The 141,724-nt window shown below is 38.1% G+C and overlaps 1 protein-coding gene across 1 annotated transcript; it reads left to right on the forward strand.

Annotated features, from left to right (window-relative positions):
* Nucleotides 1–9,886: 9,886 nt before the first annotated feature.
* On the forward strand, nucleotides 9,887–120,859 carry CTDSP1 (CTD small phosphatase 1). Its single transcript, XM_053698132.1, has 7 exons — nucleotides 9,887–10,242; nucleotides 48,626–48,774; nucleotides 60,837–60,938; nucleotides 63,903–63,959; nucleotides 66,545–66,637; nucleotides 81,488–81,673; nucleotides 113,390–120,859. The coding sequence occupies exons 1-7, from the start codon at nucleotides 10,176–10,178 to the stop codon at nucleotides 113,516–113,518; spliced, it is 783 nt and encodes a 260-aa protein (XP_053554107.1). The 5' UTR covers nucleotides 9,887–10,175; the 3' UTR covers nucleotides 113,519–120,859.
* Nucleotides 120,860–141,724: the final 20,865 nt, after the last annotated feature.

A 141,724-nucleotide genomic window follows, 5' to 3' on the forward strand; every position in this document is an offset into this window, starting at 1 on the left:
TTGTGGCAGATAGCAGTCCATTTAGTGTGGCCCAGTTACTCAACAAACTTTACCAGTGTCTGTGTCTTTAGGATTTTGTCATATTGAGATTTTGCAGTTTGAAAAACTTCCCAATACTTATGGGTGATACCAAACTGAGAGATAAGGTAGAGGGAGGATGCATGTTCGTTACTAAACGGGTTGCATCCCTAGGTAACATACTTGTCAGGGAACATTTGTCATATATATCAGGTGAGAGGCCTTGTTCTGCGTTGTCAAGGCATTTCCTAGAAGTTCATAATCAGGATGTGACTAGCTTTAAATGGCAGGCCATTGAACAAATCCCCAGGAAACCTAGGAGTGGAGAGAGACTGTTTGCCCTGTGTAGACAAGAAACCTACTGGATTTTTAAAATGTAAGTGTTTAACGCCTGTAGATTTCAATTCTGAGTATGACATAATCAATTACTGGCACAAATAGATGGAAATAAGTTTCTTTCTAAATATCATATATATATCTTTTTTTCTGTTCCGTTGATATTATTTAACAATTGCCATTATTCTAATCAGGCTAGAAATATTTAGCTAGTTGGGTTGTAGGTTTTTATGCATGTATCCACCTGCTTCATCATTTGCTTGTAGATTATATCCAGGGCGATAAATCTGACCCAAGATGGGTTAACATTAGTTGTTATGGATACTGATTAGTGATATAGGCTGCTACCTTTGAGTAGCTAACAATAAGGTTGTGGGATCTAGGGACAGCATTGTCAAGTGTGCCCTTAATTCATATCTATATAAGCCCCTAACCTGGTTTATCAGTTGGTGCATACGATGGGTTTTAAACCCTGTGTAAAAAAATTCAATAAAGACACAGTCTTACGTTATTATCCTATTTAGTTCCCATCCTCTAGTGGGTATTGTTTTCCTATTCACTATGGCTTATATGCTTAGTGTTTTGATATCTATTTAGTCTGTTACAATTAGATTAGCCATTCTATTTTTATTTATGTGGTTTTCTTATGGGCATATCTAGATATGTTTTCCTATGTTTATAGTTGACATAAGTAGATATCTGCCTAAGTTAGATAGAATTTTTCGGGATGATTACCGTATATATAGTATTATAAATCTATAATTATTACTTGGATATTTATATCATTCTGTGTTTATAAAGCTATATTTCAGTATGTACAGACTGTAAATCCCCCCATTTCAACCAGCAAGCAATGTGTTCTATTTGGGTTTGTCCCACTTTAATTGTGTGCAGTTATCAAGCCAAAGTGCTGTTTTGTTTTTAACCTATCAAAATGCTGCCTTCTCCTTATAAGGTATGAACAGATGATTTAGCTTAAGTCTATGATTATGGTCTCTTGGACCGAAACCGGTCAGACTATTTATTGGCTCTATAACATGGATCCATTTTAATTACCTTCTTTTTGTTTTTAACTTTTATCAATAAAGTGCTGAGTGACTTTTAACTAGTTGTTGATGTCGGGGCCTCTCTCTTATTTCCACTTGTTCTGTGACTGCCTTGGTTGAAATTACATAACCTTGTAATAAATTAGGAGATTGGAAGCATCAGCTTTGCCACTGTCTTTTGTATGAGTTGCTGTCTTTCTCAGTCTACTACTGTATGTTTTTGAGAGTTTTTTATGAAGAGAATCCCTTAATTCCTGAACCTTTGGAAAATCAGCTTCCCCATAGACACCCTTTTTGATTGCCAATTGATTTAGTCACTGGAGCCCCTACCTTTTGGGATATTTCCTCTGACTGGACCTGAGTTGCTGCATCTCAAGGAATATATCAATAAAAATGTTGCCAAGGGTTTTATTAGGCCCTATACTTCTCCTGTTGGTGCCGGTATATTCTTTGTGCAGAACAAAGATGGAGGATTCAGACACATCACTCTCTGTAATAAATATCCTCTGTCGCTTATTACTGAGATTGAAAAGGATTAAAAGGGCTCAAGTATTCACGAAGATTGATCTAAGAGGAGCTTATAACCTTGTGCGCATCTGGGAGGGTGATGAATGAAAAACTACTTTTTGCATTCATTATGAGTTTTGAGTATTTAGCCATGTCTTTTAGGTTATGAAATGTTCCTGATTCTTTACAACACTTATTCAATTACATTTTAAGAGACCTGTTGGACACATTTGTTGTGATATTTTCTCCTTCGCAAGAGGCCAATGATACTAATAGCTGATCAATGCTTCTTAGATTAAAGAGACATGAAAGCCAAAGTTTGTCTTTCATGATTCAGATAGATCATACCATTTTAAACAACTTTCCATTTTACTTCTATTATCTAATTTGCTTAGTTCTCTTGGTATCCTTTGCTGAAAAGCATACCTAGGAAGGCTCAGTACCTGGGAGCTAGCTGCTGATGTTGGCTGCAGATATATCTCTATTGTAATTAGCTTACTGATGTGTTCAGCTAACTACCAGTAGTGCATTGCAGCTCTTCAATAAGGAAACCAAGAGAATGAAGCAAAAATTGATAATAGTAAATTGGAAATTTGTTTAAAAATGTATGTTCTATCTCAATCATAAAAGAAAAAAGTTGTGTTTCATGTCCCTTTAAGGAAAAATGGTTTATTCTCTAAATTGGAAAAATGTCAATTATCTGTTTCTACAGCTGAGCTTTTGGGTTATGTTTTGTCTCCTGATCATATTGAGATGGATCCCAAAAAGTTTTCTGCAACTTTGGAGTAGCCAGTTATTGCTAACAAGAAGCATGTACAGATGTCTATTGGATTTATAAGCTTCTATAGGCGTTTTATTATGACCTTTTCTGAAGTATATGTTCCTATAACCGATCTGACCCACAATCAAGACCATTTTTTTGGACACCTGTGGCACAAATGGCCTTTGATAAACTTAAAGCTCTGTTCGCCATTTTCTCCCATCTTTTACTCTTACTGAGGAGAATAATGATGTTGGAGATAGAGAATTATTGTTTATTAAGTGTGCTTTGGAGGAGTGGATGCATTTACTGGAGGTAGCTACCCAGTATATTACTGTTACAGCCCATTGTAATTTAGATTATCCTCAAGCAGCAAAATGGCTTTGTCCCAGGCAGGCTCAGTGGGCATTGTTTTTTTTTTTTCAGGTTTAGTTTTGTAATTCTCTTCCGGCCTAGGTTTGATGCATGCAAAGAAGAAGATATGTGTTCCTGTTCAGGCCTGTTTGGAAGTCTTTCAGGCTCATCATGATTTGTCTGCTGCTGGTCATGGTGGTATTAAGAAGACTTTGGAATTGATTTCTATAACTTTTTGGTGGCCTAGTTTATCTGAAGATATATGTTAATTTGTTTTGTCTTGTGACACCTATGCCAGGATGAAATACTGGAGGCAAAAAGTAATAGCAGTGTGATGGCTCTCCACAGATTCAGACAAAAAAGCTTTACCCAAGAAATCACACTGATCTCTCAACGAGTGATGTGTGAAAAATAGAACAAAGTGTGGGTTAGGGAAAAAATGTTGTAAATGCAAGCGGTTATGATAAGAACATTTATGTAAAGAAACACCTATCTGTATAAACAAATAGGAACACTTAATTAGGAACAAATGTCCTTATTATAGCAAATTAGGGGATTAACGTAAAGTCTATTTCAAAAGATTGCGCTAATAATCCTTTAAGATAAAGCGGCTGTGGATGTCCCAGAAAACAAGCAAAAGGAAATACCTCTGATTTAGTAAATCTGTTTTGTTTCCCATTTCTCTGCTGGCTTGGTGTTTCCTGTGGTCACGTGACCTATGTTAGCCAATCCTGGGGCTCCTTCACAAGCGGTGATAATGTGTAAAATTCGTCAAAATCCTAAAATACAAAGGATTAAGTACTCCACTTTGGCTTCTGTGGGTGTCCTACATCCTTTTCACATTCCTGATTGTTTCTGGGCTTCTGTCTTGATGGACTTTATTATTGATCTTTCCACTATTGAATGTCTTTGATACTTTTCTGGTGGTACTAGACAGTCTTACCAAGATGCGGTAGACTGGTAGAGGTTCACCCCCTGTCAGTGTGATGACAGCATTGTTTCTTAAGGAAATATTTAGACCTCATGGTTTACAATGGAATGTTTTGTCTGACAGAGGTCTTGAGTTAACCTCCAGATTTTGAAAAGCATTTCTGTTCCAGTAAACAGATTTCTAGGTCTCTGTCTTCTGGTTTTCATCCCCAGACTAATGGCCAGATGGAGCTAAGTAATCAGACCTTAGATCAGTACTTATCCTCTTAATGACCACGACGTACCAGCGCGCGCTACATTATGTCCAAGAATGAAGACTCCAATGTATGGGAAGGAGGGAGAGGGAGGGGGAATAAATGTTGGGAAATGGATCTGGGGGGAGAGGGTATTGAGGGGGCAGCTACACTACAGAAAATTTGGCATTTTTTAATAAAAAAAATAAAAACCCAATTTTTTTTGCAAACTGGGTACTGGCAGACAGCTGCCAGTACCCAAGATGGCGACAAAAAGGTAGAGGGGGAGGGTTAGAGAGCTGTTTGGGGGGGATCAGGGAGGTTGGGGGCTAAGGGGGGATCCAATAAATTTATTGCAGAATAAATATTTAAAATAATAAAAAAAAATGTCCTTTTATTTTAGTACTGGCAGACTTTCTGCCAGTACTTAAGATGGCGGGGACAATTGTGAGGTGGGGGAGGGAAGAGAGCTGTTTGAGGGGGGTCAGGGAGGGATCAGGGGGTGGGATGTGTCAGGTGGGAGGCTGATCTCTACACTAAAGCTAAAATTAACCCTACAAGCTACCTAATTAATCCCTTCAATGCTGGGCATAATACAAGTGTGGTGCACAGCGGCATTTAGCAGTCCTCTAATTACCAAAAAGCAATGCCAAAGCCATAAATGTCTGCTATTTCTGAACAAAGGGGATCCCAGAGAAGCATTTACAACCATTTGTGCCATAATTGCACAAGCTGTTTGTAAATAATTTCAGTGAGAAACCTAAAGTTTGTGAAAAAGTTAACAATTTGTTTTTGAGTGGAGAGTCACAATTAGCGAAGGAATATTTAGGGTGTGGATAAATATGGGTGCATGTGGGGGTTATTTTGTTGGGGGTTTAAAGTTGAATATTTATTTTTTGAGGGTAGTCAATTATGTATGCGATTTACCATTGTATGCACAGTATGCTATGTAGCTTATGGGCACTGAAAGAGCTATCACAAAAATCATTGGAAAATCAATATACTGTATATTGAAAATGATGCTTTAATTCACATGCACTGCTGTACGTTTCCAGTGTGACTGTTATGCCGTTTTAACACCCTGGTGACGTGTAACTAAAATCCGAAAATTACTATTGGAGGGAAGAAAGGGTAAAATTATCAGGGGTATGTGTGGAAGGTTGACATGATCGAATTCACCCATAGACTAAAGGCTGCACCGATTTTGTTTGTAAATGTACCGGTACATGTGTCTAGGACTCTAAACAAGAAGTACAAGGGAAGGGAGATCGCTAAAAGAACTGTGAGAACAGTTCACTTGTAATTAGGGTTGCCAGGTGTCCGGTATTAAACCGGACTGTCCGTTATTTCAGGTTACTTTCCCGGTAATTGTATTTTAAAAAAAACGGACATAGCCTTAGGTAGACTAGTTAATGTGTTTGTTTTTGAAATATTTGTAATGATTTTACTATTTAAGTTGCTTCAGCCGTATCCGGCCAACCTACCTACCCAGCAGAAGTAACCCAATCCCATTAGCCCAGCCCAGTGGTAGCCCAGCCCAGTGGCAGCCCGTGTCCACCGGCTTCTAGCCCTACTGAGGAGTCACTCGTTTCCTCACTCATATATATGTGTGTGTGTGTATATGTATATATATATATATATATATATATATGTGTATATATATATATATATATATATATATATATATATATATATATATATATATATATATATATATTTGGAAACTGGTGTCTCTGTACACACTGAGTTAACCTTTTTAACTCTATTTTTCTTATTGCTATGATGTGATTTTACTTGGATTTACAGAATAAAGATTTTTTTTTATCTTTTAAAGAGCAGGTGTCTGTGGACTGTTTTGCGCTTATTTTTCCTACTGGTTTTCTATATATATATTTGTGTGTGTATATATTTATGTGGTAATACTGTTATCTTAAACAAATGTGATTATGTGGCAGAAGCCAATAGGCAACTTGCCAATGAGGCTGTATACCAGCCCTTGATCTGTGACCCTACTGACAACTTTCGTAGATCATTAGCTGAGATAGTTCACAAAGCTAAACTGGATGGAGTGATTTCTGAGAAGGTGGTGGAATATCTATTACCTAAACATCCAAATATGCCGATATTCCACCACTTGCCTAAACTTCACAAAGATCCCAAAAACCCTCCGGGCCGTCCGATCGTGGCCGGTATTGGTTCACTTAATGAAAGACTTTCGGATCTAGTTGATACGTTTTTACAGCCTATAGTTACTAATCTATATGGTTATTTACGAGACACTACAGCACTTATTGCACAGGTCGAGCACATAACTTGGTGTGAGAATTACAGATTAGTCACAATGGATGTGACATCATTATACACATCCATCCCTCACGATATGGGATTACAAGCATTAATGTTTTTCCTTACGAATTTCACTACTTATGATTTTTTGACAATTCAATTTTTGTACACTGCTGTTGAATATTTACTTACACACAATTTTTTTATGTTTGAGGGCAAGTACTATATCCAGAGACGTGGCACAGCCATGGGTGCGAAATTCGCACCCTCATATGCAAATTTGTATATGGGGTTTTGGGAGCTGTGCCACGTCTTTGGGGATACTAATCCCTTTCGTGAGAACATTGTTTATTTTGGTAGGTATATAGATGATTTGCTTTTGGTGTGGGATGGGGACAGTCATTCGGTTCTACTGTTCCTTGAACACGCCAACAGCAATAATCTAAACCTTAAATTCACCATGTTTGAAAGTAGTGATTGCCTAAACTTTTTGGATATCACACTCACTTCACATACTGACACACATTCTTTGGAGGTAGAGTTATACAGAAAGAGTTCAGCGGGTAATACCATTCTTCACTCTTCCTCCTGTCACCCAAAACACACCATCAATTCCATACCCTATGGCCAAATGATTAGGACTAAAAGGAATTGGAACCCTGAGGACAAATTTCAATCACATGCAGCCAACACCGGCCACAGATTGGAAGCCCGAGGTTATGATATGAAATTATTAAAGGAAACCAAGAATAGAGTGGATAAATTAAACAGAGATGATCTTCTTACTACCAAATGTGTGAGTAAAACACAGAATAAGAGATATAACAATAAACCATACTTTACAACAAATTACAGTAAAGACTATAACAAAATTTGTGACATTATTCGTAACTGTTTGCCAATTTTAAAAAGTGATGCCAAGTTAAGCAAAATAGTTCAACAAGGCTGTAATTTTTCAGCACGTAAAGCAAAGACCTTAGGAAGCTTATTAGCTCCCTCAATGCTACCGTCACAAACTAACCAATCTTGGTTAATGAGAAGAATAGGTTCCATGAAATGTCAAGGAAATATTTGTAAAACCTGCAAACACATCCAACAGGGTCCCAAATTTGTATCAAGTACAACAAATAGGGAGTTTGACATACGCTTCAGCATTTCATGTAACACCAAATTTGTCATTTATTTACTTACATGCCAAGGATGTAAAAAACAGTACGTGGGGCGCACTAAACGTGCCCTGCGTGACAGGTTCTTACAACATCTCAGAGATATTGGCAACCCGGATTGCAATACACCAATAGCTAAGCACTTTAGAGAGGAACATAATTCTAATGATACCCTCTTGACAGTACAAGGCATTGACCATGTCCCTAGACACAGGAGAGGGGGCGATAGAGAGAGACTTTTGGACCAAAGGGAAGTGTTTTGGATTTTCCATCTTAAAACAAAGCACCCCTTTGGTCTAAATTCCATAATGGATGTTGATTTATTTTACTAATAGATTTATGATTGGTTCTCTCATTTTCTCTCCTTTTTGACAAAAGAGAAAATGAATTAAAGTATAAAAAACAATATCTTTAAGTAAAAAATATCTTTAAGTGGAGATTGAGTTCTACATCCATTTAGGATCAAATCAGAGTAATAAAAAAAAAATGTTTTCATATATATCTAGCCATCTGACAGTTTTAAATAAACACACTTAACATTTATGTTTGCTTTAAAATGAAAATGTTTAATATAAGAAACAAAAAAACAATTAATGATAATTTACCTTTAACCATGACTATCTAGGTAGTCATGGGTTAATTCAACAGATGCATGTAATTGATAATTAACTTTACCTTTAAATTAAGGCTTTTCCCAGCACTAGTTATGCCAGTGAACAAGGGCTGACACTAGGCCCGAAACATGTTTGGCTGCTGTTGCTCTATGTCAGTTACAGGACTGTAGCTGATTTTCCCTTTTGTTTTTTCTTTCATGTTTTTACATGCAACTGATTTTAACATTTTTTGTACCAAATAAAGCTGTATTTTTCAACTTTTAACAATTTGACATATACTTTTTTCTTTTTCATATGATCTGGAGATGCGGATTAGCAGAGTGTTTGTATATATATATATATATATATATATATATATATGTGTGTGTGTATATATGTATATATATATATATAAAACACGGAAGGGGACTGCACTCCTAGACCGGACCGGGTACACATCCCATGACCCTGCAACATGCTCAGCCCTGGGTGCTCAGTGGCACTCACAAGAAGCTGTGCTGTCCCCAGAGTCACAGGCAGTTAAGCCCAGACAGGTCTGGGTGCAAGAACCATAGGGAAAATTACAAAACAAATTTATACAACACACAGAGAAACCCTGCACTTACTAGAAAGCTCACAGCTAAGATTTAAAAGCAAAAATGGCAAGGTTAGTTACCGCATAATAGGACCTTGACGTGGTACCTGGGCTTGTCCCATTTGGCCAGATGCGGTAACTAACCTTGCCATTTTTGCTTTTAAATCTTAGCTGTGAGTTTGCTAGTGAGTGCAATGTTTCTCTGTGTGTTGTGTGTGTGTGTATGTATATATATATATATATATATATATATATATATATATATATATATTATATATATATATATATATATATATACACATACACACACACACACGTATATACTGTATACACATATTTCAGTTATTGGTTTCACTTGCAGTAGTTGTCATTCTCAGTGCAATAGTTTACATTGTTCCAACAGATACTATTCAGGTACAAAAATCATACCCAGAATGGGAAAAGTACAGGTTTTTTATGTTTATGAAGTTTGTAGATAAGAACAGCCCAATTCTAATGATGCTTTAGAAAAAAAAATTGAACAGGAGGGTTTGAGGACTTAATATAAATTGTACAAACCTTATAATTAACAATATGTGGAAGAATAAAATAAAAAATAATATTCGTGCGTTTTTGTATTTTTTTACTGCAAGGAACTCCCCCCCCCCCTCCCCTATCTGCTGGCTGTCCGGTGTTTTTTTTAAAGACAGCTGGCAACCCTACTTGTAATCCACTTCTGATAAGTGATATCATTTTACAGTGTGTAAGGCTATCACAATTAAACTGACTTTGCTTTACTACTTTAGAGAGAACGTATTCCTCTGATTCAATGCAACATACAAACAAATAAGCGAGAAGAGAACGTTCACGGTTTTTTTAAGGCAGATAACTCCGTACTGAAGGAGAAGGTTGCACAGCGTTACATTACAGTCCTGTGTATAGTCACTGCTCACCTATAAAGCCACATAACAGTGTATAGTGTTTAGTTCAAAACGACGAAGCTCTAACACCAACAGTCTGTTGTGCCAGTCACACAACATCCAGCCAACGCTGGGCGCCCCCACAGGGAGAAGGCGGTATCGCCGCTTTAACGGGGCCCCTTGAAACCGCCCATGGGTTCCATGTTTGTATCAGAAATTGTGCGGAGAGGAACTCCATGTTGTGACAAAGTTTCCCAGCAATCTCCCCTTTTTTGTTTTTTCTTTTTTTTTTCTTCTCCTGTCACCCTTTTCTCCACCTGTTTTCCCATGCCCCCCAGTCCCTTTAACTTCTTCCCCTTCTTCCCTAATTTCTTCAACAAATCTAAAACCGAGAGCAAGAAAGAAGTAAAAGTCGTGGAAACGGCGGCAGCCCAGAGCTCTCCGGAGGTGTAATGGACAATCCGTCCATATTCACCCAGGTCAGCAGAGAGGATGTGAATACGCCTTTGCAAGAAAAGGGTAAGTAATGACTCCCTGTATCCTGGGACTTCACCCCATATAACTAGAACGCACCCCAACATTCTAGAGCTCATAGCACTGAGGGATAGGTTCACCCCAAATTCCCAAGGATCACATAATGCTAACATAAACATCAGTGATCTGCACTTTCACAACTACAAGATTTATAGGGATGTTTGCTACAGTTTACTGGGACCTTTAATTTTTTTTTTTTATATATAATTTTAGGAAACACTTCTTACTGGTGTCAGATCAGACTCGCTGGGGTTAGTTTTAAATGCCCCATGCCTTATTTTTGCAAGGGTTAATTTTGAAGGAAGGGTGGGGGAGCATTGACAGATTGCTTGTAGGGGGCGGGGCACTTTGGGGAATGTGTCAGATAAGATGGGATAGTGATCCTATACACTGCCCCCTGAGATCGATTGGAATGTGTATATCGTGCAGACTGCAAGTACTTGACTTGCTGATTGCAGTACCTGTGCGTTTTTATTGATTTTAAGATTGAGAGCCGTGATCGTGATAAATGTTCAAATGGAGGAGTGATCTGGTGTTAGAATGTGAGCTGTCACTGCGTACTCAAGAACTACCACTAGTGTGGAATAGGATAGCCCTTTCCTTCCAGAACTATCAGAGAGCCCAGTGTAATTAAAACATGATTTCTATACAAAACTGTGTTGACATTTAGCTACAATTTTTACTCATTAGCATCCATTCACCCAAATTATCCGTAAATCTCACAGGTCATTGGGGATTCAAGGGGAATTCTTGAGATTCCTACCCTCAGATTTTGTAGCTCTTCAGTCAGGAATGTCAGTCCCATGTTGTCAGTGTACTGTGTGAGAACTCCTTTTAAAACGCAAGTGTTCTTACACACACACTCTCTCACACACACTGACTGATGTTGTAATACGTTTTCAGATGTCACGATAATACAATACCCAGTGACAACCTTTATTGGACTACCAATGTGTTTTAACAGAAAAACATTTTACATTTCCATCTTTTCATCAGGTCTAAATTAATACTGATCGATTTGATAAAATTAGCAAGGTCTTGTTTGAAATCCTGTTTCATTACTCGTGGAAATCACCAGCAATATATATTACATAATGTAATTTATATAGATTTTATCTGTAACTTGTTATCTGGAATATGTTATTTTAAACGTTAATTTGGTTATACCTTGATATTAATAGTTGGTAATTAATAACTAACATCAGGCCAACTCTAATCTTTAAACCATATTGAAACTTGTGTAGGAATTGCTGTGCAGTATATATAGATATACCATAAACTATTCATTTTTGCAACTAAATATCTCTTGGAGTTGAACTTATGCAGCTATTCATATGCAAATATATAGAAATACAAATGAGGTAATTACAAGTGAATATTTTTCATGAAGATTTGGAATTTATATTACCTTGTAAAAATTCACTTTCAGGAGAAAGGACAGATTTGTTTCCCCTACATACGAATAGTGATTAAATGGATAATAGAAATGATTATGGTATTAGCTTGTGGTCTGTTTTAGGTTGAAGTATATATCTTCTGAACCTTCATAGTAAAGCAGCATTTTTTTAACCATCGATATCCAGAAGTTGCAGGGTAGTACAGATGTCATTATTCTTGTAGATTAAATAATGTGAACCTTTACAGCAGGTACTGGGGTAGTTCTGGTCTAGGTGCAGATTTTTTCACCCTTCTTCTGTATCACCTGGTTTACTATAAGTAAGCAGTCTTCAGAACGTGTTAAAACAATGTTTTTAACTTCACTTCAAAACTACAGCACTTTTGTTAACAATCCTTTAAACACAAACTAAACCCTATAAACTGTGTTGAAGATCTTACAAGTTATATTGACATTCTAATGTAAAAATAGATTTCTCTAATTCATTATATCAATTTATTACAAAACAAAGGTTTGTGAAACACCAACACTTCCAAACCAGGATATTATCACTGATTGGAGGCAACATGCATATGCCCCTACTGATTGGCTTCTAGGCCATACCCTGCTGAAGAGTCACAATGCATTGGGGCTCATGAGCATGAGTTTAACCTCTTTATATGCCTATAAGAAATACAATGTAAAAATGTATAATGAAGTGCAGCTTGCTGACAATGTATATGGACATAGGGGCATTGGAATAAATGACATTATAAAATAAACATCACATAGGTCTAGGGTAAATGAGGCAGTTCAAAATCCAAACTTGACCAGATTAAAACCATATTTCCAATGAAAACTGAAGCTGAATTACACAGACCATGGTTTATAATGTTACTGTATGTACATCTCCATAGCAACATATTGTTATCTAAGGAACCATTGTTCCATAGCTCTTAAAATAGAGGGGAATTATTCAGATAAAATAGAGCTATAACGGAAAAGAACAAAAGTATTTCTCTTAATTGCAATATAGTTCTTAATTGCAGTCCAAATCTGATAAGTTAATGGTTATTTTGGTAGACTTTGGAACATTCCAGTGCAGAGGAGTTTTGAAACAAATTAGTTTTGCAGTTCTCAGGCAGATACATCAATGCGGTCTGTATCCCAACGGATTCTGTGACATGTTTGCAACTATTCTGCTTTAAAGTGATTCTCTGGCAATCTTGTATGCTTAGGACCTGCTGATGAAATGTTCAAATTTGGCTTTTATCTCCCATTATAGATTCAAGCTCTGCATATTGGGCTGATTTTAAATGCACAACAATATGGTCTTGTGCTTCAGACTAGTCTCATGTTTCCTTGTCATATCATTGACAGGTGTTCATTTTGCTTTATTTCTGTTTAAGGGACATTTAACTCCTCTTGGTTTTTATTTTTTTTAAAAAACAAAAACATTTTTTACCTGCCCTACAGAGAGAGAGGCCCTAAAGCAAATTTTGTAACTTAGGTTTTCAAAATGCTGCAAATCCAATAGCTGGTTTAGGCAATTTGAAGCATATGGTTATTTTCAGTGCTGGATTTAATAGTGTAAACGTGCAACACACAAATATCAGTGCAAATCCAGATATTTGTTTATTGCGATTTGACACTAATAAATCCGGTGTTGTGTCAAATTTGGTTTTCTCAACAATCATCAGAACTCCGCCCCTCCTACTAACCTTCCTTCCTTGTTCTGCCAATACATTTACATTCTTCCTCCATCCTGGACTCTGCTGCAGAACCTTACCTTGTAATGTGAAATCTCAAAGGTAAATGGGTCTCAGTTACAGTATGGGCGTGCTTATGGTTGCCAGTCACAGTATGTGTGTCAGTTACAGTATGGGCGTGCTTATGGTTGCCAGTCACAGTATGTGTGTCAGTTACAGTATGGGCGTGCTTATGGTTGCCAGTCACAGTATGTGTGTCAGTTACAGTATGGGCGTGCTTATGGTTGCCAGTCACAGTATGTGTGTCAGTTACAGTATGGGCGTGCTTATGGTTGCCAGTCACAGTATGTGTGTCAGTTACAGTATGGGCGTGCTTATGGTTGCCAGTCACAGTATGTGTGTCAGTTACAGTATGGGCGTGCTTATGGTTGCCAGTCACAGTATGTGTGTCAGTTACAGTATGGGCGTGCTTATGGTTGCCAGTCACAGTATGTGTGTCAGTTACAATATGGGCGTGCTTATGGTTGCCAGTCACAGTATGTGTGTCAGTTACAGTATGGGCGTGCTTATGGTTGCCAGTCACAGTATGTGTGTCAGTTACAGTATGGGCGTGCTTATGGTTGCCAGTCACAATATGGGTGTCAGTTACAGTATGGGCGTGCTTATGGTTGGCAGTCACAGTATGGGTGTGTTTATGGGTGCCAGGTATAGTCACAGTATGGGTGCCAGTTACAGCATGGGTGTGGTTATGGTTGCCAGTTACAGTATGGACTGTATAGGTGTGTTTATGAATGCCAGCTGCAGTCACAGTATGGGTGCCAGTTACAGTATGGATACAGAACCCATAAGCCCACCCATACTGTGAATGGCACCCATTTACTGCAGATAAATCACATTATGAGCCAAAGTTCTGGGGTGGAGCCCATGAATGTAAAAGTATGGGACAGGACAAGGGAGGGAGGTTAGGAGGAGCAATAGTGGAAGAGACGGGGGAGGCAGAGTTCAGATGCTTCTTGATCGCATGTGGAAATTTTATTTGTTTCTATAATGAATGCTGAATACAAATGTTTGCTCATGGTTTAGTTGAAACATTTAGAAAAGGTAGACTACAGAATTTGTTTCTGGCCTCTCTACTGTATTTACTGTTCCTTTAACTGAAGTTTCTCACAGAGCAGTAGATGGTATAAATCAGCAGTTTTGAACTTTTTTTGGTTGTTATATACTTGTCATTTCTTGATTATATATCTATGTTATGTCCTTAAGAGTGGATAAGTCCTCTGATTTTATATATCAATTTCTTGTGGGTTCGAACAGGACTGTTATATCACTACATCACAGTGATCACGTATAATTGTTTCTATATATTGGAAAAAATATTTTATATTTTAATTGGCACATATAATCTTTCACTATTTTTCTTTTTTAAAAGGATTACATTTTTTTTATTAAGGGGTCCAAAAATACCCATCTAATGATATTATCACAGTATTATATTGGACACTTTATCACAAAAGGTCATTCATCTGATATAGTAACAATAGTTATATATATATATTGTTATCTATTGGTGGATTTGTATATACACATTGCTACATAATTGATTATATTTGTGGCCCTAGCACATTTTTTTTTTTTTAGGCGCCTTTAACATTTTTATCACTTTTTTTTTATATCTATGTGAGTGACTATCCCTTAGTAGTGTATAGTATAATAGTGTATAGGCAGTAAATAATACCGAGTGTATATGTGTGTTACTGGCAAACAAGAGTGTGCTTTGGTAACCAGTGGGCTAAAACATTTCTACATATGGCAGGGCAATCAGCACTTGATTAACCTAGCCCTCTCAGCACTTAGAAGACTGACCCTGATGTCTTGGAAAATGCCCTGGCACAGTCCCTATGATGCAGAAGGGTGTGTATCTAAAAGCCACGACTCTGTTTCTTGCCGCATTTGTCACTTATAATTCCTCTCAACGTGATAGCATTTTAAGCAATCTTTCTCATATTGTGGCTATATATCCTGCATAATAAAATAATGTTTTTATTGTGCCCAGGTGTGTATAAGCTGAATCTTTGTTCCTCCTTTAACAGGTTCACAGCAGTGTTCTAGTTTTTGCTATTGCTACAGGATGTAACGTTTTTGTTCCTTTACTTAATAGCGATTAATTGCTGTGATTTTGTGTGGCTATGTTAGTTTTATATATTGTTTTCTAAAATGGCTAAATATATGCAGCTTCTAATAAAGGGGACATGAATATCAAAATAAATGTCCACAGTTCTGATAGAGCATGCAATTTTAAAAAGTTTTAATTTACTTATTGTTATCAAATTTGCTTCATTCTCATGTTATTCTTTGTTGAAATCTTACCTTGGTAGACTCAGGAGCAGCAAGACACTACTGGATGCAAGTTGGTGATTGGTGGCTACAGACATATGTCTCTTGCCATTGGCTCACTAGAAGTGTTCAGCTAAGAATGAGTAGTGCACTGCTGCTCTGCAAGTGGTTAAAGGGACATAATACTCATATGCTAAATCACTTTAAAGTGAGGCAACATAACTGTAAAAAGCTGACCTGAAAATATCACCTGAGCATCTCTGTGTTAAAGGGAAAATATTTTACCTCAAAATTTCTTCGGCTCACCAGAGTAAGTGATATGTGAACAGTTATACTTCAGCTGCTGTCCAGCTGCAAGTTAAAAAATAAAACAATTGGCAATCAGCATCAGCAGTGCATGTTTTGCTTTGCTGTAATTTCCACAAGATTCCACTGAAATCTTGTGAGATATAATTGTAATTTTCCTTAAACTGAATAGGAAAATAACATGACTGTGCCTGCACATACCAGATGCACACCCCCTTACAAGTCCTAGAACTAGCATACTGATTGGCTGCTTACAGTCTCTTTATAGTGGGGTGTGAATACTTAGGACATTTTTAGGTAAAATATATTCCTTTTTTACTTAGAGTGGTTGAGGGGATATTTTCTAGTCAGCTATTTCATCACTTTCAAGTGCAACATTTGGGTATCATGTCCCTTTTAACCCTTTAAGGACACAGCTTTCAGTTTGCTCAATTGTTTTATGACGGAAAAATTCCATCATATGTCCTTAAGAGGTTAAATACATATTTATTATGCAAAAACAGTACAACTATAGCAGCAACTTTGTTTTCATAAGCAGGGAATCAACATAATTTTTTTTTTATATACTAAATTACAGTTTCTAAAATGGATTCAAGGCATGAAAATATCCTTTACATTAATATCAGGCATTATTCACTGCATTGCAAATTTCTGCATACAAAAGAAATGTTTCAATTACATTTAAAACTGTCATTTTGTTAGCAAATTTTGCATTAATTTATAGTCCATGGTCCCTGAAAAGCTTATTGGACAGTTTCTTGTCTCCTTTGCTGTGGCCAATTAGAGGCAGAAAAAAAAAACAAGCTCGTGCACATACCAATGTGTTTATGAACAAGCTTGTGCACATACCAATGTGTTTATTAAATCCAGGGAATGTGATGCAGCCTTTCTGGGAAAGTAGAAAAACTACAATTTTCTGATATAAATTACACACAAAAAAGGCAAAATTAATTAAACGATAAATGGACATTGTAATTTTTATTTACTATATAATTAAACATTTCAAGGATTTTTTTTTTTTTAAAGGGACACTGAACCCAATTTTTTTATTTTGTGATTCAGATAGAGCATGCAATTTTAAGCAACTCCTATTATAAATGTTTCTTTGTTCTCTTGCTATCTTTATTTGAAAAAGAAGCCATCTAAGCTAAGGAGCCAGCCAATTTTTGGTTTAGAACGCTGGACAGCACTTTTTTTTTATTGGTGCTGTCCAATCAGCAAGGACAACCCAGGTTGTTCATCAAAAATGGGCCGGCATCTAAACTTACATTCTTGCTTTTCAAATAAAGATACCAAGAGAATGAAGAAAAATGATAATAGGAGTAAATTAGAAAGTTGCTTAAAATTGCATGCTCTATCTGAATCACAAAAGAAAAAATTTGGGTTCAGTGTCCCTTTAATGTCCTTTTTAATCCAGACCTTTTATATTGTCTCTGGCTCTTATTTAAAGGGTAGGTGTGAACCTGAATACGGAGGACTGTGTGTGTGCTTTTCCTAAACTTGCCACATGATACCTTGATGCTGTTGGGTGTAGGGTGTTCACATACATTGGTTTTCCATTACTGTTAAAATGAAATACACATTACAATGATTTTTTTTTTTTTAAACTTTTATTTTTATTCGGAATATTACAATGTTTTTAATGTACTTTGAATAATTAAAGGACCACTAAACACAGTATATTAGCATAATCAATAAATGCATAATAAAGAGACAATGCAAAGCACTTAGTTTGAATTTTATATGAGAATCTTGCACATGCTCATTAGGAGCTGGTGTCTCAGAAAATGTTCATATAAAAAGATTGTGCACATTAGGTTATCCTGAACAGAAGATACAGCTGAACATAACAAATGTAACAGACCAAGCTGTTCTGATTAACTGTTGAATCCCCTGTTTCTATGTACAGTCTGTGTGCACAGCACATGGAAGAGATTGTTAATTGTACTTGGTGTAAGTGAGCAAGCTCTCTCATATGGGGTCACATACATACAGCTTGTATTATACATTCACCGTTTGATAACTAGTGGAGCTGGTGGGGAACCTTGCACTGTCACTGTATTTACAATAGCTGCTGTTATGTTTGTGGCTTGCTGACTGTGCTGTACGTGGGTGGAAGTCCGGGCAGGGGAGTGTGTGTGGGTGGGGTGGAAGTCGGCATTGTTATTGCCCACGCAGGGAGGTGTGAGATGTTTTGCTTGCACTGAGGCTCCATTTCCCCTGTTCTCTGGATCTAACTCAGTAGTGAACAGCCGAGCGCTGCAACATACTATGATCTCAATGTTTTATGTTATTTGTTTGTATTCCACCTCCCTTACACATTGCTGATGTTATCCTTTTTTCTATATGTATCCTCTATATTACTGGCATGTATGGCGTTTGTAGCTAAAGCCTTTTCTCCCTATAATACTTATAGAAATAAGATGAGAAAAAAGCAAGTTCTAAATTACAAGTGTATATGTGCAGCGCAATACTATTTTCATAGCAGACAATCACTGAAGTTTGAAAAACGCCCCCCTCCGAGCACAAAAATAAATAAAAAACTGCAAATTTATGTCCCAAACCAATTTTAACCTTTTAACACTGTTATGCCGTTCTATTCCGTCATAATTACACTGGGCTTTAGAGCCGTTATGACGGAATAGAACGTCATAGCCAACGGCTGTCCTGAAGCCTACTGCGCTTCCTGGATTTGATTGCCGTCTGTAGGGCGTTCCTAGGGTTATAAGGATGCCCCCCAGACCCAATAGAATCATTGAATTCTTGCAATCGTGTGCACGATCGCGTGATTTCAATTTGTCTAACTTTAACATCGGCAGGAAAGGGTTAAAACATTTATACGTCTTCCACTGAAATAGTTACATGTTGCTGATGGATGAGACCAGGTTGGTTACTGATCACCTGATTACTTCACCTGTGCACTGGTTCAGCTATAATGAAAACCAGGACTGTTGGGGGTATTTGAGGAGCGTGGTTGGGAAACACTGCATTGGAGATTCATTTTAATACTATAAATCCTAGACTACTGTGTGTTTAACTCTTGCAAAGGGGTTAAACACATAGTAGAAATACTGCTCTGGAGTAGGTTTGCCACCTCATGTTTTCCGGGACACTTATGAGTTATACATGCTGCAGGGTGTGCAGGTAGGAGCATGAACACCCTGCAGCATGTATAACTCATAAGTGTCCAGGAAAACATGGCTGAGGTGGAAACCCTACTCGGGACTTGTGGAGCACTGCTGGTGCTGAGGGGAAAATGTTACTGATGCAATCAGCAGCCCTAGTTCCACATCTAAGTCGTGCAACTAGCACTGCTGATTGGATCAGCTGCGTTTGTGACTCTGGACCAGCAATGCTCGGAGAGTTTTCAGAGGTATTTCTACTGTGTGTTCAACCCCCAAATGCAGGGTTGATAGTCAGAAAATGACATGATCTAACAGTGTCATATTTTTACTATAATGGCCCTTTAAGCCGTTTCCATGTAAAAAATATTTTCCTGTCTTTTAACTCCTCACAGCTTTGTGGATAGTTTTGTGGGTTATAGGATGATCTATGTCATACAAATGGACACTAAAGTCAGAATTATATTTTTGTGATTCAGATAGGGCATGCAATAAAAAAAAAATTCTTTCCAGTTTTCTTCTGTTATCGAATTGTTCTGTCTTTTTATATGCACACTTTCTGAGGCACCAACTCTTACTGTGAGTTCCCTGTATACATATATGTGATATGCTGATGGCTGTCACATTATAGAGGGACAGAGAAATGGAAGGATTTTGAAATTTGCCAAAAAAAAATACACTGCTCACTCCACATTCAGAATGTTAAAGGGACACTGAACCCACATTTTTTCTTTCGTGATTCAGATAGAGCATGCAATTTTTTTTTTTTACTTTTTTATTTTTATTAAGCATCAGGGGTATTTAACAAAACATAAGATCAATCCAACAAAAGCAAAGAAAATACATAAGAAAAGAAAAAACCCTGCAAGCATAACCAGCCCTTAAAACACCAGGGCCACATCATAAATAGACAGTAATAAAACCATGGGTTATTACAGTTAGGTGAATTATTCAACTATATACTTTGAACATACCACCTGATGCTGCTTTTTCTTGTTTTTTTCCCCTTTCCCCTCCCCCTTCCTCTAATCTTCCCCAGATTTTATATCAATTGTTATAATGATCTTACATCAATAAATCTTAGATAGCATCCTTCCAGTGTGTAGGGAAGAAAGAGAAAAAAAAAAAAAAAGGAAAAAAAAGAAATTAAAAAGTTGGTAGCCCTTTATTGGCTGCGGGGAGTTTACCAAACTCCCAGAAGAACCAATTCTGTATCTCTGAATGGATAGATCAGGTGATCAATCTCGCTAGGAGGTAAGATTTTAATGAAATTTGACCATTTGGAGAAAAAACTTCTTACATCCTGGTCGTTCTGTAAGTTAGTGTCTAATTGTTCCATAATACACTGTTTCTTCAAACAGTTTTTTATCTCTACAATGCTCGGGACTGCTCTCGAGTTCCACTTCTTCAAAATTAAATACCTCATTGCTAGGATTACCAAAACTACGAGTTTAAATTTCTCCTGGGGAAGGCCTAAGTCCCCCGTGGGGAAAACTATATTTGCAGGGGATAGCTTCAGTGGAGTGATGCCCATCAGGTTGGTAAGCCAGTATTGCGCTTTTAGCCAGCAATTCCTAATTGTTGGGCAATACCAGAACATATGAATGAGATTTGCCGAAGGGTATGAGCATTTTGGGCATTTGTTAAAACTACGACTTCGACATTTAACTCCCTTCTCTGGCGAGAAGTACGTCATATGTAATAGCTTAACATGTGCCTCCCGCCAAGTGGCAGAAAATGTGGCACTCGAGATTGCTTGTATTGATGAGGTTACTACAGGAAGGACCACTGAGTTTTCCGGGAGAGTTGCTATCCATTTAGTCTGAATTTTTTCTACTATTTCTGGGCCTTTAGAGGAAGTCAATTTTTGATATATATATGAAATTGATGACCGGCCATTTTTAACTAATAATATCCAGTTCTCAAGTATACCCAGAGACCAATCCCATCCAAAATCATTTACTAATTTAAGTGCAAGGTGTCTTGCTTGAAGATAGGCAAAGAAGAGAGCATGCAATTTTAATTAACTTTCTAATTTACTCCTATTATCAAATTTTCTTTGTTCTCTTGCTATCTTTATTTGAAAAAAAGAAGGCATCTAAACATTTTTTTTGGTTTGATACTCTGGACAGCACTTTTTTATTGGTGGATGAATTTATCCATCAATCAGCAAGAACAACCCAGGTAGTTCACCAAAAATGGGCCGGCATTTCAAATAAAGATACATAGAGAATGAAGAAAATTTGATAATAGGAATAAATTACAAAGATGATTCAGATTGCATGCTCTATCTGAATCGCGAAAAATTTTTTTTGGATTCAGTGTCCCTTTAAGGGGAAGCACATTTTACAGTGTGTCCCTTTTTACATTCAAGTGTAACAACATCTTATTTTCTGATTACAATGTCCATTTCAGAAGCTTTAGTCAGCGCCATTTAATCCTGATATCACTTCAATTTATATTTTTAAACCTGACCATATTTCCATACTTCTGCTATTTTCTGGCATGTGGATGTTTGAAATAGTCACATAAGTATGGTTCATTTTGTCTGAACACTTGGCATGACACATTATTATTATGTCACTGTGACCCAGCACCTTGATTGTGCATGATAGATAACGTCTGCGTTTATTGTACCTCTAAGACAAGTTCTTGAATTAAAAAAAATATTACTATCAATAAATACATCTGGAAGCTCAAATTACCCTGCTTTATAAGCTTCTATCAGTCAAATTCTAAATAAACACTGTGTACACTGTATATGTGTAAGCGTTTACTACTAATACTGTTACACATTAGGATACATTCTGTGGAAAAGGTAGCTTCAGCTATCCACATGTGAACAAACAATTACCCCCACTCAAATCATCTGAAAAAGCAGGAATGTAAGCTTAGGAGCCATCCCATTTTTGGTTCAGCACCTGGATAGGGCTTGATGAATGGTGGCTACATTTAGATTTACAAAATATTTTTTAATCTTTGTGTAAGCACCAGAATAGTTTGCTCTCGACCAGGGGTGGAACAATTTTTTTCTACTCTCTTCCCCCCTCCCCGCTCTGGGGTGGAGCGGCCTTTCAAGACGCTCTGTGCGCACAGGTTACTCTGTGGCCTCCCTCTGCTCCCTGCCACTGGTTCCCAGCAGGTGATGTGGGCCACCTGCCCTTTAAAGCTGGACAGGTGGCGGATCCCACAGCATTGCAGGGTCTTTATATATGTAATAAAAGGAATAGGAAAGTGAACATTTACATTTGTATGATTTGGATAGAGCATGTCATTTTAGGATTCATTTAATAATTTCTATTATCAAATTTGATTTGTTCTCTTGGTATTCTTTAAAAATAATAGGCAGATATCCTGCAGTACTGGGAGCTAGCTGGTAATTGGTAACTACATAGCATTTTTTTTCAGCGAGCTCCCAGTATGCATTGCTGAAGCTGACTTTATGCAGGGGTTAAATGCACAGTTCTATAGAAGCAATAGTGAAATAATAAAATGCCCAAACATATTAGAGCATTAACTTTTTGCAGTTTTACCCCCTTTTATTTATATATTTAAATATTGTTTTCTGTATGAGTCAATGTTAAAGTTATTTTTAATTAATCTACAGCTTACTTGCAAGTGTAGTTTGTATTTTTTAAATCCCTGGAATTTACCATGACCACTCTATTCTTAAAGGGACAGTCTACTCCAGAATGTTTATTGTTTAAAAAGGTAGATAATCTCTTTATTACCCATTCCCCAGTTTTGCATAACCGATACAATTATATTAATATACTTTTTACCTCTCCGTTTACCTTGTATCTAAGCCTCATCAGACTGCCCCCTTATTTCAGTTCTTTTGATATAAAATCAGTGCTGACTCATAAATAACTCAATTGGAGTGAGCACAATGGTATCTATATGGCACAAATAAACTAGGGCTGTCTAGCTGTGAACGTCTGTCAAAATGCACTGATATGAGGCGACCTTAAAGGGCTTAGAAATTAGCACATGAGCCTACCTAGGTTTAGCTTTCAACTAAGAATACCAAGAGAGCAAAGCAAATTGGATGATACAAGTATATTGGTAAGTTATTTAAAATTGCATGCCCTATATGGCTAATGAAAGTTTAATTGTGACTAGACTGCCCCTTTAACTAAATTATAATTAGTCAAATTATACGATATTAGCACAATTTATCTTTATTAGTTGCGTCTAAAAGAGCTTTTTTTTTAATTTTATGAATGCTTTTCTAAATCTGCTTCTGCTTATTGTTTTCACACCGGTTGAAGCAAGTGATTGATGCTAGCAGAGCTGTGGGAATTGAATTAATTAGCCAGTGAGTATTCTATCCCTAGGTATCAGTTGTGTGCACACGTTTTTAATAGTTTGAAACAGCTTTAACTTTATATCTTTTTTTTTTTTTTCCATACAAAAAGTGATTTTTCTCATGTTTAATATCTACTCTTTCATATGCATGATAGTAACTTTTTTTGAGTTTGAGCGTTTGTTTTTTGCTATTTCTACTCCAGCCAATTGCATTGAACAGTAATTGAAGGGCTAAAGCTACTTATTTGGGAGTCCACTCATGAGATCTTACATAGTTATAAATATTTTACTAACCTTAGCTTCTTTTTCACTACTGACTACCATTACTGTATCAATATCTCATGTTATTTTTCTGTGTTTGCCAAGGAAGCACTAAACTGCTTTGTTTGCTTGGCATTATAATCTGTTAAAAGAGACATAGTGCTCCAATATTTTCTCTGTTCTATTTAAAACGAGGATGTTAAAAAATGTATTACAGGGTTTTGCTCTTTGAAAAATATAAATATATAGAATTATATTTCATATGTTTATCTGCTGCTCTTTAATACACATGAAAGCAAACAATTTGAGTGAAATGTCCCTTTATAAAACAATTTGAGTGAAATGTCCCTTTATAAAACAATTTGAGTTAGCAACATTGGCCACTCCAGTTGCTAAGCATTTGAGTTGCAAGTTAGCATCATTGTAGGATTGGCCTTTTAAGTATGGTAAATTGAACACAATTATTGCCTAGTTTCCATTAAAGGGACAGTCTACACCAGAATTGTTATTGTTTTAAAAGATAAATAATACCTTTATTACCAAATCCCCAGTTTTGCATAACCAGCACCCTTTCCTGACAACTGTTCCGATGTAGACAAATTGAAATCACGCGATCGTGTGCACGATCGCGAGATTTCAATTATTGGATCGGGTCTGGGGAGTGTCCCTATAACCCTAGGAATGCCTTCCAGACCACGATCAAATCTGAGAAGCACAGTAGGATTCAGGACAGTCGTTGGCTATGACGTTCTATTCCGTCATAACGGCTTTAAAGCCCAGTGTAATTATGACAGAATAGAATGGCATAACGGCGTTAAAAGGTTAAAGTGAAGGTAAAGTAATCCGGTATTGAAGACAACCAAGCATTTCTCAATATTACCTTAATATAGTCGCTAAGTTATTTTTTAGTTTACTGCTATAGTTTTCTAAACAAATATATTTCAAATTCCCTACCGTTTTGCTGCCGACTCCTCCTAAGCCCTACTTCCGTGTTCTGCATTGTCTGACGGTCCCACATCCTCTCTGTGCCTCTCAAAAGCGCGTTCCCAATTCAGAATAAACCGCGCATGCGCTACTCGCTGATGCGGCTTTCCACTGCGCATGCACCATGTCCGTATCGTTAATAAGAAGCTGATGATGTAGTGAGGGATTCCTAACTGTAATGAAGAGGCATGCATGACACGCGCGGTTTTCAATACAAAGAGAATATCAATAGCGCATGCGCAGATGATTAAAGATGCAGATGACGTGGAAATACATCCGCCTAACTGCCGATATTTCCATTGGCTGAAATAAAAACCTGATCAAAAGTAAAAAAAAAAAAAAAAAAAAATACGGGTTGAATTTTCGTAAGTTTAGAAATTGCCTTTATAAAGGTGATAACTTGAGTTATACGCAAATATATAAAAAAAAGATTAATGAAACTTATATTAATTTTACACCATTAATGTTATTCTTCATTGAGATTAAGATAACTTTACCATCACTTTAATATACTTTTTACCTCTGTGATTACCTTATATCTAAGCCTCTTCTGGCAGCCCCTGATCACATGACTTTGTATTTATTATCTATTGACTTGCATTTTAGCCAATTAGTACAGTGTCTGCCACAAGTCACGGGCGTGTTCACAATGTTATCTATATGGCTCACATGAATTAGCAGTCTCCTATTGTGAAAAGCTAATACAAAAGCATGTAATAAGAGTCTGTCTTTAATGGCTTAGAAACAGGCAGACATTTAGAGGTTTAAATGTTATAAAGTATATTAATATAACAATGTTTGTTGTGCAAAGCTGGGGGGTGGGTAGTAAAGGCATTATGTATCTTTTTAAACAATTCCAAATTGTAGTGTTGACTGTCCCTTTTGAGGTGGTTAAGTTTAGAAACTGGTGGTACCATAAACATTCTCCTTAGACTTTAATAGAGAGAAATGTTTTTACCACCTGTTTCCCAACTTTACCATCTCAATGAAAACTGGAAAGTTGTTTCAAATTGTTTCAAATTGCATGCTCTATCTGAATCATGAACGTTTCATTTTCACTAGACTGTCCTTTTAACACTCTTATGCAAACAATTTAGCAACATTTTTATTCCTTGTGAAAGTGTCCAACCAATCATTAACAGTCGCAATCTCTTAATCAGTTCTTGTAAACGCGTTCCTGCAAGTAATCCTAGTAAGCGAGTAGGGATGTCTTGTACCTAGCTCTCTTTATTATAGCAACCATTTCTACAGGTTACATATTCTTCTGCCATAGCACTTCAAAATATGTTAATGTGGTTAAAAGATTTAATCTTATATGGCAGGATTGGGTAACATTATATTCTAGTCAAAAAGATGCTGAATTAGCATTCATTCAAATGTAGCATTGCCCGGAAAGGAAACCTGAACTTGGTATTTAGAAAACTAAATTGCTTAACAGACATGAAACTAAAAATCAAACTTTCATGATTCAGAGCATGCAATTTACTTTCTATTATTAAATAGTGTAGTCTTGTTGTTACGTGCAGACTTTGTGCCTGAAGAGCATGGGCACGAGTGTACAACATGCACACTATTTATATGCCCCTCTTAATTATTCAGGTGCTCTACACGCATTGCTATCAGGTGCATAAAAGCCATGAAATCTCCATAGACAAACATTGGCAGTACAATGGGTCACACAGAGGAGCTCAGTGACTTTAAACATGGCACTGTGAAAGGATGCCATTTTTGCCCCAAATCAGTTCAGGACATTTCTGCCCTATTACATCTGTCCTTGCCAACTGTAAGTGCTATTATTGTGAAGTGGAAACATTAAGGAGCAACAAAAACTCAGAGTGGGGCCAGTGTATGTATGTGAGTCTGTGATTGGCTGATGACTGCCATGTGATAGTATTACTGCATTGTTATGAATACACGAAACAAGCAGTGCGCTTTGGTATGTATCATTGCTATTGTTTGCTACTTTTCCTGAGAAAGAAAAGATTTAAAGAATCAAGGGAGGATGTATAAATCTATGTGAGGTACCTGTAGTGTAGGTCACAGTGCTTGACAAATGTGTTTAAAAATTAGGAGCCAGTAAGATAATTTCGGAGCCAGGCATATTTTTAGGAGCCAGACCGTTGGATTTGTATATAGACATATGGAGAATAACCCAAAAAGTTAGGAGCCAGGGGTAAAATTCTAGGAGCCGGTGGCTACCAGGCTCCTGGGTTTGTCGAGCCCTGGTGTAGGAAGCTATGAACCTGATTGAGGTGTCCTACACATTATTAGTTTTCTCTGGGATATATGATGTGCTCCAATATAGAGAGGAGTATTGTGACTCCAAAACTTATGTCTACAGTACAACTCCAAAAATTCGGACTGCTTGGGGATTTGCCCGGTCCGTATTTTTGGATTTTCCGGATTCTCGGACATCGCTGATAAAATACCTGTAAATAATAAAGAAGATGTGTTAATGTTTTTTTATTATACATAAATACTGTACAGATCACCTTGTTTATTAAAATAGAGTACTGTACCTGCATATGTACATTCCTTTCCGTTACAGGTATTTCTTCGGCACATGCTGAACTGCTTGTTCACGGAGCGCTAACATCTGCTGTGCCCGGTGAACCGCTTGTGGGTGGAGCTTCTACTGGGCCCGGTGATTTCAGAGTGTTTCGCCTCTGCTTCTGTTTAGACCCCTTATCCACTTTAGTAAACATTGGTACAGTACACTAAACTACTGTACAATACAGAACTACAGTACAGTATACAGGTATAACGGTACTGTGCAGTGTAAAGATGGTAAATACCTGCACAGATACCGGTCATGTATGGCAAACTGTAGTGTGCAGTTGTGGAGTTCAGATTTCTCTCTTCCTTCGCGTGCCGTCGATTGTTGCCGCTCTGAATGCATGCACAGTAATAAACCAACACCCGGAAGTTGTAATCACTCCAAATTCCGGATTCTCAGGTTGTCCGGATTCCTGGGGTCCGGATTTTTGGAGTTGTACTGTATTTGCAGCACATCCCATGAACCAGTGATGTCACAGCTGTCATGTGTACTGACTAAAAGCTTGTTTACAGATATAGAAAATCTCAGATTACTTCTTCTGTTTGGCTGGATGGGACATATAACAGTGACATTAGTTTGCCAGCCAGACGGGAGCGCTTCTGAGGGAGAGCACCTCCCTTCTCCTCATTAGGTTTATGTGTGACTGTGACACCATGTAGCCACACACTGACAAGCCCAGAGACCATACTAAATGTCTAAACTTATACCTAAAGGACAGTAAAACATTTTTCTTTCATGATTCACATAGAGCAGTTTAAGCAGCTTTCCAGTTTACTTATATTATCAAATTGGCTTTATTCTCTTAGTACCTTTTTGTTAAAGAAATAGCAAGGTCAAAATTGAAATGTGCATCTGTGTAAATACGAGCATTTTTGCATTATACTTCCATTAGGAAAAATGCTTCTAGTAAAAGTTTTTTATTACTGTCTTCTAATGACATACATACATATGCTGTGAGGCCAGTGCACCAGCTGGTTATGGTATGTACTGAGCCTGTGAAGACTCTCTTATAAGGTGTAGTGTTTGAATACAGTGCACTGCCCTCACGGCATATATACATATGCTGCTGAAAAACAATAAACATTTACTAGAAGAATTTTTGCTAATAGAAGTATATTGCAAAAGTACTACTCTTTAACATTGAGATACACCCATGCACATTTACATTTTAAACTTTCTTTCCCTTTAAAGGAGCTTCAATGCGCTTCTTGGGAGCTAGCTGAACACAGGTGAGCCAATGACAAGCAGCATATATGTTCCACCACCAATCTGTGTTGTTACCAGTCTACAATACTATAGTCGGAAAACAAAGTACAATATTTAAAAAAAAAATACCTGGTAGCTGATTAGCTGGCTCTATAAATGTTATACAGCTGGTTAGGGAGCGTAGGAAAATACTGAGCTGTGTGGAGAAGAAACAATAATATTTTACCACATAGTTCATACCAGGAAATGACATCACAGGCAAGTTCACTTTCAATTTTAACAACTTTAGCTGCAATTTTTTTTAATCCCCACACACACACACACACACACATATATATATATATATATATATATATATATATATATATATATATATATATATATATATATATATATATACAGTATATATACTGTACAAATTCCCCCCCAAATATTGCGCTTTGTTTTCTGACAACTAATGTGTCCCTTTAAGTAGGTTTACTATTGTGACACTATATGTACAAATCTGTAGGACCAAAGTAACTTGTTTCCTGAAGGTCTCAGCCCATCACATGTTGTTGTCTTTTAGTGGACAAGCATTGCAAATATTTCCTTTATTTCTCTGGATAAATTATGTTAATCTTCTGAGGTTAAAGTGAAAGTAAATTTTAGTATATAAGAATACGGCTATTGTTTAATAGAGTATAAACTAGCGTAGTTACTAAGTTTATTTTTTAATATAGATTTTTAACAATTTCGGTAATATCGATCAAATTGCGATCTTACTTTTCGCTATGTTCCTCCGCCCCCTTGCTTTCTTCCTGGTTTATCTTTCTTACTCTGACCAGTGGTCCCACCCGCCGTATACATCAGAAAGCGTGCTGGTTCTCAACAAAATAATTTATGCGCATGCGCAATATCACAATCTCCGCTAAGATACATACTAACAATGAATCACTAGATTCATTGTTTAGTATTTCAGTGGAGATCGTCCTAGCAGTGTGCCTTCATTGAAAGAATTTCCCTAACACTACAACGAGCGTTACTTATAATGTAAGGATAGTACTTTGAATTTTAAAAAATCATATTGGCACATATCTAATATTTATAGACTATATATAACTGTCATATTTTAAAGTTTAACACTTTACAATCGCTTTCTCCGCGTGAAAGAGAATGCAGTGACGAAACTCAGGGATTCCCTTTGGTTACAATGCGCATGTGGCTAGCATGAACGCGCTTCTAGAGACAGATTAAGTTCAAAATTAGCCTCATGCGCATTTCAAACCGGGGGCGTATATTGAAATGATTTAGACGCCACTGGGGGAACCAACCAATTCAATAATAATCAATTATCAAACAGGTGGAGGATCGGCGAGTGACTTGGGCTAAATCATTGGGGGAAAAAAAGCATTCACAAAATATGAATAGCGAATAGCCTTAGTTTACTTTCACTTTAACAAATTGTGAAGCACAATTCTGTACAAATAAATAAATACAAAAATCATATAAAATTTGTCTTGTTTAGGAAACTGATTTGTAGCTCAGTGAAAGTTATATTTATTTCTATTTTGATTATGGTTTACTTTAAAATATTGCCTTTAATATATAAAGGCTGAATGCAGATATCACTGCTGACTATAGGAATTACATAGTTACAGTTTGTGTTAGTCTAGAGTTACCAGTCATCCTGCTTTTACATAGTTATAAATAAATGACACAGAGGTTCACATGCTGCAGAGGACTGAATATACGAATATAGTACATAAGGGCACCAAAGACAAATATAAATAATTAAATAAAAATAACACTCAGCAACTTAAAACTGCCCTAGTGAAAATACACAATAGACCAAACTGTTGGTTGAAAAATCATTACTAGCTCTCTTTTTTTGTTTCATTGTTTAACTTTGTAAGCATTGATTTCAGTTTGTTTTTGTGATATACTCATACAAGTCATATGATGTTTTTGTCTGCATACTTCTGTTAGAGGTAATATAATACCCTGACACAGGAAATGCTAGCATCCAGAATGAAGAGGAAAACAGCTATTTTATTGTATGTGGTATACAGCTGTGTATCCATAGTTTATTTACAGATTACCAGCATGGTTCAAGGACCACCCCCCTCTAAAAACACTGACAATCAGGAATTTTCTTTAGAAGACAATCATATTAAAGGGACCGTATACACCAATTGTCATATAACTGCATGTATTAGACACTACTATAAAGAATACTATGCACAGATACTGATCTAAAAATCTAGTATAAAACCATTTAAAAGCTTACTTAGAAGCTCCCAGTTTAGCTCTGTTGAAAAGTTTAGCTGGAACGCCCACTGAAAGTGGTTGTATAGCCAAAAGAGCAGACACACCCCCCCCCCTTTCCTCTGCATATGAAAAGACTCTTTACACAAACAGGAGCAAGCTATACATCAGTATACTTCTAAAACTTTGGGGCTTGGTTAGGAATCTGAAAATCAGCTCAATGTTATTTAAAAATAAGCAAAGCTATACTTATACCAAAAAAAACCTGTAAAGGTTATATAAATGGATCATCTACAAAACATTTATGTAAAGAAAAATCTAGTGCATAATGTCCTTATAAAATGCAGTAATTTCTTTCTTTTATAATGATTATAATATTTTGTGATAATGATTTGTTGCAAATACCCTATGAAGTGGGGAGGGGATGGAATTCACCACCAAGGGTCAAAATGTTTTTTTTTCTAAAGAAGATAATATTTAAAAGAACATTGTTATATATCTATAATACTGTATATGTCCGCAAATAAGTAGTGAGTGGCAATTATCCTATGTCACGCTTGCCCTAACTTGAACACTTATTACAATTTGAAAGTAAAAGCGTTGGCTCAAGCTCAAACAAATTTAGCACATGTCGAGTTTGTGCGAGTGGTGAGTGTAAGAGGCAACAAAAATGTGCACCTAACACAACATAAATACATTCAAATAAAGTGTTGCACATATATATATATATATATATATATATATATATATATATATATATATATATATATATATATATATATATATATATATATACGCTATCTGATCAAAATATATATGTGTGTGTGTGTATATATACATGTGTATTTATATATGTATATACATATATACACATACTGTATTATCACATATATACACTTTGGAACCTTTTTCTCTCAAATATCTTAAAACATGGAAAAAAAATGTATTCAATTTTAATATTTTGTAATGTTTTTTACTATGAATTTACTGTAAATATTTTACATTCCAGTGTTCTTCACATAGTAGAAAATATTCTTTGTATTTAAAAAAAATAAAAATAAAGATATAGGTATGGATAAATATTTTTTTTACATTTTTATATATATATATATATATATATATATATATATATATATATATATATATATATAAATGAATTTAAAAATAAAAAGAGCATTTTCTTCTATGTGAAGAACATTGTAAAGTAATATATTTATAGCTACCTTTTGGGTTTAGAGCTGTAGGTCTAACGTGGTGTCGGGTGAGCGATAAGTGTTAGGTTTTTTTTTTTTTAATAGGATGCTCCATTAAAGTCTATGGGGAGAAGAAGTTAGTGTGGTCACAATAGCCAAAGTCAGTTTCGCTCGTGTGCAAACATTTTACTTTCAATTTTTAGTGTGCCACTTTTGATCTGGCCCTTTTTGGGAATGCAATTTTTAACTTAATGATTTGCAAGATTTCTTCACATTGTGTCTACAATCTACTTGAAAACTTTGGATAGTATGTTTATCGTATCTCCCTTGGTTGTAATTAGAAATAGCTCTAGATGAGTTTGTTCACTGCTTTAAGACAATCACTGTGTAATATGTAGCTGATTCAGGGAATGCATATACGTATATGCAGGGAATTCTTGCACATGCTCAGTAGGAGCTGGTGATTAAAAAAGTGTAAATATAAAAAGACTACGCACATTTTGTTAATGGAGATAAATTGGAAAGTTGTTTAAAATTGCATACTCCTATCTGAATCATGAAAGTTTAATTTTGACTTGAGTGTCCCTTTAAGTTACTAAATTTGACTTCCCGTCTCTAGGGAGTGTGTCAAGTACAGGCTTTACACCAAAAGCAAGGTAATAATTACTACAAACGCCTGCTGTATCTGTTGGCTTGTGTATAAGGAAGGAAGGAGCCAAATGCTGAACCCTGTACTATTATTTTATTACAGTTTAACAAATTGCTAGTTTTGCCAAGGGGTGATTTAACTAGCTGCTCTTATGTGTTCACTTGCATACATGTGACAATAGGATAATAGAGCAGAGCTTAGAAAATGTTAGAAACTGTAAATAAAAATAGATGGCCAGCTGGCGGCCCAAGGGCAACATGTGGCCCTCTGCACTATTTTTTTCGCCACAGGAAAAAAGTAGACCTGAGAATGTGTGCAATAGTTTTTATGGTCCTAGCAAAAAGTGGAACTAAAATATGTGCTCTCTGATGGGCAGAACAGATAGAGTGTGCTCTGAAACAGTACCTAAATCTGGCCCTATGGCACTAGACATTTGTTGGAAATATATTATTTGTGTGTTTTGGTAAATAAATTAATATTAATCTGTTAGAAAGTTGGCCCTCGCGGCTGTATGCAATGTTCTATGAAAGCATGAATATGTTATAACAGATATTCAAAAAGGTGCACATCAATAAAACAGTTTACAACAGTTAAAGAAATATAAAATATGTGACGGTCCTAGACTACAATAGAACAGTTCATGCTAGACAATCCTCAATATATCTACATCAAAAATAGTACACTGTAATTTAGTGACACACACTGAATTATCTGATTAAAAACAACTGCCTATTTTAAAGCGCTAGACTTCCTTCCTTTAAGAATGGGAGTTTATATCTTGTATACCAGAAAGCAGAATAAATACTGGTATGCTACATTTTGTTCATCTTTAGCCATTTTTACTACATTTTGTAATATACACTGGGTACATACGTCAAACTACTATACGACTATTCTATGCATTAAAATGTTAAGTTTAAAATGCTGTCAGTCGAGCTTAAAGGGATATGAAACCCAAATTCTTTCTTTCATGATTCAGATAGAGCAGGCAATTTTAAGCAACTTTCTAATTTACTTCTATTATCAATTTGTCTTTGTTCTCTTGGTATCTTTATTTGAAAAAGCAAGAATGTAGTCTTAGGAGCTGGCCCATTACTGGGTAGCGCTTGCTGATTGGTGGCTGATTAATGTTTCTCTTTACATCAGTTCTTTCAGACATGCATTGTAGCCAACCAGTGCTGTTTCATAAATAACTCCACGGGAGTGAGCACAATCTTATCTATATGTCACACATGAACTAACGCCCTCTAGCTGTGAAAACCTGTCAAAGAGGTGGCCTTCAAGGGCTTAGAAATTGGCACATGAGCCTACCTAGGTTTAGCTTTGAACAAAGAATACCAAGAGAACAAATCAAATTTGATGATAAAAGTAAATTGGAAAGTTGTTTAAAATGACACACCAAATGAGAATCATGAAAGATTAATTTGGACTTTACTGTCCCTTTTAAAGGAACAGTCTACTTGAAAATGTTTGTTTAAAAAGTTAGATAATCCCTTTATTACCCATTCCCCAGTTTTGCATAACCAACACTGAATACTTTTTTATATCTGTGATTATCTTGTATCTAATCCTCTGCAGACTGCCCCCTTATCTCAGTAAAAAAAATTCTATGCATAACTCCACGGGGTTAGCACAATGTTATCTATATGGTACACATGAACTAGTATTGTCTAGCTGTGAAAAACTGTCAAAATGCACTGAGATATATTACTCAAGCCCAGACTGTATCCTCCAAATAAGCCAATGGTGGATGGAGTAAAAAGATGTTAATTTGTTTTACAAATATTTAGACTTTGCCAATATGTTACTTACAAGAATATATTAAATGGATATGAAACCCATTTTTTTTTCAGATAGAGCATCCAATTTTAAAATACTTTATAAATGACTTCTATTATCAATTTTTCTTCATTTTCCTTGTATCTTTTGTTAAAAAAAGCAGGGACGTATGCTTAGGAGCCAGCCCATTTACAAGTCGGCAAGAATGTTATCCATTTGCGAGAGCACTAGATGGCAGCACTATTTCCTGCTAAGTAGTGCTCCAGACACCTACCTAGGTATCTCTACAACACAGAATATCATGGGAATGAAGCAAATTTGATAATAGAGGTAAACTGGAAACTTTTTAAAAACGTTATGCTCTGTCTGAATCACAAAAGAAAAGTTTTGGGTTTCATATCCCTTTAAAGGGACAGTATACACCTATTTTCATATAACTGCATGTAATAGACACTACTATAAAGAATAAGATGCACAGATACTGATATAAAAATCCAGTATAAAACTGTTTAAAAACTTACTTAGAAGCTCCCTGTTTAGCACTGTTAAGAAGGTTAGCTGGAACACCCACTGAAAGTGGGAAATAGCACACAAAGCAGACACTCCCCCTCTCTCTTCCTCTGCATATGAAAAGACCCTTTACACAAACAGGAGCAAGCTGGAGTAGGTATACATCAGTATTCTCTTAAAACTTTGGGGCTTGGTTAGGAGCTTGAAAATTAGTGCAATGTTATTTAAAAAAAAAAAAAAAGCAAAACTATACATTAAAAAACAAAAAACTGTGTAGGCTATATAAATGGATCATCTACAAAACATTTATGCAAAGAAAAATCTAGTGTATAATGCCCTCTTAGCTTGGCATAGCAGCTTTATCTTTCTATTAGTTCTCTTCACATTTCTCCACATGGGAATGCTTGGTCATGAAGGTGAACTCACCTTAAAGGAGTGCTGTTATTCTTGCAGACATCTTTACACGGAGCATGACCTGCTTTATGAATAAAATACTGTTTCTTTTTTGCAAGAAACACTAAATGGCTTTCTGTATGATGTCACTGAGTGTAAGAGCCAATTCACTTCTGCAGCTTCTTATAATTTATGATGCTTGGTGACCACAAACCCTATATCCCATCTGAACACAAATAAGCCGATTTGTAGTGTCTCGGCTACATGTTGTGCTTGGAAGGTGCAGTACTCATATTCCAGTAACATGGAACACCCACTTTCCTTAACACTGCAGGCCCTAGTAGGAGACGTTTTAAAAAAACAAATATCTGGGAGGGGACTTTTCTGCCAACAGTAAAGACATAGTTTTATTAGGGAGTGTTGACTGACGTGTTAAGGAAAAAAAATTAAGGTTTCTCTTTACAAAACCATAAATATAATAATCCTTTTATTGCTAATAAAGTCAAATTATGCTTTTCCCACTTCCTAGAGAGGCTGTAATTCAAGTTATGTAACCTAAGTATGCTGCAGAATAGTGAAGATTGCCTGAACCGGCTACATACTTCACAATGATTACTTAGATCAGTGAATTAACTCATTTACAGCTAGCCCCAAGAGGCTCAAACAGTTATTGTCGTTTTCTCATGCATTAATAGTAACCTACACAGACTCTCAGCTATGTATACTCTTCTTAAAGGGATACTAAACTTCATTTTCTCGTTAATGAATGATTTAGAAAGAGCATGCAGTTTTAAACAACTTTCCAGTTTACTTCTATTATCTAATTTGCGTCATTCTCTTGATATCTTTTGTTGAAAAGCATATCTAAATAGACTCAGTAGTTGCTGATTGGTGGCTGTATATAGATGCCTCATGTGATTGGCTCATCCATGTGCATTGCTATTTCTTTAACAAAGGATATCAGAAGAATGCAGCAAATTAAATAATATAAGCAAATTGGAATGTTGTTAAATATTGTATTCTCTAAATCATGAAAGAAAAATATTGAGTTTCATGTCCCTTTAACTCTATTTAATGGCCCTTTTAAATAGCTATTTTCTGTACTGTTATTATTCTAAAAGTTGGTGATTTTCATCTTCACCTGTATAAATGAAAAACAAAATCTTATCTTAAAGGGACAGTAAACACCTTGCAATTACAAGACATTTCTATTGTGTTGCTACTATAGAATAACATATCAGCCAAGTCTTAATGTTTTTAAAACAAATTAACATCCATTTTACTGCAATTATTTTTCAATAGCCAATTGCCTTCTTTGGAGGAGCCAGTCTGGGCTTTAGTCTGCAGACAACATGGTTAGGCCTAGTTAGTTAGTATAAAGTCTCCTTTGTGAGTAAACAATTGCCAAAGATGGTGGCTGCCAGTGGCATTTGGCTATTTTTGGAGCTGAATTTCTTCTTGTTAAAGTGCAACACACTAGCATCTGTGCAAATCCAAATCTTAGTGTGTTGCACTTTAACATGAAGAAATCCACCGCTGTCTGCTATCTTCAGCATTCGTTTCCTCGCGAAGGAGACAAATGCACGTCTAGTATAAAGTGCTCTGTTTTGTAGTTGTCACTTAAAGCCAATTAGTGAAAGATATATATATCAGAGCTACATTTTTCAGAGCTAAATTACAGGAAAAAGAGGCAAAAATAACTAATGAAAGTATCTTGCTAAGTTGTTTCATTATCTATTACTAAACATTTTAAAGGGGCAGTGTTTTATATCTCGGAGAGTCCACTTCTTGTTTCGATATCATCTGCTGAGCTGGAGGTTTGAGCCATATTAAAGTGCTTCTTTTGATATCCTGTATAATTACTTCATGACAGTGAGCTTTTGAGAGGTAAGATGAGAAGCCATGACCCCCGTTGTAACATTGCAAGCTTTAGAACTCATTATCTGATTTATCCTGGGTCACTAAAGCAGCAATAGGATTAAAGTTTTATCTCTTTACTCCATTATCTGTGAAGGGCAGTTTGAATCCTATAAATCCATGGAGCCAGGATGCCAAAGCCCCTAACCTCTTAAAGTGACAATGTACTGTAAAATGTTCTCCCCTTTAAAGAGACAGTAATACAAAAATTAAACTTTTGTGATTCAGAAAAAGTATGCAATTTTAAACTTTAAAAATTTACAGAGCAACGTCCCTTTTTTTTCTTTTTCTGCATATAACTTTTATACACCCTTACCTGACTCCTAAAAATGTACGTGGTTGCTTTTTGACAGCTACTAAATTAAAAAAAAAAAAGTTTGTCAACCCCCTGCTACATTTTTCTTTTATATTTTTCTAGGTATAAAAAAATCTGTATAATTTTCTGGTTATAACAGTTCTTGATTCCTTATAGTGAGAATAATTGTGTCCCTTAAAGGGTCAAATATTTTTGAACTGCTGTGATCCTTGGGCAAGATTACATATGCGTCTTCGCCCGCAGAAGCCGGTGACGCTGGTTTTTACCCGATTTTGGTATCACATATAAGGCGCCGCATATAAATGCGCCGCATATAAATGCGCCGCATATATTTCACCCGTTGCCAGCAATTTAACTCCCATTAGCTAACATAGAACCGCGTCGCAAATTGGTATCACCTATTTAGCGCAATGACCTACGTGGCGAATATGGAGAAATTTTACTCTATTTTCACCTCACCAAACATAGGCAGGCGCAGCAAGCCTTGCACTGAGTATATAAGCACCGTAACTCCCTGAAAACACCTAACACATGCGCAATATCTACCTGTCAACCGCCAACCCCCACCGCAATAACTAATAAAGTATATTAGTCTTAAGTTCCGTGGTCACCTCCGTGCTGGCTTGTTCTTGGATAAAGATGGAAGATGTCGCCGGTTCCAAGAAGACTTTACCGCCTCCTGGAAGTGGACCTTCTCGGCCGAACTTCAGGAGTGGTGAGTACCTATTTTTCAGATTAGGGATTTAATGAGCACTTGTAAAAGAGCTGAATGTTCTTTTAAGGGCTATGCCATACAAATGCCCCTTTATCGCTAGTTTATGCGACTTACGGCACTTTATGAACTGCCGGCAAGGTTTATGTGATTCCCCGATGTGTGAGGGGAAATTACGGGCGACGCAGATTTCAGCAGTTACGCTGAAGCCTGCGCTGCATATGTTATCTCGCCCCTTTTTTTTTAATTTTTTTATGAAATTATAGATCTGTATTACTTTTTTGCAGCCTCTTCGGTAATTAGCATCATGCTCTGTTAAAAGGCCACAGAAAACCTTTGTCTCGGTTAGGCCATACCCAGTCGTTTTCAAGCAAGGGGCCATTCTGACAATATACAGTGTGTGTGTGTGTGTGTGTGTGTGTGTATGTATATGTGTGTATATATATATATATATATATATATATATATATATATATAAAATCAACAAAGGCACTCACCGTTTGAATTTAAGTAGTGAAGTTTTAATTACCATGACGTTTCAGGGTGGTGCCTCTTCATCAGACAGACATACGGTGCGTGCCTTTGCCTTTGTTAATATTGATGTATACATCTTTTGCACTGATACCCTACAGTTAGTAAGCTATGTTAGTAAGAACTTAACATATCAACAGGTTCATAAGTTACTAGAAGCTGTAAAACTTTGGTAAACCTATGTGGCCCTCATTTCTCCTTACTTTGCTTAAAAAAAAAAAAAAAAACTATGTTAGCCCACTCCTTACACTGAACATACACGTTTTTGCTTGAAAACATTTGAAGTAATTGCTTCCTTTACTTTGAAGAAACCGCGAACATGGAGAATATATAACTCTGGGTTGTTTTTGGCACTTAAAGGGACATTATACACGCATTTTTTCTTTGCATAAATGTTTTGTAGATCTATTTATATAGCCCATAAAGTTTTTTTTTTAAATAAATGTATAGTTTTGCTTATTTTTAAATAACATTGCTCTGATTTTCAGACTCCTAACCAAGCCCCAAAGTTTTATGTGAATACTGTCAGCTACCTTCTCCATCTTGCTCCTGTTTGTGTAAAGGGTCTTTTCATATGTAAAAGAAGGGGGAGGGGGGAGTGTCTTATTTGCCACTTGCAGTGTACTTTCCAGCTACCTTTTCAACAGAGCCAAACTGACAGATTCTAAGTAAGTTTTTAAACAGTTTTATACTGGATTTTTATATCAGTATCTGTGCATCTTATTCTTTATAGTAGTGTCTATTACATGCAGTTATATGAAAATGAGTGTATACTGTCCCTTTAAAGACAGAGGTTCTATATAGATAGTGGTGAGGGAGCCCTTTTCTTACCCACCACACCACTTAGAGGTAAATTAAACACCTAATTTGAAAAAAATGTATTCTTCCCATTCATTATAAAAATAAAAATGTTTCCTTCAAAACTAGACAGAAGATAGTGATAGGTAGGTGGGCTTTACATTTTTTTTAAGAAGAGGTGTATAAAATAGTAATCAATTGCTGAAATAGAAATATTACCATTCCGATATATTGATTTCAGATGTCCACCTTAAACACATGGGTGATTCTAAGTTTCCACCTTAAAATTGTTTAAAAATGAACACCAATGGAAATAAAGGGAGGCGTTTTTAAATGGACTTTGCAATACATAGAATTATCAGTCTTGATAAAGCTCAGTCTGGGTGAAACGCGTAGACTTTCTACTTGACTTTTTAATTTAACAGGAATTGGCTTTCCACAGTTTAAAGGACAGCATCCTGTGAAGTATATTCCAAGATTACAATACCTGTAACGCTACAGTCTTTTATTGCTTTTTAGCGATATACCCAAGTTCCTGCAAAACGGATTAACTATCACAATACTGGGTCACTGTGACGTAGGAAGACGTGACCAGACTATCCGGAGCTGCTATACACACCTCCTTCTAGACGTGGAAAGGACCGTCAAGAGGAGCAACGGAAATAGTTAACTGGAACTACGAGACACTTTTCCTCCTAGACGCGGAAAGGACCGCTGAGAGGAATTTACAGCATTTATCATCCAAGTAGATTTATAGTTTTTCTCCAAGATGCGGTAAGGACCGCCGTGAGGAAACACGCTACAAACAGAAGCCAATCTTTTGCTATCAAACGCTGAGAGGTCTGATATTTTCCAACTAAACACCTCAGTCCGGGGTGTAAGGTACTTTGCCACATAGGCGTAATATTACCTTAGAGACTTACTACTAAATACTCCTATGCCCTGTGTTTAAATATTGGTGGAAACTATATTTTACCTCATTGATCATATATTTTATGTGCCTACGTTGTGTTTTTTTTTATATATTTAGTTTTTTGTTTTTAATTTGGCAACCAGTTTTTATCCTACTTACATATTATATAGAATTGTATATCACAGGGAGACGTCCCTTATTTAAAGTTATACATTGCCATCTTTTTGCTCTCTAATAAATACTTTGTTATATATTTAAAAAAATTCCAGCTGTATTGCTTATATATTGCCACATTGTATCATCCTATTTTTCATATTAATCTTGATAAAATATATAGTCCGTATATAAACAGATTTATGCTATGTTGCCCTTTTTCTTTCCTTTGAGTAAATATATCACACATGTAAAACCTGTGACTATGTATTAGAGGGAACTTACTTCAACTCTTCAAGTACTAATTATACACATAGAATTAATTTCTATATTAACTGTGCAACAACACGTCATATATTTACTCACCTGCAGGGGCTGTTCAAAACAATACATAGGAAGAACTAAAAGACAATTCAAAGATAGAGTGTTGGAACATATAAGGTCAATTGAAGACCCTCAATTGACTTCCCCTATAGCAAAACATTTTAGAGAGTTTCATAACTCTGACTCGACTGTAAGTGTACAAGGAATTGGTCATGTTTCTTGTTGGAGAAGAGGGGGGTAATAGAGAAAATAAACTGAATTTAAGGGAGGTTTTTTTGGATTTTTACGCTGAACACATCTATCCCTTATGGTCTCAATTTCAGAAAAGACATATATTTGTATGTATGAAGCGGTTCCCAGCAGAGGCTTTATAGGATTAGATGTCTTCAGGATATGTAGAAAGATCACATGAGGCTTCATATAAAACCTCTCTAAAAAGACATTTAAAAAACACACAGAAAAAAACACCTCCTTAGGGACAGTGCCCTCCCCCCCCTCTGCACACCTCCTTAGGCACAGTGCCCTCCCCTCCACCTGCAGACCTCCTTAGGCACAGTGCTCTTCCCCCTGCACACCTCCTTAGGCACAGTACCCCTACACACCTCTTTAGGTACAGTGCCCTCCCCCCTGCACATTTCCTTAGGCACTGTTCCCCCCTGCACACCTCCTCCCTCCTTAGGCACAGTGCCCTTCCCCCTGCACACTTCCTTAGGCACAGTGCCGTTCCCCCGACACGTCATTAGGTACAGTGCCCTCCCCCCCGCACACCTCCTTAGGCACAGTGTCCTCCCCCCCCCCCTGCACACCTCCTTAGGCACAGTGCTCTTTCCCCTGCACATCTCCTTAGGCACAGTGCCCTCCCCCCCCGCACACCTCCTTAGGCACAGTGTCCTTCCCCCCCCCTGCACACCTCCTTAGGCACAGTGCTCTTTCCCCTGCACATCTCCTTAGGCACAGTGCCCTTTCCCCTGCACATCTCCTTAGGCACAGTGCCCTTTCCCCTGCACATCTCCTTAGGCACAGTGCCCTTTCCCCTGCACATCTCCTTAGGCACAGTGCCCTTTCCCCTGCACATCTCCTTAGGCACAGTGCCCTTTCCCCTGCACATCTCCTTAGGCACAGTGCCCTTTCCCCTGCACATCTCCTTAGGCACAGTGCCCTTTCCCCTGCACATCTCCTTAGGCACAGTGCACTTTCCCCTGCACATCTCCTTAGGCACAGTGCACTTTCCCCTGCACATCTCCTTAGGCACAGTGCCCTTTCCCCTGCACATCTCCTTAGGCACAGTGCCCTTTCCCCTGCACATCTCCTTAGGCACGGTGCCCTTTCCCCTTGCGCATCTCCTTAGGCACGGTGCCCTTTCCCCTTGCGCATCTCCTTAGGCACGGTGCCCTTTCCCCTTGCGCATCTCCTTAGGCACGGTGCCCTTCCCCCTTGCGCATCTCCTTAGGCACGGTGCCCTTCCCCCTTGCGCATCTCCTTAGGCACGGTGCCCTTCCCCCTTGCGCATCTCCTTAGGCACGGTGGCCTTCCCCCTTGCGCATCTCCTTAGGCAGGGTGCCCTTCCCCCTTGCGCATCTCCTTAGGCAGGGTGCCCTTCCCCCTTGCGCATCTCCTTAGGCAGGGTGCCCTTCCCCCTTGCGCATCTCCTTAGGCAGGGTGCCCTTCCCCCTTGCGCATCTCCTTAGGCACGGTGCCCTTCCCCCTTGCGCATCTCCTTAGGCACGGTGCCCTTCCCCCTTGCGCATCTCCTTAGGCACGGTGCCCTTCCCCCTTGCGCATCTCCTTAGGCACGGTGCCCTTCCCCCTTGCGCATCTCCTTAGGCACGGTGCCCTTCCCCCTTGCGCATCTCCTTAGGCACGGTGCCCTTCCCCCTTGCGCATCTCCTTAGGCACGGTGCCCTTCCCCCTTGCGCATCTCCTTAGGCACGGTGCCCTTCCCCCTTGCGCATCTCCTTAGGCACAGTGCCCTTCCCCCTTGCGCACCTTCTTAGGCACAGTGCCCTTCCCCCTGCACACCTCCTTAGGTGCCGTGTTCTCCCCTTGGACACCTTCCTAAGCACAGTACACTGTACTGCACTCCTCCTGGAAATCCGCAAACTCATCTCCTTCCCTTCTTCCATTAATTTTTTTGAGTATGCCCTCAAAGAGCAGCTGCGATACTTTATTATTCAGAAACACTTTATTACTGACTACCTACTGTTTGCTCTTTACCATGTCTCGACAAACCCAGGAGCCTGGGAGCCACTGGCTCCTAGAATTTTACTCCTGGCTCCTAACTTTTTTGGGTTATTCACCATAGATCCATATACAGATACCACTGCCTGGCTCCTAAAAGTATGTCTGGCTACTAAATATTTAAACTGGCTCCTAAATTTTAAACATATTTGTCAACCCCTGCTCTATACATATATACACATATATCTTTATGGTCCTAAAATGTGTTAGCCCCTACCTTATTCTGTAGTTAATGTCACTTTTATATTATCTTGATCTAAGTCAGAGAAAATAGCGCTCAACACTATGGGGTCGATTTATCAAAGGCTTTCGCCAGCCTTTGAGCCCCTACGACTGCAGGTTCTCACAAGAGAACCTGCATGCCGTATTTAACAAGCAGCAGTCATCAGACCGCTGGTTTCCTAACCTTTCATTCAATCTCTGTGGTCTAGTCCGGCCGGGGAGATTGACAGCTCCTGCCCGCGCGTGATTGGCTGTGCGCAGGCAGGGAGCGGGATTTCATGCAAGCGCAAAATAGAGCTTGTGTGCAATGCTGAATTCCACTAGGGGAATTCAGCATGCCAGAGGCGAGCTGCGGTGGACAGGGGTGCGTATGTGCACCCCTGTCTGCCTCATCTTGATGAATCGCCCCCAATGTAGACTGCTTCTGCTGGATCTGTTTAAAAGGGACAGTGTACTGTAAAATTGTTTTCTCCTTAACGTGTCTTCAATAACTTGTTATACCAGCAGTAGAGTACAAAATGTATGGGAAATTGTTAATTTAGGTTTACTTTTGTATATTAAATAGATGTATTTGTTCTCGGACATCAGATTTTCTTATTTTGTCACTTTCTATACACACAAATGCTTCCTAATCCTATCAGTGGGGATACCACAAGAAAAGGCAACTATTTCAAGTGCCAAAATAAAACCTAAAGGGGTCATTTGTAAACAGTTTAGTTCACCAAGCAGGTAAAATTGATAATTCTGAATAAATTAAAAGGGAGAAAAATTTACAGTACACTTAAAACAATGAAAATCTCAGTGTCTTTTATATACTATAACATATAAAAGCTGAGTGAATCAATTAAACTAGGTTTATACTTTGATGATGGCAAGGAACTAAAATGGAATGATTTATACTAAAAAAATTCTAATGTTTTGACTTGCATAGGTTATCTGGCACACAAAGTAATCATCTGTCTGTGCAATTTTAAAATCTGTATTTCTGTTTTCTTCATTTGTCTCCTCTGGAACAGCAACCTGTTGTCTCACAAATTAAAATAAATCTTGTTAAACATGTAAGGATAAAGATGAAACAGTCTAAGCTTCAGATTCCAGTATTGTATGTTAATCTCTCATGCTACAAAGTTGTTTTTAATCCCTGTATTACCAAGTCTGACTGTTTTAATTCTATCTAGATATCTCCTAATTCTATCTAGATATCTCCATGGTTTTCCACTCACACCTTTTCCTGTTAGCCTGTCACGGACAGGGTTAATTAATCCCAACCACTTTCAATAGTTTGCAACATAGAGGGTTAACTAAACCCACCCTTACTACAGGCAGGGCTAAATATCTGCCTCTACCACCATTTTACCACAGACACTACTATTTTCCAAGTTGTGACAACAGGGAGGGTGCAGGCATGAATGGGTTAACATCACAGGGCCTTACCAAGCCATAAGAGCCAACCCATATTAACCCTCAAATCCTGCCTACACCACCCCAAAAATCAGTACTGCCACCACACAAAAACTTGCTATTGGGCTACCCCTAAATTACAGTTGCATTAAAAACCCATGACTAAATAAATAAATACACAAATAAAAAGAATACTGTGGTAATGTTATTCAGAAGCAGAAGGAAGCCATGAATTCAGTTACTTGAGCACAGACCTTGTTAGATTTTATTTTTAATCTGAGAAACATTCACAGTGCATAAGAAAGGAAAAAGAAATAGATGAAATAAGTGGAAGTCTGCTTGAGCTAAAATAAAGCACTATTTGTCACACATAATCCACTCCAATAGTGCACAAGTAACAGCATTTTACACTGGTTTTGTGTGTTTGTTTTTGGATTGCAGATATTGGCCCTAGCGAGACAGATACACACTCTTAGAATATATATATGTCCACTAAATCTAAAATGGTGTCATACTATTTTTCATGACTGTATTACTAATCCATAGACACCGAACATCACACTTCTCAGTGTAAGTAGCTGGCATTTCCCATGTTATACTTCACCCTTACCTAGGCATTTTAAGGCTAATTGAATTCCTAATTTTTCCAGCATATAAAATATATGCATATAGAAAACTATAATGTTTTCAGGGAATAGCTATGGACATGTGTAGTTATTATTCAGTGACTTCAGCAGAGGCTGGAGTCGCACCTCATACCTCAAGTCTCCCCCTTGCTGTGTGTTATATTGTAAAACATTGGCTAGTGTAAAATACAGAGACCAAAGTATTCCCTTTGATCGGTGATATCACAGCCATCTAGCTGCTTTGGTTACCTCTGTAGGTAGGTGCAGTTTTCTGCATTAACACCTTAGAATTTGGTAGAAGAAATCATGCACTTAACATGACACTTTCCAACTACTGTAGGCTACCGGACAGGGAAGGAGAGAAACATTTACAAGTTAGTCTGTTGCAATATGCATTATTCATCATTTTAAATGGATTTTAGCTTGTATTTCCCTTTTTTACACTACATTTGTGCATGGTCCATTACTTCCTGTCACAGCCTTAAAGGAGGCGGTGGCCTCTGCAGGAAGGTTTATTCTAGCCTGATATCGTAATACTTCTAGGGTAACATGAGATGGTTTACTATAAAGGGAATAGACTAGCTAAATAGGGAGTCAGATTTGCTCATGCTTAGATTATTCAGAATGTAACTTAAGTTGTCAAGATGTCAGCTCAGTTATCAAGCTGAGGGGAGAGGCACAGTAAGAAAAAAATGCTCATTTTGCAAGAAAACAAGTAATTTGTTTTTTTACATAACCAGTTTTTTATGTTTACTGTTTAATATCCCTTTAAGAATTTGTTATTAATCTACTGAAGTTTCTTACTAGTCTGAATTAAAAAAACAACAACAATTTAAATGTTACCCGAGGAGAGAACAGCCCACAGAGAAAGTGTAGTCCTGACTGTGAAGAATATTGAATATGAGGAAGTATACAAACTCTGTATTTATACTTTCTATAGCATAACAAGTAAAACTGATGTGCTAGGATTTATATTTATGCTTCAGTAGCGGGTTCCTAGCCACATAGCTAGATAGCAAATTAATATACAATTATCTGCAAGTTAAAATTCCACAAAGGATGTAACTCAAGATTATCTCTAAGGTATATCTCTATATGGCATGAGCCAGCAATACAAGGAGAAGCTTTCTAGCACAGTGGGCTCGATTTATCAATCAAGGGCGGACAGGGGCATACATATTCACCCCTGTCCACAGGCAGCAATCCACTGCCAATCACGCTCAGGCAGGAGCTGTCAATTTCCCCTGTCAGACGAGACCCGCGAGATTGAAATTCTCCACTTAAGAGATGGAGAAGAGGGTAGGAAGCAGCGGTCTGATGACCGCTGCTTGATAAATTGTGACTGCAGGTTCTCTTGTGAGAACCTGCAGTCACAGAGAGGAGAATGGCTTGATAAATCAAGCCCATTATAACAAACAACTGCAGAATAGGCATCATACAGTTAATTCTTTCTGTACAAAATCTTGCCCTGCTAGCGGATTACTTCTTACCATCTACTGGGGTAGTGTAACATTGTGACAAGAACAAAAACTGAGGACACAAGGAGAGATCTCACACTCATCATGAGAGGTTTGCTCTGGAAAACAAAAGCAGCAGTGCAGGCAATTCTACCTGTCTGCAACCAACGTAGCCTCTCAGACTGCACAGCATTTCCCCCTAGCAGATGATTTATTAAGTTGCTTTCTACAGGGATACCCAGTATCCCAGTACTCTTGCCTTGTAAAAATAATAAATAATAAAAAAACAAGTTAACAAATACTAAACTTCATTTAAGTTGAACCAGGGATTTGAATAAGCAGGATGCTGGATGTGCTGCTGAAATCTGCAAACACAATGATGTGAATATCGTAGCATAGGACATTGGGAAACGGTTTCAAAATTTAAATGATGTTGAAATCACAAGTTCTGCCTCAAACATTGTCCTTCAAGCCATTATACAAACAATAACAGTTTTTTAGAACAGACAAGAACACTATGGAGACTCTCTGCAGACACATTTCTCTGCACAAAAATCTAAGCTACATGTAGCAAACATTTAAATGGCATATGCTGTGCGCACTAGGTTGCAGCATAACATTAATAAAAGCATTCTTTAAAAACTGCTGCCATATAGTGTTCCCGTCACAAGCATGCTACCTACCTATGTTCTTCAACAAAAGATACTAACAGACAAATTACATTTTATAACAGATGTAGATGGTAAAGGTTTGTTTGTTTTAACTGTAAGTTGTGTTAGAGCATTTGACTCCTATAACTGTGTGCTTAACCCTTGCAATACACTACAGGAAATGTAAGGCAAATTGCCTGGAATGCACATAAGGGTTAAGGCCAAGCCGAAGGAGTGGGAGTGTTCTGGTTTGTGTGTGTGAAACAATGTTGCAGATAGAGAGGAGGGGTTCTAGCTTACCTTTTTAAGCACTGTACAGGAAGTAAAAGGCCTTTTTCTGCTGAATTTTTCAAAGTTTTCCCCACCCTGTCCCTCCCTTTTTATTATTTTAGGCGGCAATCGTTAGGGGTATTCATCCCTATGGTGGTCCCTAGGATTAGGGGTGTCCAAGGCATGATGATGGCTAGCCAGCCTATTTCTACAAGTCCAAGGACGTTAAGTTTCAGCTCCCCAGGTGTTAAATGTGGTTGGCGCCTTATTGACCCTGGTACTAATGGTACGGAGTGGTGGGTTTGCACCCTGGGCTGGCGGGTGGACAGTGTCCGGGAGCAGGATGTGATCGAGGTAGAGTGACGGCTACTTCCGGCCAGGGGTGAAGTTCTCAGACGCTTGTCTGGGGTGTTCCCTGCCCGTGTGATTCGAAGCCGAGAACTTCCTAAGCCATTCCAGTATTGAGCTACGCTCTGCTTCCTCTCCTGCGCCCTGGTACTGCCCATCTTGTTCGCATGGGTTACTACGCATTAGATTGTACCTGATTGCCGCTCCCCTGGTCCATGTTTATTCATGCTGGTCATTTGGTTCCTGTGTTGCCACAATAAACGTGACCTACAGGTTTTATAACCAAGAAGTTGTTTGTGTCTTTATTTCTATGTTAGAAATGAAGTTAAAACTTTAAATTAAACTGTAGGATGTAAATAGTTAAGTTATGATAATTCTTCCCACAGAGGAGGATATGGCATTTAATCCCTTATGGAGTTTAACGGATGAGCCCATTGGATAGTATGTAATATAGGGTTGTGGTCTTGTATGGTTATTATGTTAGTGAAGTAGGAGTTATGTTGCTTTGTATCTACACGTTCTACTGTTGGATTTACACTTTTACCTGATGCCTCTCTAGGTGCACAGAACTCCACTTCTTCTAAAAAACCTCGAAGCCGAAGCATCTTCCATTCCCTTTTCTGCTGTTTGTGTCATGAGGATGCTGAGCCTCTACCCGTTAACAACAATGCTCCCCTTGTGGTTGAGGAGAATGGATCAGTCCCCAAGGTAAGCAGCGCTAAACTGATCACTTTCTGCAGATTTGTAAAGGTACAAATACCTGTTTTTTTTATATGCATAGAAATTAAGCATTACAAAATGTTTGCATTTCATAATCATGGAGATGTCCTCTATATTTTATGAATCACAACATTTTAAATAGGCCTCAGTTTCATTTACTGGTTGATAAAGAGTTCTTTAGCCTTTATGCCTGCTTGATGGTGCTGCTTTACAATTGATTATGATGTCTGCTGTACGAAGTCCGGCTTATCTAGGAGAGGAGTTCATTTACATGAAGAGTTAGTAAAATAGATATTGAAAGTATACTGCAAGTTTTTTTTATTCTACACATCTCTTTAAAGGGGCAGTAAACACATTCGGCTAGATTACGAGTCTTGCGTTAGGCTTAAAAAGCAGCGTTGGCCGGTCCCAACGCTGTTTTTTAACGTGAAATAATAAAAATTAATAAAACACCAAAAAAATAAAAAATTTATGTTAATCACAGAAATATGTTAATATAACCAATGACATAATGATATGCAGAATTATAATCACACAATCTGCATATATAATACTCTTCAATAAAAATAATTGTATAGGGACACAACTGCAGTGAATAGTATTGGAAAAACACACATATGTCCCCACAGAGTCACTTAGCTGGTAATAGAAAGGTATTACTCTCCAGTTAGACCAGTATGAACTCCAAAAATTTGTTAGTTTGCTTGAGATGGTGGCTGTCAGCTTCTTCAAATCTTTTGTTGGTAACCCAAAAGGAAAGAATCTGCAGATATATAAAATAAAGAAGAAGGCGCCCCAAATAGCAAGTTTAGGCTGGTACTTACAAGCTCCCAGACACTTGAGAAGTGTCACAAACGCCTTCTGGGACCTTAAGAGTCGTCCAGCTGACTCACACTCTCATAGAGGTAGATCCACTTCTTGAATAAAACTGGCTGTGTTTTTTCCTCCCCACAGGAACGCAGGTTGCAGATAGGTTCTCACCCTCCAGCAAGCTTTTCTCCTGTATTAGAGATCACTTAGCCCAGTATAGATATCGATGTGGTTGTTCAGGTGCTTGTAACACTTAGTATAGTGAAAAGCCTTTCTCCGAAAGTGAAATAAAAATGTTTGTGGAAACAAAGTCTAAAAGTAAAATGACTTTATTGCAGCAGCACAACGTTTCTCGGTCTTAGGTGACCGTTTCATCAGGTGCACTGGGCTAAGTGATCTCTAATACAGGAGAAAAGCTTGCAGAGCCGGCTGCAAAAAAGCAACGTAAAGCTCCTAACGCAGCCCCATTGATTCCTATGGGGAAAATACATTTATGTCTACACCTAACACCCTAACATGAACCTCGAGTCTAAACACCCCTAATCTTACACTTATAAACCCCTAATCTGCCGCCCCCGACATCACCGACACCTGCATTATATTATTAACCCCTAATCTGCCGCTCCGGACACTGCCGCCACCTACATTATACTTATGAACTCCTAATCTGCCGCCCCCAACATCGCTGACACCTACATTTTATTTATTAACCCCTACTCTGCCGCCCCCAATGTCGCCGCAACCTACCTACATTTATTAACCCCTAATCTGCTGCCCCCAACGTCGCCGCCACTATATTAAATGTATTCACCCCTAAACCTAGGTCTAACCCTAACCCCCCCAAACTTAAATATAATTACAATAAATCTAAATAAAATTACTACAATTAACTAAATAATTCCTATTTAAAACTAAATACTTACCTATAAAATAAACCCTAAACTAGCTACAATATAACTAATAGTTACATTGTAGCTAGTTTAGGGTTTATTTTTATTTTACAGGCAACTTTGTATTTATTTTAACTAGGTACAATAGTTATTAAATAGTTATTAACTATTTAATAACTGCCTAGTTAAAAAAAAGACAAATTTACCTGTAAAATAAAACCTAACCTAAGTTACAATTACACCTAACACTACACTATAATTAAATAAATTACCTAAATTAAATACAATTAATTACAATTAAATAAAATTATCTAAAGTACAAAAAAACAAACACTGAATTACAGAAAATAATAAAGAAATTACAAGATTTTTAAACTAATTACACCTACTCTAATCCCCCTAACAAAATAAAAAAGCCCCCCACAATAAAAAAAACCCTACCCTACACTAAATTACAAATAGCCCTTAAAAGGGCCTTTTGCAGGGCATTGCCCCAAAGTAATCAGCTTTTTTACCTGTTAAAAAAAAGTACAAATACCCACCCCCCAACATTAAAACCCACCACCCACACAACCAACCCTACTCTAAAACCCACCCAATCCCCCCTTAAAAAAAAAAATAACACTAAGCCCCTGAAGATCACCTTACCGGGAGACGTCTTCACCCAACCGGGCCGAAGTCCTCAACAAAGCCGGGAGAAGTCTTCATCCAACCGGGCAGAAGTGGTCCTCCAGATGGGCAGAAGTCTTCATCCAGACGGCATCTTCTATCTTCATCCATCCGGAGCGGGTCCATCTTCAAGACATCTGACGCGGAACATCCTCTTCTTTCCACGGCCGACTACTGAATGAAGGTTCCTTTAAATGACGTCATCCAAAATGGCGTCCCTTCAATTCCGATTGGCTGATAGAATTCTATCAGCCAATCGGAATTAAAGTAGAAAAAATCCTATTGGCTGATGCAATCAGCCAATAGGCTTGAACTGGCATTCTATTGGCTGATTGGAACAGCCAATAGAATGCCAGCTCAATCCAATTGGCTGATTGCATCAGCCAATAGGATTTTTTCTACTTTAATTCCGATTGGCTGATAGAATTCTATCAGCCAATCGGAATTGAAGGGACACCATCTTGGATGACATCATTTAAAGGAACCTTCATTCAGTCGTCGGCCGTGGAAAGAAGAGGATGCTCCGCGTCGGATGTCTTGAAGATGGACCCGCTCCGCGCCGGATGGATGAAGATAGAAGATGCCGTCTGGATGAAGACTTCTGCCCGTCTGGAGGACCACTTCTGCCCCGTTGGGTGAAGACGTCTCCCAGTAAGGTGATCTTCAAGTGGTTAGTGTTAGTTTATTTTAAGGGGGGATTGGGTGGGTTTTAGAGTAGGGTTGGTTGTGTGGGTGGTGGGTTTTAATGTTGGGGAGGGGAATTGTAATTTTTTTTCAGGTAAAAAAAAATAATTAGTGTAGGGTAGGGCTTTTTTTATTTTGGGGGGGGGGCTTTTTTATTTTGTTAGGGGGATTAGAGTAGGTGTAATTAGTTTAAAAATCTTGTAATTTATTTATTATTTTCTGTAATTTAGTGTTTTATTTTTTTTGTACTTTAGATAATTTTATTTAATTGTAATTAATTGTATTTAATTTAGGTAATTAATTTAATTGTAGTGTTAGGTGTAATTGTAACTTAGGTTAGGTTTTATTTTACAGTTATGTGTCTTTATTTTAACTAGGTAGTTATTAAATAGTTAATAACTATTGTACCTATTAAAATAAATACAAAGTTGCCTGTAAAATAAAAATAAACCCTAAGCTTGCTACAATGTAACTATTAGTTATATTGTAGCTAGCTTAGGGTTTATTTTATAGGTAAGTATTTAGTTTTAAATAGGAATTATTTAGTTAATTGTAGTAATTTTATTTTAATTATATTTAAGTTAGGAGGGGTTAGGGTTAGACTTAGGTTTAGGGGTTAATAACTTTATTATAGTGGCGGCGACGTTGGGGGCGGCAGATTAGGGGTTAATAAATGTAGGTAGGTTGCGGCGACATTGGGGGCGGCAGAGTAGGGTTAATAAATAAAATGTAGGTGTCGGCGATGTTGGGGGCGGCAGATTAGGAGTTCATAAGTATAATGTAGGTGGCGGCAGTGTCCGGAGCGGCAGATTAGGGGTTAATAATATAATGCAGGTGTCGGCGATGTCGGGGGCGGCAGATTAGGGGTTTATAAGTGTAAGATTAGGGGTGTTTAGACTCGAGGTTCGTGTTAGGTGTAGACATAAATGTATTTTCCCCATAGGAATCAATGGGGCTGCGTTAGGAGCTTTACGTTGCTTTTTTGCAGGTGTTAGTTTTTTTTTCAGCCGGCTCTGCCCCATTGATTCCTATGGGGAAATCGTGCACGAGCACGTTTTACCAGCTCACCGCTAACGTAAGCAGCACTGGTATAGAGGTGAGATGTGGAGCTAAATTTTGCTTTTCGCTCACTTTTTTGCGGCTAACGCCGGGTTTGTAAAAACCCATAATACCAGCGCTGTCTGTAAGTGAGCGGTGAGCATAAACTGCTCGTTAGCACCGCACCCCTGTTAACGCAAAACTCGTAATCTAGTTGATTGTAAATAGACATTTCTGTTGTGTTGCTATAGAATAACCTATCATCTAACATCCTTTATAAGTAAGTGAATACAAACCACAAGACATCTTTTTTCTTTAACTCAGCACAACCTTGTATTTTAAATACTAACTTGTGATCACATAACCTGGGAACACTAGTGCAATGAGCGTATGTGTCATGGGTGTCCAGCTGTATCAAATATTGCCTACTCAGCATAACAAAAGTATCATTTGTATTCCACTATTTTATGGGCCAGTTCCCTTACATCAGCACAAACCAGACACAAATATAAATGTGTATCTTTATACAAAGGCAAATTGTTTGCCTATTTATCTATCAGTTCAAGAATAAAATGTATACATTAAATAGAGCAATTTATTATTAAACATATTATTTTTGAATATTTGTTCAACGCAGCATAGGTGTTCAACATTTTCAAGTTGGACATAGCCAGTATTTGTCAGCTGCATGTTTTTGCCGCTACCTGCACTATTGTGTCTCCTTAGTGTGGCTTTAAAGGGACGCTGAACCCAAATTTTTTCTTTCATGATTTAGATAGAGCGTGCAATTTTAAGAAACTTTCTAATTTACTCCTATTATCAAATTTTCTTCATTCTCTTGGTATCTTTATTTGAAATGCAAGAATGTAAGTTTAGATGCCGGCCCATTTTTGGTGAATAACCTGGGTTATTCTTGCTGATTGGTGGATAAATTCATCCACCAATAAAAAAAGTACTGTCCAGAGTACTGAAACAAAAAAGCTTAGATGCCTTCTTTTTCAAATAAAGATAGCAAGTGAACAAAGAAAAATTGATAATAGGAGTAAATTAGAAAGTTGGTTAAAATTGCATGCTCTATCTGAATCACGAAAGAAAAATTTTGGGTTCAGTGTCCCTTTAACTATGTTTGCAAATGTCAAACATAGTTCCCACGGGAACAGGGCCCTCAATTCCCCCTGTATTTGTTTTGTTAAACTTTGGTGTCTTCTATATTGTATTGTACTGTACTTTTATCTTTGTACCCATGGACAGCGCTGCAGAATCTGTTGGCGCTTTATAAATAAAGAATAATAATAATAATAATAATAAAGTTAGTAATAAGCAAACATTGAAAATAATAGCATTTTATTATTACAGTAGAATGTTCTAAAAGGGATATGAAATCCAAAACTTTTATTTTGTAATTATTTTGTAATTCAGTCAGATATTAACATTTAAAAAAAGATTCCAATTCTTTATTGAAGAGGTATCTAGGTAGGCATCTGGAGCACTACATAACAGGATACAGTTCTGCCATCTAGAGCTCTTGCAAATGGATAACGTTCTTGCAAAACTGCTGCCATATAGTGCTCCGGACACGTGCACGTTCATGAGCTTATGTCTCAGCTTTTCAACAAAAGATACTGAAAGAACGAAGAAAATGTAATAATAGAAATCAATTAGAAAAGTGTTTAAAATTACATGATCTGAGTCATGGAAAAAAAAAAAGAGTTTCACGTCCCTTTTAAGTGCAAAGGCAAATAAAACACTATTTACTGTATAACCACATGACTCTTCTGTTTTCATGCCCTTCAGGGAGAAGGGGGTGCCAACCACTGTCTCTGGCACTGGGCAAATGTACTAGCTGAGGTCTGAGACTATGAAGACACTTTGGTTCAGTCTGTCACTATAACCATGGTGTTAGAACAGTTAATACAATGTAGGCTTGTGCTGCTCCTGAAAGAAAGTCCTCTGTATTTGTGTTTATTGGTTTGCTGCTCTTGTGTCACTCAGTCCTAGATACACAATGCTGCCTTGAAACAATCTACTGTCCAAACTGCATTGCAGTGAGCTTTGCTTGCAGTAGTAATTGTTTGCTGGAGCACAAGTCTGGGATACATGCAACAAATAAATTAGCATTCAATTATAGATTATGCATAGCAAAGGTTCTCTGCAGTTTATTATGGTTATTTTGCCCTTCTGTACTTAAACTCTGAAAATGAAGCGTTCCAATCTTGTCCCTATTTGGCCTCAGCAGAGTTTATCAGATAAATTGCTGTAAAACAATATTTTGATAAAACAACTTTTGATAACGTAATGACAGTGGTAAGCTGTGTCTACTCCAGTATCCGCCCTGATTAAGGCTTCCAAACAACTCAACTGATGATTGAAGTTTGTCTATTGAACAAGCAACTAATACATTTCACATTCACCTAATGTTTTAATTCATTGCAACACAACATACAATTTCAATATGAGTGTATTGCTTGTGTGTATATTCCATAATATTATAGATTATAGAAGAATATAGTCTCTATTCATTATAGAAGAATTACAGGCACTATTCTTTATTAAACATCTGCTCCCTAGAGAACTGGATATAAGTGGATATAAATTTGTCATTTTTGTAGTGGGGCCCTCCCTCCACTTAGGCACATATTAAAGGGACAGTTATTCCTTATATGTATGTATGTAAGATATGGCTATAAGAAATGGCACTCGTCAGACATGAATGCAAAACTATATATATATTGTGCCGCATATAGGCCGCATCTGATTATAGGCCGCACCCTTAAAGTTTGGGTGCCATTTTGAAGAAATAAAAAATTTAAAGAAAACACACACAATGTGCAAGCAATGAGTCCCAATGCAGGGTGTCAGCTCCCAGGGGATACTTTTACACTTCCCCAAGAGTATAGAAAAAAGAAAAACAAGGAAAGATGCTGCACTCCTCAGTAATTTCAAATGTCAAAAAAACCTTTATTCAGCCATTAAAGCTGTAATGGCTGAATAAAGGCTTTTTTCACATTTGAAATTACCAGTACTAAGGAGTACAGCATCTTTCCTTTTTTTTATTTTAACATATTAAATAATGTACTGGTACATTTTTAGCAGGTACGATGTGATGGGGATAAAAGCACTTTCTTACCTGACAATATCAGTAGCAAAACGGACTCATATGGGACATTGTGTGCTCCACTCACTTCCTCCCTCATAAGCCCAAGCTCCAAATTACACTGTGCTCAGCACAGTATTACACAGCATTACAGCATCATTACACAGCTTCACAGTGGCGGCTCCTACATATGAGCTTCCTGCTCATTATCCAAACCAATTACCTTTGCAAAATGTTGCAAAACTATCCAACTCCAGCGGACTACAGTCCCCATAAGGCCACAGGGTGCACCGGAAGTTCAGCTGTACTGCGCAAGTACAAATTTGCCGATAAGCAGCCGATTATAGGCCGCACCCCGCATATAGGCCGCACTGCACATTTAAAGCTACAAATCAAGGGAAAAAAGTGCGGCCTATATGCGGAACAATACGGTATATATATATATATATATATATATATATATATATATATATATATGTGTATCCATATAATATGCAATTAAGCACGGCTTTGCAAAAGACCAGCATACAAAATGTTTTAAATGCATTTGAAACTGTCCTTTTATGTGTAAAATTTGCATTTTTAGTCCAGGGAAAAAAGCTTCTATAGTACAGTTTATTATATCTCCTTTTATATTGGTCAATTACAGCAGATATATATGATCTTCTACACTGATCAATCAATCTCTGTTTAGAATATTTAGGGTCAGAATACAGAATTTTTTTTGGCCTCAATTTTTCACAGTTAAATTGCAGGAAAAGCAGGTAAAATAATGAATTGAATGTATACTACAAAGCTCCCCCCCCCCAACTTATTAGGAATTAAATTCTGAGTTTAAATATTCCTGATATAGTCAATCAAAGCATGTTTGCTTAGTCATTATTCTGTTGGGTTCAACACCAGAAGTTGGGTTCAACAAACCATTAGTGCAGTAACCATTTAAAGATGGCCAAAATATATAAGTGTGTTAAGCTCAGGTCTTTAACATTATAAATGTTCATTTCAAGGTAAAATTTCATGTTTATGACACTAATTCCCTTTTGTTTTATCTGATATACATGTTTATTTTTACCAAACCTGTCATCTTGCCCTGCGTGGCATATATCATTTGAGTTATGTTTTTTTCTTTTTTTGTCTGTCTGTTGATTTATTTTCAATAAAAAGAAAAAGATTGTAAAAAAAAAAAAAAAAAACACCGGAGGAACCAAAAATTAACTAAGTTGTACACATGGATCTACTAAATTAAAAAACGAAACTGGTGTTATTCCAAAATTATTAAAAATTGCAAAGAGTATGGTGCATCGTAGATCTGACGTTTCATTCTGCTTATCACTTACTTATAAACCCCTGAGGGTTTGTGTGTTGCTTGTTACCTAAGAATTAACAACTTAGGAACTGCTCATGTATGACTATGAAAGCACAGAACAGACCAAAATGCATATACCATATCCTGTGAATCTTGCACATGCTCAGTAGAAGCTGGTGCCTCAGAAAGTGTGCATACAAGAAGACTGTAATGGAAGTGAATTTGAAAGGTCTTTAAAATTGTGTGCTCTGTCTGAATAATGAAAGTTCAATTTTGACTTGACTGAGTCTTTAAAAGAATAGTCAGTTTCAGCAAAATAGATATCTGCTTTTATCTTATGTAAAAACTGTTACTCTCTTGTCTCTTTAAAATCAGACAAGGGAGGAAATGGTCTTCATTCTTTAACTCAAAAGTAATGAATTATACCGAAATCCTTGTAAGAGCATTTATTAAAGGGAAATCGTAAATATAAAATGCACAAATTGGTTTGAACATTTTATTGTTATTAAATGAATGCCAACCTATTACAATGTGTTTATCCACAACAAAGTTTTTAAAGGGACACTGAACCCAATTTTTTTTCTTTCGTGATTCAAATAGAGCATGACATTTTAAGCAACTTTCTAATTTACTACTATTATCAAATGTTCTTCATTCTCTTGGTATCTTTATTTGAAATGCAAGAATGTAAGTTTAGATGCCGGCCCATTTTTGGTGAACAACCTGGGTTGTTCTTGCTGATTGGTGGATAAATTCATCCACCAATAAAAAAATTGCTGTCCAGAGTTCGGAACCAATAAAAAAGTTTAGAAGCCTTCTTTTTCAAATAAAGATAGCAAGAGAACAAAGAAAAATTGACAATAGGAGTAAATTAGAAAGTTGCTTAAAATTGCATGCTCTGTCTGAACCACGAAAGAAAAAAATTGGGTTCAGTGTCCCTTTAAATATATAGTTAAAGGGGCACTCAAGTCAAAAATTACTTTTATGATTCAGCTAGAGCATGCAATTTTATACAACTTTACAATTTACTTCCATTAACAAAATGTGTACAGATTTTAATATTTACACTTTTTGAGTCACCAGCTCCTACAGAGCATGTGCAAGAATGCACGGAATATACATATATGCATTTGTAATTGGCTGATGTTTGTCACATGATGCAGAAGGAGCGGAAATAGACATAACTTTGAAATTTGTCAGAAAATAAAATCTTCTCATAAACTAAGTGCTATTGCATTGTCTTTTTATCATGCATTTGTTGTTGTATGCAAATCTACTGTATTTACTGGTCCTTTAAAGTTCTACTCCCAAGCACGCTACATTGCCGCTTCTTAGAACGACTCACGAATGGCACCGAGTGTTTACGATGTGTGACTTTAGCTATGTACTTAACCCATTTGTTAGGGGTTGAACACATACTGAAGAGTAAGTATTCATTTAAAATGAAATGAATAAATTGGAGCACGTCTACACTTCTTAGGCAGCACAGTTACTTGGTTCCCAGTGAGTAGGCAGCAAATATCACCATTGGCACGAATGCATTTGCTTCCCTCTGGTGTATGTAAGTGTGTGTACAAATCCGTAAGTTATATGCGAGACTTTGTTTGTGTGTAATATATAGACATACGCACACATATGTGTAAGCAAGTGGCAATGCTATATCCGAATTGTTAAATAGCTGTTTAATAGAACCATTTTACAATTTCTGGAAGCCTAAGGGCAGATGTGTTGCTGGATGACCACTTCTTGTCCTCCGGTTTTAGGCTGCACATTCTTGTGTCTTTATATTGCTGGTTACTTTTGCCTCTTAGGATGCTTCACCTGTAGGTTTGCTTTTAAGACATTTAATCACGGCAGTAATTTCTAGAATTATACAGGGAGTGGAGAATTATTAGGCAAATGAGTATTTTGACCACATCATCCTCTTTATGCATGTTGTCTTACTCCAAGCTGTATAGGCTCGAAAGCCTACTACCAATTAAGCATATTAGGTGATGTGCATCTCTGTAATGAGAAGGGGTGTGGTCTAATGACATCAACACCCTATATCAGGTGTGCATAATTATTAGGCAACTTCCTTTCCTTTGGCAAAATGGGTCAAAAGAAGGACTTGACAGGCTCAGAAAAGTCAAAAATAGTGAGATATCTTGCAGAGGGATGCAGCACTCTTAAAATTGCAAAGCTTCTGAAGCGTGATCATCGAACAATCAAGCGTTTCATTCAAAATAGTCAACAGGGTCGCAAGAAGCGTGTGGAAAAACCAAGGCGCAAAATAACTGCCCATGAACTGAGAAAAGTCAAGCGTGCAGCTGCCAAGATGCCACTTGCCACCAGTTTGGCCATATTTCAGAGCTGCAACATCACTGGAGTGCCCAAAAGCACAAGGTGTGCAATACTCAGAGACATGGCCAAGGTAAGAAAGGCTGAAAGACGACCACCACTGAACAAGACACACAAGCTGAAACGTCAAGACTGGGCCAAGAAATATCTCAAGACTGATTTTTCTAAGGTTTTATGGACTGATGAAATGAGAGTGAGTCTTGATGGGCCAGATGGATGGGCTCGTGGCTGGATTGGTAAAGGGCAGAGAGCTCCAGTCCAACTCAGACGCCAGCAAGGTGGAGGTGGAGTATTGGTTTGGGCTGGTATCATCAAAGATGAGCTTGTGGGGCCTTTTCAGGTTGAGGATGGAGTCAAGCTCAACTCCCAGTCCTACTGCCAGTTTCTGGAAGACACCTTCTTCAAGCAGTGGTACAGGAAGAAGTCTGCATCCTTCAAGAAAAACATGATTTTCATGCAGGACAATGCTCTATCACACGCGTCCAAGTACTCCACAGCGTGGCTGGCAAGAAAGGGTATAAAAGAAGAAAATCTAATGACATGGCCTCCTTGTTCACCTGATCTGAACCCCATTGAGAACCTGTGGTCCATCATCAAATGTGAGATTTACAAGGAGGGAAAACATTACACCTCTCTGAACAGTGTCTGGGAGGCTGTGGTTGCTGCTGCACGCAATGTTGATGGTGAACAGATCAAAACACTGACAGAATCCATGGATGGCAGGCTTTTGAGTGTCCTTGCAAAGAAAGGTGGCTATATTGGTCACTGATTTGTTTTTGTTTTGTTTTTGAATGTCAGAAATATATATTTGTGAATGTTGAGATGTTATATTGGTTTCACTGGTAAAAATAAATAATTGAAATGGGTATATATTTGTTTTTTGTTAAGTTGCCTAATAATTATGCACAGTAATAGTCACCTGCACACACAGATATCCCCCTAAAATAGCTAAAACTAAAAACAAACTAAAAACTACTTCCAAAACTATTCAGCTTTGATATTAATGAGTTTTTTGGGTTCATTGAGAACATGGTTGTTGTTCAATAATAAAATGAATCCTCAAAAATACAACTTGCCTAATAATTCTGCACTCCCTGTAAAGCTAAGAATGCAGTGAAACTTCTGTAGCTCATACCTGAGATGTCACCGGCTGAGTTAACTGTCTCAGCAGTAAGAGATAAATCTGGAGACAACTGAGCCGTTTTGTTTTACTCCACAGGCTGCTGTTAAGTATCTTCTTCCAGAGGTGAAGGCGCAGGATTCTGGCAAGATCTGTGTGGTCATTGATCTAGATGAGACTTTAGTTCACAGCTCATTCAAGGTAAGATCTGTTAATGTTTTGTTTTCATTCATATAAGAATGCTATAATGATAATAGACTGACTTACTATTTGACATGTTGTTGGTCCTTGCTTAAATAGCAGCTACAGTTGTAGTAGCCTATACATTCTTTAAGGGTAATCTGTTTTTTGTTTTTAAATTTGTGAAGTGGAATGTGAAAATGGTATGGACAGGCATGTGCACTGTGACTGTCAAGAGGAAGTGAAATTACTTTTACGTTTTTAAATACACTTATTTTAATATTTTAGAAAGAATGTTAAAAATACTTAGCATTACTGTGTAGGAGTTTGCCGATTCAGAAGCCAGCAAGAATATTGAGAAGCCAGCCATGCATTTTAGGCCCTAAAATAGTGTATAAATGCTATGGGCAAGATTCCATATGATTTTGTGGGCGACGCCGGTTTTTATGCGGTTTTGGTATCACATATAAAGTGCAGGATATAAATGCGTCACGTATATTTCACCCGTCGCCCGTAATTTTTACTCCTATAAGTTAACATAGAACTGCGTTGCAAATCAGTATCACATATTCAGCGCAAGGACTTACGCAGCGAAAATTGAGAAATGTTACTCCATTTTCACCTCTCCACACATAGGCAGGAGCAGCAAGACTTGCACCGAGTATGTGTGAGCACTGTAACCCTCTGAAAATAGTAACTAACACTTAACGCATGTGCAATATCTATCTACCTGTCAACCACCAATCCCCACCGCAATAACTTAATAAATGTATTAACCCCTAATCTGCCAAACCCACCCAACGCAATAATCCTAATAACTCTATTAACCCCTAATCCGCCAAGCCCCCACAACGCAAATAACTAATTAAATTACTAAGCCCCCTAACCTAACACCCCCTAAATTAACCCAAATTACCTAAATGAAAAAATACTAAGTTACGGTTAAAATAAAAAAGCTAAAATTACTTAAAAATTAAAAAAAAATTAAATTTAATCTAAGATTAGAAAAACTAAAAAAGTCTAACATTACATAAAATAATAAACCAAATTATCAAAAATAAAAATATTAAACCTAATCCCTATGAAAATAAAAAGCCCCCCAAAATAAAAACACCCCCTAATATAATACTAAACTACCAATAGCCCTAAAAAGGGCCTTTTGTAGGGCATTGCCCTAAGTTAAACAGCTCCTTTACCTTAAAAAATACTAATTCCCCCCTCTTACAGTAAATCCCACCACCCACCAAACCCCCCAAAATAAATAAACCTAACACTAAAAAAACTAAACTACCCATTGCCCCTAAAGGGACATTTGTATGGACATTGCCCTTAAAAGGGCATTCAGCTCTTTTAAAAGTGCCCATTAAAACCCTAATCTTAAAAAAAAGGATGAGAGCTACTGAAATCCTATTGGCTGATTTGAATTTGAAGAATCAAATCAGCCAATAGGAATGCAAGGGACGCCATATTTAAACGCGTACCTTGAATTCACTATTCAGCGTACGGCGGCGATCGTACGAAGAGGATCCTCTACGCTCCATGGCTCAACGGTCGCCGGTCTTGCTCCGCTTTCATCTCTGCTCCGGAACCGGCTCGGTCCTGGATGAAGAAGGAAGTGGTCCCTGCTTGGAAGAAGATGTATTCGGCTTGGAAGAAGACTTCACCACCTGGAACAGGACCTTCTCCGCCGGACTTCAGGAATGGTGAGTACCTATTTAGGGGTTAGAGTTAGGATTATTTTTATTTTTTTGGTGGGGGGGTAGTTTAGTTTTTTTTAGTGTTAGGTTTATTTATTCTGGGGGGTTTGGTGGTGGTGGGTTTTACTGTTAGATGGGGGACTTAGTATTTTTTAAGGTAAAAGAGCCCTTTTAAGGGCTATTGCTATCTTAACATTAGATTAGGGGGTGTTTTTATTTTGGGGGGGCTTTTTTATTTTCATAGGGATTAGGTTTAATTTTTTATTTTGGATAATTTTGTTTATTTTCTGTAATGTTAGACTTTTTTATTTTTGGTAATTTTAGATTAATTTATTTTAATTTATTGTTAGGTTTATTTTTCTAAGTACTGTTAGGATTTTTTATTTTAATTATAATTTAGTATTTTATTATTTTATGTAATTTGGGCTTAATTTAGTGGGTGTTAGGCTTAGAGGCTTAGTAATTAAATTTAGTTATTTGTGTTGTGGGGGTTTGGCGGATTAGGGGTTAATAGTTTTATTAAGATTATTGAGTTGAGTAGGTTTGGCGGATTAGGGGTTAATAGATTTATAAGATTTGTTGCGATGTGGGTTAATGGCGGATTAGGGGTTAATAGTTTTAATAGGGACTTTGCGATGTGGGTTAATGGTGGATTAGGGGTTAATACATTTATTAGGTAGTTTGCGATGTTGGAGTTGGCGGATTTAGGGGTTAATACTATTAATAGGTAGATCCCGATGTGGGTTAATGGCGGATTAGGGATTAATAGTTTAATTAGACATATTACGTTGTGGGGGTTGTCGGTTATGGGTTAATACTTGTATAATTAGTTCCGATATGGGTTTGATGGCGGATATAGGGGTTTTACATGTCGGGTTTATGTTTGGGTGGTGGGTTAGACTTTTACGGGAGATTTTAATTATTTTTTTATTTTTTTAGCCCCTGGCAGGTTTCTAAATTTCTGGAGTTACTGGTGACTTTTGAAATTTGTATTTACGCTCATTTCTGGACATCGTTAGTTTATCCGACTTACGGCACTTTATGAACTGCCGGCGCCGTAAATGTGATACTCCGATGTGTGAGGTGAAATTAAGGGCGGCGCAGGTTTCAGCAGTTGTGCTGACACTTGCTCTGCCTATGAAATCTCGCCCCTTATGTCTACAGTTTTGTAACTTTGTAATGATTACTGCCCCTCACATATAGTTATTCAACATTTAGCTGTATTCATATTTATTCTTCAAATAAATAACTGAGATAACATATTTTTTTTGTCTTTTTTTTTTTATAGCCAGTCAACAATGCTGACTTTATCATTCCTGTTGAAATAGATGGAACGGTTCATCAGGTAACCCTAATGTGCAGTTTGTATTACTGTTACTATGCCGGTCTATACAAGGGTACAATTACAACACTTAATAGAAAGAAAGCTACTTTAACACTCTTTTTAGAATGCATCAAGGACCATGTTCTAATGGAAGTTTTTAGGAGTGATAGAGACGAGATATGAGTTGATTGCTTGGCTGGAGGCAGGGTGAGGGTAAGGGAGATAGGATAAAAGATTATAATCGCTAAGAGTTGTGCTTTGTGTTTTAAGAGATTAAATTATGATTCTCTACATACACAGGTTTTAAGGGTGTATTTATAGGTATGAAGACATGAGAGAAGCCTGAGAGGGATGGATTTCTACAGAACAGGAGCAAAATGGGAGAAGTCTTGTTGATGGGCACAGAAGGACAGGATTGTGGTAGAGGGGAGGAGAAGTTCATGAGTAGAATGTTGAGGCTGAGAAAGCATTTAGTGGTTAGAGCACGTGTATAGGGGAGCCATTTTACTAAAATGTTTCATAGGTTCTTGAACTTTCTTTTGCTTGAAATGGGAAGAGTCAGTTAGAAGCATTTAAAATGAGTTGAAAGGGGAAAAATTAGAAGAGGGAAGGTCAGTTAGCCAGTGGTTAAAGCGGTTGTTAAAAGTAAATTTCTGTGTTGGTTAAACACATAAGTAAAGTCCTTCAGTAGTTGCAAGTGTTAGGTAATAAAGAATGAAAGTTGAAGAATGACTAATGATTGAGGTAGGCCATAAATAGAATAATGGTGATAATTACTTGTTTGGAGGATGATTTTTTTTTGTCTTTGTGCCAGTGCAAAGGGAGATGATTTCACTTGGCGTTAGGGTAAAAGAAAAAGTCAATGGTTGTCAAAGAATTTCAGTCAAGACAATGGGATGTGAAATGAGAGGATGCCAGGACTAAAGGTGTTTTATATTCTATTGCTGAGGTAAAGCTGCAGAGTATGGGAGTACAGCGTTATAATGTGAGCAGGGGAGATGTTGGTTTATACTACATTCTTGTATTTGCTGTTGTCAATATAGACACATTATTATTTGGAGAAGATTTATGCAGCCTAGTCACTGTGTATAGGAAGTCAATTCATTTAACCTTAAAATACATACTAAAATATAAAGGTTGGTATTGTAAGCTGGCAAGACTGTATTTAAAACAAAAATAAGTGACAAAATAAAGTATATAGTAAAAGCTAGGAATCTTTTTGGACCTGAAGAAGAGAGACCCTTCGAAAGGTTTTTTTATTACTCCAATAAAAAAAGTATCAGCACATGTGTGTAGGTGTGTACATATTGTATGTATATATATGTACATATTTATAGTTTTTCTTTGATTAAAGCTCTAATATTTTGTGTCTGTGTGTTTTTTTCATCTATGCATAAGAACTCTGGGTGTAGAAGAAACTGTACATTTTGTAACACTTATAATGAATACAATTTATAATCATGATTATTTTCACGTTTTTAATACTTTGTGTTGAGTGTCTTATTTTATTGATTCACATATAACTTATTTTCTGATATTAAGAGACTTCTATGTTTTAGTTAACCTGATTATTAAATGAGTGACTTTTTTATGATATATATATATATATATATATTTAGTTATATATAGTAATTTTAACTCAAGACATTGGTGTACAGATCTGAAGACAAACATTTCCAGTGTTTCCTCTTCCCCAATAGGATGAAGTGTGAATCTTACGTCTCTTTGGTTGGTGTTGGATTCAAGTAATCCAGGATAGGCTGTGGTGTCCAGTATTAGCCTATTCTCGATTACTTGGAGCTAGAGCCATCTACATGCGGCTTGAAAAGGTGTTTTTTTGGAAAACATAAAATGTAATATTTTACCCTGTATTGTAAAAAATAAATAAATTGATATTTTGGCACAATGAAGGGGTTTGTGTTCTCTGCAAATTGTGTCAATATAAAACACTTCTATCACCTGCTGCCTCCAAATCCTTATTTTTATTTGTTACATATTCTTCATCCTAAAGAAACCTCCCTCACTACTTGATTTGAATAGATCGTTTGTGTGTATACACATACATATTATGCAGTATAAATCAAAGCTCTCCCCTGACCTTATTAGTAAATAAGATATATGAGGGGGAGGTGATTATTCTAATTAATAACTTCTTGGTTCATAGTACTGGAGTGAAGAAAAAACTGCTGCCAGGTGATCATTATTAACATGTAAGGACATGAGACAATGAGACACCATATCTGAATTTGTGAGAACCCCATTTACGAATAAAGGATTTTATGATGCATATTTCTGGTGAACTTGATAAGAGCTATATTAATGTGGCGGAACTCCTGAAGACAGTACTTTTTAGGTATTTGTCGTTGTCATGACAATCACCTTTGAACTTGACAAACATCCCACTTATTTTAAAGAGGGGGCTGCTAATAAGAAATCAGAGGTATAATTTTCTTCTGTGTATTGTGGATACACTCTAATTTTATTCCATGTTCCTCTTACAATGGATGTATAAATGCTCTCCTGCACAGTAAGCACATGTCTACACAATGTATCTGCCAAGATTTATTTATTTATCGACTGTCTTATTCTGTTTTTTCCTGCTATAGGTATATGTGTTAAAAAGGCCCCATGTGGATGAGTTCCTGAGACGTATGGGAGAAATGTTTGAGTGTGTTTTATTCACTGCTAGTCTGGCCAAGGTGAGACCTGATTTGTTTTGAAAGGAATGAAGATTTAGTTTTGATGCAATTCTCCTAAATTCCTGGTTATAACATGATGTTAAATGCTTTCCACTCAACTGTATTATTTAAAATCACACATGACATCATCGGTGTGACATACAGGGAGAACCAACCATGCACCAGTGACTTAATTGGCACAGAAAGGTTTAACAGACCCTTTCCCCCTTAACCAATTTATCACAGTTTAGCCACTCCAGGCAAGCCTGTGACTTAGTTCAGTGGGTGCAAGGGTTAACAAACACTTTCTCAATTCTGTTCTACACCTTTAAAAATGCCCAAAACGCCCCTTTAATGCCACCCACACTAAACTATCTCTAAGCTGCCACCACCTAAGATTATTATATGGGTAAACCCCAGACTAACAGATTTAAAATCCCAAACACAATTTAGCAAAAAATAATCTAGATAAACACAGTCTCTTTCAGTAACATGGTTCAAATACTAGACAAAGACAAAACTTATTAAAGGAACATTTATTATGAGCAAAAAAAGTCACAGTGCATTTCTATAAAAAAGGTGTTAACACAAAAAATTACACAAAGCAAATGGTTTCAAAACAAAGGAAGAAAATATTACAAAACCTATAAATTTACCCCTAAGAAATATAAATTATATTCCAGGGAAAAGGAATTGGTCAGACACCCTTTTATGAACAGCTTACCTTGTAGAATGGCAACATTATATACCATTTTTTTCTTCTTAAATGGAAAGAGTCCACAGCTGCATTCATTACTTTTGGGAAATAAGAACCTGGCCACCAGGAGGAGGCAAAGACAACCCAGCTAAAGGCTTAAATACTCCTCCCACTCCCCTCATCCCCTCATCCCCCAGTCATGGATGGCAGAGAAGTGTCAGAATTTTTAATTTTTGTTTTTGTCTCTTTTAGAGGGTAGTACTCTTCATCATGGGACAAGAGTTTTAAGTAGTCCTGTCAGTCTCTCAGTGAGGGCTTGGATGAAAGTTGAGTCCGGAGATGCAGGGAGTTTCTTTCTGCTAAACCATCTCGACTCATATTAACAGCTCCTCAAGCAATCGGCGTTGTCTAACTTCACTTCCCTGCCTGCTTTCTTCTCTCAAGTCCATGATGGAGGCGATGCTTCTATCCGTCACACTTGAAGGGCCGTGTTTCTGTTCCATGGCGTAGATTCCAGTAAGATCATTTCATTTTACTTTATTTGCAATGTATTGTAATGTGAATGTTTTCCAAGAGGCTACCACCTTGCGGGTCTAATTATACATAAGCGTCTCAGTGAGTCTCTTTTAGTATCTTGGAATCAATGGTTAATATCTCCTGAGGGGGGTTTTATAATCATGTTTGTTATGTGATTCAACCTGCTTATGTGCGATGTTAACTGGTCTCTTGGTTGGAACATTGAGGCCTTTGGAAGTGACGCGTCCTTTTGGTTGGGTGCGCTTGTTTGGACTGTACAGTTCACCTTGTGTTCGGGTGTGGCTACGTTCCGTTGTTCCATTTCCGCATTCCCGACGGCTCGTCGAAGAAAGTTTTCTAGTCCGCAGGGGTCTGGTCATAGGTGGTGAGTGCCCCAGCCATTGGGGGTGTCAGGTGCCGTTTTAGTTTTCACTACTTAAGTCCGTATTTAATTTTCCTCTATCCAGTTATGGAGGATTCTGATGCTGAGACTGTGTTAATTTCAGATTCAGTTACAGAGGATTCTGATACTGATACTATTTTGATTTCAGATTCTGTGTCCGGTGATGAATCCGGAGGGGCCTCGTTAACGCCTATCAACCAATTTTGTTCTGTATGCCATTTCAGAGTGCCTGGTTCCTCGGGCTTGGGGAATCAAGGGACTGCTGAGCCATCAGCCTCTGGGGGTCCTGTCCTCCAAGAGGCGAGTTCCCTACCAAATCATACTTCTGCACATGCGGGTAACCCAGTTTATGGTTCCTCCATGCGGGGTGGCGTGTTTCCCCCGGAGGTTACAGCACATTTTTGCTTCCACATAATGTTGACTAGAGTCCAGACGTTTATTTTAGAATGTACTCGTGCCCTATTGTCCCTGGCCTTCCGCCTTGGGGAGGGCCTCTACAGTTCCCAGCGGGGGTATCTGTCCCTGAGTGTTGTGCCTTCCGTTACAGGATTGCACGCCTTTGTGTGTTGCTCAGACATGTTTTTCTGTTATTGAATGATCTTATCGTTACCAGCTACGAAGAATTTAAGTCTGATAATTCAAATGACATGTGGGATAAAGTAATCTCCTGATTGTCATTTGTTTGATATCTTTCCTGGTTTTGTGTGATAGGACTCCATTTGGCTGGTCCTGCTGGTAGGCCTGCGTCTTTATGGGCGTTAACCTCCGTGTTGCCTTATATTTTATTTATTTCCGATGGGATGTCTTTTATTTGTTTTTGTTTCCTTCGGGAACCTTCTGGCATTGATACTCTTTATTACTTCTTCGGAAGTTGTTGGACATGTTAGTCCTCTGTTAAAAATGTCTGTTTTCTGTGTTTTCCCTACGAGGGAGAATTTACGCAGCTGGCCGATTGGGACCCTAGGTACAGGCTGGTCCTGTCGGGTTTGTTCGGCTTTGCAGCTGTTCAGACACGTGGCACTGTTCTGCTCGGCTGGTTCGGTAGAAGTGCCGAGTGCTCAGGTTATCATTGTTTTTCATGTACAACTAAGCATTCGAGAGGACCTATGGGTCAGTGAGGTGGGAAGGAGTGTTTCAGTCCTTATAGCCTTCAGTCATAGATGACCCGGCAGGGGAGTTTTTCCGCTGGGTCACTCTGACATCTGATTTCATCAGAACTTAGTTTCCTCCCCCATGTGGTGGAGGGTGGGAGGGCTTAATGCCCCTTGCCGATATGGAGCGGTTTGGCCTTCATTTTTTAGGCCTCTGGATTGTCCTTTTGGGCTTGATCCAACAGCTTGTACAGGATAGCTGTCCAGCATGCGGAAGGTTTGCAGTTTAAAACCTGTTGCAGCTCTTGACACCTTGCAAGTGTCCGCGTAAGCTATTTTCTAGTATATCTAGATGCAGCTCTTACTCTTGACTGAGTTGTAAGAGGCCTTTGGTTTTCTTCCATTGCCTCTGGGTGAGTGGATCTGTTTTTAGGCTATCTAGCCTAAATCTAGCCTTGTTTCTTGTAGCATTGGACTTCAGCTAGGGGTGGTTCCTTCCTTTGGTCGGAGCTATTGAGTTCTTCTTGCTATCCAGATTATCTGGATATGCATCCATGCCCTTGTGTCTGGCTTTTTGGCCGGTTAGGGTGTTTAGTTCTAGGGTAAGGTTTGCCTGAACTATTAGGTGCCCAGATCTGTTTTTCTCCCTGAGACTTCCGGTTGCTGAAGATTCGCTTGGCCTTTTTCCTGACCCAGTCTTGGGTGGTTTTGGAATCTTGGATCTCAGGGCTGGTCGAGATGTTCCATGGTAGTGGGAACTTGGGCTATGTACCTAACCTGTTCATGGTTGGCTAGGTTTTCAGAGTATTTTTTACTCTTTGCCACAGAGTGGCCCATGTCCTCTGGTGGTTAGCTGTGTGGCTTGAGCCTCAAGGGTGGTTGGTTCATACCCAGCTGCTGGCGCTGGATGTCCAATTTCTGGTGCACCTTATGGTTGCATTCCCCTGGTCAGTTTGCCAGTGTTCCCGTGAATGGGTTGGCTGTGCCTCTGCTTGGCAAGCTATTTGTTGGGGGGTCCTTTCTAGGACTTCTGTGTTTGGAATGTCTCTTCCCATTAGCTGGTGGCTTCGGGCCTTGAGGGCAGTTGTTGCCTTTCCGGCCTATTCCCTTAGGAGATATTCTCCTCCCTATGGAGATGGAGTCCTTGCTTGGGGCTTCTCCTGGATGGGAGGCAGAAAGGTGGGATTGGTTCCCCCTGGGGTCTTGCTGGCTCCATGCAAACTTGTTGGACCTTTATTTTGATAGATCCTTAGGTCTATGGCCTTGTTGTCTGTTTTCAGAGTCGGGTTGTACTTGATCTCTGTGGGGATGGCTGGACTATCCTTACGCTCGTTCCTGTACCTGTTTCTGAAATATTTTGTTCCCTTGTTTTGGATCCCTGAGGCTGGGTTGGTCCAGCTTGCTGTGGGTCTGCAGGTCAGGATGGCCGAGCGGTATATGGAGCTGCGTTCGGTTGCAGTCTCCTCTGGATGTGTGAGCTTTGTTGAGTCTATCCTGTTAGCTTAGTCTGCTAGGGTATAGATTTTCCTTTCAACTGGCTCCATTGATTTCAGAAAAGAGTTTACTCTTCCTTCAGGTTCTGAGGGTATACTCTCCTTCACGGGGGGCCTCAATTGAGGTTTTGTGTTCCTTTTTGGGGATCTGTGTGTAGGTCCGGCGACTTAGGCTGCCTGGAGCATGCCCTCTGTCTGCGGGTTGCTTTTGCGGTCTGTTTCTTACTTGACTGCTTCTTCTTCCTCGCAAGTATCCTGTGTGTCGTCCTGTTATGGACTCAAACTTGGGGTTTTTCTCCTGGGTGTATTACACACTTTTTCATGTTGAATACCTTGGTATACTTGACACTGGAAGGACTCTGCCTCTTCAGTTGCAATCCATGCAATCCTTGCAGGATGTTGGAGAGACGTCTGTTCTGTCTCTGTGCCCAGTTTTATCCCGGGTTTCACTTGGTAGGTGTGGCCTCCTTTCCCTGTTGGGCTCCTTTGGGTCCCTGTGAGCTGGGCTCACTCGTGGAGGTGTTCTTTTTTGTATAAGGGGACCTTTCGGTTTCCTTGGTTCTCCTTTTGCCTTGTTCCCTTGGGTGTTTCGGCTGGTGTCTCCTTCATTTGAAGAGATGAGCAGTGGAGGACTGTTTGTTGGTGTCATGATCCAGCCTAGAATTGAACCTGGGACCTGTTTCTATTTCTGCTGCTGTTCTTCCCAGCCTGTTGTTTTACCACTTTGCCACCAGATGGCTTGATCACAGGCTAAGAATATTGGGTTTTCCTGTTTGCTGCAACTTTGGCTCTCTGGCTCCACCTGCTTACCAGCTGAAACAAATCACATAATCAGCAACCTGCTATATTTGGGAGGTTTGCTTGCAGTTTTGGGCCTTGACATTGAGTGTTATACTCTGAAAGACCTGAGTGAAATACAGATTTGTTTGGATTTCCTGGTGCCTGATTTCTGCTTCATTTACAGACTGCTCTTCTTCATTTTCCCTTGGCACTGTGTTCCATTTCTGGACTGATATTCTGGCAATTGATCTTGGCTAATCCGCTTATATTTCCTAAGGACTGACTCAGGTACTGTTGCTTGCTTGTTCCTGATACTACAGAGATCCAGTCTACAGCATATGCAAGTATCCTGTCTGTTATTACAAAGCCCTGCATTCCTGCCTGTTATTACACAGTTCCAGTCTACAGCATATTCAAGTATCCTGCCTGTTATACAAAGCTCTGCATTCCTGCCTGTTATTACACAGTTCCAGTCTACAGCATATGCAAGTATCCTGTCTGTTATTAGAAAGATCTGCATTCCTGCCTGTTATTACACAGTTCCAGTCTACAGCATATGCAAGTATCCTGTCTGTTATTACAAAGATCTGCATTCCTGCCTGTTACTACACAGTTCCAGTCTACAGCATATGCAAGTATCTTGCCTGTTATTACAAAGATCTGTATTCCTGCCTAATACTACAGCCTATAGCCTTTGCCTTATCTAATTGCATATCTCTGCATTGCTAATTATCCTATAAATAAAACCATCACCTTTATTTCCTAAAACCTTGTACCTGTTTAATTATGCCAAAAAGGAAAGACTCACGCAGACAAAACACAACTTTAACCCCAGAATCTGACACCTCTGCACAACAGCTCCCAACTCCTGAACCTGCTCCCTTGCAGAGTATGACAGTTGGGCGTCAGTGTCTCCTGGAGGACTGTTGGCTCAGTCAAGTCTGTTTGCAGTCTCTAGTTTGGTTTCTGAACTAACTGCGAGTCAGTGTCATTGGGGCTTTACATCTTAAATAATTTTCGGCTTCACACGAAGCAGGTTTTTTTAACGGGTAGAGGTTCATGCTTGGTGCTTATTGTACCCTCCCGTCTTGGCATTCAGTGTCCTCTATAGCTTGGGTATTGTTTTCCCAAAAGTAATGAATGCAGCTGTTGACTCTTTCCATTTAAAAAGAAAAACATAAATTATGCTTACCTGATAATTTCTTTTTCTTCTGATGGAAAAAGTCCACAGCTCCCCACCCGTAATTTTATGTGGGGCGTCCTTATTATTCTTGTGGCACCTTTCACCCTGATATTTCTTCTACTGTTCCTTGTTCCTCTGCAGAATGACTGGGGGATGAGGGGAGTGGGAGGAGTATTTAAGCCTTTGGCTGGGTTGTCTTTGCCTCCTCTTTGTGGCCAGGTTCTTATTTCCCAAAAGTAATGAATGCCGCTGTGGACTCTTTCCATCAGAAGAAAAGGAAATTATCAGGTAAGCATAATTTGATTTTTTTTTTTTTAAGATCAGATTTCTGGTCAGGCGCCTTTTCAGAGTCGGCAAATATAGTGACCGCCCCTCTCCTTTATGGCATGTCATAAAAACTTTGAAACCTTTGCTGAAATGATAGAACAACATCTACATTCTTGTATATTCAGTAAATATATACAGAATGGCAATCCCATTGTGACATGAGGATTCGTTTGGTACCAAATATGACATGGTTGTCATATTTCTATCATCCAGTGCCATATATGTGATAATAGTGTTTTTCAATATATACTAGTGTCACCTCTAATTGACCTAGCCTGTGCCTTGACGGGGACACTGCTTTCTGTCACTGTCTTTGCAATCTTTGGATCATAAGGATCACTGTAGGTGCAAAGGCTTAATTACCCAATGTATCCAGTTGAACTAGGTGCAGATAGTAAAAGTCAATAGTCCCATAAGTCTGATTCTTTTAGACATTTATGATACAGGGTTGTAAATAGCAAAGAAGATAAAACAAAGAAAGATTAACCCCTGACATCCTAAAATCATGAGGCCTGACATAAAGCATCAAAATTATAAAACAAAATATAGACATAATATGAAAAGTTTTTTTTTAATACCGATGGAATAGTTAAATTGTATATATTGGTATATACAAAAAGTACAGAATATAACTGAAATATGCTCACTGGTAAATTGTTGTAAACTTAGTAAAGTTCTACCACTGTGATTCACATAATTGTATTACTTTATTGCTATGGTTGAATAAGCTATATGTTTTAGGTAACCTAAATCCTACAATTACATTCACATGAATAAATTCATTACATACTATTTGTTAATGTGAGATGTATTAAAGGGACACTGAACCCAATTTTTTTTTTCTTTCGTGATTCAGATAGAGCATGCATTTTTAAGCAACTTTCTAATTTACTCCTATTATCAATTCTTTTTGGTTCTCTTGCTATCTTTATTTGAAAAAGAAGGCATCTAAGCTATTTTTTGGTTCAGTACACTGGAAAGGACTTGTTTATTGGTGGGTGAATTTATCTTGATTTTTTTCTTCCAACATGATAGGTACATTTAGTTTGCTATGGTTCTATTCATATTAATCATTGTGTTGTATTGCTTATGAACATTTATAAATTATATGATGTGTGCTCTGAGTAATAATCTCGTTGTCATATGATATGTAATTTTGTGAGGTCTTTTATGATGATGTTTTGTGAAGTTATGATGTCATCAAAGTGTAGGTTGTTTAAAGGGACAGGAGACATGACAATTTGCAGCAATGCATATTAAGCATTGCATTATTTTACTGCTAGATTACGAGTTTTGTGGTAAGATGAAAAAGCAGCGTTAACAGGTCCTAACGCTGCTTTTTCACTACCCCTGCTATTACGAGTCTTGCAGGTTTAGGGGCACCGCACACTTTTTTGGCTTTACCACAAACCGACTTACGTAAAGTTTGTAAACCCTTTTTTCTATGGGACTTCCATAGCGCTGGTATTACGAGTTTGTCCTGGGAGGCCAAAAAGTGAGTGGTACAGCCTCTACCTCCAAGATTTCTAACGCATTCTAAAGTCAGTAGTTATACAACGCTGTAGCATAAAACTCATAACTAAAATGCTAAAAAGTACACTAACACACATAAACTACCTATTAACCCCTAAACCAAGGCCCTCCCGCATCGCAAACACTAAAATAAAATTTTTAACCCCTAATCTGCCGCTCCGGACATCGCCGCCACTAGAATAAACATATTAACCCCTAAACCGCCGCACTCCCGCCTCGCAAACACTAGTTAAATATTATTAATCCCTACTCTGCCGCCCCTAACATCGCTGCCACCTACATTATATTTATTAACCCCTAATCTGCCGCCCCCAATGTCGCCGCAACCTACCTACACTTATTAACACCTAATCTGCCGCCCCCAACGTTGCAGCCACTATTCTAAATTTATTAACCCTTAAACCTAAGGCTAACCCTAACACCCCCTAACTTAAATATAATTTAAATAAATCTAAATAAAAATTACTATTATTACCTAAATAGTTTCTATTTAAAACTAAATACTTACCTGTAAAACAAACCCTAAGCTAGCTACAATTTTTATTTTACAGGCAAGTTTGTATTTATTTCAACTAGGTAGAATAGTTATTAAATAGTTATTAACTATTTAATAACTACCTAGCTAAAATAAATACAAATTTACCTGTAAAATAAAACCTAACCTAAGTTACACTAACACCTAACACTACACTACAATTTAAATAAATTGCCTAAATTAAATACAATTAAATAAATTAAATTAGTTAAATCACAAAAAACAAACAAACCCAAGAAACCCAGAAAATAAAAAACAAATTACAAGATAATTAAACTAATTACACCTAATCTAATAGCCCTATCAAAATAAAAAAAGCCCCCCCCAAAATACAAAAAACCCTAGCCTAAACTAAACTATCAATAGCCCTTAAAAGGGCCTTTTGCGGGGCATTGCCCCAAAGAAATCGGCTCTTTTACCTGTAAAAAAAAATACAAACAACCCCCCCAACAGTAAAACCCACCACCCACACAACCAACCCCCCAAATAAAAGCCTAACTAAAAAAAACTAAGCTCCCCATTGCCCTGAAAAGGGCATTTGGATGGGCATTGCCCTTAAAAGGGAATTTAGCTCTATTGCTGCCCAAAGCCCTAATACACCCTTAAAAAATCCTAACACTAACCCCCGAAGATTCACTTACCGGGAGAAGTCTTCATCCAAGCGGCAAGATGTCCTCAACGAAGCCGGCAGAAGTGGTCCTCCAGACGGGCAGAAGTCTTCATCCAGATGGGCAGAAGTTTTCATCCAGACGGCATCTTCTATCTTCATCCTTCCGGCGCGGAGAGGGTCCATCTTCAAGATATCCGACGCAGAGCATCCTCTTCATCCGACGGACTAACAACAAATGAAGGTACCTTTAAATGACGTCATCCAAGATGGCATCCCTTAGATTCCGATTGGCTGATAGAATTCTATCAGCCAATCGGAATTAAGGTAGAAAAAATCCTATTGGCTGATAGAATTCTTTGGTTGTTTGTATTTTTTTTTTACAGGTAAAAGAGCTGATTTCTTTGGGGCAATGCCCCGCAAAAGGCCCTTTTAAGGGCTATTGATAGTTTAGTTTAGGCTAGGTTTTTTTTTTATTTTGATAGGGCTATTAGATTAGGTGTAATAAGTTTAAGTATCTTGTAATTAGTTTTTTATTTTCTGTAATTTAGTGTGTGTTTGTTTTTGTGATTTAGCTAATTTAATTGTATTTATTTATTATTGTATTTAATTTAGGTAATTTATTTAATTGTAGTGTTAGGTGTTAGTGTAAGACAAGTTAGGTTTTATTTTACAGGTACATTTTTATTTATTTTAGCTAGGTAGTTATTAAATAGTTAATAACTATTTAATAACTATTCTACCTAGTTAAAATAAATACAATTTTGCCTGTAAAATAAAAATAATCCCAAAGCTAGCTACAATGTAACTATTAGTTATATTGTAGTTAGTTTAGGGTTTATTTTATAGGTATTTAATTTTAAATAGGAAATATTTAGGTAATAATAGTAATTTTTATTTAGATTTATTTAAATTATATTTAAATTAGGGGGTGTTAGGGTTAGGGTTAGACTTAGGTTTAGGGGTTAATAAATTTAGAATAGTGGCTGCGACGTTGGGGGCGGCAGATTAGGGGTTAATAAGTATAGGTAGGTTGCGGTGACATTGGGGGCAGCAGATTAGGGGTGAATAAATATAATGTAGGTGTTGGCGAAGTTGGGGGCAGCAGATTAGGGGTTAATAAATATAATGTAGATGGCGGCGATGTCCGGAGCGGCAGATTAGGGGTTAATAAGTATAATGTAGGTGTCGGCGATGTCGGGGGCGGCAGATTAGGGGTTAATAAGTGTAAGATTAGGGTTGTTTAGACTCGGGGTTCATTTTAGGGTGTTAGGTGTAAACATAAAATGTGTTTCTCCATAGGAATCAATAGGGCTGCGTTACTGAGATTTACGCTGCTTTTTTGCAGGTGTTAGACTTTTTCTCAGCTGGCTCTTCCCATTGATGTCTATGGGGAAATCTTGCACGAGCACTTACGACCAGCTCACCGCTGACATAAGCAGAGCTGGTATTGAAGTGCGGTATGGAGCTCAATTTTGCTCTACGCTCACTTCTTGCCTTTTAACGCCGGGTTTGTAAAAACCCGTAATACCAGCGCTGCAGGTAAGTGAGCGGCGAGAAGAAACTGCTTGTTAGCATCGCACAGCTCATAACGCAAAACTCGTAATCTGGCCGATAGGTTGCTGGCACAGTTTAAAAATTGCTCATAAAAGTATATATTTGCTTCCCCTCATGCGTATATTTACCTGCTTGGTCATCTGCCCTGTTTTCTAATTCTTTCTTGTTTTTTATTTCTTTCCACTCATAGTAAGTGTATGATACAGCCATTCAGATGCTGTAATTTCTGCTCCATAGTCAATAACAATAGTTTATGAAAAATTGTCATAGTTTGGGAGCAATCTTATGTTTACTGACCCATTAATTATTTATTTATATATATATATATATATATATATATTTTAATATATACAATTGGGAGAAAAACAATCAGAAACCTTTAAACCAAGGTGTAGTATCTGATATATATATAGATAGACCAAGATCGCAGAGACTGATCTTAAGCTAGGTGCAGACCCCTTATATTTATATAAATTCAGAATATGTTTTATAAAGAAAAAATATATATACACACAGCAGAGCTATATGAGGTGCTGTGCTAAAAGTAGGGGATTGCAGCACTCAAAATTAACTTATTCTCAATCCAATATGTGAAAGAAACAGAGACACACGTTGGTTCAAATAGCATGCAATGCATTTATTGCTAAAACAACCTACTTAACTAATAAGGAAGTTAATACTAATGCCACTGCAGTGGATAGGCTAGAACCGACGTGTGTCTGTGTTTCATTGTTTGATATAATACATCAGCCTTTTTTATCCACATATTGGATTGAGAATAAGTTAATTTTGAGTGCTGCAATCCCTTACTTTTAACACAACACAGCACCTCATATAGCTCTGCTGTGTGTATATATATATTTTTCTTTATAAAAAATATTCTGAATTTTTATATATATATATATATATATATATATATATATATATATATATATATATATATATATATATATATATATATATATATATATATACACACATGCAATATACATTAATCAAAATTGAAATAACTAATTTATACATTTGCATATTTATTCTCAGGCTAATATTTACTTAGAATGCATTAATCTATCCAGCATTTATTTAGTGTATAAATGGACATTCTAGTGAAAAAATCACATGCTGTAATTCATTAGAACCTTTACAGAGGGACAACATATTTATATAAAAAAAATATACTACAATTGTGCAGCATGTGCATAATTATTTACTTTAGTAATCTCTGCATTTTATAAAAAAAAAACTTCTTTTAAAAAAAAACAAAAAACACCGCTCCAGGAAGGAGGACTTGGGTATATCCGAAAAGGACTTTGCAGATCAAAAACATAAAGCTAAAGTACAGAGATAAAAAAAATGTAAATAAATTGTAGTATATAAATATAATTTATTGTCTTTTTAAACACATAGATTTGGTGCTGCAACAGTGCAAAACTGTGCATGCTCTGACACAATTATTTACAGGAGCCAATCCAAGCCTGTGGTTGCAGTAGAGAAGGCTAGTCACTGCCATTTTGTTAGCAAAACGTACATTGTATTGCAGTGTCATATCACCTCTGCTGAAGTGGATTAGGGACATATATACAACAGTGTTATTATACTTGTACGCTTCTAGTTCTCACAAGTGAAAAACCCACAATTTTCAGAGTTGAATTACAGGAAAAGAGAATAAAAAAGGTAATAAATGTATTTTGATATTTTTGTTTACTAGGCATATATTTAATATATATTTATTTATTTGTCTAACTACATAACTGGTAAAATATCACTCTAGTTTACCACTCAGAGGGAAAAGATACTGTTAAATGTAGAAAAATTGCAAATTTGTTACTCATTTGTTATTGTTAGTCGAGACTAATGGAAATTTCTAGCTATGTATAAATATTAAGTCATTTAGAAAATATAATTACATTGCATTTGATTTCCCCCTGCTGGTCAAAATGAGATTTGCATTTCTAGTAACAAATTCAGTCTTCAGCTGTGTATTTTTTATTTATTTTTTGTTCTCCCCTAGTAAGTGGGAAATCTTCTGCCAACGGACGCTCTGCCCCCAACCATTTTTGCTCATATTTGACTTGTATATTCAAAAATGCTGGTATCAAAAATTCCAGCAAACACAATCTTTATATTTCCCAATTTCTACATTAAATACATATCTTACAATGTTGTTCTATTTCTTCTTACTAGTTCTATTAGTTATATTATGTGCTGAGAATTCCTCAGTTCCACAGTTGCACTATCATCCCATTACAAGGTTTCCAGATTATCATAGTTCTATATTCAGGTAAGGTCATGGGAAAGGTAAAGCCTTCTTAGGAAAGGACCCTGTGGTTCGGAAGTTACAATTGGACACGCTGCCCCAGCACTAAGGGTAAAACCTGGACTTGACAAATCCAGAGGAGCAGGTTAGTTCAAGGTCAGTTCAGGTCAAAACCCATTGGGCAAATACAGTACTGAATCAGAATACAATGGCAGAAGTCAGTAACTGGAAAAAGAATAGTGCACCTAGAAAGCAGTTCTATACACAGGCACTTTAGTAGATACTACACAGCCTTAACTGCACAGCCTTAACGAGACTCCTGGAAGCAGTTGACACAATAGCACAGTAGATCGCATGACGTGCACTGACAGAGAGTTCCGATGCACGCTACGGCATCACCAGGGTAACGCGATGCGCTTTAGTAGATACTTGTGCCTTGGCTTTTAAATATGTGAAAAAAGGCAAGCCTCTAAAACTGTTCACATTGCATCCAAAATGGATATACACTTTAAAGGACCAGTTAACCCACCAAATAATGTTATATTATTCTGCAAATAGTGCAAAATTATATAACCTTAGCTTAGCCCAGCTTTCTAAAGCAAAGGATTTCACAGATATTTTCCTACGAAAATGAATTTTACAGAACGCCGCTCCTGGCTCTACTGAGCGGGTCTGTTTTTTTCCTAAGCGCATCGGGCACACTGTCTAGTCACAGCGCCCCTGATCACGCCATTAGACTAAATGTAGTTCGCCCCCGCACTGTGACTAGACAGCGTGCCCGATGTACTTAGGAAACAAAACGACCACTCAGTAGAACCAGGAGTGGCTTTCTATAAAATTAATTTTCGTAGGAAAATATCTGTGAAATCCTTTGCTTTAGAAAGGTGGTGCTAAACTAATGTTATATAATTCTGCACTATGTGCAGAATTATATAACATTATTTGGTGGGTTTACTGGCCCTTTAATAGCAAAGAACCTGTTACCTGTCAATGGCTTACAGTTTAACCTTTGGTAAAGCAATGCCACTGCCTTGCTAACTGCTACTCCAGGTCACTGGTTAAACTTTCAAACAGGTAAGTCTGAAGGTCATGCTGTAATTGGTGTTAATCCAAAAATCAAAACTATTGGTGTTAGGAAACATTTAATTAAGCCACAGAGCATTCAGATCTAAGAAAATAAAAGCAAAATGTATTACATCATCAACAACGTATGCAGGGAACATAGCGCTTTAAAAGAGACCCAGCCTGATATGCTTTGCACTAATTAGTACTTTCTCAAAGGCTTTAAATTATATTTTAGATTTACATGGTTTAAATTGGAATGCTCTGTGGTTTACTTAAATGTTTCCTGACACCAATTTTATTTGACATTTGGATGAACGCCGATGATTGCATGACCTCTGGACTTACCTGTTTTGAGTTTTCAAATGCATGTACACATCCCCAGCTAGGAGATAAGGCAGATGAAAATGATATTTCCCTACTAGTGCAATAAACTCTGTTACTGCAAGAGGCTCATCAGGTTATGTCCACTTATAGTAAAAGTCTAAGAACTTGGATAACCTGCTCTGAGTATCTGCTTATCTGTTATTTTATTTATTTATGTTTAATTAACCATTTTTTTTGGGTGGTCTTTTCTTTTATCAGTCCTAACCAAAAGGGGAAATTACTTCATAGGCTTGATGTTGTCAGCTCTTTAGTATTGTGTAGATGATACATTTCCAGTAATTTTCTCCACCCAGGCTTTCAGGCTTTGTCCTCTTCTTTTTTTTTTTTTTTTCTTTTTTTTTTTTGTTGTTGTTGTTGCAAATCCCCTGCCTTTATCATCTTTCTGGCGTTTTGTACTTTTCATTAGTCACCCAATCATTAATCAATTTATCTTTGTACCACAGTATGCTGATCCAGTAGCTGACCTCTTGGATAAATGGGGGGCATTCCGAGCCCGGCTCTTCCGAGAGTCCTGTGCTTTCCATAGAGGGAATTATGTGAAGGATTTGAGCAGACTGGGGAGAGACCTTAATAAGCTGATCATCATTGACAACTCTCCAGCCTCATACATTTTCCATCCGGATAATGCGGTATGATTAGATTAACGTTTTGAGAATGGAAAAAATTATACTGTAATCACCAATTTAATAATGTGACTCAAAACCTGCTTTAAACCCTTTTTGATTGTAGGATTTAGCTTCTGTTGCTTTTTATCATTACATATGGAGGGAGTTTAACAGAAATATTGATTATTGTTTTAGTATTCCTATGTTATCTTTCCATTAACTAAAGAATTTTTGAGACTTGAATCCTTTACACCTATCTGTGGGGACATTTTAACCACACCATCAGTCTTACCTTTCTTCCTAAAATCCACAGTGTTCTATTCATTTAATTTGCAATTCACTATTTCTTTCATATAGGTGATAAGAGTCCACAATCTATTACTCCTGGGAATTACCTTTAATGCCACTAAGAGGAGGCAAAGATTACCAAACCTCAGAGCGCTATATAAATCCTCCCACCTCTATGGCAATCAGTCTTGTCTTTGTCTCCACTGGAAGTAGGTGAAGAATAAAAATGTGCAAGATTTTTGGTTATTTTAATTTTAGGGTTTCCTGGTTAGGAACCTGGAGTTTCCCTCTCAGTACTGAATTAGTCATATGGAGTATTAGGCATTAAGATTATCTTTATTCTTTTTGTTTAAAGAGAACTTAATTTGCTCTTATTTGTCTTTTATTTCTTACTCCAGGGCAGGCTTACACCTTCTACTGATAACGTTCTCAGTACTTGGTTAAAGTTTTTAAGGTAAGTGTGGGCAACTGAATCCTTTGATGAAAACCATCAGGAATGCCAGTTTAGTGCTAGCTTCTTCAGCATATATACTTTTTAAGCTCAGAGGGATATTTATTTATTTATTTCATTTTCTGTGTGTTTGTTACTTTTTTTGTGACTTTTTTTTTTTTGGCACTTAGTGAGCGTGCGTCAACATTTTGGGCTCCATGTACGAGGCAGCGAAAGCGGCTCCGGAGCCCTTGCGGGGCAGGTTCGCATATGCGAGCTTGCTTCCCACAATGTAAGAAGCAGCGGTCATTAGAACTCTGGCTCTTACACCCTACGCCACCTCTGAGTGATTGACAGCCCCTTCAGTCGCGCGATCGGTTGTGTGTAGCGAAGGCGGGCGGACAGTTTTGCGAGTTGAGAAGCTGTCCGCCCGCCGCTTAGTACATTGAGCTCTTTGTTGTCTTTTGTTTATATAGGTATCCTGGATGCTGCAGTCGCTGCACTTGGTAGCAGTTGGGCTGCTGGTGGTTGGTGTGGGTTTCCCTCTCCTCTGAGCTCTGTATTTACCATGGATTACACTGATTCTTTGCAAGCTATGCCTCATCAATATTAAGAAGCTGTTTCTGATAAACATTTTTATATCATTCATAACTGTGTTTCTTTCATGTAATTGGCAAGAGTCAATAAGCTAGTGACATATGGGATATACATTCCCACCAGGAGGGGGCAAAGTTTCCCAAATCTCAAAATGCCCATAAATACACCTCCCACCACACCCACAACTCAGTTTTACAAACTTTGCCTCCTATGGAAGTAAGTTTGTGCTTAGTTTTTATGATTTTCTTCTATGATAAGCGCTTCTAAGCATTCTGAAGCCCAATTCCTCTCAGAGTACAGTGTTTGTCAGAGGGATGTGAAGAGAGTATCGCCAATTGATTTTATGGTTTCTTTCACGGGAAATCTTTTCAAGGGTTCTCTGTTATCGGTCGTAGAGATTCATCTCCTACCTCCCTTTTCAGATCGACGATATACTCTTACAGTATATACCATTACCTCTGCTGTTAGTTTTCAGTACTGATTTGGCTATCTGCTATATGTGAATGGGTGTCTTTCGGTACGTATGTATCATTATTTAAGACACTCTCAGCTATGGTTGGCGCTTTATGTATTTATATAAAGTTCTAAATATATGTTTCTTTCATGTAATTGGCAAGAACCATGAGCTAGTGACGTATGGGATATACAATCATAACAGGAGGGGCAAAGTTTACCAAACCTCAAAATGCCTATAAATACACCCCTCACCACACCCACAATTCAGTTTTATTAACCATCCCTCCTATGGAGGTGGTGAAGTAAGTTTGTGCTTGATTTCTATGATTTCTTCTATGATAAGCGCTTCTAAGCATTCTGAAGCCCAATTCCTCTGAGTACAGTGTTTGTCAGAGGGATGTGAAGAGAGTATCGCCTATTGATTTTATGGTTTCTCTCACGGGAAATCTGTTCAAGGGTTCTCTGTTATCGGTCGTAGGGATTCATCTCCTACCTCCCTTTTCAGATCGAAGATATACTCTTATACCATTACCTCTGCTGATAGCTTTCAGTACTGGTTTGGCTATCTGCTATATGTGAATGGGTGTCTTTCGGTAAGTATGTATCATTATTTAAGACACTCTCAGCTATGGTTGGCGCTTTATGTATTTATATAAAGTTCTAAATATATGTATTTACTTATATTTGCCATGAGTCAGGTCTATGTGTATTTCCCTTTGCAGTCTGGCAGTTTCATTATGGGAATCATGTTTCAAGAAGTTTGACTTACCTGGGGTATAGTCTTTTTTCCAATTTGACTTGGTTTTTCTTTAAAACTTGCAGGCAAATTAGGCTTGTGAGGGTGCAAAATGTTATTTATTGCGTCATTCTTGGCGCGAGAATTTTTTGGTGCGAATGTGCGTATAATGATGCAAGTTCGTCATTTCCTGCGTCTTAGTTGACACCAGGTTGTTTGGCGCGAAATTGTGTTTGTTATGATGAGAGTTGCTTCAAAAAAACTTCATCTTCCTTTTCCGTTGTGCGTCCTACTTGGTGCCAAAAAATTTAGTTTTATTTTACCTCACTTCCTATATGTTCCTTGCCTTCTTTATGCTCAGAGGGCTATGCTATTTGCTTTTTTGCCAATTTTAGCATTTGCATTTTTACCCATACCTGAAACTGCTATATGTGGAAATAAGATATTTTTGTTGTAATGTTATTTTTTCTTTTACATTTTTCAAGATGTCTCAATCTGATCCTGTCTCAGAGGCTGCTGTAGGAACCATGCGGCCTGGACACAGTTCTACCAAAGCTAAGTGTATCTGTTGTAAACTAGTGGAGATTATATCTCCAGCTTTAGTATGTAACAGTTGTCATGATAAGCTTTTGCTAGTACAGTATCTGTTGTGCCTTCAACATCTAAAGTACATGATATCACTGTTGGTATGAAAAATTATATTGCTGATGTGATACAGAAAGCTATGTCTGCTATTCCGCCTTCAAATAAACGTAAAAGGTCTTTTTAAACTTCTCATACTACTGATGAAATTTGTAATGACTGACAACATACTGATATATCCACCTCTGATGAGGATCTCTCTGACTCAGAAGATCCTACTTCAGACATTGACACTGATTAATCATCTTATCTTTTTAAGATTGTGTATATTCGCTCTTTGTTAAAGGAAGTGTTGATGACTTTGGATATTGAGGAGTCTGGGCCTCTTGATAATAAATCCAGTAAACGTTTAAATTCTGTCTATAAACCTCCTGTGACTACTTCTGAGATTTTCCCTGTTCCTGATGCTATTTCTGATGTGATTGCTAAGGAATGGTCTAAGCTTAGTACTTTTTTTGTTCCGTCTTCAAAGTTTAAAAAGTTGTATCCTTTGCCAGTGGCTAAATTAGAATTTTGGAAAAAAGTCCCTAAGGTTGATGGGGCTATTTCTACTCTTGCTAAGCGTACTACTATTCCTATGGAAGATAGTACTTTTTAAGGATCCTTTAGATAGGAAAATTGAATCTTATCTAAGGAAAGCTTATTTACATTCTGGCTATATTCTCAGACCTGCCATTTCTATGGCTGATGTTGCGGCTGCATCAACTTTTTGGTTGGATAGCTTAGCACAACAGGAAAAAGATTCTGATTTGCATTGCATTGTTCGTTTGCTTCAACATGCTAATCATTTTATCAGTGATGCTATTTTTGATATCATCAAGATTGATGTTAAATCTATTTCTTTGGCTATTTTAGCTAGAAGAGCTTTATGGCTCAAATCATGGAATGCTGACATGGTATTTAAATCTAGGTTGCTATCTCTATCATTCCAGGGTAATAATTTATTTGGTTCCCAGTTGGATTCTATTATTTCCACTATTACTGGGGGGAAGGGAGTTTTTTTTCCGCAAGATAAAAAATTTAAGGGTGAATCTAAAGCTTTTAATCGGTTTTGTTCCTTTCGTCAGAATATAGAACAGAAAACCACTCCTTCCCCTAAGGACTCTGGCTCCAATTGGAAGCCATCTTCGAGTTGGAATAAATCCAAGCCTTATAAGAAACCAAAGCCATCCCCCAAGACTGCATGAAGGTGCTGCCATCAATCCAGTTCTACTGGTGGGGGGCAGATTGAAATTATTTCAAGATGTTTGGGCAGGTTCCGTTCAGAATCATTGGATTCAGAATATTGTCTCTCAGGGGAATCGAATAGGTTTCAGAATAAGACCTCCTGTGAGAAGATTTTTTTTCTCTCTCACGTTCCAACAAATCCTGTGAAAGCTCAGGCCTTTCTGAAGTGTGTTTCAGATCTGGAACCTTAAGGGGTAATTGTATCAGTTCCACTTCTGGAACAGGGTCTGGGTTTTTATTCAAATCTATTCATTATCCTGAAGAAGGAAAATTAATTCAGACCAGTTCTGGATCTGAAGTTTTTGAATCCTTTTGCAAGGGTCCCAACTTTCAAGATGGTGACTATAAGGACTATTCTGCATTTTGTTCAGAAAGGTCATTACATGTCCTCAATAGACTTGCAGGATGCATATCTTCACATTCCGATTCATCCAGACCACTATCAGTTTCTGAGATTCTCTTTTCTAGACAAGCATTACCAATTTGTTGCTCTTCCATTTGGCCTAGCAACAGTTCCAAGAATCTTTTTGAATGTTCTCGGTACCCTTCTATCTGTAATCAGAGAGCAGGGTATTGCGGTATTTTCTTATTTGGACGATATCTTGGTACTGGCTCAATCTTTTCATTTAGCAGAATTTCACACAAATCAATTTGTGTTGTTTCTTCAAAGACATAATTTGAGGATCAATTTACGAAAGATTTTCATGATTTTAACAGACAAGAGACGTTTGAAGTTGGTTTCAACCTGTTTAAACTTTCAGTCTCGATCATTCCCTTCAGTGGCTATGTGCATGGAAGTTTTAGGTCTCATGACTGCAGCTACAGCTTTGTATGCTGAATCAATGGTGCAGGGATTATACTCGGATATCACAATTGATATTCCTAAATCCCAACACTCAACTCTCTCTGACTTGGGGGTTAGACCATCATTGGATTATTCAAGGGGCCTCTCTTGTTTGTCCTTCCTGGACTTTGATTTCAACGGATGCAAGTCTCACAGATTAGGGAGCTGTTAAGGGGTCTCTGACAGCACAAGGAGTTTGAAATCCTCAAGAGGCGAGGTTACCAATCAATATTTTAGAACTCTGTGCTATTTTCAGGGCTCTTCAGGCTTGGCCTCTATTAAAGAGGGAATCATTCATTTGTTTTCAGACAGACAATATCACAACTGTGGCATATGTCAATCATCAGGGTGGGACTCGCAGTTCTTTAGCGATGAAAGAAGTATCTCAAATACTTTCTTAGGCAGAATCCAACTCCTGTCTAATTTCTGTGATACATATCCCAGGTGTAGACAATTGGGAAGCAGATGATCTCAGTCATCAGTCTTTACATCCAGGGGAGTGGTCTCTCCATCGAGATGTATTTTGTCATATTGTACAGATGTGGGGTCTTCCTGAAATAGATCTGATGGCTTCCCATCTAAACAAGAAGCTTCCCAGATACCGTTCCAGGTCCAGGGATCCTCAGGCGGAGATGGTGGATGAGTTAGCAGTTCCTTGGTTTTACCAACCTGCTTACATTTTTCCGCCTCTAGTTCTTCTTCCAAGATCATAATGGAACAATCGCATGTGTTTCTGATAGCACCAGCATGGCCTCACAGGTTTTGGTATCCAGATCTTGTCCGGATGTCCAGTTGCCAACCTTGGCCACTTCCTTTAAGGCCAGACCTTCTGTCTCAAGGACCGTTTTTCCATCAGGATCTCAAATCGCTCAATTTGAAGGTATGGAAATTTAATGCTTAGTGCTTAGTCATAGAGGTTTCTCTGACTCAGTGATTACTACTATGCTACAGGCTCGTAAGTCTGTGTCAAGGAAGATTTATTATCAGGTTTGGAAAGCTTATATTTCATGGTGATTTTCTCATAAATTCCTAGAATTTTACAGTTTCTTCAGGATGGTTTGGATAAAGGTTTGTCTGCAAGTACTTTGAAGGGACAAATCTCTACTCTTTCTGTTTTATTTCATAGAAAGATTGCTAAACTTCCTGATATTCATTGTTTTGTTCAGGCTTTAGTTCATATCAAGCCTGTTATTAAATCAATCTCTCCTCCTTGGAGTCTTAATTTGGTTTTGAAGGTTTTGCAGGCTCCTCCTTTTGAACCTATGCATTCTTTGGATATTAAACTACTTTCTTGGAAAGTGTTGTTCCTTTTGGCTATCTCTTCAGCTAGAAGAGTTTCTGAATTATCTGCTCTCTCTTGCGAGTCTCCTTTTCTGATTTTCCATCAGGATAAGGCTGTTTTGCGGAGTTCGTTTAAATTTCTTCCTATGGTTGTGAATTCTAACAACATTAAAAGGGAAATTGTTGTTCCTTCCTTGTGTCCTAATCCTAAGAATACTCTTGAAAGATCTTTACATTCTTTGGATGTTGTAAGAGCTTTGAAATATTATGTCGAAGCTACTAAAGATTTCAGAAAGACTTCTAGTCTATTTGTTGTTTTTTCTGGTCTTAGGAAAGGTCAGAAAGCCTCTGCCATTTCTTTGGCATCTTGGTTGAAGCTTTTGATTCACAAGGCTTATTTGGAGGCGTGCAATCTCCGCCTCAGAGAATTACAGCTCATTCTACTAGATCAGTCGCCACTTCTTGAGCTTTTAAGAATGAAGCTTCGGTTTGATCAGATTTGCAAAGCAGCAACTTGGTCTTCTTTGCATACATTTACAAAATTTTACCATTTTGATGTATTTGCTTCTTTGGTAGAAAAGTTCTTCAGGCAGCTGTCTCAGTTTAATTCTTCTGCTTACGATTTAAGTTTTTTCTTATAATTTATGTGAAATTTATGAGAGACTTATTTTTTTGTGTATATTTAATTTTTTTCAGTGAAAATAGCTGTTTTTATTTTATCGCTCCCTCTCTAGTGCTCTTCTGTGGTCTTCCACATCTTGGGTATTTCTATCCCATACGTCACTAGCTCATGGACTCTTGCAAATTACATGAAAGAAAACATAATTTATGTAAGAACTTACCTGATAAATTCATTTCTTTCATATTGGCAAGAGTCCATGAGGCCCACCCTTTTTATGGTGGTTATGATTTTTGTATAAAAGCACAATTATATTTCCAGTTTCTATTTTTGTATGCTTTTTATTCCTTATTTTATCACCCCACTACTTGGCTATTCTTTAAACTTAATTGTGGGTTACAAAAAAAAACAAACGCTAAATTACACAAAATAAAAACCAAATTATCAGATATTTAAACTACTTACACCTAATCTAATAGCCCTAACAAAATGAAAAAAAGCCCCCCCAAAATAAAAAAAAAACCCTAGACTTTTGCGGGGCATTGCCCCAAAGAAATCATCTCTTTTTTACCTGTAAAAAAAAAATACAAACAACCCCCCAAACAGTAAAAACCACCACCCACACAACCAACCCCCCAAATAAATTCCTAACTAACAAAACATAAGCTCCCCATTGCCCTGAAAATGGCATTTGGATGGGCATTGCCCTTAAAAGGGCATTTAGCTCTATTGCTGCCCAAACCCACCCAATAAATCCTCACTAACCCCTGAAGATCCACTTACAGTTTTGAAGAGCCGATATCCATCCTCAATGAAGCTGTGAGAAGTCCTCAGCGAAGCGGCAAGAAGTCCTCAACAAAGCCGGGAGAAGTCTTCATCCAAGCCGGCAGAAGTGGTCCTCCAGACAGGCAGAAGTCTTCATCCATCCGGCGCGGAGCGGGTCCATCTTCAAGACATCCGGCGCGGAGCATCCTCTTCCATCGACGTCTTCTTCCTGAATGAAGGTTCCTTTAAGTGACGTCATCCAAGATGGCATCCCTTGAATTCCGATTGGCTGATAAATTTCTGTCAACCAATCGGAATTAAAGGTGAAAAAATCCTATTGGCTGATGCAATCAGCCAACAGGATTGAGCTTCAATCCTATTGGCTGATCCAATCAGCCAATAGAATGCAAGCTCAATCCTATTGGCTGATTGGATCAGCCAATAGGATTGAAGCTCAATCCTATTGGCTGATTGCATCAGCCAATAGGATTTTTTCACCTTTAATTCCGATTGGCTGATAGAAATTTATCAGCCAATCGGAATTCAAGGGACGCCATCTTGGATGACTTCATTTAAAGGAACCTTCATTCAGGAAGAAGACGTCCATGGAAGAGGATGCTCCGTGCTGGATGTCTTGAAGATGGACCCGCTCCGTGCCGGATCGATGAAGATAGAAGATGCTGTCTAGATGAAGACTTCTGCCCGTCTGGAGGACCACTTCTGCCGGCTTGAATGAAGACTTCTCCCGGCTTCGTTGAGGACTTCTTGCCGCTTCATTGAGGACTTCTCCCGCCTTCGTTGAGGATGGATGTCGGCTCTTCAAAACTGTAAATGGATCTTCAGGGGTTAGTGTTAGTTTTTTTTTTAAGGGTTTATTGGGTGGGTTATATTTTTAGGTTAGGGTTTGGGCAGCAATAGAGCTAAATGCCCTTTTAAGGGCAATGCCCATCCAAATGCCCTTTTTTAGGGCAATGGGGAGCTTAGTTTTTTTTAGTTAGGATTTTATTTGGGGGGTTGGTTGTGTGGGTGGTGGGTTTTACTGTTGGGGGGGTTGTTTGTATTTTTTTTTACAGGTAAATGAGCTGATTTCTTTGGGGCAATGCCCCGAAAAGGCCCTTTTAAGGGCTATTGGTAGTTTAGTTTAGGCTAGGGTTTTTTTTTTATTTTGGGGGGCTTCTTTTATTTTGATAGGGCTATTAGATTAGGTGTAATTAGTTTAAATATCTTATAATTTATTTTTTTATTTTGTGTAATTTAGTGTTTGTTTGTTTTTGTAATTTAGGTAATTGTATTTAATTTATGTAATTTATTTAATTGTTGTGTAAGGTTAGGTGTTAGTCTAAGACAGGTTAGGCTTTATTTTACAGGTAAATTTGTATTTATTTTAGCTAGGTAGTTAGTAAATAGTTAATAACTATTTACTAACTACTCTACCTAGTTAAAATAAATACAAACTTGCCTGTAAAATAAAAATAAACCCTAAGCTAGCTACAATGTAACTATTAGTTATATTGTAGCTAGCGTAGGGTTTATTTTATAGGTAAGTATTTAGTTTGAAATAGGAATTATTTAGATAATGATAGTAATTTTTATTTAGATTTATTTTAATTATATTTAAGTTAGGGGATGTTAGGGTTAGGGTAAGACTTAGGTTTAGGGGTTAATAACTTTTAGTATAGTGGCAGCAGATTAGGGGTTAATAAATGTAGGTAGGTGGCTGCGATGTTAGGGGCGGCAGATTAGGGGTTAATAATATTTAACTAGTGTTTGCGAGGCGGGAGTGTGGTGGTTTAGGGGTTTATATGTTTTAGGGCTGCAACAACTAATCGGTAAGTTTGATCATAAAAATAGTTGTCAACAAATCTCATTATCAATTAGGTGGTCAGCGATTAGTTGGTCAGTTGCACAGCACCAGCTGCTTTAATCTGATGATCTACTGCAACTAAGATTGTGCAAAAAAATTTGAATTTATTTATTTTTTTAATCTTTTTTTCTATCCGATTAATCTGATAGAAAATAAATAAATAAATAAAAATGTTTGCACAATACCATGTGCAGGAGTTCATCGGATTGAAGCAGCTGGTGCTGTGCAATTAACCAACTAATCGCTGACCACCTAATTGATAATAAGATTTGTTGACAACTATTTTTATGATCAAACTTACTGATTAGTTGTTGCAGCCCTAATATGTTTATTATAGTGGCAGCAATGTCCGGAGCGGAAGATTAGGGGTTAATCATTTTATTTTAGTGTTTGCGATGCGGGAGGGCCTCGGTTTAGGAGTTAATAGGTAGTTTATGTGTGTTAGTGTACTTTTTAAGACTTTAGTTATGAGTTTTATGCTACAGCTTTGTAGTGTAAAACTCATAACTACTGACTTTAGAATGCGTTACGAATCTGTACCGCTCACTTTTTGGCCTCCAAAAAAAAAGTTTGTAATATCGGCGCTATGGAAGTCCCATTGAAAAAAGACTTTACGCAAATTGCGTAAGTTAATTTGCGGTACGGCCAAAAAAGTGTGTGGGACAGCTGTACCTACAAGACTAGTAATAGCAGCGGTAGTGAAAAACAGCGTTATAATCCATAACGCTGCTTTTTTACTCATAACGCAAAACTCGTAATCTAGCCGTATGTTATTTTAAAATCTGGACTTTAAGATTTTAATTTGCTTCTGAGGGTTTTTCCTATTCAAGATACATTCTGTATTATGTTCTAAAGAATGGTTTATCCTGAATCCCTTTTGGGACTGTACTGCTATTTCTATGGAAATTGGTACTTATTTTTAGGATTCTTTAGAGTTTGAATATAACCTTAGTAGAGCATATTCATGTACTGTTTATACATGAATACATATATTATATATTTTTAGCTCAGAGCTCAGCCTTTATCTGTGGCTGACATTACTGTTCTTTCAACCTTTTTTGTTGTTGAACGGTTAGCATAAGCAGTTTCAGATTCTCAAGTATATAACTCTGTTTATTTACTTCTGATCTATTCATTTTATTATGTTTACTATATCTATTATTATGATTTGAAATATATTTTATTATCTCTAGCATGTTAGGATAATAATTTGTTTGATTTCTATTATCTCCACTATTTCTGGAGGTTTAGAGTTTTTTTCTGCCCTACTTTTAGTCCGGCGATGTAGATCAGTTGGTGAATGTCCTGACTACAAACGCTTGTTCTAGATCCAAGGGTCTTAGATTCATATCCCGGCAGGGTTAATACAGCCCTTTGGCCTTTTTGAGGTCAATTTATTGTGTACCATTTATTTGGGTAATAACTTTTTTTATCAGCTGCTAATTTGGTTAACTCCGAGTGCAAGCACTGAAAAACCAGTGAAAATGCTATATTATTACTTGTTATTTGACTTCATGAAGGTACGGTTCTCAAACCAGTTCTTCTGGTGGGGGGCAGATTAAATTGTTTTTGGATGGTCTTAGATTTTTAGAATGAGACCTTCTATGGGAAGATTCTTTCTTTCTCAGGAGTATTTATACCAGTTCTTTAGCAGGAACAGGGATTGGCTTTCTATTCAATTCTTTTTCCCAAAAGAAGAAAGGTTTATTCAGTCCAATCTTGGATCTGAAGACTTTATATTGTTTTGTAAGAGTCTCAACATTCAAGTTGGAGACTATAAGGACTAATATGCCTTTTGTTCAGCAAGGTCATTTTATATCCACTCAATTTTACAGGATGTTTATCCTCATGTTTTATTTCATTCAGACCACTTTTGGTTCTCAGATTCTCTTTTTTAGATAAGCTTTACCAATTTGTCGCTTTTCCATTTGGTCTAGCAACAGCTTTATGAATCTTTTTCAAAGATTCTGGGTGCCTTTCTTTCTGTAATAAGACAGTAGGGTATTGTGGTGTTTCCTTATTTGGAATGGTATCTTGGTATTAGCTTAATCTTTTATTTTATTAGAATCTCTCATGAATCAACTAGTTTTGTTTCAAGACATGGCTAGAGGATTTAATTTACCTAACAGTTTTGTGATTCCTCAGACAAGGGTCACCTCTTTTTGGGTTTCTAGATGCATTCTGTGTTCATGACTTTGTCTTTATCGGACAAAAGTCAATTGTAATTTGTGTTAGTCTGTCTAACTTAAAGTCTAGAAAATTCCTTTCAGTGGCTATGTGCATGGAAGTTTAGGTCTCATAACTACAGCATCGGACGTGGTTCCCTCATTTTTCATCTGAGACCTCTTTTGCTTTGCATGCTGAATCAATGGTGCATGGATTGTTTTCAGATATCACAGTTGATATTCTTAAATCCCAAAACTCAACTCTCTCTGATTTGGTGATTAGACTATCATCGTTTTATTCAGGGGGCCTCCTTTTGTTCGTCCATCCTGGACTGTATTCTTAATGGATGCAAGTTTTATAGGTTTGGGAGCTGTCTGAGGGTCTCTGACAGCACAAGGGGTTTGGAAACTTCAAGAGGCGAGGTTTCCAATCGATATTTTAGGACTCCGTGTTATTTTCAGAGCTCTTTCAGGCTTGGCTTCTTTTGGGAGAGAACTTTTCATTTTTGTTTTCAGACAGACAATATCACAACTGTGGCATATGTCAATCATCAAATAGGGACTCACAGTTCCTTAGCAATTAAAAAGTATCTTGAATACGTTCTTAGATGGAATTCATGTACTGTCTAATTTCTACGACTTATATCTCAGGTTTAGACATTTCAGAGATGGATTATTTCAGCCATCAGTCTTTACATCCAGGAGAGTGGTATCTCTATACAGATGTGTTTTCTTAATTTCCCAGGTACCTTTTCAGATCCAGGGATCCTCAGGCGGAAATGGTGGATGTATTAGCAGTGTCTTGGTTTCGCAACCTGGCTTCATACTTTTGCCTCTTTTTTTTTTTTTTTTCTTTCAAGGGTGATCTTCAAGATCATATTGGAACATTCTCATGTGTTTCAGATAGCATCAGCATGGCCTCACAGCTTTGGTATGTGGATCTTGTCCAGATGTCCAGTTGCCATCCTTGGCTGCTTTTTCTTTGGCCAGCCCTCTTGTTTCAGGGGCCATTTTTCCATCGGGATCTCAAATTACTAATTTGAAGGTATGGAAATTGATTAGTTATTAGCTTAGTCATAGAGGTCATAGAGGTTTCTCTGACTCAGTTTTTTTTTTTTTAAGTTTTCAAAAGCTTTATTGATGTTCAATGAAAGTTACATGGAGAAAGAAGTCAAAAATAGGGGCCTCATATGCTCATAAACTCAACAGTATAAACAAACAAAACCGGATGGCTGATAAAGAAGCGTAGTTAGAACGTGTTCAGAAATCAAGATTCTTTCATAAAACAGAATACAATACAAATTTAAAGCACAGCTAAGAACTAAAAGTTGCTGATAGGACTGAAATAAAGAATAGAAGTGTGGGGAGGGGAGAGGGGGAGAGAAGAGGAAGAGAAAAATAAATAAAAAGGGGGGGGTATTGCAGGCTCATAAATTATCAAAAAGGGGCATGGCCATCTATCTCAGAGGCCAGGTCAGTCTATGGACAGGAGATTGGGTTTCCAGACCATGTCGTGGCTATGTTTCCAATCTATGTTCGAACAAATCTGACTTACCCAAATTATAGAAGATATCTCTCTCCATAGTATAAAGGTAGGCCATTGAACTACAAATTTTGGGCCAGCTGGGGGGAGCTCTTTCTTCCACTCACATGCTATTGCATGTTTAATTGACATGAGAAGATATATACATATGTACGAGTGGTGTTTTGGTAGGGTGTGTACTCCTATGTGTAGTAGGGCTGCAGCAGGCAATCTATGGAGAGATATGCCTAATTTGGACAGTAACAGAAAGCAAGTGTTCCATAAGGGGCGGAGCTTGTGGCATTCCCACCAAATATGCATTGTGTTACCCTTCTGGCCACAAGTTCTCCAGCAGTCAGATGACGCACTCGGAAACATTTTAGATTGTCCTGTTGGGGACATAGTACCAGTGCGCTAATAGTTTGTAAAAGGTTTCATATAGAGTGGTGCAGTGGATAACTTTCTCCGTGAGTTCTAAGGTACGCCCCCAAGTATCTGTCGCTACTGATAATCCTAGAAGGGACTCCCACCTTAGAAGATGGGCCGGTGTGTCTGAGGGTGGAGTATAGCCTAATAGGGTGTATAGCCTAATAGGGTGTAACGAAGGCCTAAGGAGTCACCTTGTTTCCAGACCGACTCCCAAGGGGTCAGTGGGTGGGCCAAAATGGACTTGAAGCCCCAACTGAGCAAGAAGCTTTTGATTCTGTGGTATTCGAACGGTAAGTATTGCGGGAGTAAGAGGTCAGCTCCAAAATGGGAGATGTGCTTAAAGCTATCCCTCGGTGTGGTGAGCCAAAGGTCCGAGACTATATTAACCTCTAACTGGGCGCACTTGAGAGGGTGGGTATCCTGCAAACCCGTAAGAAGGCCAGCAAGAGAAGTTATAGGGGAAGGATGTGGGGCTATATGTGGGAAATGACGGTTTGTCCCAGAAATTTAGGCATTCGCGGATGATGAGATTTATTAGGTTTAGTTCTCTGCGACAATGCTGAGGTGTCCATATCAGGTCTCGTAGGTCTAAGTTAAGTGGCAGTGAGGCCTGTTTAATGGCTCTCCATCTACACAAGGAGTGTTTAACTCCCCATTTTGCCACATGGGTGAGCATTGCTCCCTCGTAGTATCTTACCACAGCGGGAGATCCTATACCTCAGGAGTTCTTAGGGAGCTGAAGTATTTTACGTGCCACTCTAGGGGGCTTACCATGCCAGATGTATTTGGTAAGTTCACTCTGGAATTGTAACAGGATGTGTTTAGGGACCTTAACGGGGAGACATCAGAACAAGTATGTGAGCCTAGGAAGGAAAGACATTTTAAACGCTGCTATCCTGCCTAACATGGGTCAGATTCCAATTTTTTTGGAGGGAGCGAAGCTCTGACAATAAAGGAAGATAATTATCCTTGACGACTTGATTTAGGTCGCAAGATATCTTGACGCCTAAATGTAGGACTGAGGACTCCTTCCAGTTGAAGGCAAACTTCTTTGACTTCAGGGGTGCTAAGAGAGAGCTCTGAACGCCCTGGGTGTAAATCTCGGTTTTCGAAAGGTTCAGTCTGTAATAGGGAATGGGCATTAAAGGAGTCCAAAATTTGTAACAATCTGGGAATAGTGAGTGCAAGATCTGTCGAGAAAAGAGTAAGGTCGTCTGCAAATAAGGCAATTTTATGTACCGTACCAAAAAGTGACACCTCTGATTTGAGGGTCGGCTCTAATCTGCTCAGCCAGCAGCTCAATGGCCATCGCAAATAGCATGGGCGACAGGGGACAAGTCCTCTCACCAGGGCAGAGGGGGCAGAGTATAGGGCCTTAATTGCTCTAATTAAATCACTGGGTAATTGGAAGTTCTCGAGGACTTCCCATAAAAACTGCCAGCGCACGCAATCGAAAGCCTTCTCAGCATCTAGCGAAATGATAGATAATAGCTTATGAAGGCTAGAGGAGAGACTAAGAATGTTTATTAATCGCCTAATATTATCTGGGCCCTCTCGTTTTGGGACAAACCCCACCTGATCTGGGTTGATGAGGTGCTGTAGAAGGTTCGCTACTCGGTTGGCTAATAGTTTTGAATAGAACTTTATGTCGGTATTAATGAGCGATATTGGTCTGTAACTGGCACAGAGGGTGGGGTCCTTGTTAGGCTTTAATATCGTTATGATGGTAGCTTCAAGAAATTCTTTTTTGAAAGTGCCCTCTTTCCTAGCAAGATTGTAGAGCCTGAGAAGTAATGGGGAGATTTCCCGTTTATATATTTTGTAGAAATGGACTGGGAAGCCATCTGGGCCAGGGGATTTAAATGCCTTTGAGTTTTTAATAATTTGCTGTATTTCAGTGATGGTGAAAGGGGAGCTTAGAAGGTCACGCTGTTCTGTAGAGAGCGCAGGGAGATTTAAGGACTTTAGATATGTGCGCACGGAATCAGGGGATGTCGAGTGGGGCTTTTCAGAACTGTTTATGTTGTATAGATTTGAGTAATATTTAGCAAATTCTTCACCGATTTGAGATGGGGTTTTAAGGAGGGAATGTGCAGAATATTTACTGTGAATGCTTGAGGAACCAGTTCTGTTTCTTAGTTTGTTAGCCAGAAGCGTATCTGCCTTATTACTTTTGTAATAAAACAATTGTTTTAATTTGGTTAGATTAATTTGGGTCCTTTTAAGTTCAATTTAGGAGATGTGATTCTTAATGTTAACAATTTGTAGTGCTAGGGTAGTTAATGGGGCGGCTCTATTTTGAGATTCAAGCTCTCTCAGCTTAATGTGGGCCTGTGATAAAGTCAGCCACTTGCTTTCTAAGGCTCGCCTGTTTGCTAATGGTCATTTTCACGGCCCCCCACAGGATGTCATCTTTAACTAGTGCGTTATCGTTAGTTTGTATAACATGTTTAAGTTCTGTACGAAGTTCCTCTCTAAACAGAACATCACTTAAGAGGTGATGGGGCATTCGCCAAGGAGCGCTGGTGTGTGGAGTGTTTGTCGAATGAATGTCAGCTAGGACATGATCATGGTCCGACCAAGCACAGAGTGAAATATTGGATTGCGTGATAAGGTCTAGCGAGTCCGATGTGGAGAAAATGTAATCTAGCCTAGCGTATTGCTTATGTGGTTGCGAGTAATACGTGAAGTCTTTATCTTTGGGGTGGGTAGCGCTTCATACATCGTAATAGCCCGAGCAGGACATTAGATTGCAGAATTTATTAGCTAGAAGTTCTGCAGCTGAGTGTGCCTTGCTTGTGTCAGAAGATTTTCTATCCACCCTTGGGTCCCATACCTTGTTAAAGTCCCCAGCCACAATGACTCTACCTTGCTTGACTTGGTCTATTGTATGTAGGATATGTTTCAGATATTTAGATTGGTGAGTGTTTGGGAGGTAGACCGAGGCTATTGTGTAGAGCACGTGGTTTAGTTTACAGATCAAGATGACATATCTAGATTGTGGGTCCGACTCCTTAATAGTCTGAATAGGCTCAAAAGCGAGGCGCTTGTGGAGTAGGATGGCAGTACCTCTAGTTTTTTTAATGAAGGGGCATATTCTATGTGAGTGTACGACTTGGAGGAGAATCAGAGGGGTTCATTAGCTAGCCAGTGCGTTTCCTGTAGGAATACAATGTCAGGATTATGATGCTCCAGTGATCGCACTAGGAGGCTATGCTTATGAGGGGAGTTGAGACCTCTGACATTATGGGTAAAAAGTCTTAGGGTGGACCGGGCCATGTATTAAAATATAGAGGTAATAAGAATTAGATACTAAGGTCTCTTAGTATGGGGCAGGAAGTGGAGGGTGGGAGAGGGGAAAAAGGGAGGGGGAAGGGTAAGAAAGACACTGGGAAGTGCCTAAAGTGCGATGGAAATAGTCCACCTCAAAGGAACCCTAGAGTGGGCTTCTGGAAGGGGGGGAGAGCCTTAAGCTCGAGGTCAAATGGAAGAGGGCCAGGACGCCAATATAAATAACTACATGTCAATAAGTAATAAACATGTGATTCAAAGTTAAACAGTGGTAAACAGTGCAAAAAACACGACCATTGGTGCATTTCTAAATACAGGACAGGAACGGCCCTGACAGCCGACCAGAGACGTCTGTCCAGACGACAGGGCCTAGTGGGGAGGTAGAAATAAGGACCCGGAAGGCCCAATAACTGGTTTAGCAAGTCAAGCAGTAGTCCCAAGATTACAGAGAGTCTCGAGGTTGCTGTAGCTTGGGGCGCTTCAATCTCTGATTCTTTGCAGACCATTCGGGGCTGAGGCTCGTAATTTAGGGTGCGAAGGAGCTTGCATGGTCGGGGGTTCCTGAAGGAGGATGTGAGGAGTGATACACCCTGAGAGACAGTGGAGGCCACAACTGTTTGGTTTTCCTTGGAGATAAAAAGTCTAGTGGGATAACACCATCTATACCTGATGTTAGCTTCGCCTAATGCTGTAGTGACAGGTTGGAACTGTCGTCGTTGTTGGAAGGTGTGGGCGGACAGGTTGGGAAGAAGCTGGACTTCGCCAAATCTTTTGCTAAGACTTGGTTTTTGAAAGGCGGCTTGCATCAGCCGATCCTTATATAGGAAGCTATGAAAGCACTGAGGAAAACAGTTCCGGCTAACTAGGAAGACGCTCCAAACAGTTGTAAGTAAATTCAAAAGTATTCTTTATTTATAGCACTGTGCACTAAGAACAAAGAGCGGACAATAGCAAAAATGACCACCACCAATAGCAAGTAGTGGTCACAAAAAGGCAGCAACAGCAGACGCGTTTCATGCGGGTCCACCGCACTTGATCACTGCTTAGCACATGCAACTGCTTGTAGTCTATTTAAAGGGACATATAATTAGGCAATTAACATCACATGTATCAAACTCAGTAATTCATAAGGCCTTAAATAATTGATCCCTAATTCATAGACTGTATGTGTACAGGACACAGGAAGGAATGCACACACAACAATGCAAGTACATAAATATACAAACAATCAAAAACCGCAAAAACAGCAAAAATAACAAAACATGAAAGGGGAGCAAAATAGATAGTAGATTCAATCTCATAAATTTTTTTACTTTCTAATTCTTGATTTATAATTTTTTAATTTTTATGATCTTTGTGAACAATAACTAACAAAAGAAGGGGCAAATAAGGTATCATTTATTGTTGATACTATTATATAATTCAAACTTAAATTTAATTTTAATTCAAATATTAAACTAATTGCCATAATACTCCAAAACCCAAAAATTTATTGTGATTAATTTAAACAAAAAGATTGACATCGGCTTCAACATTCAAGCCAAGAGGGGTCCTAGTATTAAGATGAAAAATCCATCTAACCTCCTTTTTGCTTAAATAATATTCTCTGTCCCCACCTCTCTTGGAGAAAGGAACATGATCAATTGCTTGGAAATTAGCCAGGCTAGAATTTCCCAAATGTTCAAATTTAAAATGGGTGGCAACAGAGGTAAACACATCAGGGTCCTCAATGTCCCTGATGTGCTCCAACACCCGATCTCTTAACCTCCTCTTGGTTTTCCCCAAATATTGTATTTTACATTCTTTACACGTCATAAGATAGACTATATGTGTGGAATTACAGTTTAGTCTAAATTTAATTTTATATTCTTTGTTAGTACTGTGGGACATAAAACTGTCCCCTTCCGTTACATAATCACATGTTTTACATCTGGTGGCCCTACATCTATAGAAACCCATCCTAGGTTTCAACCAAGATTGTGTCTTCCTGTCTGGCAGGGAAGAGGGGGCTACATAATCTCTTATAGTCATGGCTTTTTTAGGTACAAATTTTATACCTTCTGCCACTATTTTTTCTAATACTGTATCCGTATGAAGAATCGGGAGGCTTTCACGGATGATGTCACAAACTTGTCTAAACTCCAAACTATATGGAGTACTGAAAATAATGTTTTTACAGACATCCTTAGCCTTTCCCTCTCTTTCAACTTTCCTATATAAGAGAAGGTCCTCTCGTGGTATAGCATCAACTATCTCTTTTGTGTTTAGTAGAAGGGCATCCTTATACCCTCTTTCAAGAAGTCTGTTGTGCAATTTTTTACTTTGTTGCTGATACAAAGATTCATTCGAACAAATACGTTTTGTACGAATGAATTGACTTTTGGGAATAGCATTCAAAACGTGTTTTGGATGACAAGATTTGTAATTGAGAATTGTGTTCCCACTGGTGGGTTTACGATACAAATTGGTAACAATGCTATTTCCTTCAATTGTTAGCTCAATGTCAAGAAACTGTATTTTAAGAGGGTCCTGAACCCCCACAAAAATCAAATTGGAATTATTGCAATTCAAATAATCAAAAAAGGAAATTGTTGATTTCTCATCTCCATCCCAAATAAATAATAAGTCATCTATATAGCGACCGAAGTAAACTATATGATGACGGAAGGGGTTACTATCTGCATAGACGTGGAACAGCTCCCACCATCCCATATAGAGATTGGCGTAGGAGGGGGCAAACTTTGCCCCCATAGCCGTTCCACGTCTCTGCAGATAGTAAGATCCCTCAAACAAAAAATAATTGTGGGAGAGGAGAAATTCAATGACACAAATAAGAAAATGTTTGTAGTCTTCAGAATAATTCGACATTCTATTCATCACTTAGGGATGCTGAGGTCTATGAAAAACTGGATTCTGATCCTACTTTTGTGTTTGGGAGGAGATTGGAGAGGGTATTGCTGTTGGGAAAACAAATAGGTTTGATAAAGGATACTCAAATGGATTACCTATTAAAACAAAACCCAAGGGTACCCATCTTCTATTTCCTCCCAAAGCTACATAAGGACGAGGTTCATCCCCCTTGCAGACCCATCATATCAGGGGTGGGCTCTCTTTTAGAGCCCACCTCTGAGTTGGTGGATATATTTCTGCAACCCTTGGTGGGTGATTTGACTAGTTACATCAAAGATTCCACACAGGTGCTATGTGCCATGCAATCCATACAATGGAAACCATCTTATCGGTTTATAACAGTAGATGTATCATCACTGTATACATCGATCCCCCATCATTTGGGACTGCAATCTATTTCACACATTCTGAATAGAATGTCGAATTATTCTGAAGACTACAAACATTTTCTTATTTGTGTCATTGAATTTCTCCTCTCCCACAATTATTTTTTGTTTGAGGGATCTTACTATCTGCAGAGACGTGGAACGGCTATGGGGGCAAAGTTTGCCCCCTCCTACGCCAATCTCTATATGGGATGGTGGGAGCTGTTCCACGTCTATGCAGATAGTAACCCCTTCCGTCATTATATAGTTTACTTCGGTCGCTATATAGATGACTTATTATTTATTTGGGATGGAGATGAGAAATCAACAATTTCCTTTTTTGATTATTTGAATTGCAATAATTCCAATTTGATTTTTGTGGGGGTTCAGGACCCTCTTCAAATACAGTTTCTTGACATTGAGCTAACAATTGAAGGAAATAGCATTGTTACCAATTTGTATCGTAAACCCACCAGTGGGAACACAATTCTCAATTACAAATCTTGTCATCCAAAACACGTTTTGAATGCTATTCCCAAAAGTCAATTCATTCGTACAAAACATATTTGTTCGAATGAATCTTTGTATCAGCAACAAAGTAAAAAATTGCACGACAGACTTCTTGAAAGAGGGTATAAGGATGCCCTTCTACTAAACACAAAAGAGATAGTTGATGCTATACCACGAGAGGACCTTCTCTTATATAGGAAAGTTGAAAGAGAGGGAAAGGCTAAGGATGTCTGTAAAAACATTATTTTCAGTACTCCATATAGTTTGGAGTTTAGACAAGTTTGTGACATCATCCGTGAAAGCCTCCCGATTCTTCATACGGATACAGTATTAGAAAAAATAGTGGCAGAAGGTATAAAATTTGTACCTAAAAAAGCCATGACTATAAGAGATTATGTAGCCCCCTCTTCCCTGCCATACAGGAAGACACAATCTTGGTTGAAACCTAGGATGGGTTTCTATAGATGTAGGGCCACCAGATGTAAAACATGTGATTATGTAACGGAAGGGGACAGTTTTATGTCCCACAGTACTAACAAAGAATATAAAATTAAATTTAGACTAAACTGTAATTCCACACATATAGTCTATCTTATGACGTGTAAAGAATGTAAAATACAATATTTGGGGAAAACCAAGAGGAGGTTAAGAGATCGGGTGTTGGAGCACATCAGGGACATTGAGGACCCTGGTGTGTTTACCTCTGTTGCCACCCATTTTAAATTTGAACATTTGGGAAATTCTAGCCTGGCTAATTTCCAAGCAATTGATCATGTTCCTTTCTCCAAGAGAGGTGGGGACAGAGAATATTATTTAAGCAAAAAGGAGGTTAGATGGATTTTTCATCTTAATACTAGGACCCCTCTTGGCTTGAATGTTGAAGCCGATGTCAATCTTTTTGTTTAAATTAATCACAATAAATTTTTGGGTTTTGGAGTATTATGGCAATTAGGTTAATATTTGAATTAAAATTAAATTTAAGTTTGAATTATATAATAGTATCAACAATAAATGATACCTTATTTGCCCCTTCTTTTGTTAGTTATTGTTCACAAAGATCATAAAAATTAAAAATTAAAAAATTATAAATCAAGAATTAGAAAGTAAAAAAATTTATGAGATTGAATCTACTATCTATTTTGCTCCCCTTTCATGTTTTGTTATTTTTGCTGTTTTTGCTGTTTTTGATTGTTTGTATATTTATGTACTTGCATTGTTGTGTGTGCATTCCTTCCTGTGTCCTGTACACATACAGTCTATGAATTAGGGATCAATTATTTAAGGCCTTATTAATTACTGAGTTTGATACATGTGATGTTAATTGCCTAATTATATGTCCCTTTAAATAGACTACAGGCAGTTGCATGTGCTAAGCAGTGATCAAGTGCGGTGGACCCGCATGAAACGCGTCTGCTGTTGCTGCCTTTTTGTGACCACTACTTGTTATTGGTGGTGGTCATTTTTGCTATTGTCCGCTCTTTGTTTTTAGTGCACAGTGCTTTAAATAAAGAATACTTTTGAATTTACTTACAACTGCCCCACTTCCTGGCTCCTGTGGAGGATCGTGGGCAGTGGCGGCTCGTGGGTTATTCAAATGGGGGTTCACGGACCAGTTATGTAAAATGGTTTTATATATATATATATATATATATATATATATATACACATATATATAATATATACATACATACACACACATATATATATATATATATATACACACACACACATTTAATATAATATATATACACGCACACACCACACATACACCCACTCACATGCACGCACACACCACACATACCCCCACTCACATGCACGCACACACCACACATACCCCCACTCACATGCACGCACACACCACACATACACCCACTCACATGCACGCACACACACCACACATGCACACACTCATGTTCACGCACACACTACACATACACACACTAATATAGATTTAAAAAAATAATAATAATTATATTATTATTAAATATTAAATGAAGTACAAATATTGCCCACATTTATTAATACATTTTTTGTAGGGTGTACAATATGACCTATGCTATTATAGTTAATTACTTACTACATGCTGGCTTGCATAACAAACTTACTTTGTGCAAGACTTTCAGGGGGTGGGGATAAGGACTGAGGTGGAAAAAAGGCTAATTATTTTAACATTAACAGCGATTAAGAGCAATACATTATATAAAAATAAATTGTACGTGTGTATTTATATATTTTATACAGTATATATATATATATATATATATATATATATATACACACACATACACATATATACTGTATACACACACATGTAGCAGTCTATGAAAAATATATTGTACATCATTTTAACTGCAAAATTTTGATATTATGAACAGTATAATTTTATTGACAGAGACTTAACAGTAAAAATATATATATGCTTATTAAACAAACAGCTTAAGCCCCTTGACTGTCAGAGAGGGCTGCATATCTGCTAGACAGTGCACTGCAGGCAGCCCTCTCTGACAATGAATGTGCTTAAACAAGTTGTTCAAAAAGCTTAAAAAAAAACTTGAAACAAGAATCGTATGGCTCACTCACAGCCTAGATATAATGACATTCCACAGGGCTGGGCTTCCCTTCTTCTTTCTCCCTCGGCTCTTACTTTGATGCCTCTGTGCTGAGCAAAGATGCCCCTCCCCCACCCACAGCACCACGGACAGAGAGAGCTGAGCTCAGTGACAGCTCATAAAAAACAGACACACAGCTACACTTCTAAAAAGTAACACTGCGCAGAGTGCACTGGGAGCCTGGGAGGGAAGGAAGTCACTGACTGCAGGAAAGCGAAACTGAACTCAGACAGCACAGTGTCACTGCCTCTGCGCAGCGCTTCCTTTCCTCTGTTCTGCAATGAATGCTGCTGCTTACAAATCATCTAACACCCACTCACCCAGGCAGGCTGACAAAAATAAATACATAATGTACAGCCTGCATTAGCCTGCCTCTCCAGTCTTTACTTGTGTGATATAATGCTAGGGACATATACAAACAGCAGCCTGCTGATGCTCTGCTTGTTGGCCCCCAGAGCCCCACCGCTGTAGTAGTTCTGTCCCTGCTGGCTGCCGCTATGTCAATAATTAAAGTTAACTGTCTCAGTCAAGACTTACTAACTTGGTGACTGCAGGCTGCCTCCCGGGCCTCGCCCTCTTGTCTACTGCTGCTGCAGGCGGGCGCGCTACACTGTTCTACCTTGTCTCTGAACGGAAGCCCACGATGCTCCTCCTCCTCCTTCCACACACACACAGCTCTTAGTGTGCGAGTGTCACGTGACAGCTGGCTCCCGCACACTAAGAGCTGTGCTCTTAAGAAGGCTATGGGCTGGCCTGTAGGTGGCGCTGCAGTCAATGCAGTTTTAAAGTGGAAAGTGCTTTTGCCTATACTTCTATCTATCGCACTGCACAGCATGTGCGATAGATAGAAGTATTAGGCAAAAAAAAAGCCCATTCCACTTTCACTGACCCTATAGATTTAAAAAGTGCAATTTTAATGTTTTATATTAAAAACACAGTGGAGCCTGAAAGATTTTTTTTATTTAATAAAAAAAAAAAGGTTTAAAAATGTAATTTTTTTTTTTATTTCTCACTCTTTTTTTTTTCTTTTTTTTTTTCTGTCTATCAGGAGTCAGGGGGGTCAGGTTTGGGTCAGGGGGTTCACATGCTCAAGTGCTCCTATAGAGGAGCCTCCACTGATCGTGGGGGAGTTGTTGGACTGGTGCACACGCTGAAGCAACGCCGAAGACACGCAGAAGAAGCCGGCATTTGAGCACTGTTTGGGTAAGCACCGCTTGTTGTGTATAAAGCTATGAAAGCACACTATAATGTCCCTTGGCTTGTCTGGGGCCACCATCCTGGAGCGAAGGGCTCTGTGTGCTCTTTTCATTGTACTCGTTAGCCCTTCCGGCATGCCAACAAGTTCCTGGAACAGAGCCTGCAAATATTCTTGTAGGTCAGACGGTAAAACAGATTCCGGAATGCCTTGGAACCTTATATTGTTGCGCCTGGACCTGTCCTCCACGTCTGCTAGTTTGAACTCCAGTTGCAAGATTTGTTCAGCTAGGTTTCAGAATAGGCCAATAAGCTGGATTGATCCACAGCAATATCATCCTGTTTGCGCTCCAGCGCATCTACTCTCTCTCCAATTTCAGAGATCTCCTTCTTCAGCTTAGCAGAGCTTCGTTGGATCTCTTGCGTAATGGAGCGGGTCTGAGTGGCCAGCAGCTTCTTGAGTGTGGACTCCATAATGAAGTGCTGTGAAGCAGCAATAGAGTGTGTGCTGGACAGGGACTCCTCATCCTGAGAGTCTGGGTCACTCATCTCTCTGCTAGGTTCCAGAGCCGAGTCCTTGGCCACCTGCGAAAAATGGTCAAAAACTGTTTTTTTGGATTTAGAATTGGACTTAAGGTGCTTCCTGGCGGAATGAGGCATTGTGAATGGAGTTCAGTCTCCTGTGGAGGAGACTAGTAGTAGGCCGTTGTACCACCAAGAGATATACACACCACTGTCTAAGGAAGAAGCGGGTTAAGTACACATTTGCATTGCCATTTCTAGTTCTACACAAATACCTTTAGAGCGGGGCTGGGCAGTATGTCACGCTAAGAACTACATCACAATATTACCAGTCTATCATTGCCTTACAGGAAACACACAAGGCAAAGGGACTAGGTGAGTGAGCTGATACGGGCCTGGTAAAGATGGGCAGTTAAGGATACTATGATCACAACCTCTATCAGCGCGTAAGGCTTATCACTCAGCAAGGGCCAAAAGGTCCCCTCTTGACTCGGGGAACAGGGGATATGACCTGAAGGAAGGGGGAAAGGGAAGTGGAAGTGACCAACCCAGACTAGCTGGGCCGGAAAGGCAGAGTCTTGAGGGGGTCACACTTATTATAGTAAACCAAAAGAACTCACAGTTGTAAGCACAACAGTAACAAGGTACATGAGAACCAGCTTATGGCAGTGTTATATTTACCCAAGAAGCCTGTAAAAATAAGGTGTTAGAGCAAATACGAAATGACACTACCTTTTGGGCTGACGACCCAAAGACAACAGAGCTGACACAGCAGCAGTAGTTAGATAAGACATATATGAGTACAGCACAAATGGATAATAAAAAGTCCAGGTCAGCCTTTGAGGAGATTGCTTCTTGCAACGCCGTGGGGGGACACACAGTCTTATGTGACCCAATACAGGTGGATATTATAGGCGATCACTCTCATTGATATTGCGAAAGAGGTCTCGTGTGTGAGGGCCCTGAGGGGACTCAAATGTGGGCAGAGGAAGTCTGCTTTAGCAGTGAGAGTTAATGTCCCCAGCTCTATGGGAGGTCCTGTAAGGCTCTCAGGCAGTGGGGGTGGCAGAGTGGGATAGATAGGTGGTAGTCCAAGAGAGGTCTCCAGGGAAGATAGAGGATCAATAGGAGCGCCCCACCACTGGTGGCGTAGGTTAGAGATGGTCAAAGTCCCAGGTGGGCTATGATGTAGGCTTAATTTAAACTTAGTCAGAAGTACCAGAATGTATAGGTGTATCTGGAGAGGGATGGATAGGCCTGGCCCGGGTAAATGATTCCCTGTGGGTTGTGGGTAAGCCTTTTTGGAGGGTATCAATCCACTATGGTGCAAATAAAATGTGTGAGTGTGGGACTATGCCTGGCGGCCGCTATACTACTTCACTTTAGGGGTAAGCATACAGAGTAGAAAAAAGGCAGCCAGAGGCATTGATCCCACCCAATTGGTCTCAGTAGGCAACTTCCCCAGGACAGCAGGATACGTTGTAGAGATGTCCTAAACAGGCCGCTATGTTGCAGGGTCTGTGAGACCTTATAGGGCACTACCCTCCGTTAAAACAGACAGAGATACGGAACCCTCTTCTGTGTCTGCAGACACTCACCGCTAGGACTAATTCAATCTGTAGGGCCAGGCAAGATGGCCGCCGTTCGCGCCACTGCACTCTCCACTGGGACCTCTTCTTACTGAGGCAAGTAACTGTCCGTTCCTCGCACTCTCTCTGCTACTACCGGAGAGCAGTGGTGCCTCAGGACCTGCTTTCAAAAATCTTCTGACCTGATGGGGATCTAATAGATCGCAGCACTGAGTCTCGTTACGGCTCTTGAGAAGTAAGGCTTTCAGTGAGGATTGCGGATCGTGAGCAGGGTTCCCCCACAGCGGCTGCTATTTGTTAGACCCGTAGCGGAGCCCCGACCCTCCGGTGTCTAGGTGAAGGAGGCAGACAATCACTTTCTGCTTCCAGGATCCCTTTTGTTGTAGGGCATTGGCAGGATGTTTGGTACTGGTAGCGATTACTGCTTGCTATGGATGATCGCTGCTGTAGATTATATCTCCAAGCCTTTGGAGTCATTTAACAAGTAATTTATCGAGATTTATAAGATATATAGATAGTTTTTTTTTTTTAACTTATTTAAACTCCTATCTGCCCTCAAATGCTCGGAGCTCTGGTATGATGCAACCATCCGGTTTAGTAGCTAGCTCCGCCCCCTCTCTGACTCAGTTTTTATCAGGTTTGGAAAACCTATATTTTATGGTGTTCTCATAAATTCTCTTGGCATTATTTTAGAATTCCTAGGATTTTTCCGTTTCTTCAGGATGGTTTGGATAAGTTTGCATTTATTTTGAAGGGACAAGAATCTTTTCTTTCTGTTTTATTTTCCAGAAAGATTGTTTAAACTTCCTGATATTCACTGTTTTGTTCAGGCTTTTGGTTTGTATCAAGCCTGTTCATTTATTAATTCTCCTTTTTGGAGTCTTAATTTGGTTCAAGGATTTTGCAGGCTCTTTCTTTTGAGCCTATATTTTCTTTAACGATTATCTACTTTCTTGAAAGTGTTGTTTCTTTTGGCTATCTCTTCTGCTAGAAGAGTTTCTGATTTATCAGCTCTCTCTTCTGTGTCTCTATATCTGATTTTTTTTCATCTAGATAAGTTGTTTTGTGGACTTTTTCCTGAGGTTGTGAATTTGAACAACATTAGTAGAGAAATTGTTGTTCCCTCTTTGTTTTATAATCCTAAAGAATTCTTTGAGAGTTATTTACATCCTTTGGATGTGGTAAGAGCTTTGTAATTCTATATCAAGGTTTTTAAGATTTCAGAAGACTTCTAGTCTATTTGTTGTTTTTCTGGTTTCAGAAAAGGTAAGAAAGCCTCTGCCATTTCTTTAGCATCCTTGTTAAAACTTTTGTTTTTCAAGGCTTATTTGGAGGCAGGGCAGGTTCCGCCTCAGAGATTTACAGCGCATTCTGTTAAGTTCAGTCGCCTTTTCTTGGGCTTTTTCAGAATGAAGCTTCGGATGATCAAATTTGCAAAGCAGTATTTTAGTCTTCTTTGCATACTTTTATTGTTTTTACCATTTTAATGTATTTTGCTTCTTATGAAGCAGTCTTTGGTAGAAAATTTCTTCAGCCAGCTGTTACAGTTTGATTCTACTGCTTTTGATTTAAGTTTTTTCAAGAAAAACTTAATTTTTGTGTGGATTTAATTTCTCAGTGGAAATAGCTGTTATTTTATCCCTCCCTCTCTAGTGACTCTTCTGTGGTCTTCCACATCTTGGGTAGTTCTATCCCATACCTCACTAGCTTATGGACTCTTGCCAATTCCATGAAAGAAAACATAATTTATGTAAGAACTTACCTGATAAATTCATTTCTTTCATATTTGCAAGAGTCCATGAGGCCCACCCTTTTTATGGTGGTTATGTTTTTTTTTGTATAAAAGCACAATTATATTTCCAGTTCCTCTTTTTTGTATGCTTTTTACTCCTTTTGTTATCACCTCACTACTTGGCTATTCATTAAACTGAGTTGTGGGTGTGGTGAGGGGTGTATTTATGGGCATTTTGAGGTTTGGGAAACTTTGCCCCCCTCCTGGTAGGAATGTATATCCCACATTTTCTTATTTCTATGGCTCTTACATTTGGGCCTAGCTTTGGCTTAGGCCATTAATTTTCAATTCCCAAATTGAAGAAAATGTTTTTTGTGCAGTCTGTTAAGTATGAGCATTTTGATAATGTCGCTAACGTGGATGATGCTATTTCGGCCTTAAAAAAAAACCCTGCTTTTCCTTTTGGAAAACAGTTTTTCTTTTTTTTAAAGACACATTAAATAGGAAGCTGGATTCCTTTTTAAATAACTTTTATCTCTATTGGATATTGAAATTTTAGTAACCTCAATATAAAATTTCAAACTCCTGGTTTGTTTGTATGTTTTTAAGGTAAGCACAAGGGGCAGAAGGCATCTTCTGTTGCTCTGGCTTCTTGGATTTTTTCTTATGTTTTCAAAGGATGTTTAATCCCTCACTATTTTTTCCATTACTCATGGCCTCTGCCACAGCTTGGCTATTAGTTCCCAGGAGTAATAGATTATAGACTCTTATCACCTATATGAAAAAACATAATTTATATCTTACCTGATAATTTCCTTTCTTTCATGGTGATGAGTCCACGAGAACCCACCCTGATTTTGTTTGTTGTTTATTTTTTAAATTATTTTTGGCACATCCTTTTTTCCTATTTCCTCATATTTATTTTGCTCTATTTCATAACCACTTCTGTCATCTTGGCTATACGTCAGACTGATTGTCATAGAGGTGGTAGGGTTTATATAGAGCTCTGAGTTTTGGGAATCTTTACCTCCTCCTAGTGGCAGGAAAGGTCATTCCCAGGAGTAATTGGTTGTGGACTCTTATCACCATGAAAGAAAGGAATGTATCAGGTAAGATATAAATGATATAAAGAGAGAAAGATGAACAATATATCAGAGCACTCAGAAAAAAATGGTATTATTAAATATCAAATAACAATAGGCCTATGTATATCAAGGCAGTGGAAACCCAGCTAGATATAAAATATAACTTTTATTGACATAATTGTTAAAAATAACATAAGTAGATAGAATAAGGAAATGTGTGGTGTGTTTAAAACTTAGATTAATATGATATGATCTGTCAACCAACAGAAATATATAGAATCTGTTATAATTTCTCACTATATAGGTCAGGGGTGTCCAAACTTTGCTCTCCAGAGGTTTTGGAACTACATTTCCGATGATGCTCAGCCAGCATTTTATCTAGCTGAGCATCATGGGAAATGTAGTTCCAAAACCTCTGGAGAGCAAAGTTTGGACACCCCTGATATAGGTGATTATAATAATAATAATAATAGTTAGGTAGCAACAATATATAGATTTATCAAGTTTTAAAGTGTTTCAATTAGTTACAGTGAGGGGCTGCAAACCAAAAAGCACTACATATGAGAGCACCGATAATGAAACGGCTAGTTTATCAAGCACCTGATGATAGGTGTGACAAATAGATAAAGCCTCTGCTGGCGAAATGCGCATCAGGCGTTTTTCCTAAGCTGGCAACCATATTATCAGTTTTATAATATATAATTATAGAAATATTTGTTACAATTTCATTAATTAATTTGTAATAACATTATGGTAACCGATCACTACCTGAGAATAGTGCATATATCAGTTATATTTCATAGCAACAATTAATTTTGCTCCTATTTGTCAGTTTGGCACTTTTCTCGGTAGCAGATTTTACTGTTGCTTATTTCAAATCACGAGCTGAAACACTTATCTTTATAATCACCGCTAGTTTTGTACTTGCACCTTACATTGTTATTTTCTATTTAGGAGATTGAGTTGTTACAGAGTGTGTATCACACAGCGTACTCCTATTCTATTTGCCACACCTATGATCAGGTGTTTGCTAAACTAGCCAGTTCGTTATCGGTGCTCTCATATGTAGTGCTTTTTGGTTTACAGCCCCTCACTGTAACTAATTGAAACACTTTAAAACTTGATAAATCTATATATTGTTGCTACCTAACGATTATTATTATTATAATCACCTATATAGTGAGAAATTATAACAGATTCTATATATTTCTGTTGGTTGCCAGCTCATATCATATTAATCTAAGTTTTAAACACACCACATATTTCCTTATTCTATCTACTTATATTATTTTTAACAATTATGTCAATAAAAGTTATATTTTATATCTAGCTGGGTTTCCACTGCCTTGATATACATAGGCCTATTGTTATTTGATATTTAATAATACCATTTTTTTCTGAGTGCTCTGGTATATTGTCCATCTTTCTCTCTTTATATTTCTTAAACTCCAGGACAATGAGCACCCCCCACATATTTTTTGGGATATGTAAATAATCATTCAAATTATTTATACTATCACTTTATTGATAATTTAGATTGTTAGATAGTAGTAACTATCTGTGGGGCCATAATTGAGAAATTACCCATATATACTTTACAAATAAAGATATAAATGATGTTTTCTTTTAATATAATGTCTCATAACTCAAGACCTTTCTACCACTACACACTACCATTTTCTTTTCAGTTCTCCATTCCCAGTTTGTTCCATGTCCTACAACTACATTACTTCTTTTTTTTTTCATTTCTTTTAAGCAATTGACATTTCTACCCATTACACAATGGTTCTTACCCTTTGCATCCCTTAACTGAAAATGCCAATCATGCCTTATCAATCTTCTCCTCTTACCATTTAAACAGTGATAGTAGCCATATAGTGGACAAATGTCTATATCTTTACATAAGTCTTGTTCTTGGTTTACTAAATCAAGCACTAAAGCATGAACGTTAGACTTTAAAAAAAATCAAAAATGTTACACAATTATTTAGTTGTTTTTTTTCCATCTGATGCCTGGAACTTTTGTCGTCTGCTGTTATACTGACCTTTAATTTCTCTTATTTTTGCAGGTTCCGGTGGCATCCTGGTTTGACGACATGACGGACACTGAGCTGCTAGATCTTCTCCCATTCTTTGAGAGACTCAGCCGGGTGGATGATGTGTACAGTGTTTTAAAGCTACGCCGGAATGCAAGCTAGTGACTTGGACAGGATTAACAATGGGAGGGCTTGGTTGTGTGGCTATGAGTGAACCCACACTACTTTTGGAAGTAAAAGTGATTGCCCAACTGTTGTGTTGGGGGTGGTCTTATTTCTCATATCTACTCTTCTGTAACTTCACCTGCCTCGTAAAAGGGCAACATCATGTTGGAGTAAAAATGTCATGACATTAATAGTTTTAGTTGGCTAAATCTTGGTGTTTTGTATCATATCATATAGTTATATTTAAACACAGTTTTTGAAGGTTTCAGTTTGCAATAGTAGAGAAAAGGAACAATTTCTGCGCTTTCTCCAAGATACTCAAACTTTTCTGTATTTCTCAAATCATGATAGGTTGTAGAATATATTGAACATAGAACCCTCAACAATTTGTTTATATTTTTAACTTTGAGGACTATCTTCCAAAACATATATATGTATTTTTCTTTGTTAAATTTTGTCAGGAGTAATTATTACCAAGATTTTGCCTGTAAACTATTTCTGTTTTTATGTGATAGTGAAAAATAATATAAGTTAGATGTACATGATCTTCAATGGACAAAACTTTCTAAAACCTTTAGGAGGCTCAAGATTTTGGCAGGTGTTTTGCAGGAGCCCAATTCTTTGTATTGCTTTTTTAGGTAAACCTGGTGGCAGACTTACCGACACAGCTCTGTAAAAGGAGTTGTTTATACTTTATTGATAAGAGGTAGATTTTTTATCACATTTTTTTTTATAAATTGTGCAGGTCACAATAGGGTTTATGCTGGTGGTGGTTGTAAAGGAGAGCAGTTGTGAAGTGGATGGAAATTATTGAAAAGTTTTTGTAGACTTGAAATTGCATTCTTCAAATGTTTTTGAGTCAGGTGCACAGAGTGTCTCATCGCTGGCGAATTATCACATGTGACTGATGGCTAGTAAATGTGTAAGCTGTTGGCTTTATAAGACGCACCTGACACTGGCCATTTATAGCAATGGTGGGAATCTTGTTTGTTGGAAAGGCCAATTTATTGTGACTTGTAAGGATATATTTTAAGTAATCTATACTCTTCATCACATAGGTACAGTTAACCAATAACTACAGCATATTCTTGTTTGGTAACCAGTAAACATATAAGCTTGATTTTTTTGATATACAGACATAATGTTCTGTAATAACAAAAGTGTATAGGATATGTTTAGCAAGTCTGTTTTTGTGGCCCCACCCAAGAATAAAACTGGGGCGACAAGGTGGTAAACGATCCTTTTTTATGTATTTAAGCAAAACAAAAAAAAGCTAAAATGATGGACCATTTGAATTTTATTATTATTGGCATTTTCATTAAGATGCTTTTAAGCCTGTCAAATCATGGGCTTATATAGGTTAATGTATAATATAGGACACTCAATTTTTAAATAAGCCTTGTAAAATGAATATTTTACCTGGTGAGAAATGATTTACTTTTCTCAGTACTTTAGAGGTAACATTGTTGCTCTTTGTACAAGAGAAGGATTTACAAGACCATTTTCTGCTTAAAAAGTGCCTTTTTAATTAGTATAGTATTGTAACTGATAACACACAGTCCATACAGTCTTCATACAAGAATATGCACACAGTCACTCAAAAGCCTTACAATTAAGTTGTAGTATTTGTGTGGATATGTGCCTTTTCTTCTCAGTTCTTATGCATATAGTATATGAATACATAAGTGTGTTTTTTTGCATATGTGCCTTAAAACGTTAGTCGTGCCTTCTCCAAACCATCAGTGGCCTAAGACATTGTATGAATGACCTAGTGTTAGGGGTGGTCAATATGCAATGATTGTTAGAAGATTCAAAAATAAAATATTATGAGAGCATATCTCATAATCATGCCTCAAATTGACAGGTTAGTCGCACTATCCTGGTTGCCCAATAAAAAAAACTTTGGCCAGACCAAATCTGCTCCATAATGTCGAAACCCTCCTCAAGTATAAACAAACCTGCTTCTAGCCACCTAGTTGCCATCCTTGGGCCACTTAGACTACCTCCTCAAACCACACCCCCACACACTCAGTCCCCAGCACCAATTCTGAAATGTTAGAAGGTCTGTGAGGTTTAGAACAGCTTGTTCAGTCCTTGTTTTTCTTTCTACAGGATTGTGGTCATAGGATAGTCCTTTTCATTTAAGCTTTGCTGTGTTTTTGGATTTGCTGTGCCTGTTTTTAATTGCTGGGTTACTCACTTCTTCCTCTGGGTCCAGTTGGTGCTGCTTGCAATGTGTAGGGTCTGTTCACAAAGACAACACTGCTTCACTGCCCATATGGAGCTGAGAGGTTGAAGTTACCATGTTTTGTCTAAATTGTTAGGCCCTTACTTTGTATTAAGTATTCATTTATATAGAGTATACTTCTTTTTAGAATATATTTTAAATAACCCCACTTTTACATTTATAATAAATTGCAATTTAATTACATTGTAATTAATAGCATAATCCCAGAGTGCTTCCATATTTTGTTCTAATGAGGAATGGTATTAGGAGGTTAAATAGGCATAGATATCAGAGACTGACATTGTTATTTGATGTGTGATAAATACCACTTGATTGTAGGGTTTTATACAGAATTGCCTTTTGAAACCATTTGACACTGAAATCAAGCAGAGATCAGTTTGTCAATGAGACTGTCTGTGATATGATGTACTGTACATTATACTGAATTGTATTGCATCGTTTTGACCACCAGGGGGAGTAATGAAAAATATGTTGTGGGAAGAAGCAATATTTGCCTGTTTGTATCTAAAACTAGTCATACATGGCTCTATAAATATGTATATCTGTATATATGATTTTTAGAGATTTATGAAAGAGTTGACACTTAAAACCCTTTTTGGAAAGCTATGTCTTTTTTATATATATATATATTTTTTTGTTTTTTGTTAACACTCTTGGTTCATTCCATGAGAGATCTGGAAATATAATGATTATTCACAAATTACATATACTTTACCAGTGTACAGTTGTAAACCTATCGTACTCCAGTTAGTTGTCCCAGGCTGTAGGCTGCATGGTCACTCATGTCTCATTCATATACGTAATGTCAGTTGGTGTTGGTCCCTGATTGTTTAATTGCAACAAAATGTCAGTATTATTGTGCATTTGAATGGGCCTTGTAGCTCAACTGCACACTGATTTCATGTAAGTAACATAAAATAACCTTCCATAAAGGGACACGGCACTCAAAAATGTTTTCTCTTCCATATAAAAGAACAGCATTTAAAGGGACATGAAACTCAAACATTTTAAATCATGATTCATATAGGGCATACCATTTTATACAACTTTCCAGTATATGTCTATTATCAAAATTGCTTCATTGTCTTGTTTTAGTTTGTTGAAGGAGCCCCAATGCACTACTGGGAGCTAGCTGAACAATTAGGTGAGCCTATGACAAGAGGCATATATGTACAGCCACCAATCAGCAGAATAACTAGGTATGCTTTTCAACAAATGATACCAAGAGAAGGAAGCAAATTTGATAACATAAGTAATTGGAAAGTTGTTTAAAATTGCATACTCTATCAAATGTTGGATTAGCAGGTACTGATTAGCTAGATTTATTTTTCTGTACCGGGTGCCTTTAATGTTCTTCTCTGAGTTTATAAATCCCACAGAGACCCAAATCCCATAAGTGACACCAAGCTCTAGCATGATTTTACTATCATGTATACAAAGTGTATATTATTGACCATTTATATTTTATAATATGTAATTTCTATTATGATAAATTGATTTCCCCCCCCCCCCCCAAACCAGAGTATGATTATTTATATTTGGGTCTTTGTTGTAGACTTAGAAATACATTTCAGATCATACAAGATTTTAAACTATTGCCCCCACTGAGTAATCTGAATAATATTCTTAACTATAGTAGATTTTCCTTTTAATTAAGATTTAATTCATGACATTAGTGGATTTATTGAATCATGTGGTGCTAACAAATCTCACCACAAGACTACTGCAGTGTTGCAAAGATGAACAGGAATAGCATAAAGGAAAGCTATGACTTTTTTTATAATTAGTTTCTTAATTTCTCTTAATTATAAACTGCTGTTCTGTAGCTTCTGGGGTTTATCATTGGGTCAACAATGTATCCCAAAAAAACATGGCAGATGAAGAGGGTTAAACAATGTTCAGATTTATACATTTTCTTGCATCTTTTGGGGTGTTCATCATTCATTAAAAGACACCACTGATGTAAGAGCTAAGAAAGGCTATGAACTCTTTTAGTGCCTTAATATAGAGTTTAAATAAATGTGAATTGCAACATGTTGATTCTATCACCAGCAAAATGCTGAACATGTCAAGATTACCATTTTCTCCCACACTTTCATAGAGTCCTATATTCTGTACTGATTGGTCTTCAGGATGCCTCCAATTTCAATGTATAACCTTCCTGACAGCATTCAGTTTTTACTTTGTTTGATTTTAGGCAGCTGGGCTGTAACTTTACTCCAACATGAAATCATTATTTTGTGCGAACCATAAAAGAATACTTATCAGTATTGTATGCTTGTTACCATAAGGCCAGAACTTGACCTTCAACAGTGTTTTGTGCTGTGTGTGTCTGGCCCCCATCTTGGAGGTCCCCCAAAAGTTGTTTATTAAACTTATTCTTGCGGAATGTGTGGCCTGTTCTTTTTCTGGTAGTTTTTCTTTTTTGGATACCCCCCTTGAGAAACGGTTTGTGTCGGATATTTCTGCATATTTTCTTGTTATGTTTTTATCTGGACTAATTGTGCCTGTGCTTTTCATGTGGTGCAGTCTTGTTCCAGCTAGAACGTTACATTTTCTCCGGTTCTAGGTTAAGATATCTGAGCTATTGAGGTAGTGCTGTACACCCACTATTGGTTAATCTTGTTGTAAGGGTTTTCTGTGCTTCAGCATACCTCTGTGCGTTTTTCTAATAATGCCCAATCTGTCTCTGTACTAAAATATTGCACATTTGTTTTGCATCCAAAGTTTAATGAGGGTCCCAGTACTTTTGTTTGACTTCAGATTTATAGATACAACTAAATATGTCCATATAAATGCCCAATATCTTCTAGTATGTGAAAACTGCTGTTTTAATATGCTAGTCACTCTTCTAGCCATGCATCTTGACTTTGTGCCAGGTAAAACTTATAGAAAATTTTCACACAAATCTAAAGATTCAGTGTCCACTAGTGGCAAATTGCACTAGAAAAATGCAGATTTCATTTCTTTTAAGTGTGAATATCTCTTTTAATACCTTATGTGCAGCTTCCCTTTTTCTCTTTTGTATCTTTGTACAAGAAATAAACATTCATTATTAGGGCTTAATTTTGTTTAAAATCTAGAAGCCAGGCCAAAGATTTAGGAATCTTTTAAGTTTTTATTATACTATGTATGTGTGTGTGTATATATATATATATATATATATATATATATATATATATATATATACTCTGTGTGTGTGTGTCAGACTAAGAGAACAGTTTGCTTTAAAATGTTCTTGTTCAGGTGGAACAAGGAGACAACGGAGAACAATGTCCCTTTCACAAATGGACAGTGGATAATAGCCCTGTACATATCCTCAAGAAGTAGAATTCTGCTCGGGCCTAACCTAGTATGTATTGTCAGATGTATTATGGGTAGTAGGACCTCTTTTTCTCTCTCAGGTTCCCACCTTTTTGTCTCATGGCCCATTTCATGGTTGTTTATTATTTATTCTAAAAATTGTCAAAAGGAGATTTTCACCAATTTGCAAGCTAATAAGTTGGCCTTCTCTGACCAGTCCCCATGTTTTTAGAGTTTCTGTGGAATGGCTTAGAAAGAGCCATTTTTTTTTTAAAAAAATACAGGTTTTATTTCAGTAAGAAAAATGCTCAACCATTATGTTTTGATGTTCTTTCTGAAAGAAGTTTTTTTATATTTGGAACCCTCAAACTACTCTTCTTTACAGGTTTTGGTAGATCACTACCTGGATGCCATTAACTAAATCTTAAATTACCTCTGTCCTTCATTTTGGTGTCAGACAGACAGGGGGCAATTTGAATTTGTTCTGTAAATCTTATTGCTGATTAGGAAGATCTCCTGTGTTTAAGGCTTTCTCCACCAGGACTGTTATTTTTGTCATTGGCTAGACAGCCCAATGCTTCTATACAAAAGTGAAACTTGGTCTTCCTTGTATATGCTCAACATTTAATTAGTTTATAGTGTTTGCTTCTTTGCAGGCATCATTTGGTAGAAAGGCCTTGCAGTCAGTGATTCCAAAGATCTAGGTAGTGGTATTTTAATTTTTTTTCCCACTCAAGCCTTCATATGTGTGGTACTAATCCACTAGTGTAAAGTATATATGATTTTATGGGAGTGTGGGAGTAAACACAATTTATAATTACTGATAAATCTATTTCAATCAGAGTAGTTTACACAGTCCTTTTCTACCTACCAAGATTACCCAGGAATTCCTTGGTTCATATGCCTTACCTTGTTCCTTCCTTCAGTAGGACGAGGTGAAGACTTCTCAGACGTTTCTAACTATTTCAAGAAATCTTGATTTGAGTGTGAAGAAATGGGCTTACCTTTAATTATAAATCTTGTTTTAGTAAGCAATAATTTGCTGTTCAGATTAAAAGTGAAAGCATTGTACACAAACCATTCTTTGCCCCTTCAAGCAGTGACAGTGTTATTGGTATATATAATTGTATTTATAGACTGCCCTTCTTTGTCATTTTCACTGCCAGAGAGGGACTACAAAACAGGCTGGTATTCTCTTAAGTGGGGTGAAGGGGTAAAATGAATTAGAAGTAAAAAGTGTTACACTATAAATGCTCACTTGTATGTCATTACCCACGGTTCATGACTGCTGGGAAAACACTGTATGCTACATAATTATGAATGGAGGCAAATGTGGGAGACTTGTATTTAAGACATTTGAATGTGTTACTACAATGTTAAGCAGTATAGTACTTTGTGTAGTGTAAAGCTTCTGGTTTTACCATCGCCTCTTAAGGGAAATTACGGAAACATAAATTGGATGAGGTCACAAAGTACAATTTTTAAATTATAACCAGATTCCAATCACTACTCCTGGTCTCCCACAAAACTGCACCCTTCAGAAAGGACAGCTCCAGGCTGGTGTCATTTTGTCTTCATACATTATACTGTATCATGGAAAAAAGGGCTGCCATTAATCATAACGTTATTTTTTTTAATGATATTATATATTTTTTATTGTGTATCTGTCTTTTGAAAAAAATGTGGGAGCTAATCATTTTAACTTCTTTTGGGGAAGGGGAAATTAAGTGCCTTCTTTTTTGTGTGATTTAAAAAAATGTAAAATAATTAAATATATTGAAAACAAAGTTGAATGAAAACGTGTTTTTGTGTCTTTTTGTGTTTTTATTTGGACTAATGAAATGTGGCAGGCAGAGCAATTTCTTCCAGAAAAAAAGGAAGTACATAAAAAATGTTCCTACTTGAAGTACATTTATGAGATTCCCCTTCTAAATGTGTGATTAGAAGTCCAGGATACCAAGTTAATGGCCATTTTGTAAGATAAAGTAGATTAATGTGGAGAAGATTAAGGAGTGTAATGTCATTGTTTCTTTTGTCTGCATTTCCTTTAATTTAAAGGGATATTGAATTCAGCATTTAATCTTGCATACAATTAATTAAAGGGACAGTCTACTCCAGAATTGTTATTGTTTATAAAAATAGATAATCCCTTTATTACCCATTCCCAAGTTTTGCATAACCAACACTATATTTAAACACCTTTTACCTCTGTGATTAACTTGTATCTAAGCCTCTGCAGACTGCCCCCTTATTTCAATTATTTTGATAGACTTGTATTTTAGCCAATCAGTATTGACTCCTAGGTAACTCCACGGGAGTGAACATAATATTATCTATATGGAACACATAAACTAGTGATATCTAGCAGTGAAAATCTGTCAACATGCAGTGAGATAAGAGGTGGACTTCAAGCGCTTAGAAATTAATATATGAGCCTACCTAGGTTTAGTTTTCAACAAAAATACCAAGAGAACAAAGCAAATTTGATGATAAAAGTAAATTGGAAAGTTGTTTAAAATTGCATGCCCTATCAGAATCATGAAAGTTTTATTTTGACTAGACTGTCCCTTTAAGAAAAATAAAACAGCATTGCAATATACTTTTAATTATTTATCTTTCCCGCTTTTGCTATAAAATTTCCCAGTGTCCATCATAAATAAGGATTGGGAAATTTTAACTTGAGTAAATCCTGAAAGATCCAAAACTCTGCCCATGGTACATTCTATGCATTGATACCTTGATCAGTACAGATGCTTAAAGAGATTAGATTTACCTACTTAGGTTTCCCAAAGGGTATATCCCTAAATTGCAAGACATTTTTATTCTAAAAAAATGGAATCCTGGCTGAAGCTCAGAAATTTTACCCAACTGCTGCTGACAAACACCAAAGACAAGTACAAGCTATGATGTTAGGAACAAGGTATTGCTTATTAGAAATAACTTTAATATTTAGTCAACATCCTACAAATAAAACCAAATATATATTGCAATTTATGGGATTATTGTCCAAATTATGAAGTCTGTCTTGGAAGTTATTAATCAGAAGAGTCGCCTGACTCACATTTAACAGCCTTCTAACTTGTAATCCTGACTCATTAACATAATTAACTAGTAGCAGAAACCCAAAGACCAATATTATTTATAATTTGTCCACATGTTTATATGTTTATTTGATTTTTTTTTTCATAACTTACATTGTTCTTGCTGCTCTTGATATCTCCCTAACAAGAGCCAAAATTCTTCAAATGCTTTAGATATTACTCACATTTGCTCATTATGCATTTCAGACGTTGGAGAGAAAGATGTTCCTTTTCATATTTAATTGTGTTTTGGTATTTTTTTCTGCTCTCATATTAAGAGTGATGGTATAGCAAACACGAGGATTTACCATCACAAAAAATAAACATTATTTTCTCTCATCGTTTCGTAAAAACTATGTTAAATTCACCCTATCTGACAAAGACATCGAACAATTATATAATTGAAGAGACATATAAGATATGGGATAGCTTGATTGTTACATATCCACTTCTCTCCTCTAACCCTTCATCAGTAACACCACTCCTAGGTAATCCAGAATTCCCACCTGGAAAAAACACAGCTAAATGAGATCCTTTAGATAGGCAAAGCAACCTCCCCTTTTTTTCTCCTATCAGAAGCACTCTAGAGAGAAACTACTAGAAACTAATGTACATATATTCGATAACTGTTTTTTTTTTATTCGCAAGGCCACTCATTTCTTAATAGTCACAGGGGGAAAAATAACTTGTTGCGTTACCCTACAAACGTTGAAAAAATGTGTATGTCAAATATACCCCTTAGGCACACTTTATCATATATAGTATGTTACAGCAGGTCCCAATAGGAACAGAACATCAACACATAAAGCGTTGGGAAAAAGAGTTAAATATTAACATTACTCCAGGAGATATGCACAAAATATATAAAAGAACAATGAAAGCCTCTACATGAGCCCGGATCTTAGAAATTAATTTTAAGATACTACACCGTTAGTATTACACACCCACACGACTAAAGACCTTAAACCCACAGAGATCTGACGTATGTTGGCGCTGTAAATAAAAGGTGGGGAATATGGGACATATTTGGTGGACCTGTACTAAACTCAAACCTTTCTGGAAGGATGTATTAAATCAAACAGAGAGGCTGTTGGGAACAAAGATACCTCCAGACCCGCTATTATGGCTTTTAAATAAACTACCCAAAAAACTCCCAGCAACGCATCTAGCGTTACTCTAAATTGCATCTAACAGTGCTACAGTGTTAATAGCTCAACTTTGGAAACAAGATTAACCCTCTACTATAGCGTAATGGGTTGATACTATACATAAGACCTTGCAATTAGAGGAATACCATTATATGAAAATGATGAACAAAGATTTCTTTCATGAGATTAATTTTATTTGGGAGGAATACATACACAATATATACAATAAATGATGTATGACATAACATATACATCTTCATTAGCTATAAGAATATATTGAATAGACATGTGGGTGGGTTGTTTAAGGGTGGTTTTACACGGTAGTTGACAACCTTTATTCTTTCTGCTCTATATTTCCTTTATCTTCTTTCTTTTCCCACTAGAGATAAAACAAAATGAGGTTGTTGATAATAAAAATGGTCACTTCATTAACTTTTGTACTACCTTGCAATAACAAATCTCTGTATAAAGGAATGTGTCCATATTAAATGTATGTATGTATGATATGCACTAACTCAATAAAAAAAAAGTTTAAAATTAAAAAAAAAAATATTCACCCTATCTGTAAGGAAAGCTAACTCAGCACCTCCGGCCACCCACGTCACATCACTTTCTCCAATGAGGTGACATTTTCAACTCTAGACCAATAGCCGTGCTAGGATGTCATTTGACACATACTGCTATTGGTCTAGAGGTGGAAACGTCACCTTATTGAAGAAAGCATTGTGCCATGGGCGGCCGGAGGCACAGAGTTAGCAATCTTCTTTCCTTACAGATAGGATGAATTTAACATAGTTTTTTACAAAACGATGAGAGAAACTAACATTTGTTATACACTTGGGTTTACCATCACTTTAACCTGCCTTTGCTAAATATGCCTGTGGGACTCTGCAGTAGGTAATTAAACACTAATATCACATGAATGAATATAATACCCGAGGGATTCTCCTTCCCATACTTACAATATCCCGATATGAGTTGGAATAAATCCAGTCATTCCAATAATATGTCCGATAAACATTTTTTTTAAAAAGTGTTTCTTCAAAATGTTTTTATAATGCCCAATGCAAATTGTATGTTTTTGATCTTCACTTTGGCCCAAAGGCAGTGCAGCCTCCTGGGCAGTCTGCAAATGGTAGCAAACCTTTGTCATATACAGCAAAGATGCAAAAAAGAAAGTGCAGGAATATTATACCACATAAACCAAAGATTAATTACACAGTAAAATCACACTCACAAATGTTTTATTATGCCCAATGCAAATAGTAAATTTTTCACCATCACTTAGGCTCAAAGGCAATGCAGCCTCCTCCTGAACAGTTCACCAATGGTAGCAAACCTTAGTTACATACAGCAGACACCAACATGAGGCACAAAGTAGATTCAAGTGCAGCAATATTATATCATATAAACTAGAGATTAAAGGCACAATATACTATAACATTTTCTCCCTTTTAATTTGTTCCCTATTGTACATTTGACCTGCTGGAGTGCATTGTTTACAAATAGTTCCTTCATCTTTATTTTGAAATAGATGCTTTAATAGCTGTTTCTCTTGTAAAGGTGTATCCAGTCCACGGGTTCATCCATTACTTGTGGGATATTCTCCTTCCCAACAGGAAGCTGCAAGAGGACACCCACAGCAGAGCTGTCTATATAGCTCCTCCCCTAACTGCCACCCCCAGTCATTCTCTTGCAGCTCTCGACAAGAAAGGAAGTATCAAGAGAGATGTGGTGACTTAGTGTAGTTTTTACCTTCAATCAAAAGTTTGTTATTTTTAAACAGTACCGGCGTTGTACTGTTTTTACTCTCAGGCAGAAATTGGAAGAAGACTTCTGCCTGGAGGTTTGATGATCTTAGCGGTTTGTAACTAAGGTCCATTGCTGTTCTCACACATAACTGAAGAGTATGGAAAGAAAACTTCAGTTGGGGGGACGGTCTGCAGATTGCCTGCTTTGAGGTATGTTCAGTATATTTTTTTCTAGAGAGATGATAAGGTCTAGAAAATGCTGACAGTGCCTGGTATATTTAAGGTAAGCCTGATACAGTGATTTAACAACAACTGGGATCATGCTTGCAAAAAGGGATAATATTCATGTTAATACCTATATTACTTAGTGTAAAAACGTTTGCATGATTTATAAATAAAAACGTTTTTTCTCTGAGGGTGATAAATCTTTATTTGGGGCCTAGTTTCCACATGGCTTGTTAGATTACTCCTAGGAGTACTTTTTTTTTTCAATTCAGTCTGAGACATCCAGCTTCCCTGAAGGAGTCCTCTGGCTTATAGGACCTCTATAGAGGGTTTTGTTCCTACAAAAATCGTTTTTAAGGGCAGGTAGGAGCCACAGCAGAGCTGTGGCAGTGTGTTTGACTGTTTGTTAACAGGTTTAATGTTTTTCTAATTCGTTTTTGGGCCTGAGGGGTTAATAATCCATTTGCAAGTGGGTGCAATGCTGCTTTAGTCCCTTATACACACTGTAAAGATTTCGTAGAGTTTACTACTTTTTTTCACTGTTTTGCAGTTTATGTGGTAGTTTTTTTCTCTTAAAGGCACAGTACCGTTTTTTATTATTGCTTTTTTCACATTTATTAAAGTGTTTTCCAAGCTTGCTGGTCTCATTACTAGTCTGTTAAACATGTCTGACATAGAGGAAACTCCTTGTTCATTATGTTTAGAAGCCATTGTGGAACCCCCTCTTAGAATGTGTACCAAATGCATTGACCTTTCTATAAGTTATAAAGACCATATTATGGCTTTTAAAGATGTATCACCTGAGGTTTCTGAGACTGACAAAAGGGAGGTTATGCCATCTAGCTCTCCCCACGTGTCAGAACCTATAACTCCCGCTCAAGGGACGCCAAGTACATCTAAAGCGTCCAATGCGTTTACTTTACAAGACATGGCGGCAGTTATGAATCATACCCTCACAGAGGTATTGTCCAAACTGCCAGGGTTACAAGGAAAGCGAGACCGCTCTGGAGCTAGAACAAATACAGAGCTCTCTGATGCTTTAGTAGCTATGTCTGATATACCCTCACAATGTGCAGAAGTTGAAGCAGGAGAGCTTCTATCTGTGGGTGACTTCTCTGAATCAGGGAAGTCGTTACTTCAGTCTGACTCTGAAATGACAGCATTTAAATTTAAGCTTGGATGACTGTGACACCATTGTAGTCCCAGAGAAATTGTGTAAAATGGACAAATACTTTGCAGTGCCTGTTTACACTGATGTTTTTCCAATCCCTAAGAGGTTTTCAGAAATTATTACTAAGGAATGGGATAGACCAGGTGTGCCATTCTCCCCCCCTCCTGCTTTTAAGAAAATGTTTCCTATAGATGCCGCTACACGGGACTTGTGGCAGACGGTCCCTAAGGTGGAGGGAGCAGTCTCTACCCTAGCTAAGCGTACAACTATTCCTGTCGAGGACAGTTGTGCTTTCCTAGATCCTATGGATAAGAAATTAGAGGGTTTCCTTAAGAAAATCTTTATACAACAAGGTTTTATTCTCCAGCCTCTTGCATGCATTGCCCCAGTCACTGCTGCAGCGGCTTTCTGGTTCGAGTCTCTGGAGGAGGCTTTACAGGTAGAGACCCCGTTGGATGATATCCTTGACAGGCTTAAAGCTCTTAAGTTAGCCAATTCATTTATTTCTGACGCCGTTTTTCATTTAACCAAGCTAACGGCTAAAAATTCAGGTTTTGCCATTCAGGCACGTAGGGCGCTACGGCTTAAATCCTGGTCAGCTGATGTCACTTCAAAGTCTAAACTTCTCAAGATCCCCTTCAAAGGGCAGACCCTATTTGGGCCTGGACTGAAGGAGATCATTTCTGATATTACTGGAGGAAAAGGCCACGCCCTTCCCCAGGATAGGTCCAACAAGTTAAGGACCAAACAGACTAATTTTCGTTCCTTTCGAAACTTCAAGAGTGGCGCAGCTTCATCTTCCTCTTCTACAAAACAAGAGGGAAATTTTGTCCAGTCCAAGCCAGTCTGGAGACCTAACCAGGCTTGGAACAAGGAGAAACAGGCCAAAAAACCTGCTGCTGCCTCTAAGACAGCATGAAGGAGTAGCCCCCGATCCGGGACCGGATCTAGTGGGGGGCAGACTTTCTCTCTTCGCCCAGGCTTGGGCAAGAGACGTCCAGGATCCCTGGGCTCTGGAGATTGTTTCCCAGGGATATCTTCTGGATTTCAAAGCTTCATCTCCAAAGGTGAGATTTCATCTCTCACAATTATCTGCAAACCAGATAAAGAGAGAGGCATTCTTACATTGCGTTCAAGACCTACTAGTTATGGGAGTGATCCACCCAGTTCCAAAGGAGGAACAGGGGCAGGGCTTCTATTCAAATCTGTTTATAGTTCCCAAGAAAGAGGCAACTTTCAGACCAATCTTGGATCTCAAGATCCTAAACAAATTTCTCAGGGTCCCATCCTTCAAGATGGAGACTATTCGAACCATCCTACCTATGATCCAGGAGGGTCAATATATGACTACCGTGGATTTAAAGGATGCTTATCTACATAGTCCGATACACAGGGATCATCATCAGTTTCTCAGGTTCGCCATCCTAGACAGGCATTACCAGTTTGTGGCTCTTCCCTTCGGGTTAGCCACGGCACCAAGAATCTTTACGAAGGTTCTAGGGTCCCTTCTGGCGGTTCTAAGACCGCGAGGTATAGCAGTAGCTCCTTACCTAGACGACATCCTGATACAGACGTCAACTTTTCATATCGCCAGGTCCCATACGGACATTGTTCTGGCATTCCTAAGGTCTCACGTGTGGAAGGTGAACAAAGGAAAGAGTTCTCTCTCACAAGAGTTTCCTTCCTAGGAACTCTGATAGATTCAGTAGAAATGAAGATTTATCTGACAGAGGTCAGGTTGTCAAAACTTCTAACTTCCTGCCATGCTCTTTATTCCATTTCTCGTCCGTCAGTGGCTCAGTGTATGGAGGTAATCGGATTAATGGTAGCGGCAATGGACATAGTTCCGTTTGTCCGCCTACATCTCAGACCACTGCAACTTCGCATGCTCAATCAGTGGACTGGGGATTACACAGATTTGTCCCCTCTACTAAATATGGATCAAGAGACCAGGGATTCTCTTCTTTGGTGGCTATCTCGGGTCCATCTGTCCAAGGGAATGAGTTTCCGCAGGCCAAAATGGACTATAGTAACGACAGATGCCAGCCTTCTGGGCTGGGGTGCAGTCTGGAACTCCCTGAAGGCTCAGGGTTCGTGGACTCAGGAGGAGGCCCTCCTTCCGATAAACATTCTGGAACTAAGAGCGATATTCAATGCTCTTCAGGCTTGGCCTCAGCTAGCTGCGGTCAGGTTCATCAGATTTCAGTCGGACAACATCACGACTGTAGCCTATATCAACCATCATGGGGGAACAAGGAGCCCCCTGGCAATGTTGGAGGTTTCAAAGATAATTCTATGGGCAGAGGTTCACTCTTTCCATCTCTCAGCTATCCATATCCCAGGAGTAGAGAACTGGGAGGCGGATTTTCTAAGTCGGCAGACTTTTCATCCGGGGGAGTGGGAGCTCCATCCAGAGGTATTTGCCCAGTTGATCCAACTTTGGGGCAAACCAGAACTGGATCTCATGGCGTCTCGTCAGAACGCCAAGCTTCCTTGTTACGGGTCCAGGTCCAGGGATCCCAAGGCAGCACTGATAGATGCTGTAGCAGCGCCCTGGTCCTTCAGCCTGGCTTATGTGTTTCCACCGTTTCCTCTGCTCCCTCGTCTGATTACCAAGATCAAGCAGGAGAGAGCTACGGTGATCTTGATAGCCCCTGCGTGGCCGTGCAGGACTTGGTATGCAGATCTGGTGGACATGTCATCCTTTCCACCATGGACTCTGCCACTAAGGCAGGACCTTCTACTTCAAGGTTCCTTCAAATATCCAAATCTAATTTCTCTACGTTTGACTGCTTGGAGATTCAACGCTTTATTCTATCAAAGCGTGGTTTTTCCGAAACAGTCATTGATACCTTAATTCAGGCTCGAAAGCCTGTCACCAGGAAAATCTATCATAAGATATGGTGTAAATATCTTCATTGGTGTGAATCCAAGGGTTACTCATGGAGTAAGGTCAGGATTCCTAGGATATTATCTTTTCTCCAAGAAGGATTGGAGAAGGGATTGTCAGCTAGTTCCTTAAAGGGACAGATTTCTGCTCTGTCTATTCTTTTGCACAAACGTCTGGCTGAGGTTCCAGACATTCATTAGTTAGTTAGTTAGAATCAAGCCTTTGTTTAAACCTGTTGCTCCACCATGGAGTTTAAATTTAGTTCTTAAAGTTCTTCAAGGGGTTCCGTTTGAACCTTTGCATTCCATAGATATTAAGCTTTTATCTTGGAAAGTTCTATTTTTAGTAGCTATCTCCTCAGCTCGAAGAGTTTCGGAGTTATCTGCTTTACAGTGTGATTCCCCTTATCTGATTTTCCATGCAGATAAGGTAGTGTTACGTACCAAACCTGGGTTTCTGCCTAAGGTGGTATCTAATAAGAATTTCAATCAGGAGATTGTTGTTCCTTCCCTATGTCTTAATCCTTTTTCAAAGAAGGAACGTCTATTACACAATCTTGATGTGGTTTGTGCTTTAAAATTTTATTTACAAGCTACGAAAGATTTTCATCAAACATCTGCTTTGTTTGTTGTCTACTCTGGACAGGCCAAAAGGCTTCGGCAACTTCTCTTTCCTTTTGGCTAAGAAGCATAATTCGCTTAGCTTATGAGACTGCTGGCCAGCAGCCTCCTGAAAGAATTACAGCTCATTCTACTAGAGCAGTAGCTTCCACATGGGCTTTTAAACATGAGGCCTCTGTTGAACAGATTTGTAAGGCGGTGACTTGGTCTTCGCTTCATACCTTTTCTAAATTCTATAAATTTGATACTTTTGCTTCTTCGGAGGCTATTTTTGGGAGAAAGGTCTTACAGGCAGTGGTGCCTTCCGTTTAAGTTTCCTGCCTTGTCCCTCCCTTCATCCATGTCCTAAAGCTTTGGTATTGGTATTCCACAAGTAATGGATGAACCCGTGGACTGGATACACCTTTACAAGAGAAAACAAAATTTATGCTTACCTGATAAATTTATTTCTCTTGTGGTGTATCCAGTCCACGGCCCGCCCTGTCATTTTAAGGCAGGTGTTTTTTATTTTTAAACTACAGTCACCACTGCACCCTATAGTTTCTCCTTTTTTTTCTTGCTTGTCTTTGGTCGAATAACTGGGGGTGGCAGTTAGGGGAGGAGCTATAAAGACAGCTCTGCTTTGGGTGTCCTCTTGCAGCTTCCTGTTGGGAAGGAGAATATCCCACAAGTAATGGATGAACCCGTGGACTGGATACACCTCAAGAGAAATAAATTTATCAGGTAAGCATAAATTTTGTTTTTTGCCTGTGTTATCCCCACCAATAATGAAAATGTAAATAGTATTGTGTATAGAAACGCTATGTAAATATTACCAACAGAAGAAATTACACTCCAAGTGCGTTTAGGAGAGATACGTAATAAAATGTTAATTTTCAATTGTTCTTTCTAAGGGCCTGATGATTAACCCCTTAATGACCGCAGCACTTTTCCATTTTCTGTCCGTTTGGGACCAAGGCTATTTTTACATTTTTGCAGTGTTTGTGTTTAGCTGTAATTTTCCTCTTACTCATTTACTGTACCCACACATATTATATACCGTTTTTCTCGCCATTAAATTGACTTTCTAAAGATACCATTATTTTCATCATATCTTATAATTTACTATAAAAAAAATTATAAAATATGAGGAAAAATTGAAAAAAAATACACTTTTTCTAACTTTGACCCCCAAAATCTGTTACATATCTACAACCACCAAAAAACACCTATGCTAAATAGTTTCTAAATTTTGTCCTGAGTTTAGAAATACCCAATGTTTACATGTTCTTTACTTTTTTTGCAAGTTATAGGGCCATAAATACAAGTAGCACTTTGCTATTTCCAAACCCCTTTTTTTCAAAATTAGCGCTAGTTACATTAGAACCCTGATATCTTTCAGGAATCTCTGAATATCCATTGACATGTATATATTTTTTTTTAGTAGACAACCCAAAGTATTGATCTAGGCCCATTTTGGTATATTTCATGCCACCATTTCACCGCCAAATGCGTTAAAACAAAAAAAATTGTTCACTTTTTCACAAATTTTTTCACAAACTTTAGGTTTCTCACTGAAATTATTTACAAACAGCTTGTGCAATTATGGCATAAATGGTTGTAAATTCTTCTCTGGGATCCCCTTTGTTCAGAAATAGCAGACTTATATGGCTTTGGTGTTGCTTTTTGGTAATTAGAATGCCACTAAATGCCACTGCGCACCACACGTGTATTATGCCCAGCAGTGAAGGGGTTAATTAGGGAGCATGTAGGGAGCTTTTTGGGGTAATTTTAGCTTTAGTGTAGTGTAGTAGACAACCCCAAGTATTGATCTAGGCCCATTTTGGTATATTTCATGCCACCATTTCACCGCCAAATGCGATCAAATTAAAAAAAACGTTAAATTTTTCACAATTTTAGGTTTCTCACTGAAATCATTTACAAACAGCTTGTGCAGTTATGGCACAAATGGTTGTAAATGCTTCTCTGGGATCCCCTTTGTTCAGAAATAGCAGACATATATGGCTTTGGCGTTGCTTTTTGGTATTTAGAAGGCCGCTAAATGCCGCTGCGCATCACACGTGTATTATGGCTAGCAGTGAAGGGGTTAATTAGGTAGCTTGTAGGGAGCTTGCAGGGTTAATATCACATTTAGTGTAGAGCTCAGCCTCCCACCTGAAACATCAGACCCCCTGATCCCTCCCAAACAGCTCTCTTCCCTCCCCCACTCCACAATTGTCCCCGCCATCTTAAGTACTGGCAGAAAGTCTGCCAGTACTAAAATAAAAGCTATGTTTTTTTTTTTTTTTTTTTTTTTAAAGCATATTTACATATGCTGCTGTGTACTATCCCCCCCTTAGCCCCCAACCTCACTGATCCCCCCCAAACAGCTCTATAACCCTCCCACTCTAACTTAATCTGCGCCATTTTGGGTACTGGCAGCTGTCTGCCAGTACCCAGTTTAGCAGAAAAAATGTTTTTTTTTTAGTTTTTATTAAATTTTTCTGCAGTGTAGCTTCCCCCCACACAAAACCAACCCCCCACCCCTCCATGATCTCTTTTTGTGCTTTTGCACAAACAAGATTTGGCCATTTGTTACCAAAAATTTTTTCCATAGTGTAGCGGTTCCCACCCGCTCCCGCCCCGTGCACGCGCCTGCCCGCCACCCTCCGTGCACGCGCGCGCGCCCGTGCGCGCCCCCTAACGGCCCGCCCCCGATCCCGCCCCCCTTGACGACACAGGGAACACCGATGGCCGCCCACCCGCCTCCCAAGTCGGCTCCCACCCACCAACGATACCGGCCATCGATGTCCGGTGCAGAGAGGGCCACAGAGTGGCTCTCTCTGCATCGGATGGCCGTGTAAGGTTATTGCAGGATGCCTCCATATCGAGGCATCACTGCAATAACCGGAAAGCAGCTGGAAGCGAGCAAGATCGCTTCCAGCTGCTTTCCACACCGAGGACGTGCAGGGTACGTCCTCAGGCATTAACTGCCTTTTTTTTGAGGACGTACCCTGCACGTCCTCGGTCATTAAGGGGTTAAAGGATTCTCCAGCTTGGGGAGAAATTGTAGTGCAGACTTCTTAGGGGCTGAACTCCCAGAAGACTCAAAAGAAAAAGGGTGGAACTCTCCAGCCCTGCGAGACCTCCCTCATTTCTGTATCTGAAGGAGCGACAAGCCCAGTGCAATATAGCACTGCATTATGTGAGAGTTTTGCTACACTTACAATTTGCAAATATTATTTTATATTACTTTACACTTCAGATTGGGTCCTTTCGGTATTATTGCATTTAAGCTTTGCATTTTCATTTTTTAGTTAAATAATTTTGATTGAAAATGTTTACAAAAATAACAAAGAAAGAAGAAGAAAAAAAATAGATATTCTACATGAACAAAAAGTATTGTGTCTCGACCAATACAAAGAGACAATGAGATTATAAAGATTCATACCAAAGATGGAAGAAAACATTCTTAAGGGGACACTAAACCACATTTTTTCTTTCATGATTCGGACAGAGCATGCAATTTTGAGTGCTAACGACGGCTCAGATCTCCCTCAAGGTTGGAGAGTGCTAACGACGGCTCAGAGCCCTCGCTAGCACTCTCCCACCTTGAGGGAGATCTGGGGGCTCCCACCCTCTCCTACCCTGGCGATCTGGCCTGCATAGTGACAGGCATCACTAGGGCTTCACATTTCATGCGGTGACATCACGCACAATGACATGATGATGTCACCGCGCAACTTTATTTTAAAAATACAATAGACAGTATAGGTAAATGGGGCATCCTGTATCTCAGGCATCTAAGAAGCTACAGACCCCAAGACCCACAGTTGGAAAGGTAATCGCCTAACCTTTCCAACGGTATAAGTCTTGGGGATATTAAAAAAAAAAAAAAAGTTAAAAAAATATATATTTTAAAAAGTAAAAACGCCTCAAATCCAGCTTAGCACCCAGGTAGGAAAGTGCTTAGCACTCAAGGGGTTAAGCAACTTTCTAATTTACTCCTATTATCAATTTTTCTTCGTTCTCTTGCTATCTTTATTTGAAAAAGAAGGCATCTAAGCTAAGGAGCCAGCCAATTGTTTATTGGTGCTATCCAATCAGCAAGTGCAAACCAGATTGTGAGCCAAAAATGGGCCAGCTTCTAAACTTACATTCTTTCTTTTCAAATAAAGATAGCAAGAGAATGAAGAAAAAATAATAATAGGAGTAAATTAGAAAGTTGCTTAAAATTGCATGCTCTATCTGAATCATGAATGAAATAAATTGGGTTCTTTGTCCCTTTAACAATACTGTTTACAGAATCACATTGACAATCGGGCTATAATTTTCTTATGGTATCCTGATATGACAGGTGCAATCAGTGGAGGCTTCTCCATATGTGCACTGTCGCACGTGAACCCCCAGGGGGCAGAGGAGGGGGAAAAAATGAGCAGGAAAAAAAAAATATGAAAAATTTTATTTTTTATTTTTTATGTATATTATTTTATATTGTATTTATTATATTTATTGTGCAGTGTGCAGTGTATACTATCAGTATCATGATCATGATGCCAGGCTGCCAGCTTAAGCTGCTTGCAATGCTATCACATCAGATATTTTCATTTTGGTACCAGGTACATTTGAGTTTATTAGGCAGGAGGCAGGAGCTAGGACCGTGTGGACACTTCAGTGTGTGCTGACGTCCGTGACGTCACACACACCACAGCACCACGGCGCTCGTCGCACTGCTGCCTGAGGGGGCTGAGAGAGGCTGAGTCTGTGAGTCATAGATTAACAGTCAGGCTCCAGTCTCCACCCCCCACTCGCACGTGCGGTAAGGAGCTCTATATGCCTGCACAGTGATCGCAATGTATTCACTGTGCAGGCGTAGCTCCTCCCCAGTTTCATGTCTATAGAGGCATAATCACACAGGCTGAACTGTGCGGTCGTTCAGCCTGTGCTCTGTCTCCTCCCCCAGCCTCTTGATCCGGACTGTGTGATAGGCTGAGAGGGCTCCCTGGCTCACGTGATGGTCCCCACGAGGCTCCTCCCGGCTCAACGGCGCGAAAATCTTTGTGGAGATAGCCGTTGAGCTGAGAGGAGGCGTTTTGCATAGCTCTGTTGTGCAAAAATCTGTTAGCAAAAAACTAATTTGTTTTGCTGCCTGCTGGCAGCCATCAACAGTCAACACAGTCATATTTGCTGCTGCTGAGCCTGAGCTGCAGTGTGCAAATAGCCTTAGGGCTCCTTAGGCTAATTAATAAATATAGGCTAATATAGACAGTGAGTGAGTTAGAGTTCAGTTAGCCATTATTACATTTAGCTTAGCTTAGCAATAGAGTTTAGAACTTAACGTCACACACACCACAGCACCACGGCGCTCGTCGCACTGCTGCCTGAGGGGGCTGAGAGAGGCTGAGTCTGCGAGTCATAGATTGACAGTCAGGCTCCAGTCTCCACCCCCCACTCGCACGTGCGGTAAGGAGCTCTATATGCCTGCACAGTGATCGCAATGTATTCACTGTGCAGGCGTAGCTCCTCCCCAGTTTCATGTCTATAGAGGCATAATCACACAGGCTGAACTGTGCGGTCGTTCAGCCTGTGCTCTGTCTCCTCCCCCAGCCTCTCGATCCGGACTGTGTGATAGGCTGAGAGGGCTCCCTGGCTCACGTGATGGTCCCCACGAGGCTCCTCCCGGCTCAACGGTACGAAAATCTTTGTGGAGATAGCCGTTGAGCTGAGAGGAGGCGTTTTGCATAGCTCTGTTGTGCAAAAATCTGTTAGCAAAAAACTAATTTGTTTTGCTGCCTGCTGGCAGCCATCAACAGTCAACACAGTCATATTTGCTGCTGCTGAGCCTGAGCTGCAGTGTGCAAATAGCCTTAGGGCTCCTTAGGCTAATTAATAAATATAGGCTAATATAGACAGTGAGTGAGTTAGAGTTCAGTTAGCCATTATTACATTTAGCTTAGCTTAGCAATAGAGTTTAGAACTTAACTTTAGATTCAGCTCTGTTGTGCAAAAATCTGTTAACTGCAAAAAACGATTTTGTTTTGCTGCCTGCTGGCAGCCATCAACACAGTCATATTTGCTGCTGCAGTGTGCAAATAGCCTTAGGCTAATAATAGACAGTGAGTGAGTTAGTTAGAGTTACCCATTATTACATTTAGCTTAGCTTAGCTTAGCAGTAGAGTTTAGAACTTAACTTTAGATTCACAGTCACTAACTACTAGTATTCTATTATCTATCTAGTAGAACATAGTTACTAATTAAATTTTATACTACTATATTATATTAGTTCAGTAAGTTGTTTGACAGTTTGTGGGCAGATATTTTAATGATTTTTGCTGCAGGCCTGCAGTTTTTTATATAGAGTAACTGAGTGAGTTGAGTCTTGAACTACTAGTGTTGAAAATTGTTTTTTTTTTTTTCTACTTGTAATTTAAACAACAGATACAGTCTGAGTCTGAGATTGCTTTTTATATAGAGTAACTTGAGTTGAGTCTTGAACTTGAACTAGTGTTTAAAAATTTTTTTTTTTTTTCTACTTGTTATTTAAACAACACATACAGTCTGAGTCTGAGATTGCTTTTTATATAGAGTAACTTGAGTTGAGTCTTGAACTTGAACTAGTGTTAAAAAATAAATTTATTTTTCTACTTGTAATTTAAACAACAGACACAGTCTGAGTCTGAGATTAGCAAGTTTAGGAGTATACTGGACTTTTAGGGAGTTCTTTAACAATTTAGTTCAACTTCTAGTTGATATTTTCTAATAGCTGCAGAGCAGCAGAGCTACCTACCTACAAGTTATATATTAGATAACAACCGCCAAACTATTTAAACTATTACTTCAAGTTGAGTTGTATATTTTCTAACAGCTGCAGAGCGACCTACCTACAAGTTATATATATATAATATTAGATAGCAACCGCCGAAATATTAAACTATTACTTCAAGTTGAGTTGTATATTTTATAACAGCTGCAGAGCTACCTACCTACAAGTTTTATATATATAATATTAGATAACAACCGCCAAAATATTAAACTATTACTTCAAGTTGAGTTGTATATTTTCTAACAGCTGCAGAGCTACCTACCTGCTACCTACAAGTTATATATTACATAAAAACCGCCAAAATATTAAACTATTACTTCAAGTTGAGTTGTATATTTTATAACAGCTGCAGAGCTACCTACCTACAAGTTATATATATAATATTAGATAACAACTGCCAAAATATTAAACTATTACTTCAAGTTGAGTTGTATATTTTCTAACAGCTGCAGACTTTCGCAAAGGGGTGTGGCTTTTAAAAATGAGTGTGGCTTGTTAAAAGGGGCGTGGTTTTTAAAAGGGGTCATGTTTTTCAAAGGGGCGTGGCTTTCTAAAAGGGGCAGGGTCTTGTGCACCCCCATTCTAAAACTTCACCAGCCGCCACTGGGTGCAATTATAAGTAGTCAAAAGGAAAGGGAAAGTTATGCTAAACAGTAGTCATTAACACTTGTGAGGGGAGGAAAAGATGGTGTAGTCTCTCTTGATGGGATACAGGGTGCACCAGACATCATCAATTGCAATAGTTTGTAGAGTAGAGCCTTTCATGCTGATTAAATAGTGTTATTGGATAGGCAAGAGTGTCAAGACTGAGACTTAAAGCTATATTGAAGTTATCTCCAATAAATAATGGGCCTTTAACAGCATCAGTGATTCTATTCATAACTCTTTGAAAGAATGAGACATGGGCTTTATGCGTATCATAAATATTAACCAAAGGGATTGGTCTGTTATATGAGTCCAACCAGAATGAGAAATCTGCCATCAGTGTCTTTATCTAGGTGAAGTACTTCAAATGCGACATGTTTTTAAAAAAATGTATAGCTACACCATTGGTTTTAACTGAGTTGGAGCTAAATAATTGCGTGGGGTAGAGATATTTCAAGTTACGTGACTGATGTAATTTTAGCAGATGTGTCTCCTGTAGGAAGACGATATCTGCTTTCTTCTTATAGAAATCATTGAATGCTATTGATCGTTTGCATTGGGATCTGAACCCTTTCACATTTTGGGTAAAAATTTGGAGTGGCTTAATAGAGGGATTAGACTGTGGGGGAGACATTGTATATAGTTATGTATTGGAGCAATCTCATCTGATATTAATTTGGTTATCTCCCCGAAGCAAAATGCGCTTTGGGAGTATAGGCATGTAGAAACAACATAAGAACCAGTAACTGTTATCAACCATCTAAGATTCAACCTCGTTATGCAATACGGATATTAAAATGTCAAGAGTGACAATGAATGAGGCAACAACAACCAAAAATAATGATAACTGAAAGAACAGTGACAAGTTTAACATAAAAAAAATCCTAGTAATAGTGTTCCTTGCGGATGCCTTAATCACAGTGAGCTATAATAGCTAACAGACCCTTGTACAGGGAATTGGTGCAGATCCTAAAATTAGTATTCCGGGAGAGAAAACTGAAGAGGATACATTACCCCTCCTCCTAAAGATAGGGGCACTCTTTATGAAAAAACCTTCACAAAATGTATTTATGATATTTCCAACATACTGAGTGAAAGCAATAATAAAGCATAAACAATTACAAAAATGTGGTACCACCTAAAAACACCATTATCTGCAACAAGCATTATAAAATACCAATATTGTCATAATACAAAACTACATATCTTAGCAAGTTTCTGCCATAGGATTGTCCATCATAGAAAAATGGCAACTATGTCTCTTTAAAAAGGTGTTTAAAAAATGGCAAAATAGATACAAACCTCCTGTTGCCAAAACAATCATATTATTGCCAGCTTGCTACAAAGAAATAACTTATGGTAGTAATGTTATCAAAAGAAACAGTCATTTTCTATTATGCATATTTTACAGGTTATATTACTTGACCACGGTAAAAACTGCTTAAGGCCCCAGATGTCTTGTCCTGTCGAATATAGCGTCTCTCTCCTCACACAGCTACGGTTGTCTGTAGAATGAAAGGCTAAATATGGGTCCATCCCGTCTGACATCACCTGGATCGTTTTCTAGCACCTCACCGACATCATCAATGTTAATACACAATGCAGCGTGGGTCAATCTCTCCACTTGACACATAACACTAGGTGATCACCTCCAATCATTGGCCAAACAAGTGCCACATCACAGTTTATAAAGCCAAATCTTTATTAACTGTGATGTGGCACTTGTTTGGCTGATGATAGGAGATGATCACCTAGTGTTATGTGTCAAGTGGAGAGATTGACCCACGCTGCATTGTGTATTAACATTGATGATGTCGGTGAGGTCAGAAGGGTGGACCCACATTTAGCCTTTCATTCTACAGACAACCGTAGCTGTGTGAGGAGAGAGATCCCGTCAGTAGGAGGAAGGCACAGACATCGGTCATTCAGACAGGTGGGATCTAATCTTTATATTAGATGCTATATTCGACAGGACAAGACATATGGGACCTTAAAGGGACAGTCTACACCAGAATTTTTATTGTTTTAAAAGATAGATAATCCCTTTATTACCCATTTCCTAGTTTTGCATAACAACACAGTTATATAAATACACTTTTTTACCTTTGTGAAATAGCAAAGTGCTACTTTGCAAAAAAAAGCAAAGAACATGTTAACATTGGGTATTTCTAAACTCAGGACAAAATTTAGAAACTATTTATCATGGTTGTTTTTTGGTGGTTGTAGATGTGTAACAGATTTTTGGGGTCAAAGTTAGAAAAAGTGTGTTTTTTTTTCAATTTTTTAATCATATTTTATAACAATTTTTATAGTAAATTATAAGATATGATGAAAATAATGGTATCTTTAGAAAGTCCATTTAATGGCGAGAAAAACGGTATATAATATGTGTGGGTACAGTAAATGAGAAAAAGGAAAAATACAGCTAAACACAAACACTGCAGAAATGTAAAAATAGCCCTGGTCCTTAAGGGTAAGACAATTTAAAAATGGTCTTGTCCTTAAGGGGTTAAACAGAAATAAAGCCTTTTTTATTTACTTACCTATATATTTTGTGTGCATAAAAAGAGCTTTAAAGTGAATGTAAATTTTGATGCTAAAGTGCCTGTTTTTTAAAAATTCGATTAAAACCAAGGGCACTTTAATTCATCAAAATTTACATTTCACTCGTGTTGTGAAAAAATACTTACCTTTTAAACGTGACAGCAGCTCCAGCTTCCTCCGGTCGCCGCAAGCCATTTCTGATGTCAGAAATGATGGATAGGTCATCCTCCAATCACGGCTTCCCCCCGGGGAATCAGTGTCTGATTCAACGCCGTGATTGGAGGAAGCCTGATTCCTCATTTTAGACCCAGGAAGAGGCTTTGTGACGGGTGGAGGAAGCTGGAGCTGCTGTCAAGTTTAAAAGGTACATTTTTTTCACAACACGAGGGAAATGTAAATTTTAATGAATTAAAGTGCCCCTGTTTTTAATCGAATTTTTAAAAACCGGGCACTTTAGCATCAAAATTTACATTCACTTTAAGTGGATACCAGTTTAAACTAGCTATTTATTTGCAGAATTATGAAATTATTGTAAATTTAACCAAAACGTTTAAAAAAGTATATAAAATACTATTTATCACAGGCCCCAAAACCTGTAGTTTTGTAAATAAAAAGATCACGTATATATTTTGCATTACTTTTGATAATATTAAGGTTTTTATCTGCAGCTACGGTATGTATACCACGTTATAAAATGATGCAATGGGGTAACTCTCATTAGGTAGAGCAGAACTGCCCAAATTCTCAAAATTGACCCCCAAAACTATGTATATTTATAAAGTAGACAACCCAATGCATTGATCTAGGCCCATTTTGGCATATTGCATTAAACCATTTGGCCGTCAAATGTATGCAAAATCCGATCATATAAAAAAAAAATCATTAACTTTTTCACAAACTTTGGGTTTCTCACTGAAATTATTTACACATAAATAAATAAATAGAAATGTTATGGCAATTGGTCCAAGGCCCTTTTGGTATCACAGTTCTAAAAGGGGATTTTTTAGATATTTTTTGGCAAAGGGTCAAATAAGGTCCAAAACTGCAGTTCTGCAGCACAGTTCTGAAAGGGGATTTTTAAATATGTTTGAGTAAAGGGTCATAGAAGGCCGCTTATTGCAGCTGTGCACCACAATTCTAAAAGGGGATATTGGGGAAAGGGTTAATCTCTTGTTTGTGAACGCATAACTGCCTGTATTAAATCATATGCTTTTCATGCCACCAGCCCTCTGTATTTATGGCAAGGGTGATAATTTATTAAAAAAAGAAAAAATACACAGAGATTTTGGGATTGGCAATTTATTTATAAGCAGCATTTTTACCAGTATTTTTCAACTGTATGATACATTTCAAAGCAATTTTTTAAGCATAAACCAGGTTTTGATGGGCATGTCATACAGTGAAAATGTGAGTACTTATTCCCCTTTTTGTGCAAGCTTTGCAGTGTTTTTAGGAACAGGACTTAAAGTGTCAGTAAACTTTAAAAATAATGTTATATAATTCTGCACATAGTGCAGAATTATATAACATTATATTAGCCAAACATTATAAAACATAATTGTACCCTATTCATTTTTAAAAAGAAACGCTGTTTTACAGACCCGCTCTCTGTACTCTGCTGGGCGGGTCTGTTATATTTACACAGCGCATCGGGCCAGCTGTATAGTCACAGCCCGGCCCGACCGCGCCGTAGCACTAAGTGCAGCTCGCTCCTGCTGTCAGACAGAGCAGGAGCGAGCTGCACTTAGTCTTATGGCGCGGTCGGGCCGGGCTGTG

This window comes from Bombina bombina, chromosome 1 (assembly GCF_027579735.1).
Source record: "Bombina bombina isolate aBomBom1 chromosome 1, aBomBom1.pri, whole genome shotgun sequence".
Taxonomy (NCBI): domain Eukaryota; kingdom Metazoa; phylum Chordata; class Amphibia; order Anura; family Bombinatoridae; genus Bombina; species Bombina bombina.

Coding starts and splice junctions, on each gene's coding strand:
- CTDSP1 (XM_053698132.1), top strand. CDS start 10,176: ATGGACAATCCGTCCATATTCACCCAGGTCAGCAGAGAGGATGTGAAT. Junction 60,939..63,902: donor TAGTTCACAGCTCATTCAAG/GTAAGATCTGTT, acceptor TTTTTTTTATAG/CCAGTCAACAATGCTGACTT. Junction 66,638..81,487: donor TCACTGCTAGTCTGGCCAAG/GTGAGACCTGAT, acceptor TTTGTACCACAG/TATGCTGATCCAGTAGCTGA.